At 32.6% G+C, this 144,179-nt stretch overlaps 3 protein-coding genes and 1 long non-coding RNA gene across 6 annotated transcripts in view; 3 read left to right on the top strand and 1 right to left on the bottom strand.

Annotated features, from left to right (window-relative positions):
• The window catches only part of LOC143059451 (uncharacterized), a 10,485-nt gene extending 3,891 nt beyond the window's left edge, over positions 1-6,594 (top strand). The window contains exons 2-3 of the long non-coding RNA XR_012973483.1: positions 453-554; positions 5,908-6,594. This is a non-coding gene — a long non-coding RNA (uncharacterized LOC143059451). The remainder of the gene's footprint in view (positions 1-452; positions 555-5,907) is intronic.
• Positions 6,595-19,485: 12,891 nt separating this feature from the next.
• On the top strand, positions 19,486-32,250 carry LOC143059449 (fibropellin-3-like). The gene is made up of 5 exons (XM_076232950.1): positions 19,486-19,947; positions 23,314-23,401; positions 24,419-24,523; positions 28,467-28,586; positions 32,027-32,250. The coding sequence occupies exons 1-5, from the start codon at positions 19,642-19,644 to the stop codon at positions 32,038-32,040; spliced, it is 633 nt and encodes a 210-aa protein (XP_076089065.1). The 5' UTR covers positions 19,486-19,641; the 3' UTR covers positions 32,041-32,250.
• Positions 32,251-52,958: 20,708 nt separating this feature from the next.
• LOC143059446 (TPR repeat-containing protein DDB_G0287407-like) lies at positions 52,959-106,464 on the bottom strand. Of its 3 annotated transcripts, XM_076232944.1 has the most exons (19): positions 106,348-106,464; positions 101,400-101,791; positions 99,829-100,043; positions 98,851-98,952; positions 98,199-98,274; positions 97,425-97,539; positions 96,396-96,628; positions 94,934-95,095; positions 93,326-93,554; positions 92,715-92,944; positions 91,942-92,088; positions 90,927-91,112; positions 89,601-89,776; positions 88,703-88,916; positions 81,505-81,703; positions 80,866-80,948; positions 78,119-78,308; positions 77,399-77,517; positions 52,959-55,685 (listed from the first exon to the last, which is right to left on the bottom strand). In XM_076232944.1, exons 2-19 carry the CDS (start codon positions 101,772-101,774, stop codon positions 55,479-55,481), a joined length of 3,258 nt encoding a protein of 1,085 aa, XP_076089059.1. In that variant the 5' UTR covers positions 101,775-101,791; positions 106,348-106,464; the 3' UTR covers positions 52,959-55,478. The 3 variants fall into 3 exon arrangements, with proteins under 3 accessions (XP_076089059.1, XP_076089060.1, XP_076089061.1); XM_076232945.1 differs by lacking the exon at positions 106,348-106,464 and having other exon boundaries at positions 101,400-102,198; XM_076232946.1 differs by lacking the exons at positions 99,829-100,043; positions 101,400-101,791; positions 106,348-106,464 and adding an exon at positions 99,364-99,518.
• Positions 106,465-113,985: 7,521 nt separating this feature from the next.
• Positions 113,986-119,740, top strand: LOC143059448 (ficolin-1-like). Its single transcript, XM_076232949.1, has 5 exons — positions 113,986-114,181; positions 116,249-116,373; positions 117,318-117,414; positions 117,942-118,106; positions 119,406-119,740. Exons 1-5 carry the CDS (start codon positions 114,022-114,024, stop codon positions 119,651-119,653), a joined length of 795 nt encoding a protein of 264 aa, XP_076089064.1. The 5' UTR covers positions 113,986-114,021; the 3' UTR covers positions 119,654-119,740.
• The last annotated feature ends 24,439 nt before the right edge of the window (positions 119,741-144,179 follow it).

Genomic DNA, 144,179 nt, shown 5'->3' with positions numbered 1-144,179 from the left:
CCAAATAATTATTAAGGTGGTACCAAACACATTGACTAAATTTATTTGGCTCGTTTAATTTTCATAAAATTATGACGATATATTTACTTTGACCCTTTGACAAAAATAAAAAAAAAATAAAAAACTCGAACACACACTTTATCGGAAAAATTTCATTGAATATATATAGGGATTTGACAAACATTAATTTTGATCATTGAGTAGCTTTATATTTTTTGAACAATAGAACGTGATTATTTAAAACGTTCAGCTGAATTTTACAGAGTTATCTCCCTGTAGTGTTATGACAGTACTTGATATCAAGTCATGACACGATTTTACAACACACAATCTTTCATCCGTTCTTAGAAAAAATCAGTTGTCGTCGTTTGGGTTTTGAAACGGAGGCAAAGACTTAAGATATTATTAATTGTAACTTGAAAAAAATTCAATTTATATTTTATTATTTATAGGTTGCACCGATGGGAACTGTAACTATCGAGGGTATTGTGTAGTTTCTGGAAATGGCTGGTATTGCAATTGTCTGACCCGTTTTTATGGAACTTACTGTGAATGTAAGTAGAGATTTTACCTAACTCAGTCTTCGTGCACATCTCATTAAGCATCAATCAGTGGTTAAAACACGACAAACACAAATCCGCTCAAGTTTACATTATCTTTAGTTTAAAATGTATAATTTGGTGCACGAATATAATATTCGTTTTTTTTCCTGTTCTGGTACCGGTGTTTCATGATATAATTTAGTTGAAATGTACTAGAAATTAACAATAAGGGAGAGCTAACTACAAGTACTACGTAATTTGCTATCGTTCTAACCAAAAGTTATCTGAGATAATTACCAGACACGCAGAAACGAAAGACCTAAGGATGAGGGAACTTCAAAATACGAATAACCTCTTCGCTCCCAATCCCGCATGTAGTCGTGATTGAAACCGCTATCCGTTGATAGTTCATAAAACCCTCAATTCTTTTTTAGAATTTCCCCAGCTGATCTGTATTGAGAACAGGGAGTTCAATCATACAATTCGTGAAAATCTGATCTGTAAAATCAAGGTCAAATTGGACAATGTTTTGTCAGAAGTCTGTAAAAACGGCGGCAGACCTGGCTCCTCAATAATAATTCCCCGGTAAGACAACCATGGCACATATATAAATCAAAATTATACCACGCCCCCCTTTCCATGCCATCAATCAATACATAGTTTAATATAAATGATCAGCATCAGTTACAGTATCAAGAGTCAACTTATTTGCATATAATTTGCATATGTTTGATTTTCCAGAATATATCTTGGCTGTCGAATTCTAATTTTCAACATTTAAAGAGTGTTTTTGGTCAGTTTAACAAACCCTAAAAAAATTCCAGAAATCTCTTGGAGTCTCAGCAGTCAGTTAAAGTTTATTTTGGGAGAAAATTTAGGTGACATTGAGAATGGTAGAAGGTACAATGTACCGTGTTGACACATTTCCTAATATGCAAAATCATACGTATTTTGCCCCTTATCACCCACTTTTCTTTTCATAGAAGACTTCAATAGTTCATTAAAAGGACACTACGAAACTTTAAGAAGATTCTTCATTTTTCTTTACGATTTGAGTCCCAAATATATAATATCAAAGCTAAATATACAATAAAAATCCGAGTCACCCTTTTCCCGCCATTAATTAAAAATTAAATATCTCAAAATAGTTGTCCATAACCTATCAATATTTCAAGCTTATTTTGTTCCTGAACTGATGCTCTTCTGACTTATAATATCAATTATAAAGTATAATATATTTTTATAATTTCACCTAACTACATCATTAAGGGATAACACTCGAGTGACAATCCGAACAATAGAAGGTACCGGGTTGAGTCTTGTCGCAGTATTATATTTGGTATCTTACATTTTTGGCATATACGAACATCTAGTATCTACATGCTAAGAAATTTCCTCCTTTGAAATTCTACAACTCAGCCAATCTCGTTCGTAATTTATACTAGTACATAGACTACTTTTGACTCCAGATTATATAATTTTTCGACAGGTTACATTTGCTGTGGTAGGACATCCTCATCCTCGGTCAAGTAAGAGCAACCAAAATAAGTAAAATCAAACATATAATCCATGTAATTTGAAGGGAAAGTTAACTGTTTTCCGATGATTTTCTCGTGTTAAAAAAATATAAAGCAGTTAATTTTCCCCAAAGTTGTATCGATTGAAAGCTTCATTTTGCTTCTTTACGTTGCTCTTACTTGGCTTGGTACCAGGATGTCGTACCTCTGAGTAGGTAACCTGTCGAAAAAATATAAACTTCGGAGACAATAGTCGATAATATGAAAATGGTCATACTACACGGCCATGTTCAGAGTGATATCCAGTGAACGAAAACAAAAGAAAATTCACTCTTCTTATGATAGAGTCGAGAAAGTCAATAATAAAACAATACCGGTGACGATACTGATCAAAAGTTATTTTTAAATAATAATTATACATTTTAAAGAATTTATTTGTTAAACTGTGTAATTAGAAATGTACATGCAAATACACGATGTTTCATGTTCAGTATTTATCGAGATAATTGCTTGAGAAGCCTGCGGAATTGAAATTTAAAAACTGCCAATCATTGCTGCATATTGATAAAAAAAAATGGAAAAAATCATGTACATACAAAATTCAAGTCACCAATTTTATGAGTGTTCCAAAAAGTCCTTAGTATGTTACATGTTCCCAAATAATGCTTATTTTTTTCACACCTAAGTTATCGAGCACACCGATCTGCTCTTGACACATGTATATGCAATAGAGAACTATTGTTTTTCGTGAATATAAACATTTAAAAGTGTTTCTAGATCTGTGCAGGTTAAAAAATGAAAGATGACTTTTTTTTATAAAGCAGGGGCCGTATGCATAAAACATCTTAACTTAAGTATTCCTTAAACTTAGATTTCACTAAGAATTTCTTAGTTAAATCGAATTCTTAAATGATATGCATAAACTTACTTAAGTCTTCACTTAACTAAGGAATACTTAAATCGGAACCTTTCTCTAGTTACCGTATGATATTAGCTCATCACATGTACTTATCCATGTAAAAGTTTGTTTTGATTATTTAAATTTCTTGATCAATGCATGCTTTTATTTTAAAGAGCTGCGGTTAAATTGATATAGGTATGTAAAACAATTCAATAGAACGTAACATAGTTTAATGATGGATTGGCGCATACAAGACAATGCTTTTTATGGTTGATGTTTTGACGGATGAGCATTGGAAGAAAAATATTTCGGTAATCCAAAACTTTCCTCTACTTAATCTTTAGTTATCTTTCATGGTTGTGATATTTTCTGGGGACAACGATATGTTTTAAACTCTAACAAAACATAATCAAGGTTTCAGTGGTGTAGCACAAGACTGAGTGTAGCATTGTAAGCATGTGCTAACAATTAATTTTACAAATCACTTTTTTCAATAAAATGTTCACTTATCGTTCAGCTTATTATGCTTTGCCATCTCCCTTTCCAGACCCCTTGCTTATATTTGCTTATGGTTTAAAAAAATCTATTTTGATGTGAAATTAACATTTTAATTTTTATCACTTCCCTTAACAACAAAGAAAGGGGGAGGGTAGAATTTTTTTCAGAAATCCATATATAAAATAAAGTATTTTTCAAAAGTCCTACAATAACCGACGAATTCCATGGGGGACTTCTGACTGCCGTAACAGTGATTCTAAACAATCTAACTGATTGTCTCAACAAAATGGAAGTCCATGCTCCTCCTCCCCTTATGAAAGAAATCCACCTCTGGGTAGGTCTTAAAACTTTTCGATTTTGTTCCTGTAAGTGATTTTTTTTTAGGATATGCCCTACATCTTTAGAATAAAACTGAATTGAAAATTCAAATGACGCCCTCCTCCCCCCCCCCCCCAAAAAAAAGGCACCCCAACACGTATCTAAAATGTGGTTTTGTAAGCTCTCTTCATTCCTTGTTTCGGTTTTAACTAACGGTTACAATTGATAGCGCGCGGTGTATTTTAACAATTAAAAAAAACCCGTGCACATACATAGTAAACAAAAGAAAAATACATTGTAGTACCATGATTTACATGTGTGTAAAAACTGAGTACTTTTCGGTATACATAACATCGAGATTGGGAAATATAATATATATAAACCCACTGTGATCTCTTGATTTGTTGATTTTACGTAATTTGAAGAAAATAACGATGATCTTTCATAGTTACTGATTATTTAGCAATAAATAAACGAATAATTAGTACTTTATTACTGATATATATATATTAAGCAATCAAATTGTAGGTAACATATTAATGTTCTACCAAAAACGCAAACTTCCGACTGATTTTTAACTATTTTAGAAAATTTAAGGTAGCTCTATAGGTACCTTAGACTTAAGTGTTATCTAAGGCGTTTTCGTAGTATAAGGAGTTTTATGCATACCACTTAAGTTTTGTGGGCGTGACCTAAAACAACTAAGATTTTACTTAGGAAATACTTAGTTTAAGATTTTTTATGCATACCACTTAGATAAAAAGGGCGGAGTTTCCTTATCTTAAGTGTTTACTAAGGAAAATCTTAACTTAAGTAGCTTTATGCTTACGGGCCCTGGTATCTTTCTACTATTTTGTATACAATTTTAAGAAAAGGTCGTCTCGAGTTTTGTAAAAGTATGTGCGGTCTTCTCGATCTATTCACATTTTATGTTTACATCGAGATAAGGTCTGTATGATTTTGCTTAGTAAATTAATTTAAAAGTGATGCATTTCAATCGATTCCTTTGGATTTTTATCCCTGACTTCCTCTGATCTAGCTTGTACTCGTCGTTGGCCACTTAAGGAGGAAAATGATAACATTGAGTGGAATTTTTTTTTTTTTATTTCTATTTTTACTTTTTACCAGAACGTTTTTCTGTGAATCCATAATTGACAGCGTCCTTGCTAAAATGGGACAAACATTGACATTGGTCAAGTTTTCAGTGTTTACAGGGGAAGTAATATTTTGTCACTAGATTTCACACCGTTTAAGCGACACATGTCATTATCAAATACAATGTATTTCAAACCAATAATAAAGGTTTGTGTCGGGTTTATAGAATAAAAAGGCAAGAAGTTCAGAATAAAGGGCAAATATTTTAAAGAAAAGAGAAAAATAGGCCATAACATAAAAATTGAGAACAATGAGGTGTTTAAATATAAAGATAAGAGAAAAATGACCTAAACATGTAATGAATACAGAATGAAGGACTCCTCATCTAGCCCCTCAACAATGAGGAATGTTGGTGCATTCGTCACAACTCGGTCGATTCCGTTCCTTCATGGCGAGTAGCGGATGATTCACCCGGAGATTACCGATTGATTGTTAGAGATGTACTGGAACTTTTAGCTAAGAATTCTAGGCATTGAACACCCATATCAAATTATATTTCCGTAAAAAATATAACATCTAGGACTGCACATTGTTAAAACAATGCATAGAAAAACAAACGAAAAGCTTCAAATAACTCTTACATTTCATGGCTGTAGCATACACATATTATTTATTTATAGGGTTTTTATAGCTTTGATTGAGCGCACAATTTTAAAATGAAGCGCTTCCGCCTCAAAGACAATCAGTGGTTGTCGTTTGTTGCTGTATATCATTTTTTTTTGTTCATTGTTTTTGTACATAAATCAGGCCGTTCGTTTTCTCGTTTGAATTATTTTACATTTGTCATTTCGGAGACTTCTATCGCTGCTTATGCGGTATTGGTTTTGCTCATTGTTGAAGGCCGTACGGTAACCTATAGTTGTTAATTTCTATGTCATTTGGTCTTTGGCGGAGTGTTGTCTCGTAGGCAATTATATCTTCTTATCATTACATATAAATTGTATACAGTATTCTTGTCAATCATTATATTTTACAGACATTCATGAGTGATATTGACACAACACACATTTTAGAAGATAAAAGGAAACAATTTGAATTTGTTTTGGATTATTGAAACATTTTCGTTTTGGACATTTTGATTAGTCAAGGCGTCCTTTATGAAGCACTGAGAATACGCAACCTGATTTACGATGATGATACACTTCTAAGTTGGTCCATGCCAGATAAAGCAGACAAGAAAAGAAATTAAAACTGATGTTGCTTTTAAACATTATTGTTTATATTCACTTTAAACACATTGTTATTTAAATGCCATACATGTAGCTATGTATATTGTAATACTTTGTAATAATAACAACATTACATAATCATTCACGCGTTGTCGCTATTCTCCATAGGTTCAACGGATTGTAGAAACATCATCAATGTTCGCTTGTCATGTTTTGGAAAGTTTGTCAGATTTTTGGATTTAAAAAATGCCCACTAACCCAATTTTTTCTTTTTATAAATCTTTTACATGTATGATTATAAGCCATCTGTTAAATTCTTGTAAAACCTTTGTTATTTTTTAATAGTTTTTGAAAACTTAAACTTGTCAATGATTAAGATATAAAAAATCCAGAGAACATTTTCCCGCCAAAATTTCAATGGCTAATATCTCGGAAACAAGCAAACGGACCCTATTTTTTTTCTGCTTCTTTAGTTCCTTTAATTATATACTAAGTTATAAGTCTTTTGAATAGCTTTTTATTTTGAAACAGAGTAGCGAAGCTTTTTTTTTAAAACAGAGTAGCGGAGCTTTTTTTTAAAACAGAGTAGCGAAGCTTTTTATTTTGAAAGAGAGTAGTGAACATCCTTTAATTCGGTGTTCGAACAGAGTGGCAAGATAAAAACAATAATTTTTTTATTGTGCTTAGGTTTTTCTACCAACCTTATTTTAGGTCTCGAAATTGACTATCAAAATTTGTTATTTGTTTTTTTGAAGTGAATAGTTATAAGATATTAGGTCTCATCTCCATACTCAAATACTCGAAATAAAAAGAAATAACACAACAGAAAATACACCTTATCTACCAACCAGCTTAATGTATCGTTGGTCAATCAGTCTATGCAGTCAAACTGCTGTTTAACTTATAGGTACTTGTTTATATCCACGGGAAGGTCCATATAGATATAAAAGTCGACCTTCCAATGGATAGAAACAAGTAATGGTGGTACTACAAGCATGTCAACACGGAGTTAAACAGTCCGAACCACCCACGTGACAGGTGTGGTTGACTCAAATCTTAATTAACTCGGAATATAATCTCAGTTTTCCTGCCGAAAGTCGGTGATCCACCGGTAAATTCAACGCTTACGCTCAGTATTCAGATATTGATAAAAATAATGCCTACCCATATTAAAATGAACACAGAGCATGGCACGAAACAACTATTTACTCCGAAACAGCGAGAACTTATCATACATGTAGCAAGGACGACTATACCACTGTTTCGGAGTTTTGTTATCTATTATACCTAGATTTTAAAGTTGCCACTGTTTCGGAGATTTGTTATCTACTATACCGATATTTTAGAGTTAACACTGTTTCGGAGATTTATTATACCGATATCTTAGATTTCCTGTACTTTTGCAATGCATCCTTTAAAAATACAATTTGGTTAATCTAATGATCAAAATTTTAAAAAGATGCAGAGGCTTGATTTCTCCATTAACTAAGTCAACCCCACCACCTTTACTTTCGCCTCTCTAAAGTCATGAAATCGAAACTTGTCAGTAGTTGTTGTATTTCATTTCTGCAGTTATATTGTTATTGAAGAATTGAGAGTTGATATTAAAGTTTTGATTGTTTCTGTAATATTTACATAACTTTTGTATATTGTTGAACACTATATGTTACCCTATAGAAATGACATTGGTCTTTGTGTGCATAGTTGTTGTTTTGTTATCGTACATCATCATGTCATTTTTTAAGTATGGGGGTGGATGGGGTGGGGTGGGGTGTTTTCCTATTTTTAAAAATTCATTTTATTATTCAAAAACTTTCCTCAAATTTTCCCTAAATTTTCCTCTCTATTTTGCCTGTGAAGACCATAAAACCGTCTTCCTATATTGACAGTGTACTTTGATGTTTTTTTACCATTTGAAATTATCTAAGATATGTATTAATACGGCAGACAGATGCAGATATGTGCATGATAGTGAAAATATACCACCTATGGAGGGGGCGCTCCTATATCTTGTTTGCATAACTTTCCATTAAACTCAAATGTATCTATAATACTAAAATTACAAGGTCCAATTTGTCAGACGTCATCTCGCAAAAACGACGAATCAAAGAATTCAACTTTATATATAACTAATATAGTACAAAAGTGTAGATTAAAAATTACACCACTCCAGGCCCTTTTGTTTTCCACGTAATTAATATTGCCAATAATAAAGAAGTTCCGGGTCGAGTCCGATACCGATACCAATAGCATATTCACCTGTTACCTATTACCTTATCTGTACGTTCCGCATCTGACAGGCGCACCACCAAACGGTGTGTTTAGGATTAATATGCTATATACACGGGTCATAAATTATCACAGGGTTGACACTACTAAATTGTCAAATTGTTACCTATTGTAGTATTTTAATCAGTAAGACTTTATAAGATAACACTACGAATACTAAAAATAAGGCGTATAGGTACAGTTTTTAATTTGTTAGCGGGCATGACGTCATGAAAACAGCGAATCAAAGAATTCAACTTTATTTTTAACTTATATAGGACAATGCTGTTGATTAAAAAAATACTCCATCCCAGGACCTTTTGTTTTCCAAATAGTTAATATTACAAATAATTGATAAGTTCCAGTTAGACGGGTTCAAACAGAAAGATTTGAAAGCAGAGAAAACTCACTGTGATAATTATCTCAAAATCGGCGGCATGACTTTATCAGATGACAATACTAATACAAAAATAAGTCTTGCGCATAGTTATATACTTTAATTCAGTCACGGACCCGCGATATCACGGGTGTGTTCTAGTTGTTTCTTAAAATTAATTAAACAAGTGCAGTTTAATCTTTTTTGTTGAGAATCTTTAAAGGATATTCTTTTGTGTCAATTAATTCTTCTGCATTAATAACTGTTATTTTTAAATTATCAATGATCATATTTGTGTACATTTACGTTTCACCATAGGCCATGAGAATGCATTCCCTTTTTACCTCGTGTGTTTTATTAATGAAATCTTTTGTATATTAAACTTGAAAGTTATGCCTCTATAAAAATGGTTTTATATTAGATCATTTAATCTCTCAATGCGTCTCGTGGGAGAGTTACACTTATTGATCAATAGTTGAACAATTCGCAATGCCTCATTAATTATTTCTAGATTAAATTAAATGAATTTTTGAAAGACAAAGGTACATGTGTCCATGTTTTGAATCATTATTATTCTTTAAGAATTATACGTATGGGAATCTATTTCTTTTTTCTTCTATATAGATTATCAACTATCTATAACCATATAGCATATAAGTGAGTAAGCGTTCTGTGTAAAGTTCTTTATTGCCATTGAAGTTTTAGATATCTTAAATGCTCCATATGGAGGTGCTCTTAACTGCAGGAAGCTAACACAGACAAGGAGAATCAATCATGTATGTTCCGATTGAACCATAATTAAGGTTCCGAATATTCCTCCATAGGCTATATTTCTAACTAATTATTATCAGTGAACCCTCAGGGGGCTCAAGCAATAACAAAACTAAACATTTCACGAATTTTTGATTATGTGATAATCTAGCATTGTAGTTTTAAATATATGATCATTTATAATTGAATATTGATTATTTAATTATCTTGTTTAAAAAAAAAATAATGATTATATAATTATATTGGTAAAACATCTGTGATCATGCGATTACATGGACAACCCATTGGGTGAGGGGCTCTATTTTTATAGTTTTACACTCCTTTATTCTCTATTCCTTACTTTCGTTGCTCATATTTCTCTATCATTATCTCTTCACAACATGATTGGGTTATTATATTTATCTATTCTGTAAACCCCACCAAGACTCTCCCATAGTCCATCATATTTAGTTCCTACATTATATCAAGGCCCTATTTCTTATACTTCCGTCATTTGATTAACATTTCACTAGAGAGACTACTAAACGTTTAGTTCAACAAGAGTGTTTGTGCATTGAAGACTTCGGAACTAAGTTAAATCGTATATTGGCGGTCTTAATATGTAGTTCCAAACAAAAATATCAAATTTAAAACGTAAAAGAGTGAATATATTGTGGATGTGAAATAGAAAGTATGCAAACATAGTTAAACAGAATTTTAAAAAACCAAAGGTACTGTATATCAATCTTGATTAATATACCAAGTCTTATCATTATTAATTGGATCCTTTTTCAAAAACAGCTATAGGAGACATTTAAGTTTCAATTGTAATTTTAACTGTACTATAGTGGTCTTTGTCGACTGTGCTTGTAATTTCTGTTGATGCAACATTGTATTTGTTTTTACATGACTTTTTGTATGTTTATGTTATTAATCTATTTGCTGTTGTAATTTGTATAAATAAACATCTGGAAATTTCTTTATTTTTCTTATATACCGAGTGTTTGTGCATTATTCGGCAGGTTTAATTTCAAAGTTATACAAATGATACTAAAAAATGTAGCTACACTATCCGCTGAAAGAAACACAGTTTCTTAAGTATAAGCTCAGCCGATTCTGTTTATGTCTGTCCTTTAATAGAATATACTATAAACATAGTTGTAGAATTCGCCGATAAAATATTTTTGTTTGTTTCGATGTATCAATAGGATGCAGAGCGTATTCCCCATTTCTTCCTTTCTTTATATCGAAACATGTCTATTTTATGTATAAAGATTTTAAGGTCAAGTTCAAATTCTTTATTGTAAACTCTCAAACATAAAGAGGAATTCTGTACATATATTCAAATGAAAATGGAAACTACAATATATACATGTGTATCATTAAATCAATTATGACCAATGCAGCTACATACAATATTTTTTTCTACATTCCTCAAAAATATAGCTATATTCGTTAACACCTTTATATTACATGTGAGAAGACTCCATATATTTTATATACAGATGGATAACGTGTATAATATGTATAAAATTATATTGGTAGGTTTCAGAAGAGTTTTGCTGACAAAAGTTTGCAGTAGTTAGAGTCTAATTTAAATCAAAATTCAAAGTTCAAATGGGACATTGTAGAGGGGGGATAGGACCTTTATCGGGACTCCGGGATCGGGTTTTTTCAAAGGGGTACATTGTATATCTTTCCAAAAAGTGTTGAATCATAATTGGCCAATTGGATGTGCTTATTATCTACAGATTTACATGAAGTCATTTCAGAGGAGTGGTGCTGACAATGTTTGTATTTATAGCAATCTGCCTTTTTATCTTAATAAATTAATGTTGCTAATAAATTAATAATTGATAGCATTAACCAATCAATTATTATCTCAATCATCTGTTATGAAACAAATTAAGATGAAAAACATTTAATTCAATTTAATGTTTTATTAAAGACTCATCTCTCAACAAGTACATTAGACATGTTTACATTATAAAACAATACTGTGCAGAATTATAAAAGTAATAAAATGCATAGATATGATACATTCATTAATATAAAATAAAGTATCATGGTATTTACATTATACCAAGGAGGTCATATAACCTCCTTGATTATACTTAGCTAAATGCCTTCCTAAAATAAAATATCACATTTACATCTAAGAATAAAAGCATTAACATTTTTATCATCTAAAGTATTAAAAGTTTCAGAGATATAATTTGAATTGTTTTTTAAATCGCCACAAAGAGGACATCTTAATTAAACATGCGCTTCGTCTTCAATAACACCGTCGCAATTATGGCACACGAATAAGTTAGTTCGCATTTATTCAAATTAGACTGTGATGTGGACACTTTCTCAATTGTAATTCGAATAAAATTATAAAAAAATAATTGATAATGGAAATTAAAAGTACGTCGTTCGGACAGTTAAGCAAAGGAGTAAGTTCAGCAAGACCTCTTTTTGGCCCCAAAGTATAGCGGTTTTACAAAATTGTTAAAATGTATACTTTTAGTTATTTATTGGACAGTAGAATGTTTCTGCTAAATAACTATGGGCTGTGTTTGACAATACAAAGCACATATATCTGGTACTAGCATCATTAAGTCATGCTAAATTACTGAAATCTTCACAATTTTAGCATTTTAGTTATATTTTAGACGGTTTCCGTCTGAAATGAAAGTGGCCGCATTCGTGTTCATTCTTAATAATGAAATGTAAGTTGTATTTGATGATAATACATAACATATATAAAGGTTGAGGATCAACACGGATGCGGCCACTTTCATGTTTGACAAAAACCATCTGAAAAGTGTCAATTATTGGCATATTTGATAGATTTTTCATATCTAAGCTAGAATCGGAGCGTTTTTAATGAGTAAATCAGTTAAAATCGTTTACATATACTTATTGAATCAACTAAAATAGACACTTAAGTGGTTAAAAAGTGTCTAAAACCTTTCGTCAGATGAACCTGAAATTTGAGGCCAGAATTGGCTCTTACCGGAGCTACTCCTTTGATGTGCATCACAATTCGAATTAGAACTTATATTAGGACTTAAAACCTTTCGAATGCGAATTAAACTAATTCGAATCAGTTAATGTTGCATAAATGTAAGAATTGGTCAGCCTCCAATGTTTCGGTTATTACAAATGTGTCTATAAGGAGTATTTTGAAACAAATTTTAGTTTAACAAAAATCTGATCTTGTAGTTTGAATTTTTAGTGTTTTTTCTCTTTTTCTTGATTCGAATTCGACTCGATTAAAAAAAGACGAAGATGTGCACGCAATTACAGAATTCGATTCGATTTGTACATGCAAACGAGGTATGAGTATCCATTTGCATACACACTAGTATCAACTATGCATGAAAATATATATATATAAATCCGAACGTCAGAGGTCTGGCATCTCGATCTTCCTATCGGTAATCCTCGGATCAATCCGCTACTCTCCTTCTATCCGCTACACGAAGGTACGGAATTGGACGAGTTATGACGATTGCTCGATCTCCCCCGTAGAACGTTATACATTGACGTACTACGTTTAAGGATGTTTGCTGCTAAGTTTCAAAATAAATAACTTCTATAAAACTAGTAAATATTGATTGGGATAATTGAGGAATCAAAAAAGCCAAAAAAATATAGGGGTCAATGTGCTTATTTTCGAGATATTAGCCATTGGAATTGTGGAGGGGAAATTTTCTCTCTTTTGATTTTTCATAGCTTTATCATTGACCAGTTAAAGTTCTCAAAAACTATTAAAAGATAAATAAGATTTTATAAGACTTTTACAAATGGCTTATATTTACACATGTAAAAGATTTATTAAAAGAAAATTGGGGATTCATCGGAAAAAATGTTTAAGGCATTCAAATGGATAACACCAGAGGATTTCGAAAATCTGACAAAAATTCCAAAACATGACAAGCAAACATCCTTAATCAACTACTTGTACTATGCATTTGATACATTTACTTGCTCTAGATCTCCTAAACAGAAATTACTATAGTATTGTGTAACGGGAGTGTTGTTTTTAATGCCACTGGCTTCGTAAGTTCCCGTTGTCTACCAAAGTTCTGGGATATTGGACAACTATAAAACCACGTAAATATAAACAAGATGCTTATTAAGAGACATACGTTATGATTGATTATAAGTTACATACAAGAATAATAAATATACGATGGCGGCTAGTCTACTTTTCATTGTAAAGTTCCTTTTTTGCAAGCTACACGGTATGAGCGTCTGCTCATTTCAAATCCTTAGTGTAGACTGCCGCGAACCCGTTGAGTGACGTCATATTTATAGTTCCTGAGGACAACGAGCCTGACCGGGCCGGATGCAGGAAGTCCCGACAGGAATAATTACATTGCCGGTCTCGGGTCTACAGAGCTATAAATAATAATAAAATTAACCAATTTCGGCTAATAAATAAAATATTCACGTTAACAAAGTGACCGACATTACAATTGTCTTACATGTAGCTATAAACAATGAATTGATAGATAAGTTAAAACAAATTATATTAACATTTTTTCTTAGTTTGGTACAAAATGGCTGAAAGTTCAACGTTTCTTTAATACTTTGCAAATATTTATGATTATACATTACACATACCTTCAATAAAGCGTTGCCTTATATGGGTATCATATTCAATCACAAAATTAAAACTGTACATAAAGGCGATTCAAATGAAAAGCAAAAATGAGAAGAAAAGAATCATAATTATATAAATATAAATAATAAATAATCTTTTAAACTTAAATAAACTTTTTCAATATCAACTTTGCATAGATACTAGGGTAGTCCGAGATTACTCTGACGTCCAACGGCTGTTTTGCCAGACAAGCTTAGGCCGTGGGACGTCAGAGCTCGTCCCATATCAAAAAGTGGATATTTGCCCACCCAAAATAGATGCGCTGCTTTGTCGCTTCTGGTGCCGATTGAGGGCCTTGGAATTATATAAATAGGGCATCAATCTGTTCATTTTTCATTTATCTCTTCATTTATGAAAGTTTCACCTACCTGCCAACCTTTATTTTTCCATATTTTAACAGTTTTCACAAGAGACCCATCGATTTCTGCATTTTGACTTTCATTTTCAAAGATTATCACGTGACCACGAGAAAACAGTGCAAATGACCATAATGTAACACCTCGTTCATTTACGATGCAAGTTATTTAAATGTCCGAGAGCTTCCGAATGTTATCGTGGTCGGAGCTAAATGCTCAATACCGATCTCCTGTAAAGGAGGTGAAAAGTCGTGGTTGGCTTCTAGATGTTAAACATCGATCTCCTATAAAGGAGGTGAAAAAATATAAATATTTGCATATTTGAGTCTCGAGGCCACGAACTCTCTCGTAACTTAACGTCCTTTTGAAAGTGAAAGTCAAAATGCAGAAATCAATGGGTCTCTGTGAAAACTGTTAAAATATGGAAAAATAAAGGTTGGCAGGTAGGTGAAACTTACATAAATGAAGAGATAAATGAAAAATGAACAGGTTGATGCCCGATTTATATAATTCCAAGGCCCCCAATCGGCACCAGAAGCGACGAAGCAGCGCATCTATTTTGGGTGGGCAAATATCCACTTTTTGATATGGGACGAGCTATGACGTCCCACGGCCCCAGCTTGTCTGGCAAAACAGCCGTTGGACGTCAGAGTAATCTCGGACTAATACTAGGGATGTCAAAAGATCTGAAATTTAATACTCGGATACTCGGTCATGATATTTGAGTACTCGCAAGTGAAAAGTTCAGATTTTAGGTCGAATTTAGTGTTTTTGTTATCACCTTTCACATGTTTCATAAACATATTAAGACAAATGCATTTCAAACATAGCTTACTCTTATGTTTTTTTTTTGTGTAAATTAAACAATGAATTACCGACCGCCGTTTCTACAAATAACCTATCGCAATAGAAATTATTGTTTGTTTACGTGTTCATGAACCCAGAGACATATAATTCAATTATATGAATGAACAAAAGTCCAATTAAATTAAAAATATGTGCATACAAAGTCCGACAAAGAAGATTACATTTGTATCATCAGTACCTGAGGAGTCGGTATTTTTATATTACGACTTGTCGATTAATTTGTCAATAACAGTATTGGACTTCAAATTATTCGTGCTTTGTCGTGTCGCTCAGTCTTACTTTTTTCTGTATTTTGATTTTTTTGCACCATCGTTTGTCTTATTTTCCTTTTTTTTACCATGATATTGTCAGTTTGTTTTTGACTTTTGGGTTTGAAAGTTGGTTCCGTACTTTCGCCTATCTTTAGTTAAGTTTCAAACAGAGAGTAAATAAATTAAATTAGATATACATCTCATACCAATCACGTTTATATAAAAGTCTTGATTAACGAACAATGGTAAGTTTTACACTGTGATAAGTTAATTATTAATCCATGAAAGTGTTGATCTGTATATAAACAGCGTTCAAATGTCTCTAATCAGTTGCGTAGGGTACACCGCAGGTCATTTTGTTTTTAGTAAGAAATATGATCTGGTCAACAGTTTCAGACGAAAGACTGTTTGAATTTCTATTTTTTTTGTTTAAAGTGGTGCACATGAAAACATTCCCTCGGAAGAAGATTTTCTTTTCTTTGATATGAGACCCAAATAATACCAATGCAAAATTAAGGTAACAGTTCGAGTCAGCCTTTTCCCGCCATATTTTATAAAATCAAATATTTCGAAAAAGAGCTCCATGACCTATCAATATTTTTAGCTTAGTTTTATCCTTTTCTAATACTATTCCAGCTTAAAGTATCAATTTTGAATTCTTGATTTATGTAATTTTACCTTAGATCACCTAAGTACATCCTTAATTGTTTTTTAGTATAACAAAGGCGATATTTCATCGGAACTAAAGTGAGTGGAAACGTGAAGAGAAATATCTCAAGATGTCTAACAGCAAACGAGTATCCGAGTACTAAAACAGTACTCGAGTACTCGGCCTTTCGAGCGAGAACCCGAGTACTCGAGTACTCTTTGCCATTCCTTATAGATACATATAGTGACGACTCGAGGGAGTTTGATGCACTACATTATTTTACGACTGATTGCTTCATCATTTATACCCATTCTTCTTCTCATTCTTTATATTTGAATAAATACTTTTTAAATATTCTGATTCAAATGTAGATAACCATTTATACAATGTATCTATATAAGTCCTAACGAATAACAAATTTAAACTGAGCTTTTTTATTCTGAGTTGTAAAGATAAATGTTTTAAACATACATATTGTTTCTGTTAATGGCCATTATAACATGTATAACAAAGAAATAAATAATTGTTTGTGCTTGTGTCAGTCAACAAATTATCAACGTATAATGCTATTTATTTCGTCTAGCAAGTATGAAATCAATCAAATTATAACATCACCAGATATGAGGGTCAAATCATACAGTTGATGAACTACTTATCGGCGACCACTAAAGATGCGCTCGTTGACCACTAAATATGCGCTCGTTGACCACTAAAGATGCGCTCGGTGACCACTAAAGATGCCCTCGGCGACAACTAAAGATGCGCTCGGAGACCACTTCGGATGCGCTCAGATAAAAGGGTCAAGGAATATCAAAAGACTATGAAGATTAATATCACTTAACGATCACCAAAGTCCCCTCAGATATAAAGACAATTTAACAGTAGATGAACTACATAGACCACTCGGCGACCACGAAAGTCACCTCAGATATGGGGGACAAATGAAACAGTAGATGAACTACCTAGACCACTCGACTACCACCAAGGTCACCTCAGATATGGGGGACAAGTGAAACTTTAGATGAACTATATAGACATCTCGGCGACCACCACGGTCACCTCAGATATAGGGAACAAGTGAAAAAGTAGATTAACTACATAGACTACTCAGGGACCACCAAGGTCACCTCCGATATGGGGGACAAATGAAACAGTAGATGAACTACATAGACTACTCGGCGACCACAACAGTCACCATAGATATGGAGGACAAGTAGAACAGTAAATGAACTACATAGACTACTCGGCGACCACCGAAGTCACCTCAGATATGGGGACAAGTGAAACAGTAGATGAACTACATAGACTACTCGGCGACCACCAAGGTCACCTCAGATATAGGTAACAAGTGAAACAGTAGATGAACTACATAGACTACTCAGCGACCACCAAGATCACCACAGATATTGGGGACAAGTGAAACAATAGATGAAATACATAGACTACTTGGCGACCACCAAGGTCACCTCAGATATGGGGGACAAGTGAAACAGTAGATGAACTACATAGACCACCAAGGTCACCACAGATATGGGGGACAAGTGAAACAATGATGAACTACATAGACTACTCGGCGACAACCAAGGTCACCTCAGATATAGGGGACAAGTGAAACAGTAGACGAAATTCATAGACCACCAAGGTCACCACAGATATGAGGGACAAGTGAAACAATAGATGAACTACATAGACTATTCGGCGACCACCAAGGTCACCTCAGATATGGGGAACAAGTGAAACAGTAGATGACTTACATTGACTACTCGACGACCAGCAAGGTCACCTCAGGCATGGGGGACAACTAAAACATTAGATGAACTACATAGACCACCAAGGTCACCACAGATATGGGGACAAGTGAAACAAAAGATGTACTATATAGACTATTCGGTGACTACCAAGGTCACCTCAGATATGAAGGACAAGTGGAACAGTAGATGAACTACATAAACTACTCGTCGACCACCAAGGTCACCTCAGATATGGAGGGCAAGTGAAACAGTAGATGAACTACATAGACCACTTGATGTTCCAGCAGATATTATTGATCATAATCTTTATTAATCACAAATGACACCCATAAGAGTGGACTTTCTAAAACGTCTCATAAGACATAATGTAACAGTAAATTTGGTCCGGTAGTGAAATTTTTCCGCCAGACTTTTTTTCCTAGTTAATCAAGTCCATGTCCATGATTTTACTAGGAATATAAGTCCTAGGACAAATGTTCCTAGGAAAATAAGTCCATAGCTAGTAATATATGTCTGGTACTTGTTTTCCTAGGAAAAACTGTCCCAAGATTTGTTTTTTCTATTAGTTTTATTGCATCATAAAATATATTCAAAATAGAAGAAGAAAAAATGTTAGATAAGATTGGAAAATTTCCTTACTTTTTTCCAATTAAAATGAAGGACATTTCTTTTACAACCTTATTAAAACATGAACATTGAGATGCCATTGCTCATAACATTTTCGTTTTATAATAACATTTTTACATAGGAATACTAATGACATGGACATGATTTCCTAAGAAAATTAGTCTGGGGACATAAAATTTATTTAAAAAATTGATACACAACTCTTTAACAATATTAAAACATATTACATTTATAGTTACCTTTTAAAACTAAGGGCTTGGACATTTTAACCTAGAATTATTAATGACATGGACATGATTTCCTAGGAAAATTAGTCTGGATACAAATTTTCTTAAACAGATTGATAACTCTTTCGTTTTGTCTTTAACAATATTAAAACATATTACATTAATAATTAAGGACTTGGACATTTTAACCTAAGACTATCAATGACATGGACATGATTCCATAGGAAAATTAGTCTGGAGACATGAATTTTATCAATAATATAACTATGCAACTCTTAAACATTACTAAAACTTAACATTTAAATTTCCATGATTTAAATGTAATTGAATTTATTATAGGATTTTATAGGACATGATTACCTAGGAAAATTAGTCTGGGGACATATATTACTAACATCGGACTAAATATACTAGTAAATTCTGTAACCATGGACTTTTTATACAGTAATATTTGTCCGCCCAGACATATTTTACCAGGACAAATTTATCACTTAAACATACATAAGATTGACAAATAAAATTCTTGGAAATATTGAAACGGTTGGTCTATAAACAACAATGATCAGTAGTTTCTATTGCTATTGGTTTAAACCAGTTGTGCAAGTCACGGAAAACTTCATTTTGTATTACATATTAATGTCTAATTGAACAGGCTTTATAACAAAACATAGACTTCGTCTAATCAACAAAACACATGAATTCTTAATTAAATTTCCGCGTGAAGAAATAGGTCTAGATAATTACATTGAATTGAGGGACACAATGTTGTTAAAAATATCTGAAATTTTCATCTCGCTCTTGATTATTAACACTAATGAGGGAGTTCTACAAAGCATAACTGGCAGTTCGTTCACTAAAAACAAATATAGTGACTCGCATGTTATCTTGGCCTTTAACAATGTTGGTCCATTGATGTGTGTTAGTGACTGTATGCTGTACAAGAAATGCAACGCAGTGAATTTCAACAGACAAAAATTAGAATGCGAATTGCTTGCCGTTTCCTATCCGGGTGACAATATTATCGATAGGAACGGTTCTTCTTATACAGAGATAGGTGGTTGGAAGATGGTAAGTTTTTTTTTCATTTATGATTCTTTTTTTATTTAAATATTCTTTGCTTCTCTTTTTTTTATAGGATATGAAGGCAGTTTACTAATCAAATTAAATTCTTGATGTGGTGATATTCTTAAATCGGTCGTGGAACGTTCGCTAGCACTAGTACTGTAGGCTTAATAGTTGTTTTTTTTTAATAATGAATAATATTCTGTGATTGTTTCTTATATTGTTGTTTTGTTTTTGTTTTAATATCTTATCCTTTTTAATCATCATTTTTTATTTTTGTAAAGTTAACAAGTTTTACGCACTATTCTATTTAGCCAAATTGTTGGCTATTTTTTTTTTTTATTATTATTAAATCAGAAATAGGAATCTCCCACAAATGACTTTTGTTAACTCTGACGCCTTATACATGTAGCTGATTTTGATGAAACAAAATCCAGTTTATTGGTTGAAAGAAAAAAATCTCTGTTCGTTATTCAAAACCTTTCAGCTGTTCACAAGATATTTATAATCTTTTACATATATTCGGCGATTTTCGCGTACTTGGTGAGTCTTTTTTAGGCGAAATGCACGTTGAGCGTACACATTTTTTATTTCGGTATCTATGATAAAATCATGCTTATTTTTTTATTTTTAATTCTGCCTTACATTTGAAAATAAGGAAATATGGAAAGATTGCCAAATGCAACAACTTTCCTACATGAAAAAAAACCCGTTATTTTGGGTTGCATTACATTACAAATACGTGTAAGGCAAAAATTGTTGCGTTACACATTACACATTACATGAAATTACTTGAAAATATGTAATTGCATTACCCATACCTGATCTGGGATCCTGAAACAATATTTTAAACACCGTATGTGTAATTTCGGTTCAAATAAATTGGAATTGAAGCTTGCGAAATCGAAAATATTTAATCAGAATTCCAGGTTAGACAAAATGTAAATAAAATGAAAGAAGGGAAAAAGGGAGGGTGTTGTCCACCAATTCTTTATTCTTCTATTTTTCACTTTTCATTAAAAGTTATGCCTGTTATTCTCCATTTTTGTCGAGCCTTCGACTTTAGTCGAAAAAGCGAGACTAAGCGATCCTACATTACGTCGTCGTCGTCGGCGGCGGCGTTCACAAATATTCACTCTGTGGTTAAAGTTTTTAAAATTTTAATAACTTTCTTAAATTATACTGAATTTCTATTAAACTTGGACAGAAGCTTGTTTATGATCATAAGAAAGTATCCAGAAATAAATTTTGTAAAAATAAAATTCCATTTTTTCCGTATTTTACTTATAAATGGACTTAGTTTTTCTGCGAGGAAACATTACATTCACTCTGTGGTTAAAGTTTTTAAAATTTTAATAACTTTCATAAACTATCCTTGATTTGTACCAAACTTGGACAGAAGCTTGTTTATGATCATAAGATAGTATCAAGAAGAAAATTTTGTAAAAATAAATTTCCACTTGTCCGTATTTTACTTATAAATTGACTTAGTTTTTTTGCCAGAAACAAAACATTCACTCTGTGGTTAAAGTTTTTAAAATTTTTATAATGTTCCTAAACTATCCTGGATTTCTAACAAACTTAGACAAAAGCTTGTTTCTGATCATAAGATATTATTCAGAAGTAAATTTTGTAAAAAAAAAATCACTTTTTCCGTATTTTACTTATAAATGGACTTAGTTTTTCTTCCAGTTAACATTACATACAGTCTGCAGTTAAAGTTTATAAAACATTTATTAGATTCATAAACTATCCTGGATTTTTTTACCAAACTTGGAAGTTTCTTTCAATCAAAAGACAGTATCGAGAGGGAAATTTTTATTGATGTTTTTCCTCATTTTTGTTGAGTCTGCGATTAACAGCAAAAGTAGGCGAGACACTGGGTTCCGTGGAACCCTTACGAATTTTTTATATTTTAGGCCTATTTTTCTTTAGATTATACTTCTTTTAGGTGTTTTTTTTTCTGCACATTATGTAAACCCCATCCACATCCCTTTTATATATAACATATAGTGTATATCTTATCCGGTATTTAAAGTGGTACCCAACACCTTCCCTAAAATTAATTTGGCTCGTTTAATTGACATACAATTTTGACAAAGTATTTTCTTTGACCCTTTGACAAAAATATAAAAATTTCAAAGAATTTGAACCAACCATTTTATCAGAAAAATTACACTGGTTATATATCAGTTTGACAAACACTAATTTTAATCATTGATAAGCTTCATATTCACTTAACAACGCAACGTGATTAAAACGTTTAGCTGATTTTACAGAGTTATCTCCCTGTAGTGTTGGGTACTGCCTTTCTATGCAGGATATCAAATTTTAAATTGTATTAAGGTCTATGACAATTTTGAAATATTTATGGGGCGGTTACCGTGGCATTACCGATAATATATTTTGATGGATCGATTTATGTTTTAATTAATATAAAAATAAAGAGATTGGTAAACCTGTTTCCTTCACCAATAAAATAAATATATTAGACTAAATCATTCTGAAAGATTATACTTTTCGTTACCATTCCAAATACCCAAATAAAAACAATGGCCCTTTTCATCTCTTTTCCGTGCGAGTGTGTAACGTTTTAACTGCTCCAAAAACATACTGTTTCATCTCCGGAACAAATACTCACTAAAAGCTTTATTTTGTACGCTATACACACCTTTCGTCTTCATAAGATTAACGAGGTACAAAATAATTGGAACCTTAGTGTTTCGAAAAAGAAAAAAAATACTCATATCAACACTACAGTGCTGATTAGTACTGATTACAATGAAGTAGACAAAAGAGGGACGGAAGATACCAAAGGGACAGTCAAACTCATAAATCTAAAACAAACTGACAACTCCATGGCTAAAAATGAAAAAGACAAACAGAAAAACAATAGTACACATGACACAACATAGAAAACTAAAGAATAAACAACACGAACCCCTCCAAAAACTAGGGGTGATCTCAGGTGCTCCGGAAGGGTAAGCAGATCCTGCTCCACATGTGGCACCCGTCGTGTTGCTTATGTGATTACAAATCCGGTAAATAGTCTAATTCGGTAGGTCACATTCATGAAAGGGAAGGGGATTGTAGTTACGACGTAAGGAACATATCCGATATCATTTGTGAAATGGTTATTCCATAACGGTCAACCAACTTTCTAGTTCGATGCATTTCCTTCAAAAACTTTGGTTTAAGTGAACATCATTTGTGCCTTTAGAACTACATGTACCTCTCTTGAATGAAATAATATGATTTTACCTGGAATTTGATATAGATATCTTAATGCAGCATTCGTCACAAGTCGACCGAGCAGCGGATTCACCCGATGATTGCCGATTGATAATGCAGAAATACTTTGTATATTTATAGGATAGAGATATATGCACTCCAAACCCATGTAAAGTTGGACAAAAATGCACCCGGGCCAGGGACAATCATCCTATCTGCCTAAAATTTGGTAAGTTACATATTCATTCGATTAGAGAATGACATGGAAGTTAAGAGACTGTCATTTTGAGTGTAGCGTTACGAATTATTGAACGTAACGGATATGATCTCTGCGCCGGAGGTGGTATAATTGAGACAATTTTGCACCCGCGACCAAATGATGTAGAAAATAACGATTATTTAGGCAATCACAGGGCCTTCAAAAATGAGCAAAATCCCAACCGCAATGTAAAGATTCAAAGGCGCCAAAATGACAAATGTATAACAGTTCTTTAAACGAAAAAAAAACCGGCGTAACCAAGATTTTTCTTACCCATCATATTGCAGTCGTGTATTATTGCTTAACGGATTCCGAGGTTTGATAATGACTTTAACAACATTTGGGTACAAAACGGTCATCTCTCTTCTTTAGATTTTGATAACCCATTATTCTCTATTCATTTTTTTGTGGACTATGTTTCTCTATTTTTTTTTGTTTGCCCTCTTATTCTTCACTTTTTGATCATTATTCTTTATTCTGTAAAACCCATCCAAACCCTCGTATACTTTGAAAGCGCTGTCAAATAATGAAGCTGAACAGTATTCAAACAAAAACCTCCAAAACGTTATGCCAAATTTGAGTATAGAAAGTTATGCCTGATGATAGATTTGATTGTTGGTGCTTAAACGCCACTTTTAAGCACCGCTTTTGGGCTATTATGTGGATGCTAGTTTTTATAGGTAATTTTGTTTCAGAGGCAAGAGCCCAGGGGCGGATCCAGCCATTTCAAAAAAGGGGTTCCCAACCCAGAGTAAAAAGGGGGGGTTCCAACTATATGCTCCCATTCAAATGCATAGATTGTCCAAAAAAAGGGGGGTTCCAAGCCCCGGAACCCCCCCCCCCCTTCCCCTTGCCCCTTGGATCCGCCAATGGAGCCTGTGTAATGACGTCGTTTTGGTGATGCATTTATCTTATTTTAGGAGAAATTTAATCTGCAATCTTTAAATGTAATGTGTAGAAGAGCCGAATATGTTTCTTCTATTTTAGATGCACCTTGCGACGTTAACCCTTGTGTTAATGGTGTGTGTAGAAACAAAGTCAACGACTACAGATGTATTTGTCCGGATGGTTACTTTGGTGATCATTGTGAACGTGAGTAGCTCTATTTAAAGAAAAACACACAAAAAATCTAAAAAATTTGAAGCTTTTGAAATATCTGATTGAAGAAGTTGAACCATTACATAGTGTTGTATATACACCAAAGAAACAATTGTAGATCAGCATAGGTTGCAATTGACGTAAATAGAGTTTGAGTAAAAATGTGTAATTAGGGTCAACAGGGAAATATTCCTTCATTTAGCAACCACATTCAACTTTTTATGTTCACTATTAGAGTTTTGAAATGAAAGATATTTTGAACAACCTTATCAGTTAAAGTGGGATTGACTCATAACTGAACAACACGAAGGACAAAAAACACAAAAAAAAACATCAAGAGTTACTGCAGTTAATGAAGGTCTTGATGGGGTTTACAGATTAGAGAACAAAGGTCTTAATAAAGGGCAGAATAATGGGCAGAATTAAGAGCAGAATAATGGACAGAGTAATGGGCAGAATAATGGAAAGAATAAAGGGTAGAATAAGGGGCAGAATAAAGCGCAGAGTAATGGTGATATGTGGATTTTACCGTCCAGCTATCCTGTCTGGATCTTGCGGACTAGTTTCTACCTATTGTTTGGTTCTATTTCTGATGACCGTTTAGCTTTCACTTTGCATCTAGGAGTATAGTATGGTGTGCCTGGTCGTTCCAAGATCGTTAGTGCTATTGCTACTGCCCCTGGAGATGGCATTACTAGTGGCGATGTGTGTGGCGGTGGCATTACTAGTGGCGATGTGTGTGGCGGTGGCATTACTAGTGGCGATGTGTGTGGCGGTATCCGGAGTATATCGGGTTCATCTAGGTCAAATCCCTCGTCATAGTCAATCCGGCATCGATTGCCTCTGTCGCATGTTAGTTGGAGATAATATTGGCGATGGCATGCTTTCCTGGGGTTAAACGGACTGATGACGATATCTGATTTGATGACGATCCCCGCAGGTTCCCCTTGGTATTTTGTAGGTATTATCTCCCTGCTGCCCTCTAATGATGTTATAGCTTTTGTCTGTTGTTTCTGGTCTACCCTGGTGGTTGGTGGAATGACCTCAGCTGATGTTGCAGCAAAGCTTTTGACTTACATCAACTGGACGTAAAGCTTGGCGTCCCTTAATTCTCCTGGTGGATGATGGTTTTTTTTTCTGGGTCGGCTTGGATTTACTAGAGAATGCCTCTGGTTCCTTAGCCTTGTTCGATGTCAACTGTACGGTCACCTGGTCAGTACTTGCCGAAAACTTTCAAGCAGGTTCTTCACTAGACAAATTCATGGCTGCTAATACAGCGTTCAATTCATCAGATTTCCATAATGATTTGTCCAAGAAGTTAGTCGTGTTTTGAGCTGTGATCCATACGAGTACATAAAAACAGAGTAATTGGAAAAATAATGGGCAAAAAGTGTTGTGAATAACAGTTATAAAAAAATAGGGCAAAAAAATAAAGAATAGAGACTAATGGATAAATTGTATAAAGAATCGATTGATTGATTGTGGGTTGCTTAACGTCCAGTGGCAAATTATTCATGCATATTCAGGACGAGAACAAGTTCACAATAAATACAATAGGAAGATCTTGTCATAATTTGGGATGATGGTCGGGGAAATTTAGACTGCCACTGTTAAATGAGGGTATATTGAATAAAGACAGAAATGTTGCCTTGCAACAGGTCACATACGGGCCCTCAAAGAGTTGTTTCAAGGGTTCTTAACGTGCAAAGAGCGTGGCAAACTCTTTGCACGAGACATCGGATTTAACATCCCCATTCTGACCGGAGGTGACTTCGAACTTAATACATCCCGCACAGCCAAACGGATGCCCCACTTCGGCAAGCACTTTACTGCCGGTCGGGAGAAGACCAAGTGACCATATTTCTATACCCCAGTCACCCTTGGGTAGAGAAATAGAGAAAATGGCTTGCACAATTATAGAATCAAGAAATGAAGTTTCTACGATGAGACACTTGTTACATGTTATCATTCGTCTCAACTCGGCCGATTCCGTACCCTCAGAGTAGCGGATTTTACCGAGGATTGCCGAATGACTTGTTAATGCGAACTAGTTTCAAAGCATTTACAAATAATTAATCACGACTTATGGCTGCCTATAGATGTTCTTTTAAACTGTAATCACTGAGACCCCTTGAGATTTCAACCCCCTTTTCCTGCTTTATATTGATCATTTTGTCTGAGATAACTTGAAGAGAACGGCTAAACATGACATTAATGTTATCTGATGTCTTGTTCGACATTAAATTTATTTAAGTAATGCACATTTATACTCCGAGAGGTTGAAGGCAAATGAACAATAGAGATATACCCACAATGCAAAAAATGTAACATAATAAAACATCATACACCGTTGGTAAAAAAGGTAATAATACTTATGCAGGTGTGGTGTCAATTCTCCTCAGTGCAACCCCGGTCCTCCCTTTTTTATATAAAAAAAATAATTCCTATGCATCAAGAGTTAAAAAAAAAAAAACAACGTATCATTTATTCTTTGCTCTATTTTTACCATTATGGAAGTTATGCCCTTTCCCCCTGTAACACTGGATACACCGCTTAGAAACACACTATCAAATTTTTCATAACTTTATAAAACTACAATAACATAAACATTCCATTCTTTTAATCACTGTATCTGTATATCTGTAATTGTCAGTTCAGTAGTAGTCATTGATGTTGCGTCTGTACTTATTAGTTCAGTAGTAGACATCCATGTTGCATCTGTAATTGTCTGTTCAGAAGTAGATATTGATGTTGCATCTGTAATCGTCAGTTCAGTAGTAGACACTGATGTTGTATCTGTTATTGTCAGTTCAGTAGTAGACACTGATGTTGCATCTGTAATTGTCAGTTTAGTAGTAGACATTGATGTTGCGTCTGTAATTGTCAGTTCAGTAGTAGCTATTGATGTTGCATCTGTAATTGTCAGTTCAGTAGTAGACTTTGATGTTACGTCTGTAATTGTTAGTTCAGTAGTAGATATTGATGTTGCATCTGTAATTGTCAGTTCAGTAGTAGACATTGATGTTGCGTCTGTAATTGTCAGTTCAGTAGTAGATATTGATGTTGCATCTGTAATTGTCAGTTCAGTAGTAGACTTTGATGTTACGTCTGTAATTGTTAGTTCAGTAGTAGTCATTGATGTTGCGTCTGTAATTGTCAGATCAGTAGTAGACATTGATGTTGCATCTGTAATTGTCAGTTCAGTAGTAGACATTGATGTTGCGTCTGTAATTGTCAGTTCAGTAGTAGATATTGATGTTGTATCTGTAATTGTCTGTTCAGTAGTAGACACTGATGTTACATCTGTAATTGTCAGTTTAGTAGTAGACATTGATGTTGCGTCTGTAATTGTTAGTTCAGTAGTAGACATTGGTGTTACATCTGTAATTGTCAGTTTAGTAGTAGACATTGGTGTTGCATCTGTAATTGTCTGTTCAGTAGTAGACATTGATGTTGCGTCTGTAATTGTCTGTTCAGTAGTAGACACTGATGTTACATCTGTAATTGTCAGTTTAGTAGTAGACATTGATGTTGCGTCTGTAATTGTTAGTTCAGTAGTAGACATTGGTGTTACATCTGTAATTGTCAGTTTAGTAGTAGACATTGGTGTTGCATCTGTAATTGTCTGTTCAGTAGTAGACATTGATGTTGCGTCTGTAATTGTCTGTTCAGTAGTAGACACTGATGTTACATCTGTAATTGTCAGTTCAGTAGTAGACATTGGTGTTGCAAGAAAAGAACGATTTTTTTTCTGTCCTGTTATAATTTATTCACGAAGAGATGGATGATGTGTTGATTGAAAATTAAACACCTTTTTAAAGTACCATGTGATTGTTTTCAGCTGACATTATGGTATCAATATAAAACACGTGATTGTTTTCAGCTGACATTATGGTATCAATATGAAACATCCATGTAATGTTCTTATTATTTTTAGGTGATCCGTGTTATGGAGTTTCCTCGTGTAATAATGGCCATTGTGTTGTGCAGGGATCCTCATATTACTGTCATTGTCATTCTTGCTGGGGTAACCATAACTATCTATCGTTATGCACCTGTAAGTATTTTATGAAACGCTTGACTATAGTAGAGGCGCTATCATGTTTTCTCGTCTGTGTGTTTGTCCGTATAATCCGCCTGTTATATTCAAAATTTGGTTGAGGTAAATGGGGGTCTAAATTAAAAAAAAATTAAGGTGGATCGTCGGTATATATACTAGTCAACAAAAGAAACGATAAAAGTCTTTAATTTCGAATTCAAGATGAAGTTTTCATTATATATGACAAATATTAAAGGTGGTAATACCGAATGATCACGGAACTATTAATCCGTTTACCAAAAAAATAATTATTTGCTTCCATGACGTCATTGGGTGAAACTTTTTTGGAACAAAATTTACAAAAAACGACAATTTTATAAACAGAAGTCCCAACTCATGATGCCAACCTCTCTTTTGAAGGGAAAGACAAGCTTGCCATCAATTTGTTTTTAAGAATCATACAGTTTCTTCGTGTATTTGTAAAGCGAAATTCGGACCCATAAGAAATCGGTAAAATGTTTACATTATCATTTCATTTACCATATACACTATATATATATATAATATATGTAAAGTGAAATTCAAATACACTGCACCAAATTTAAAACTTATATGACAGTTTCCAAATTTACAGTGTGGTGTTTTCATATCTATAGCATTGATTTGAGGCGTAAACACATTTGTTTTAATATTTTTTGGGGAATTTAAAAAAAATAAATAAAAAAAAAATATTTCAACCCATAATATACAACATGAACATAACTTGAATAGCATATAGCATATTTTTAAACAAATTTTAGGTTTTTTTAAGTACTTTTAAATTAACAACACATTCTATTATAAAAGTTACTTTATCTGAGTTATCTCCCCTTATATGGCAAAGTTGAAGAAATGAACCAAACCAAAAATATTCTGTTTTTTCTGTAAAATACAGCCGTAAAATATAATAAAACATATAATTTTTCAAATTAACATGAACAGTCTTACACATAAATAAATGCTACTCTCGAAATTTTCACTTGACCTTGATATCATTTCATGGATTAGTGAACACGGATAGTTTTTAGGGCCAAGTCCATATCTCAGATACTATAAGCAATATGTTGACTATATTTGGTGTACGGAATGATTGTAAGGTGTACATGTCCAACTGGCAGGTGTCATCTCACTTTGACCTCATTTTCACTTTTCAGTTAAAGTTAAGTTTTTGTGTTTTTGTCTGTTTTTCTAATATTGTATGCAATATAGGTCAGCTATTCGATTTATAGTGAATGTATTGCTATGTATATGTTAGTCTGGTAGATTTAATTTACCTTGCCTTCATTTTCATGGTTCATTGCTCAATATTAAGTATTGTGTTTTGGTCTCAAACTTTTAGCAATAAGTCAACTATATTTGGTGTATGGAATAATTGTAAGGATTATATGTCTGTCTGGCAGGTATCATTTGACCTTGACCTCATTTTCATGGAAAAAGTGGATTGAAGCATTGTGCATTTATAATAAATAGGATGTTATATTCCGGATATTAAATATAAGTTGTGATGCCACCTTGATGTCATGAACATTTTTAATTAATTTGACGTTTTAAACCTCAAATATCAATAACACTTAGTGGTCTAAAAAGTCGAGTCGTTTTTAACATTTTCATCACAATATGTGAAAAAAAAAAAATTTTAGAAGAAAAAAATATATTGTATCACTGGTCTGTTAACACTGAGGTTGTGAGTTCTGCACTTGCAATTTGCAGGTGCGCTCGACTCAATTCCTATCTGACTAGAAATGTCAGTTTTCCTAACGAATGTCGTTGGTTCTCTCCAGACTGATTTTTTCTCTCCAGATTGGTATTGTTCGTAACATTTTTAGTCCATCTCAAGCATATGATAAAAAGTGTACGTGCCCAGAAGTTTACAACTTTTGTTAGAGGGAAAGATTTTTTTCCCGGACTTTTTCGGAACATCTCTGCAAGTACGTATGAAAATAATAAAGTGACTTTGGTGGATAGTTGTCTCATTGGCAATTATACCAAATCTCCTTAATAATATATACATGATCTCGAATGGCTAAAGATGAGGTTTGTTGGCAGATAAAACTGGTTTTACCCCATAATATTTATTACCATGAATATCAAATCGTCATAGGCTTACACATTTGAGGCAGGCGTTTTATTTGTATAATATAATAATTTAAAGATTTTGTCCCAACTAATTCACTCATAATTTTAACTTATTTTATATTTGCGAATTTACATTGCATTATGTTTAATAAGAATCCGGTTTTAGGGTTATTGAAGATGAGGGAGCCCTACAGTTTCCACTATGTCCGTCCGTCCGTTTGTTTCTCCGTTAAAAATAAAACTCCTAAAGTATAAGAATGAAGCCCATACAATTTTTGTTTGCAGTTGTTGTGCATAATATGTAGATATGCATATTATATTTTGGTGAAATTCGACTCAATAATTTAGGGAAAATCCTTAGTTTTTGTTCAAATAATCACAAATTTTGACAAATGTCTTCTCGTTTAGGATTTTTACAAAAACTAATATATAGGTGTTATTAAAGTGTTGAAAAATAAGAATTAAAAAATTAGTAAACTTTTATTTAAAAAAAATCACAAATTTTGAGAAGCTTCTCCTTGTGGTAGGTTGTCATAAAAAAAAAATGATATTTGATACCACTACCCCGAGACTAAGGTGGTTCAAAAAATTTCAGTGATTGTCGTTTGTTGCTGTATATTATATTTGAGTAAAATTAAGAATGGAAATGGGGAATGTGTCAAAGAGACAACAACCCGACCAAATAAAAAACAACAGCAGAGGGTCACCAACAGGTCTTCAATGTAGCGAGAAATTCCCGCACCCGGAGGCGTCCTTCAGCTGGCCCCTAAACAAATATATACTAGTCCAGTGATAATGAACGCCATACTAATTTCCAAATTGTACACAAGAAACTAAAATTAAAATAATACAAGACTAACAAAGGCCAGAGGCTCCTGACTTGGGACAGGCGCAAAAATACGTCGGGATTAAACATGTTTGTGAGATCTCAACCCTCCCCCTATACCTCTAACCAATGTAGAAAAGTAAACGCATAACAATACGCACATTAAAATTCAGTTCAAGAGAAGTCCGAGTCTGATGTCAGAAGATGTAACCAAAGAAAATAAACAAAATGACAATAATACATAAATAACAACAGACTTCTAGCAGTTAACTGACATGCCAGCTCCAGACTTCAATATACACAATGGAGTGTCGATTAATAATTTTAAAATAAATAAGGCTGTTATGTTTCTCGTTTGAATTGCTTATTGCTGAAGGCCGTACGGTGACATATAGTTGTTAAGTTGTATGTCATTTTGCCTCTGTTGGAGTGTTGTTTCATCGGCAATTATGCCACATCTTCTTCTTAATATAAGTAAATTGTATACATTATTCTTGTCAATCATTATATTTTACAGATTGGATATGTTAATAGGACATTGACACACCACACATTTTAGATCAAAGGACTAATCTGAATTTGTTTTGGATTATTGTAACGTTTCTGATTTGGACATTGTTATTACTTTAGACGTCCCTAACGACTCACTGAGAATGCGCAACCTAATTTACGAGGATAGAACATCATTTTTAAATTGGTCCATGCCAGATAAAGCAGACGTAAAAAATTAAAATAAATAACTGATGGTGTTTTTGAAATTTTTATCATTTATATTTACTTTATTACATTGTTATTAAAATGTCATACAGGTAGCTACATGTATGTATATTGTAATTCTTTTTATACTTCAACTAAATATTCACAGATGTATTTTGTCAATGTCAATTTCATCATGGATAACTTTCATAAAGGCATGATGATAAGTCTGAAATTAAATTTACAATTCAAATTCATGTAGCTATCAATGAATTTATTTAAGTTGCAGTATACAAATAGTAGTGGGTCAATGTCAGAAAAAAAAACTTTCGACACAAAACTGGTTATATTTTTCTGACATTGACCTCACATTGCATATGTAATAATAACAACATAATCATACCCGCAGTTTCGCTATTCTACCTAAGGTCCATATATTATAGAAATATCATGACGTTACATTCAGTTTACGAAAAGAAACCTGAGAAAGGCAAAATAAAAAAAAAACATTATGTTTAGATTGTTCCTACCAACCTTATTTTAGGTCTCGAAATTTTCTTTTAACATTTCTTATTTGCTTTTTTGAAGTGAATAGTGATCATATATCAGGTCTGATCTCCATACTCAAACACTCAAGATAAAAAGAAATAACACAATGGAAAATACACCATATCTGCAAACCACCTTAGGGTTTCGTTGGTCGATCACTCTATATTATAAGTAGTCTTACTACTGTATCACTAACATTACATCCCAGCTCCTTTGTTCTAACAGGGGTGATCTGAGCCGAATCACCCCTGCCAGATCACCCTAGTTTTAGTTTCTTTGTTATGCATGCTCTCCTTTGTTCTGTAACATTTTGGAGGGAATGTCAAATCCACTATAAAACTTATAATTAATTTTACGGAAAAGACTATCTATCAAAATTTACGTAGAAAAAATCCAGTAGATATGCTGGGATTCGAACTCAATACCTTTAGCATATCAAGCCACGACACATACCACTACACAAGGACGACTTGATACGAAATAATAGTAATTTGACATACTTAAAGGAAGCAAGATATTTTTATTAGTGGGGCGAGTTGTCAAACCTTTATTCAGTGGGGTTTTAACCTTTTATGTTAATTTGTGAGTTTTCAGACTGATTGTTCGATTTGATTTTACACTTTTTCAAAGTGGGGCAAGTCGGTTAACAAAATTGGGACAATATTTTTATAAAGTGGCGATATAGCGTGGGCCGATTGGCAAGTGGGGCGAGTTGACATTGTTTGATATCTACTCATCGTGTTTGGGGGTCAAAAAGGGTAAACATCATATAGTAATATATAAAGTATATTGTTATGGTTGTGTGGCGTTCTAAACTAGATTTTATGAATTGTAAATGGTTATGGGATAACTATTAAGGTACTTGTTTCTATCCATGGGACGGTCGACTATCTATGGAAAAGTTCCGTTGGTATCACTAGCCTGTCAATACTGAGGGTCAAACGTTGCGCGTGACAGGTGAGCTCGACTCAAATCTTAATTAACTAGGAATACGATGTCAGTTTTGGACATTGTAATTACTTTAGACGTCCCTAACGACGCACTGAGAAAGCGCAACCAAATTTACGGGGATAGAACATACTAAATATTTGTTATATTGCCTGGACTAGAAAAATTATATGATTTAGTCCTGGATTTATTTAAGAAATTGGTCAAACGGCTACATTTTTCCTATTTTTAAAAGTGGTGATCCCACTGAATCAAATAATTATAGAGGCATTACCATTTTTTCCTAGTTGCCTGTCAAAGCTTTTTAACTTTGTTTTAAATTCCAGATTTGAAAAGTTTTTACAACTAAATTGTATTATATCAGATGAACAAATTGGATGTAGACCAGGTTGTAGAACATCAGATCATATTTTTTAAGTAAAAACTATTCTGGATAAATATTTAAATACAGAAGAAAAAAATGGTATATGTCTGTTCTATTGACCTTAGAAAGGCATTTGATTATGTCCTGCATCCTGCACTCTTATTCAAATTAATAAAAGCAGGGGTGAGTGGAAAGTGTTTACCATAACTGAAATCCATGTATATCAATATAGGGCTTAGAGTAAAATTAGATAATTCTTCAATCTCAGAGCTTTTAATCTAGAGTTGGTGTGTTCCAGGGGGACAATTTTCGTCCAAGTCTTTTTAATGTATTTATTAATGACATTACTAAGTTATTTGATGCATCATGTTGTCCAGTATCACTTGTATCACAGTTCCTTAATACTTTTATTGTATGCACATGATTTACTTCTTGTATCAGACTCACCTGAAGGGTTACATAATTGTATGAACAAGGTTTATAAATATTGTGAAAATTTGGGGCTTGAAATAAATTATGATAAATCTAAAGTGATGATCTTTAATAAAAGTTGACCGATGATATATAGAAAATTTTATACAAACCACAAGAGTATTGAGTCTGTTTACAAATTTAGTTCTATTTAGTTCTAATGGGAAATAAACGTGCCCTCAATGACATAAATTCTAGAGGTCAGAAGACATTTTTTAAATTGACTAATATATTTAAAAATACTCCTTGTGACATTCAAAATTTACATTTATATTTGATCATACTGTTAAACCAGTTGTACTGTATGCTTCTGAAAAGTTGGGCATATTTGACACCAGAAAATGTAATAAATATAATAGTGAAAATATATTTAACCAGATTTTTAATACTGTACAAATTCAAAAGATAAATCTTAATATGTGCAGTTATTTGCTAAAAGTAAATAAAAAAAAATGGCATTGTATGGTATGCCGTTTTCCATTGTATATTAATATTATCATGTCAATGGCTAAGTACTGGATAAGATTATACAATGTTAAAGCTAAGGATGCTTTGTTGTTGGAAGCATTAGCTGAATATATTACTATGATAGATAATAACCAGCAATGTTGGCTTAGTTGTATTAAATGTATTTTGAATGAATATGGAGTGCCACACTTTTATAAGAATACAATATCTATTGAAAATATTTTTTTGTTAGCATTAAGAAAGTGTCTTTAGTGTAAATTTGAAAAAAAAACAGTGGTCTCAGCAACTACAAACTAGTGATAAATTGAGAACATATAGATTATTTAAGAATATTTTTTAAATTTGAAAAATATTTATCTCTTGATAATGATAGAGTAAGTATGACAAGGTTCAGAATCAGTCATTAACTTCATATTGAAATTGGTAGTTACACTATACTAAAATCTCCTATAGACATGATAGATAACAGGATCTGTAATAACTGTAATATAAATTTGGTTGAAGATGAGTAATTTCTTTTTATTAAATTGTCAATTTTTTTCTCATTTAAGGAAGGAGTTAGTCTTCAATTGTTTAAATAAAATCATTACTAATTCTACAAATATTAATTCTCAGTTGACGTGGTTGTTAAGTAATGAAGAAACTGATGTATGCAAAAGTATAGCTAAGTACCTAAACATGTGGTTTTTTTTACTTTGAATTAAAGTGTGAAATTTTTGTTTCTGCTTACAATGTATAATAATTACTTATATTTTTACACTACAGTTCCTCCCCTTGGAACACATATACTTTGATACTTGTGTAGTACTAATTTTAGTTAAGATTGTTTAAATGTTATTCTTTGTTGTACCTATGCTATTAATGATTATGTTCATAAGTGAGCTATCTTTTATAAAATATTTCGTATTTCGGATTTCATAATTACAAATTGGTCCAGGCCAGATAAAAACAGACGAGAAAAATGACAATAAATAACTGATATTGTTTTTGAAATTTTTATTATTTATATTTACTTTATTACATTGTTATTAAAATGTCATACATGTAGCTATGCATATTGTAAAGTCTTTTTATACTGCAAATAAACATACAGATATATTGTGTGCAATGTAGGGATAGGCTCGATTACATACAAATGTAATCGATTATTGATTACCTGAAGGATTTTTGTGCAATCGTTTAATAATCGATTACTAAGATTTTTGTATTACATGTTTCAAAATTTAAAAGTAATAAAGTAAGCTAATTGGCCACTTCCAATTGTATTTTTGTCCATCTGATGAGTTAATCCCTTTTCAACTGATTTATAGTTCGCTCTCATGTGGTATTGTTATACCACTGTCCAAGGTTAGGGGGAGGATTGGGATACTGCTAACATGTTTAACCCCGCCACAATATTTATGTATGTGCCTGTCAAAAGTCAGGAGCCTGTAATTCAGTGGTTGTTGTTTGTTTATGTGTTACATATTTGTTTTCTGATTCATTAGGTTCATTAAGGCATGATGCCAAGTTTGAAATTAAATTTACTTTTCAAATAGCTATTAATGAAATAATTTAAGTTGCAGTATACAAATATTATTGTGTCAATGTCAGAAAAAATAACTTTTTTGTATTCGGTACAAAACAAGGGAAGGGCTCGGTAAGACATTTTATACTTCACTCGTTCTATTTGAGCAGTCAAAATGCGTTGAATATATATTTCTATTTCATATACAGTCACTGACCTGATATCACTTTTCCTCATGAATATTTAAATAGAAGTTGCCGAAATCATATTTAGTTATTCATACGACCCCTTCAACCTGTTCTTGTTTCCAATGCATACAACGATGCGTGGAACGTCTCAAACTTGTTTCTGTTACAATCATTTTAAAAATATCTTTCATTTGTTAATATGTATTGTTTGCAACCTATAAATCATTATGTTTTATGATTATTGTTGGTATTTTTGTCCATATTTAAACAATTTCGTTCACCATCGATTGTGGGTTTCAACATGTAATGCACATTTCATTGTGTTGTATATTTCTCCGCCAGCATGATATGAGGCCTTTTTAAAGGGGGATTTTTTTCCCAATATTTGAATCGAATAAATAACATTAACGTATTAAACAATAATTGAAAATGATTTTTAAAGTGCAGTAGAAAGACAATAATAGTCAACTGACTTGATATATCAACGATATAAGGATTCGGCCCGAAACGGGTAAATAGCTCGGCACAGCCTCGCATTTCCCCGTTTCTAAGCCTCATCCTTATATCGGTGATACATGTATGTCAAGTCAATGCACTATTATTGTCTATGCACTTTCACAGTTTTTCTGCCTCATACAAAAGTTTATATTTTTCTGACATTGACGTAACATTGTATATGGAATAATAACAGCATAGTAATACCTGTGGTGTCGCTATTCTACATAAGTTCCACGGATTATAGAAACATCATGAAGTTACATTCAGTGTTCGAACAGAAACATGAGAAAGGCAAGATAAAAAAAAAACGATTATGTTTTGATTGGTCCTACCAACCTTATTTTAGGTCTCAAAAGTGTCTATCAAAATTTGTTATTTGATTTTTTGAAGTGAATAGTAATAATATATCAGGTCTGATCTCCATACTCAAATACTCAAGATAAAAATTAAATAACACACCAGAAAATACACCTTATTTACCAACCATCTTAATGTCTCGTTGGTCAATCAGTCTATGTAGTCAAACTACTGTATAACTTATAGGCACTTGTTTATATCAACGGGAAGGTCCATATGGATATGATAGTCGGCCTTCCAAAGGATAGAAACAAGTAATGTTGGTACTACAAGCATATCAACGGAAAGGTCCTCTCAACACGGAGTTAAACAGTTCGAATAACCCACGTGACAGGTGTGCTCGGCTCAAGTCTTAATTTACTAGGAATACAATATCAGGTTTCCAAGCTAACGTTCGGTATTAAGATAATGATAAATATAATCCCTACCAATATTAAAATGAACAGAGAGCATGGCATGAAACAACTATTTACTCCTAAAATGCGGCATCGTAGCATAGCAAGGAAGACTAGACCACAGTTTCGAAGTTTTGCTATCTATTATACCGATTTTAAGAGTTAACACTGTTTCGGAGATTTGTTATCTATTATACTGATATTTAAGGGTTACCACTGTTTCGGAGATTTGTTATCTATATACCGATATTTAAGAGTTACCACTGTTTCGGAGATTTGTTATCTATTATACCGATATTTTAGAGTAAAGTGCTTTCCTGTACTTGTATGCATTGCATCCTTTAAAGATAACATATTTTAATCTAATGATCAAAATTTAAAAAAATGGAGAGTGTTGATTTCTCCATAAACTAATTCAACCCCGCCACCTTTACTTTCGCCTCTTCGAAGTCATGAAATCGAAACTTGTCAGTAGTTGTTGTGTTTCATTTCTGTTGAATGTTTGTAATTGGTGAATTGAGAGTTGCTATTAAAGTTTTGATTGTTTCAGTAATATTTCCATCAGTTGTTTTTATATTGTTGACCACTGTATGTTCTCCTATAGATATGACATTATAGTCTTTGTGCATAGATGTTGTTTTATTGTCGTACATTATCATCTCATTTTTAGATGTTTTCTTCTCTATAAGAAGTCAATCTATTATTAAAAATTTCCTCAAAATGTTTTTACTATTATTTTTTTTTTATATAGAAATCGACCTTATGCAAATAAATAGCAATACATAATTTCGAATTGAAAAAATATCTCTGAAAAGTATAATAACTGTTTAAAAATTGAGTTGGGTTGCTATTAGAACCCTACAAAACAGAACACAACTCATAGAAGACTTTTCTGTTGTAATTTATTGTTCCAAATTCAATCAAAGTCCTGTACATGTACATATATACGTGCACTTGCATAAGGTAGATTTCTATCCGAGACAGGTCATATTTTGTTCTGTCTGTTTCTTTTTATTTTTAGCCATGGCATAGTCAGTTTATTTTCAATCTGTGAGTTTGACAGTCCCTCTGGTATCTTTCGTCCCTGTTTTGTGTTGTATAGTGTTTATTTCCGTAATCAATGTTGTTTTACTAGATTCTTTTATTTTCCATGACTATTCTGAGCCTCCTTAGGGACGGTGCATTATTTATCAAGCAGGGGGGACCGGTGCAAATGGTAAGGGGACATGTACTTTTTTCAACGTGCAAATTAGTGGGACCTGATGATTTTTCATTATATTAATGCATGGGACATACACTTTTTTCAAATGCTTAAGTAGTAAACATTTTATTTTAATTAGCCCAAAAATACACACAAGAAACATTCAAACAGAAACAGAATATGATAAACAACTTTAGTTTTGACTGGTGTAAATCAGCCCATCTAACTAAATTAAATATTGATCTTACAAAATTCAAGCTTATTAGGTAGTTTGATTTATTGCTGTGAAATGAAAGAATTTAATTTTACAATAGGTAAAAATTAAAATTATTATATAAATTCAGATAGACATCTTTAATTATTTTTTGATCACCAGTCAAAACTAAATTTGAAGGTCAAGACTAGTCAAGAATATTAAAATGATTGTCAAAAACATTTATATCACAATAAATATTGTTGCTTTACGTTATTTAAGGTACAGATTGTGTTTTTATTCACTCAATATATTCATGATATTCATGGGACACATACTTTTTCAATGAATAGAGGTCATGGGACATCACTTTTTTTCCTATCACATCAGCATGGGACAATACTTTTTTCCAAACAGGTTTTGGGATTTGCACCGATCCCCCCTGCTTGATAAATATTGCATCGTCCCTTATGGATTTTCATTATGTGATTTCTTGGCTGTTTTCATAGTGATTATTTAATTACCAGACCACATATTTCATGAATTTTGTATTACATGTATCAGTGTATTTTGGATTAGTTGATAATTTAGAATTGTACTTTTGATTATTTGATAATCTAGAATTGTATTTCTGATTATTTGATACTAGTAATCTAGAATTGTATTTTTGATTATTTGATAATCTAGAATTGTATTTCTGATTATTTGATAATAATAATCTAGAATTGTATTTTTGATTATGTGACAATCTAGAACATGGACAACATATGAGGGGCCTCTCTTCTTTAAATGTTTACACTCCTCTATTCTCTAACATCATTGATTTGCTCATTTTTCTCTATAATGGACTTTTCGCTATAATTATTTGGCCATTATTCTCTATTCTGTAAACTCCATCAAGACTCATCCAAACTAATTTAGTTCCTACATTATATCAAGGCCTGATTTCTTATTCTCCCGCCATTTATTTTTTATTTGCCTTCGTTTAACCAAGAATTTCAACAGAGAGACTACAAAATCGCAATTTCGTCAACAGGCGATTGCGCATTGAAAACTATGGGACTAAGTCAGAACCGGTCGTACGAATAATGGCGGCCGTAACAAACAGAAATTGTTTTTTCAGATGTAAAACGTAAAAATAAAAATACTTTTGACGCGAAATGGAAACTAAGCAGAGTTTAACAGAATAATTTTGTTTTTATCAAATATCATCAACCCTGAACAATGAACAAGACGTATCTGAATGTATTGGTACATTTTAAAAACAGTCATTAGCACAGGAGAAAGTAGCTATAAACATTCAAGTTTTAATTGAATTTTAATTTTGTTTATGAAACACTGTTTATTTTTGTTTTAATATGTACGTATATGCAATTGTGTTATTTGTGCTTAATAAATATTTTGAAATGTCTATGTTAACCTCTATTATACATGTACGATTGTGCATTATTCAGCATCTGTAATTTCAAAATTATTTTATGTTACTGAAAATCGTAGCTACACCATCCGTTGAATGAAGCAAACAGTTTCTTAATCTTAAGGGATCATACTTTTCAGTTAATTTTCTTAAATCGGTATAATCGATTTATGACTTGAATAGCGGTATACGACTGTTGCCTTATCGTTAGGTTATATGTAATACTCCACATATATGGTTATTTTAGAATTTTTTTCTATATTTGATGATCGAAATGTTAACACAGTTCCCAATTGAAGTGTGTGACCCACAACAAGGGGTACGAGAGTTATCAGAGGAGTTATATATACCACCATTGTGTCCCCTGGTCTGTTAATTGTGAACTTTTAATAAAATGAGGCAGAAGTTACTTTTTTTTTTGTTTCAAATAAAAAAATACTTCGCACCCCTTTTTTCCCTTTTTACAACCTTGTATAAGCATGTAACTTCAAGTTGCTGAAATATTTTAAAGAAACAACAATTAGAAGAATGGTGCTTTGGAACACCCAATATATATATTTATTATTCAGATTTTTGTTCTTTAAAGCAGGGTTAAATTCAAATGAACTCTTTTTTCGACCTTTTTCCTTATATTTTGTGGTATAAAACCTTGGAGGAACTAAATATGCACACAACATGCATGTGAAGGAAAAGTGCCATGTTCCAGTATGGTAAGACCCTCCGGAATTGTTTATTGATCATTGATTTACGGGTGCAGAGGATAAATGTTTCAAAACCTTTCTCAAATATTTAGCCCACAGCTCTGTAGTTTCCTCTGCCATTTTGTTTTTTTATTGCGTGTCTAATCTCTGATGATAATATAACAGTGCAAATATGATTATGTACCAGGATTCCAATCTAATTCCTGATTTTTTTTTCATATTCATTTTAACTGAGTCTAGTAGTTTCATATTTTATATTATCAGTTTGATGTTGTTTGGTTTGGTATATATATATAGAAATAAAAACATTATGGCTTGAGTGCCAATGAGACAACTCTCCATCCAGGTCACAATGTACGGGCTTCAACACGGAGCTTTGGATCACACCGAACAGCAAACTATAAAGGGTCCCAAAATGACTAGTGTAAAACATTTAAACATGAAAACCGACGGTCTAATTAGTATAAAGACCGAAACGAAACACACTTATGAACCCCATAAACAAACGACAAGCACTGATCAGGCTCCTGACATAGGATAGGTGCATACAAATGCAGCGAGTTTAAACGTTTTAATAGGCGCCAACCGCCACCAGTACCTGAAACAGAAGTGTTACATTACAACCCCAAAAGCCTGTTAGAGCTGCTACCCATGGAGCAAAAACACCATTCAATAGACGAAATACATTTTACTGGGCCCGTCTTAAGGCAGGAACCTCGTAGTAGATGTGACTTTACGCTACATCTTATTGATTATTGTAATTTGGACAATATGATGATGTTATCAATGAAAGAGTCTTTAGCTTGTCAGCATGCGGCCACTCAATACTCCACACATCAACATAGTATTTTTGCAAACACACTCTCAAGATTTTCAAGTAAAAAAACTGATAACTGAGGGCCTGGATAAAGTTTACAGAATATATATAGTACAGGTATATGGACCAAACAAATAAAGAATAGAGAATGACGGGAAAATGCTACAGATACAAGAATACAGGAATATAGGTAGAAACCATAAAGAATAGAGAATCATAGGGTTCTAAAATAAAAATAACAAGATAAAAATCCCTAGTACACAGATGCCCCATCCGCACAATATTTTCAGTGGACCGTGAAAATGGGGTAAAAACGCTAATTTGTCATTAAAATTAGAAAGAAACATGTGTACGAAGTTTCAAGTAAACAAACGAACGAACGGACAGACAAACAGAATAAAAAACATAATGCCCATAAATGGGACATTAAAAGAATAAAATGATCCATTATGGTCAAAATTTTAAAGAATTAAACAAGAGTACACACGTCAAAATGTACGGCTTTCTTTACATTCCATTGATATCATATTGATGGTCCAAAAAAAAAAAGCTTTACTGCAACTTTTATAACCCAAACAAGAAATGTATTGTACACGTTACAATCATTTAATACACTAAAATAGTTGACCTATTACTTATAGTTTCTAAGAAACAGACTTAACCAAGAAAACCGAACATTGGCCAATGAACCATTAAAGTGAGGTCAAGGTCAGATTAACCCTGTCGGGCAAACATGTACAGCTAACAATCTTTCCATACAACAAATATAGTTGATATATTGCCTATAGTATTAGAAAACAGACCAAAACACAAAACTTAACTATAACCACTGAACCATGAAAATTAGGTCAAGGTCAGAGGACACCTGCCAGTTGGACATGTACAACTTGCAATACTTCAATACACCAAATATACTAGACCTATTGCTTATAGTATCTGAGATAAGGTTTTGACCACCAAAACTTAACCTTGTTCACTGGTCCATGAGGTATAGGTCAAGTGAAAACTGTCTGATTGGCATGGGGAGCTTGCAAGGTATGCACATACTAAAAATAGTTATCCTATATTACTCATAATAAGAGAGAAATTAAAAAAAAAATGTATTTTTCAAGTAGTCACTGAACCATGAAAATGACAATGGACATGTGACAGACAGAAACTCAGTCATATAAACCATATATATATTCAAAGTAGGAAGCATTCAGGTCTTCCACCTTCTAAAATATAAAGCTTTAAGAAGTTAGCTATCGCTATCATTGCCGGATCTCTATTAGGTACTTATGTGTTATTTAAGTAATGTTTATGTCAGTTGTCAGTTTGTTTTAGATTTATGAGTTTGACTGTCCCTTTGGTATCTTTCGTCCCGCTTTTTTTATACTGTTACGGCCAGAAATCGCCTTTAAATTGTAGCCAACAAAAGACACAAATCAATAATAAAATTTAACAATATTTATTATACAAAAGTTTACAAGAATTATTACACAAATATTACTGTCAACTTAACTGTCGAAATATGAGTCCAATCTTTTATCTTTATCTGTATCCGGATATCTTTCGGAATCCAATCTGAATATTACGGTCACAATCCAGTATGATGTTGTTTGTAGAATTAAAGTGTCAATCCAAAGGCTATGAATATTAATGTCTATCGATGTCTAAGTCCAAATCCCAGAGTAAGAGTGTTTAACTTTAGTGTCTGTATATATATATAGTTGACACGGAAAACTCTAGAACATTCTATAAATGTAAAGTTCTAGAGAACTATAACGGAAGTTTCTGGAATAACGTAGAAGTTTAAATTACGCATCTTTTATAGGGATCATTCTGGAAAGTTCCAATCATTCTGTAATTGTTCCAGTGATTTCTAAACAGCACAGTTCTAAGATTATTCTGTAAACAACTATCAGGCCACACAACACAAATCAGGCCAACATAAATAAATACAATAATTACAATATCATAACACCTCCCCCCTTAAAAGAAGTTTTAGTGTAACAAAAACTTATCATGAATAATATAAACAAAAATACATAATATATACAAAGTGATTTAATAAGCTCTAGATAAAGCATCTGCTATTACATTATCCTTACCCTTAATATGTTTTACAATTACATCATATTCCTGTAACAATAAACTCCATCTAGTCAACCTCTGATTTTTGTTTCTCATTTTATGTATGAAGGTGAGAGGATTATGATCAGTACAAACACGAATAGGATATACAGTGGAATTCAAATATACATCAAAATGTTGAAGTGCTGACAACATTGCAAAACACTCTTTTTCAATAGTAGAATAATTTTTCTGATGTTTATCTAATTTCTTTGAAAAATATGATATAGGTTTCTCAACATTATCATCTGTCTCTTGGTATAAAACAGCTCCAATTCCTACATCGCTTGCATCAACGGCAAGTTTAAATTGTTTTTCAAAGTCTGGAGTAATCAGAACTGGGCTATTAATTAGAAGTGATTTGTTATTTTCAAAAGCATTTTGACAATATTCACTCCAGATAAATTTAGAATCTTTCCATAAAAGATGAGTCAATGGTTGAACAACAGTAGCAAAATTTGAACAAAATTTTCTGTAAAATCCAATAATGCCTAAATATCTCATGAGTTGTTTTCTATTTGTAGGAGGAGGAAATTTGGAAATGGCTTCTACTTTAGCCATAATAGGTTTCACTTGACCTTGGCCAACTGTATGCCCTAAATAATCAACAGTGGCCTGACAAAATTCACTTTTACCAAGATTAACAGTCAAATTTGATTGTGACAATCTATCAAAAGTATCATACAAATGTGTTAAATGCTGTTCCCAGCTATCACTACATACAATTAAATCATAAATATAAGCATAACAACAGTTTAAATCTTTTATAACATTATTGATCATTCTTTGAAATGTAGCTGGAGCACTTTTCATGCCAAACGGCATTACAGTATATTGAAATAAACCATCTGGTGTAACAAAAGCTGATATTTCACGAGCTCTCTGTGTCAGTGGAACTTGCCAATAACCTTTCAACAAATCAAATTTGCTCACAAATTTTGCTTGACCAATGTTGTCAATACAATCGTCTATCCTTGGAATCGGATAATAATCAGATTTTGAGACTGAATTTACTTTTCTGAAATCAGTCACGAAACGAAAGTTTTTATCTGGTTTTGGCACAAGGAGACAAGGTGAGCTCCATTTACTGTTACTCGGGTCAATAATATCATTGTCAAGCATATATTTAATTTCTTTTCTCATAGCTTCAAGTTTGAGTGGATTGAGCCGGTAAGGATGTTGCTTAATTGGAGAAGCATCTCCTACATCAACATCATGACAAACAGCAGTGGTTTTGTTTGGCACATCTGGAAAAAGATTTTTGAAAGAAAATACCAAAGCTTTTATTTCTTCTCTACGATCAAAAGACAGATGTGCAAGTTTTGAATCTAAATTTGACAAAATTTCTGAATTTTTCAATCTAACTGTCTCTTCCATAGTTTTACAACTAAAAGGTGATTCAATTACATCTGGTTTGTCATGATTGTTCTTAAATTTAACCATGCCTAAAGTGGCAACTGGTTTACTCTCACATTCATTAGTACGCTCAAAATATGGTTTTAACATATTAATATGACACACTCTGTTTTGTTTGCGCCGACCTGGAGTTTTTACAATATAATTCAAATCATTGATTTTACTCTCTATTGTATAAGGACCACAATATTTAGCCTGTAAAGGATGTCCAGGGACTGGCAAAAATACAAGTACCCTATCACCAGGCTCAAAAACCCTGTCCCTGGCATCTTTATCATACCATATTTTCATCTTGTTCTGTACATTTTCCAAGTTTTTCTGAGCAATTTGACAAGCAGTGTACAATTTTTCTTTAAATCTAGATACATAGTCTAAAAGATTCAAGTCAGTATGTTCAGTAAGCCATTTTCCTTAATCAATTTTAACGGTCCCTTTACAGTATGACCAAATACCAACTCAAAGGGACTAAAACCAAGGGATTCTTGAACAGCCTCTCGGACCGCAAAAAGTAGAAAGTGAACTCCATCATCCCAGTCTCTGTCAAATTGAAGACAAAAAGTTCTCATCATGTTCTTCAATGTTTGATGAAAACGTTCTAAGGCACCTTGAGATTCTGGATGGTACGCACTTGATCTATACTGATCAATCCCTAACTGGTACACGACTTGCTGAAATAAACCTGACATGAACTTTGATCCCTGGTCGGACTGTATAGACTTAGGAAGTCCTACTAATGTGAAAAATTTGATGAGTGCTTTGACAATAGTAGGTGTCTTGATATTTCTTAGCGGAATAGCCTCAGGAAAGCGAGTGGATGTACACATGATTGTCAATAAATAGGCATTTCCAGTTTTGGTCTTTGGTAAAGGTCCAACGCAGTCAATTAGAACTCTGCTGAAAGGTTCGTCAAAGGCTGGAATAGGCAGAAGTGGTGCTGGTGGTATTGTCTGGTTAGGCTTACCAACAACCTGGCATATATGGCATGATTTGCAGTATTCTGCGACAACATTTCGAAGTCTGGGCCAGTAGAAATGCTGCAATATCTTAAGGCAAGTCTTTCTTATACCTAAGTGTCCAGCCAAGGGGGTGTCATGGGCAAGACCAATAAGTTCTTGTCTATAAACTGTAGGCGCCACCACTTGATATACCACTCTCCATTCCTCCTCTGGGGTAGCATCAGGAGGCCTCCACTTCCTCATTAAAATGCCGTCTTGATGGTAATAGCGTTCGGCCACTTTGTCTGCTTCCTCCTGTGGTTGAGCCCTCTGGCTGAGCTGAAGAACCTCAGGGTCTTTATGTTGTTCTTCGAATAAATTCTTTCGATCTAATGAATGGCTGTTTACGTCTGGCCATGGCATAATAACATTCTTGTTAACACTAGGTGGTCTTATTATGGCCTTTTCTGAGCTACCAGGACCTTCAATGTCGGCTAGGAAAGTGTCAGAGAGGTCCATATAATCAAACTGGTTTTCTTGCTAATTCTCATCTTGTTGTTTTCTAGCCATCGCCCTAGTAACAACACAAGCTGGATACAATTCAGCATCATCCTCAGGTAATTTAATATCCACCACCGGTTCACTGGTAACAATTGGTATAGCAACCACTTTGTTCCTAGCTAGATCATTTCCTAGCATTAATGTAACACCCTCAACAGGGAGATTAGGACGAACACCCACAATAACTGGTCCAGTTATCAAATTTGACTTCAGATAAATACGATGGAGAGGAACATCTATACAACCTAACTCTACACCTTGTAACAAAACGGAGGCACCAACAGAAGTCTTCTCGGACAAAGGTAACACACCTTCTAACAATAAAGACTGAGAAGCTCCAGTGTCCCGTAAAATCTTAATAGGCTGAAGAGTGGTATCATCAACAATAGAAATAAACCCATCAGACATAAAGGGTTTATATTCCTCCATGTAATCACAAAAACTGGACTTAAAAGCCTGACTCGCAGGACATTCCAACGTACTGGTTATATAAGGTGTCGTACAAGCACTGGACTTCGGCTTATTATCTCGTTCATTCTTCTTCTGGAGTCTAAAACAATCAGCCATCAGGTGACCATTTTTCTTACAATAAGCACAAATTAGTGACTTCTTCTCAAAAGTATCAAATTTTGGACTAGACATATTATAACTGGACTTACTCTTATTCTGTGCAACAGGCTTACTATCAGTACGCTCAGTGCTTTGATTTTTGTAATTTCCACTTGAAGTATTAACATTTTGACCCTTGAAACTTCTTTTATGTGAAAGGGTATAATTATCTGAAATTACAGCTGCATCATGTATTGTCCCAACAGTTTTGTCGTCTAAATGTGTTTTTAAGTCTAAATTAACACATTGTTTGAACTCTTCTAATAACATCAATTGTCTTAGGCTATCAAAATTGTTATCTGTTTTCTTTGAAGTAAGCCATTTATCAAATAAATCTTCTTTTCCCGAGCAAATTCCACATAGGTTTGCGAATCAAACTTTTTATAAGATCTAAATTTCTGTCTATATGCTTCTGGTACTAGCTCATAAGCTTTCAAAACTTCCTGTTTCACAGTGTCATAATCGGAACTTTTTTCTGATGGAAGTGCGGAGTATATTTCAGCGGCAGTTCCCTCAAAAACACTTTGTAGCATTGTAGTCCAATATGGCTTTGGCCAATTCAAATTATGAGCAATTTTCTCAAACTGTGGAAAATATTTATCGACTGTTTTTTCACAAAATCTGGGAACCAAACGTATATTTTTTGCTGCATCAAAATATTCTGATTTCTGCTGGACTTTAGTGTTGTTTTCTTCTTTGACCATTTCAATTTTCATTTTTTCCATTTCTAGCCTTTCCCTCATTTCAAGTTCTTTTAATTTCTCCTCCTTCATTTCCAGTTCTTTTAATTTAAATTCATCTTCTTTTTCTTTTTTATCCATTTCCAGTTCTTTTATTTTAAGTTTATGTTCTAATTCAAGCTGTTTTAATTTAAAAGCGTCAACAGTTTCGACCTTAAGTTCAAGAGCCTCTTCTCCTAAAATTTCTGCGTCAACTAATTTGTCTATTACCAAATTTTTTATAATTTGTTTTCTCATGGATACTTTAAAATCTAATTTCAGATGTTTAGCAGCAACACTAATTCCTCTTTCTTTAAATTATCAAACCCCTCCAGGTCAGGCCTTTTCAAAAAATTACCGGCATCAAATGCCATTTTGTAGAATTTTGTTGGCTAGTTATAATAAAAATACTGAATAAATTTTGAATAAGATATTTTCAGTATCCCGGACGAGCCCCCAATTTCTGTTACGGCCAAAAATCGCCTTTAAATTGTAGCCAACAAAAGACACAAATCAATAATAAAATTTAACAATATTGATTATACAAAAGTTTACAAGAAGTATTACACAAATATTACTGTCCACTTAAACTGTCAAAATATGAGTCCAATCTTTTATCTTTATCTGTATCCGGATATCTTTCGGAATCCAATCTAAATATTACGGTCACAATCCAGTATGATGTTGTTTGTAGAATAAAAGTGTCAATCCAAAGGCTATGAATATTATTGTCTATCGATGTCTAAGTCCAAATCCAAGAGTAAGAGTGTTTAACTTTAGTGTCTGTATATATATATAGTTGACACGGAAAACTCTAGAACATTCTATAAATGTAAAGTTCTAGAGAACTATAACGGAAGTTTCTGGAATAACGTAGAAGTTTAAATTACGCATCTTTTATAGGGATCATTCTGGAAAGTTCCAATCATTCTGTAATTGTTCCAGTGATTCCTAAACTGCACAGTTCTAAGATTATTCTGTAAACAACTATCAGGCCACACAACACAAATCAGGCCAACATAAATAAATACAATAATTACAATATCATAACAATACATAGTTTGATTTCCATCACACTCAGTAGTCATTACTTGAGGATTTTCCCAGGATATGTATTGTCTTTGCTGTTGAGATGAAACAGATTTATTATCATATCTCAATCAGTTAGAGGTGAAGTTTATCACATGTTCTTAGCATGAGCTTTAGTTACATCAGTTCTAATACAAATATACATGTCTTGTTCAGTAGTGACCACTTGTGGCATTTGGCTTCCTTTGTCCATTGTTGCTTGATACATTAACCTGGGTGCAGCTTTAGCTCCTCCCACTTAGGAGTAGCTGCCTTTAGTTCATTTATTTAAATGCAGATTAAGCATTTATAAGACTAATATTGGCTCTAATAGTGTTTTAGCTAAAAACTTGCCTCCCACTGACCCCTCCTTTCACCTTTAGTATTGCCATGACAAGGAAATCAATCTTAGTACAGTTTATAGCAGATTAAAAGATTTTATTTCTGAAATTTTATCACTGGTTGTTTCAAAAAAATCATTAATTCCCCAAGACTTTCTGGGGATAAACTGTCATTTTTCACATGTTCATACAAGCTAAAAATTATGGATTTGAATGATCCTCATCAAGATCCTTTTAACTCCTGCAAAAGTCAACTGATAAAAAATTCTTGTGGAAAAGCATATTAAACTATGCTGTACAAATTTGCCATTCCAGAATTGACACGTCTTTTTGTTGTTGTTTTACAAGATATCTTAAATTTGTTTGGCCAAGTGATTAGACAATTTAAAAACAAAATATTCCCAATATGTCCCAACATGTCACTGTTGTCATCACTATATTTTCAAAATTTTTCCAAGGGAATATTAAAATTGCTTTGGGAAACACACTAGTTAAAAGGGTTCATAACTCTTAGAAAAAAAAATTGATTCATATATTTTTTTACATATGCACATCTACATAGAATGTCCTTATTCTCCAATTCTCCACAAAGTTTCCTATGTTTACCAAACAACTATTTTGTTATGCTAAAGGAATAGATTTAAGATTCAGTTACGGCTAGTATTGTCAGTTTCTCTTAGACTTTTGAGTTTTTAATTTACATTTGGTATATTCCGTATATTATTTGTGGCACATCTTTTGTTTTTGTTTTACTTAGTCACAACTTTTTCAGACTCGGGGTGATTTTGAGCTAGGGATATTGCAAAGACACCTGTCTATTGCAATAGATTTGTGTGTTGCTCTAATAGAAAACGACCTCTGATTATCATAAGAATTTTTGTATCTGGGTCTCATTGATGTATAACCAACATCTCCCTTTCTTCATATACACAAAAATAAAGTAAAGTTTATTTATAACAGATAAAGAAATGCAAAATCAAATACTAACAATAATAAAAAAAAATATAATTAGTACAATGAAGCTATTGTATAAGCTGGAATGTATGCCCTGATTGTTAATAAATATATACACTGGTACATGTTTTATCAAAAAAATATTAAAACCCTTTAAAATCCTGGAGCCTTATTTACAAAATAAATTAATTGCTAGAAATGTTACAATACTTTTTTTAACTTGTCATCAGTTTTTCATACACAATTAACAACTTTTCAACTACCCCTCCCCCTTTTGAAAAAGGCAACAGCGAAAAACTATAAAAATGTCACGCCCTAAATTTGAATGGTTATAAAACAATACAAGTCAAATACACATACACATATATTGATACTATGACTTAGCAGCAAAATATCTGATACTGGTAAATATCGCCTATAGTAAAATTCAAGAAGTGTGTCACAAAAAATGTATATCAATACAATAAACATGTAGTATGTATATAACAAATATATACTATTGCACATCAACATAAACAGTATTTTCCATGGTTGCACAATAATATCAACAGTATTTTCATGGTTGCACATCAATGTTAGCACAACAGTATTTTCATAGACATTGATGGAGATAAATCTAGATTCAAGGTATAGAAATAAAGTTTAACAAACAGAATAAGAAATATTAAAAATAATAAAGATGTAATTTTTTATGAAAAAAAACAGGAACATATTTTTCAAAAATAAATTGTTGATCATAGGTTATTCAGATATATTCTAGTTAAAACAGTGTTAAAAACAAAGATTTTACAAATCAGTTTCCTAACTTCTAAATTAAAAATATCTATATCTTTTCAAATTCCCCAAAAATTAAACAGAAAATGCTCTTACAACATACTGCTATAAATATACAACATTTGATCAAAACAAATAAAATGGGCCAGGACATTTACTTCGCAAATTCAATACAATATAAACAATATTTTCATAAAAAAAGATTGAAAGTTGGCTTTAATGATAACAAGTTTGACAATGTGTCTTCAAAACCCTTATAAAAAAAATCAGATTTTTTGCTCACTCATAATCTGTTAGAATCTCACCAAATGGTGAAAGCCCTGAGATGAGATGTAGCTGAGAAACTTTTAGAGTTTAAAGACAATAGTATAACTGTTTACTGCTATTTTCCTGGGCATCATCAATGACATTAATTATCACATGATTTCATCATGTTCTCACGCTACTCAACAGAGATAAAACATCTCAATCAAATTGATATGGAAAATTAGCACACAAAAAGATCAAAGTAAAATTTAAGAAAACAGCAATAAATAAAAATTATATATTTGGCCAAAAAATCAATAGCTATTATCATAGATAATTATAGATAATCGTTGATCATCTCAACGAGATTGATTTTCTCGCTTGAGCTGGTACAGCGAAAGTGAGAAAAGCAATGGAGTTGAGATGACCTATGATAATCTGTTTATCGCTATTTTACATTGTCAATTTCATGTCAATTTCGTTTACAACGCCACGTGGCCTCCTTAGTTTTTAGCGATAATGTTTCTATCTCAAGCGAGAAGCATGATATGAAAATTATCACAAAAAAAGATCAAAGGAAAAATGCACAAAATCGCGATAATGTGTTATACCTTAAAATATAAATCAAATAACTGTATATAGTACAGTAAACAAATTTTAATGGTTGTAAATTTTAAGTACAATTGTCTTGTGAGTACCCTGAGATTTTACATGCATTTGATTGTCTAGTTAACACTTGGATATCAAACATAAAAATATTTCAAAATTTAATTGTACAAGGCATGTAAAAAGCAAAATATAAAAAATACCAAATTAACTGATCACAGTTCAATCACTAAAGTTTAACATGCTATAGTTTCAGACATTTAATGAACCTTCATTTGTAAATTTATACTGCTTGTAAAAGTAGTTGTGAAAGTTCGAAGTTCATTTTGAAAAAAAAACCAACAGATTGTCAGTCCATATTTCCTTAAAAGGCTTGTTTTTTTTACTTTTTCTTCTAATTTTCAAAATAAACCAATGAAATGTCTTCCATTTAATTTTTGAAGGTGTGTATCATCATAACAAAACTGTAGGATCCCACAAGTTGTTAAAACAGAAAGTAGAAAGTAGCATGGACACAGGCTCTATAGTATGATCTGATTGATAAATGCATGAACATGTTGATGATTTTTCTTCTGTTCCTTCATGAACACTTGTTTTAGAGTTGCTGGACCAAAAACTTTTTCTTTGACTTATGATTTTCTAAATGTGACCTATACTGATCATGAAATAGACTTATTACAGGGTTTGTACTAACATGAGCAACACAACGGGTGCCACATGCCCAACAGGATTTGCTTATACCTTTCCCTAGCACCTACAATCAGCCCCATTTTTTGGTTTGTGTTGCTCAGACTAGATTTCTATGTTGAGTTTTGTGTATTATTGTTTGTCTGTTGTTTGTTATTTCTTTCTTATTGTCAGTTTGATTATAAAATTATAAGGTAGAATTATCACATATGAAAATATTCAAAATATAAATGGTGTAATATATAAAAAACAAAAATAAAAAAATATCACAGTTTTTTTTGGAAAAACAAAATTTTCCATATTCCTGATAGAAATTGATTGCTCATAATACCTGATAACAAATATTTGGTTTGTTTCAATGATACAAATACATTATTGATGCCCGAGATGCTACAAAGATAAAAAACATACATATAAACAAGTACAATAATAAGTTATACACAATTATACCAAGAATATGTCCATAGTACATGTGAGACCCACTCACACTATCATTTTTATGGCCAGTATTTCTATGTTTAGTTGACAGTGAAATTGGGGTCTAAACTCAAATTCAGCATTAAAATTAGAAAGATCATATCATAATTAACATGTTCACTGAGTTTCAAGATGATTGAACATCAGCTTCATCTAAAAACTACCTTGACAAATAAACTTTAACCAAAACAGACAACCAAATGAACAGATGAACAGAGGAACACATGAACAAATGAACAGAGGAACAAATGAACAGATGAACAAATGAACAGATAAACAAATGAACAGATAAACAAATGAACAGATAAACAATTAATAGATGAACAAATGAAAAGACAATTAAATGAACAGACAACAAATCAATTGAACAGATCAACAAAAAAACGATGGACACACAAACGGAAAAAAGATAATGCCTCCAACTGGTGGGCATAAAAATAATTAAATGTTATCAAAGTAAATGCTTATAAAAATGCACAATAATCATTGAATTGGTTATTAACAAGGGGATGATCATTTATTAACTTACATCAAACTAATTGATAGATTTGTTAATGTCCTTCCCTGTGCCTATATCATCCTGTTGACAGTCGATCCTTAATTCTTGTATCAAGGCTTTGAGACGAGAGCAGGCAATTTATACAACATCACAATGTCTTAGAGGAGAAGTTATCAATCAACTACCTCACAATGTGTGAGAAGAGGTTATCAAGCTTGCTTTCGTGATGTGTAAAACTGACTTAGGCAGGGAGAAATAATCAGGTCTTCTATGTATAGGAATCTTAAAATATCAGCTGCTCGACATGATTTAATGCTTTTTAGCTCTTTGGCTGCACTCACTCACTAAAAAAATCACATTAAGGATTGCAGCTGCTATTTTACGATGTCAATGTGTAGAAAACCCGATAAACTATACTTATCTGAAAAGTTTAATAACACAGCCACAAACTCCCAAAAGCTGACTTATAAACTTATCACAGACACCAGTCTTAAAATTTTGAACGCCATATGCACAGTTCATCAACAAAACTCCTCAGTGATGCTCCGATCAAAACATTAAAAAGGACAAATAAGTACATTCACAATATAGTGCAAAGTTGAAGAGCACTGAGGGCCTAAAACTCTGAAAGCTATGCAATCTTTTTCATGTGGTAGAAAATCCTTTGTATTAGGAAAAAAAAAGGTTTGATAAATATAAATTTAGAGGTTACTAGTTTAAAAACTAGGTGAGCTCAAAATTGACAAAAAAAACCCAAAAGAAACTGTGAGCTACTGTTAACTTTTGATAACCTGCCCGAACGCCTGGGAAGCTGACTTATATACACCCTGAAACCAAATTTCAGAAATCCTCATTATAATGAGAAAGATGCAATGAAAGACTTCATGGGACAGATGGACAGACAGACAGATGAATGGACAGAGGGATGGACAGACAGAGGTAAAACTGTATACCCCAACTTCTTTAAAGCAGGGGTATAAACATAGAAAAGTGACAAAGTTCACATTACCTCCTGATTATTACATTTCTAAAACACATCCCAATATATGATATAGATATCGGGTTCACTGATTTGACCTATATTCTCATCATACTTGCTTTATAATATACTAAAACATATATCAAAATTACCAAAATCCAAAAGAAACAATTAAAAATATATGAACCTTAAAGAGAACAGTTCTAAAGATCTCTAAAGAGCAGAGTGTTCATTTGGTTGTTGATCTTGATATTTTTTAGCTTCTTCATCCCGACCTAGATTTTGTAGGATTATTATGACATCTTCTCTAGAACGTACTGTGTTTGGATGGAGGTCACCTTGAACTTCACATAAAATCTCCACTTCTTGTTGATACAGTACTAGACAGTTTTCCAGGAATTCAGGTTTACGATTGTTTGTCTGCAAATTTAAAAAAAAATTTATCCCCAAAATTACTATCAATTCAAAATTATTATGATGTTTTTATCAGTGTGAAAAATTCAACGGGATGCAATTTGATACCACTTTTTGTTTGCATTTTTTCCTGAAATTGTAATAATTAATTTCACATATAATATATAACCAGATGCTCCGCAGGGCGTAGCTTTATACGACCGCAGAGGTTGAACCCTGAACGGTTGGGGCAAGTATGGACACAACATTCAAGCTGGATTCAGCTCTAAATTTGGATTGTGATTAAATAGTTGACACAGCATAGGTTTCTGACACAGAATGAATGTGTTCTAATGAACTTAAAATTTTTGTTTTCTCTTAGAGCAATTCTCTATGCTGTTGAATATTAATCCTCTCAAAAAAATGTTTGAAGAAATTTTCTTTTTTTATTTATGAAATTTCAAATGAGAAAAATTGAACCCAATTTTTTTAATCACATCCCCCTTTCCCTTATTCCAAAACTAATCTCAATTAAAATTTCTAATGGAGTTTGCAACAATAACTACTCATTTAAATACATCATAAAATATTAAGATGTAAAAAAACTGCTTGTTATCACTGAATGGTAAAGATTATTTTAATTTATCAGTTGGTAGTAAAAAGTGAATATACATTGTATATTGTATATAACAAAGATTTAAGTTGATTCTGGACAAAGAAAGATAACTCCAATTAAAAAAAAATCTTGCTATTGCACAATATTTTGCAATTAGATATTTCTTGCTTACTATTCTGGACAAAGAAAGATAACTCTAATTAAAAAAAAATTTGCTATTTCACAATATTGTGCAATTAGATATTTCTTGCCATTGCGCAATACTGTGCAATTGAAAAGACTTTTCTTACCCCAGGAGTAGATTACCTTAGCCGTATTTGGCACAACGTTTTGGAATTTTGGGTCCTCAATGCTCTTCAACTTTGTATTTGTTTGGCTTTTTAACTATTTTGATCTGAGCGTCACTGATGAGTCTTATGTAGACGAAACGCGCGTCTGGCGTATAAAATTATAATCCTGGTACTTTTGATACTATTTACACCACTGGGTCGATGCCACTGCTGGTGGACGTTTCGTCCCCGAGGGTATCACCAGCCCAGTAGTCAGCACTTCGGTGTTGACATGAATATCAATTATATGGTCATTTTTATAAATTTTCTGTTTACAAAACTTTGAATTATTCAAAAAACTAAGGATTTTCTTACCCCAGGAGTAGATTACCTTAGCCGTATTTGGCACAACGTTTTGGAATTTTGGGTCCTCAATGCTCTTCAACTTTGTATTTGTTTGGCTTTTTAACTATTTTGATCTGAGCGTCACTGATGAGTCTTATGTAGACGAAACGCGCGTCTGGCGTATAAAATTATAATCCTGGTACTTTTGATACTATTTACACCACTGGGTCGATGCCACTGCTGGTGGACGTTTCGTCCCCGAGGGTATCACCAGCCCAGTAGTCAGCACTTCGGTGTTGACATGAATATCAATTATATGGTCATTTTTATAAATTTTCTGTTTACAAAACTTTGAATTATTCAAAAAACTAAGGATTTTCTTACCCCAGGAGTAGATTACCTTAGCCGTATTTGGCACAACGTTTTGGAATTTTGGGTCCTCAATGCTCTTCAACTTTGTATTTGTTTGGCTTTTTAACTATTTTGATCTGAGCGTCACTGATGAGTCTTATGTAGACGAAACGCGCGTCTGGCGTATAAAATTATAATCCTGGTACTTTTGATACTATTTACACCACTGGGTCGATGCCACTGCTGGTGGACGTTTCGTCCCCGAGGGTATCACCAGCCCAGTAGTCAGCACTTCGGTGTTGACATGAATATCAATTATATGGTCATTTTTATAAATTTTCTGTTTACAAAACTTTGAATTATTCAAAAAACTAAGGATTTTCTTACCCCAGGAGTAGATTACCTTAGCCGTATTTGGCACAACGTTTTGGAATTTTGGGTCCTCAATGCTCTTCAACTTTGTATTTGTTTGGCTTTTTAACTATTTTGATCTGAGCGTCACTGATGAGTCTTATGTAGACGAAACGCGCGTCTGGCGTATAAAATTATAATCCTGGTACTTTTGATACTATTTACACCACTGGGTCGATGCCACTGCTGGTGGACGTTTCGTCCCCGAGGGTATCACCAGCCCAGTAGTCAGCACTTCGGTGTTGACATGAATATCAATTATATGGTCATTTTTATAAATTTTCTGTTTACAAAACTTTGAATTATTCAAAAAACTAAGGATTTTCTTACCCCAGGAGTAGATTACCTTAGCCGTATTTGGCACAACGTTTTGGAATTTTGGGTCCTCAATGCTCTTCAACTTTGTATTTGTTTGGCTTTTTAACTATTTTGATCTGAGCGTCACTGATGAGTCTTATGTAGACGAAACGCGCGTCTGGCGTATAAAATTATAATCCTGGTACTTTTGGTACTATTTACACCACTGGGTCGATGCCACTGCTGGTGGACGTTTCGTCCCCGAGGGTATCACCAGCCCAGTAGTCAGCACTTCGGTGTTGACATGAATATCAATTATATGGTCATTTTTATAAATTTTCTGTTTACAAAACTTTGAATTATTCAAAAAACTAAGGATTTTCTTACCCCAGGAGTAGATTACCTTAGCCGTATTTGGCACAACGTTTTGGAATTTTGGGTCCTCAATGCTCTTCAACTTTGTATTTGTTTGGCTTTTTAACTATTTTGATCTGAGCGTCACTGATGAGTCTTATGTAGACGAAACGCGCGTCTGGCGTATAAAATTATAATCCTGGTACTTTTGATACTATTTACACCACTGGGTCGATGCCACTGCTGGTGGACGTTTCGTCCCCGAGGGTATCACCAGCCCAGTAGTCAGCACTTCGGTGTTGACATGAATATCAATTATATGGTCATTTTTATAAATTTTCTGTTTACAAAACTTTGAATTATTCAAAAAACTTAGGATTTTCTTACCCCAGGAGTAGATTACCTTAGCCGTATTTGGCACAACGTTTTGGAATTTTGGGTCCTCAATGCTCTTCAACTTTGTATTTGTTTGGCTTTTTAACTATTTTGATCTGAGCGTCACTGATGAGTCTTATGTAGACGAAACGCGCGTCTGGCGTATAAAATTATAATCCTGGTACTTTTGATACTATTTACACCACTGGGTCGATGCCACTGCTGGTGGACGTTTCGTCCCCGAGGGTATCACCAGCCCAGTAGTCAGCACTTCGGTGTTGACATGAATATCAATTATATGGTCATTTTTATAAATTTTCTGTTTACAAAACTTTGAATTATTCAAAAAACTAAGGATTTTCTTACCCCAGGAGTAGATTACCTTAGCCGTATTTGGCACAACGTTTTGGAATTTTGGGTCCTCAATGCTCTTCAACTTTGTATTTGTTTGGCTTTTTAACTATTTTGATCTGAGCGTCACTGATGAGTCTTATGTAGACGAAACGCGCGTCTGGCGTATAAAATTATAATCCTGGTACTTTTGATACTATTTACACCACTGGGTCGATGCCACTGCTGGTGGACGTTTCGTCCCCGAGGGTATCACCAGCCCAGTAGTCAGCACTTCGGTGTTGACATGAATATCAATTATATGGTCATTTTTATAAATTTTCTGTTTACAAAACTTTGAATTATTCAAAAAACTAAGGATTTTCTTACCCCAGGAGTAGATTACCTTAGCCGTATTTGGCACAACGTTTTGGAATTTTGGGTCCTCAATGCTCTTCAACTTTGTATTTGTTTGGCTTTTTAACTATTTTGATCTGAGCGTCACTGATGAGTCTTATGTAGACGAAACGCGCGTCTGGCGTATAAAATTATAATCCTGGTACTTTTGATACTATTTACACCACTGGGTCGATGCCACTGCTGGTGGACGTTTCGTCCCCGAGGGTATCACCAGCCCAGTAGTCAGCACTTCGGTGTTGACATGAATATCAATTATATGGTCATTTTTATAAATTTTCTGTTTACAAAACTTTGAATTATTCAAAAAACTAAGGATTTTCTTACCCCAGGAGTAGATTACCTTAGCCGTATTTGGCACAACGTTTTGGAATTTTGGGTCCTCAATGCTCTTCAACTTTGTATTTGTTTGGCTTTTTAACTATTTTGATCTGAGCGTCACTGATGAGTCTTATGTAGACGAAACGCGCGTCTGGCGTATAAAATTATAATCCTGGTACTTTTGATACTATTTACACCACTGGGTCGATGCCACTGCTGGTGGACGTTTCGTCCCCGAGGGTATCACCAGCCCAGTAGTCAGCACTTCGGTGTTGACATGAATATCAATTATATGGTCATTTTTATAAATTTTCTGTTTACAAAACTTTGAATTATTCAAAAAACTAAGGATTTTCTTACCCCAGGAGTAGATTACCTTAGCCGTATTTGGCACAACGTTTTGGAATTTTGGGTCCTCAATGCTCTTCAACTTTGTATTTGTTTGGCTTTTTAACTATTTTGATCTGAGCGTCACTGATGAGTCTTATGTAGACGAAACGCGCGTCTGGCGTATAAAATTATAATCCTGGTACTTTTGATACTATTTACACCACTGGGTCGATGCCACTGCTGGTGGACGTTTCGTCCCCGAGGGTATCACCAGCCCAGTAGTCAGCACTTCGGTGTTGACATGAATATCAATTATATGGTCATTTTTATAAATTTTCTGTTTACAAAACTTTGAATTATTCAAAAAACTAAGGATTTTCTTACCCCAGGAGTAGATTACCTTAGCCGTATTTGGCACAACGTTTTGGAATTTTGGGTCCTCAATGCTCTTCAACTTTGTATTTGTTTGGCTTTTTAACTATTTTGATCTGAGCGTCACTGATGAGTCTTATGTAGACGAAACGCGCGTCTGGCGTATAAAATTATAATCCTGGTACTTTTGATACTATTTACACCACTGGGTCGATGCCACTGCTGGTGGACGTTTCGTCCCCGAGGGTATCACCAGCCCAGTAGTCAGCACTTCGGTGTTGACATGAATATCAATTATATGGTCATTTTTATAAATTTTCTGTTTACAAAACTTTGAATTATTCAAAAAACTAAGGATTTTCTTACCCCAGGAGTAGATTACCTTAGCCGTATTTGGCACAACGTTTTGGAATTTTGGGTCCTCAATGCTCTTCAACTTTGTATTTGTTTGGCTTTTTAACTATTTTGATCTGAGCGTCACTGATGAGTCTTATGTAGACGAAACGCGCGTCTGGCGTATAAAATTATAATCCTGGTACTTTTGATACTATTTACACCACTGGGTCGATGCCACTGCTGGTGGACGTTTCGTCCCCGAGGGTATCACCAGCCCAGTAGTCAGCACTTCGGTGTTGACATGAATATCAATTATATGGTCATTTTTATAAATTTTCTGTTTACAAAACTTTGAATTATTCAAAAAACTAAGGATTTTCTTACCCCAGGAGTAGATTACCTTAGCCGTATTTGGCACAACGTTTTGGAATTTTGGGTCCTCAATGCTCTTCAACTTTGTATTTGTTTGGCTTTTTAACTATTTTGATCTGAGCGTCACTGATGAGTCTTATGTAGACGAAACGCGCGTCTGGCGTATAAAATTATAATCCTGGTACTTTTGATACTATTGCTATTGCACAATACTTAATATAATAATTTTACATCCTGATTTGGCAGACTAAGTTTAATTTTGGACCCTTTGGACTTTAGTGTAGACCAATTTGAAAACAGGACCAAAAATGAAGAATCTACATACACAGTTAGATTTGGTATATCAAAGAACCCCATTTATTCAATTTTTGATGAAATCAAACAAAGTTTAATTTTGGACCCCGATTTGGACCAACTTGAAAACTGGGCCAATAATCAAGAATCTAAGTACATTTTTAGATTCAGCATATCAAAGAACCTAACTGATTCATTTTTTGTCAAAATCAAACTAAGTTTAATTTTGGACCCTTTGGACCTTAATGTAGACCAATTTGAAAACGGGACCAAAAGTTAAGAATCTACAAAAACAGTCATGACAGTTAGATTCGGCATATCAAAGAACCCCAATTATTCAATTTTGATGAAATCAAACAAAGTTTAATTTTGGACCCTTTGGGCCCCTTATTCTGTTGGGACCAAAACTCCCAAAATCAATACCAACCTTCCTTTTATGGTCATAAACGTTGTGTTTAAATTTCATAGATTTCTATTTACTTATACTAACGTTATGGTGCGAAAACCAAGAAAAATGCTTATTTGGGTCCCTTTTTGGCCCCTAATTCCTAAACTGTTGGGACCAAAACTCCCAAAATCAATACCAACCTTCCTTTTATGGTCATAAACCTTGTGTTTAAATTTCATAGATTTCTATTTACTTATACTAACGTTATGGTGCGAAAACCAAGAAAAATGCTTATTTGGGTCCCTTTTTGGCCCCTAATTCCTAAACTGTTGGGACCAAAACTCCCAAAATCAATACCAATCTTCCTTTTATGGTCATAAACCTTGTGTTTAAATTTCATAGATTTCTAATTACTTATACTAACGTTATGGTGCGAAAACCAAGAAAAATGCTTATTTGGGTCCCTTTTTGGCCCCTAATTCCTAAACTGTTGGGACCTAAACTCCCAAAATCAATACCAACCTTCCTTTTGTAGTCATTAACATTGTGTTTAAATTTCATTGATTTCTATTTACTTAAACTAAAATTATTGTGCGAAAACCAAGAATAATGCTTATTTGGGCCCTTTTTTGGCCCCTAATTCCTAAACTGTTGAAACCAAAACTCCCAAAATCAATCCCAACCGTTCTTTTGTGGTCATAAACCTTGTGTCAAAAGTTCATAGATTTCTATTAACTTAAACTAAAGTTATAGTGCGAAAACCAAGAAAATGCTTATTTGGGCCCTTTTTGGCCCCTAATTCCTAAAATGTTGGGACCAAAACTCCCAAAATCAATACCAACCTTCCTTTTGTGGTCATAAACCTTGTGTTAAAATTTCATAGATTTCCATTCACTTTTACTAAAGTTAGAGTGCGAAAACTAAAAGTATTCGGACGACGACAACGACGACGACGACGCCGATGACGACGACGCAGACGACGACGCCAACGTGATAGCAATATACGACGAAAAATTTTTCAAATTTTGCGGTCGTATAAAAATAAGAAGATGAGATATATTTGCCAATATGACAAATTTCCACAAACGTTTTAATTAAAGGGAAACTTCGCAAAAAAATCAAAAATTGATATTATGTTCATTCTGTATAAAAATGCTCAAATTCATAGATATTAAAGTTTTATTCCGCTAGATAAGCGATCACATTCGATTTTAAATTTAGAGTATCAATTCTCTGCTTTCGGCCATTTTGTCTTCTTTCCCGATTAATAACAACGATATGTCTATAAACCACAAAGGAACAAAACTACAGTAACCGATGTAGTCGTAATTTCGTGTCGATATCTTGTCAATCGTACGGTTGTTTTATCCGACTAACTAACTTGATACGGAAAATATTCTTATTTTTTTAAATTACCATGGTCTGTTGTTTTTAAACTGTTGATATTGGAATTAGGTAAAAAGTCAAAGTTGAAATCATAAATAAGTGTTCCGTGAAAATTGTTTTCGAAAATCTAATTTGTTCATAATTCTTTAAAGTAATAAACTTTTTTCAAATAAATTCTGATCTTCCCTCATCTGATCACCAGCATGGCTCAAGGTATTACTTCCAAAGGTATTGCGAGGGGTGTGAGGAGACACGTCCAGGTATTCAAGCGATTTCCTGTCGGGCTTGCAAGTTCATGCATCGTTTCACTTCTGCAGGTATTGATCAGTGTACACGGCCGATAACTTATAATTTTCCATTTTGAACTATCAGATGAATAATATACAACTCTGTCTTACTTGTCATTACTAAACTCATACGCTTGTTTATAAATTACATTTCTGGTGTAGAGAATATTATTCATAAAAATATAAATAATACCCAAAAAATAAGATTTGATGAAATTAAACTCTATTTAAATATTTTTTCCAAGGGTGAATTTGGGAAAATGTAATATATACTCATTGTCAATAGTGAAGGACAGATTGGAACATACCAGAAATATTGATTTAAACTAGAGGGTCCAAGGACCCTGTGTCGCTCACCTGATATTTTTATTTACAATTGATGCATGATAAATGCAACTGTTGTACTGTCGTTTAGTTTCAGAGATATAATACTAAAAAGTGCGTTTGAAACCTATGTTTTATTTCAGCCATGTGGGCAGGCAGGGTCATCATACACAGTGGTCCCTGGATATCCTAGTGGTGATTTAAACCAAGTTTGTTTAAATTTGACAGTTGTTTCAGGGGAGAATTTTGTAAAATTTATCTAACGAGAAATGCAAAGTAATGAGAAAGTTGTGAAGTTGTTTTGTTGTTGCGCAACCCCCCCACCCCCCCAGCTCCCCCTTTGCCAAAAAAAACCAAAAAGGTAATAAAAAATTATCATATAAGGGCAATCTATCCTATTAATAATTTCTGCAAAATTCAGTTGATTGTGCAAGGGTTGTATAGCCAGCTGAGGTCGTGAAAAACTCTCTTTTGTTGTTGCAGATAGATCTAGACCTGATAAACAATTTTACCACATGTCAGATTTGCTCTAAATGCTTTGGTTTTTGAGTGATAAGCCAAAAACTGCATTTTACCCCTAAGTTCTATTTTTAGTCATGGCGGCCATCTTGGTTGGTTGGCCAGGTCACCGGACACAATTTTTAAACTAGATACCCGAATGATGATTGTGGCCAAGTTTGGTTTAATTTTGCCCAGCAGTTTCAGAGGAGAAGATTTTTGTAAAAGATAACTAAGATTTACGAAAAATGGTTAAAAATTGACTATAAAGGGCAATAACTCCTAAAGGGGTCAACAGACCATTTTGGTCATGTTGACTTATTTGTAGATCTAACTTTGCTGAACATTTTTGCTGTTTACAGTTTATCTCTATCTATAATAATATTCAAGATAATAACCAAAAACAGCAAAATTTCCTTAAAATTACCAATTCAGGGGCAGCAACCTATCAACGGGTTGTCCGATTCATCTCAAAATTTCAGGGCGGATAGATCTTGACCTGATAAACAATTTTACCACACGTCAGATTTGCTCTAAATGCTTTGGTTTTTGAGTGATAAGCCAAAAACTGCATTTTACCCCTATGTTCTATTTTTAGCCATGGCGGCCATCTTGGTCGGTTGGGTGGGTCACCGAACACAATGTTTAAACTAGATACCTGAATGATGATTGTAGCCAAGTTTGGTTTAATTTGGTCCAGTAGTTTCAGAGGAGAAGATTTTTGTAAAAGATAACTAAGATTTACGAAAAATGGTTAAAAATTGACTATAAAGGGCAATAACTCCTAAAGGGGTCAACAGACCATTTTGGTCATTTGACTTATTTGTAGATCTTACTTTGCTGAACATTTTTGCTGTTTACAGTTTATCTCTATCTATAATAATATTCAAGATAATAACCAAAAACAGCAAAATTTCCTTAAAATTACCAATTCAGGGGCAGCAACCTATCAACGGGTTGTCCGATTCATCTCAAAATTTCAGGGCAGATAGATCTTGACCTGATAAACAATTTTACCCCCATGTCAGATTTGCTCTAAATGCTTTGGTTTTTGAGTTATAAGCCAAAAACTGCATTTTACCCCTATGTTCTATTTTTAGCCATGGCAGCCATCTTGGTTGGTTGGGCGGGTCACCGGATACAATTTTTAAACTAGATACCCTAATAATGATTTTGGCCATGTTTGGTTAAATTTGGCCCAGCAGTTTCAGAGGAGAAGATTTTTGTAAAAGTTAACGACGCCGGACGACGACGGACGCCGGACGCCAAGTGATGAGAAAAGCTCACTTGGCCCTTCGGGCCAGGTGAGCTAAAAAAATGTACGCACTTGTCGACGATTCGTTTATACGACTGGGTAGAAAGTTACGGAACTATAACGCAATTTAAAATATATACATGTTATACATTGAACATAAGAAAAAAACATATATTTTGAATAAATTGGGGTAAAAGATTTGTAAATAGACTAGTCCACCAATTTGATTTAAAATACAGGTCGATGTATAATTTGCTTTGGTTCATCGAAGTTGTGGACATAGTAAAATCACAGATTTATATTTCAATAAGATTGTTCACGTCGTCATCACAATTGTTATATATGCCACTGGACGAACACTGATTGTCCCCAAGGGATGTGAATATTTTGCTGGGAAACTATTGAGTATCAAAGTTTCAAATTAATTTCGGGATTTATTTTCTTTCTTGGTATTCAATAACAGAAAAAAGAATAAATTACTTGCCCGCTAAATAGGGGTATTCTTGTCAGATAAAAGACTTTTAGTTATATTTAAAAAATAGGGAAATATGACATTGAATTGGTTCTGTCTTTTTTTAAACATCGTTAAAAAGATGTGTGTCTAAGGTGAACGCCACAAGCACCCTGTAATACTAGTACGAGAGTATAGCATGTAAACATTCCTTCTCAATAATATGGTTGTATTGGAAAGCTTTTCATACAGATTGACAACTCATGGTCCGATATGCATGTAATATTTGCCACATGACGCCCATATTTCTTTCTACCATTATCATCTTATTCTTTGATATTGCTGTAAACATCGATGGTTCACACCCAAACAAAATGTGAGTAATGTACCTTCAGAGCTTCTCCTTGTTATACACTTGTGAAACTTAATGAGGGGGGCAAGGGGTTTAACTGTTATGCTGTTATGGGGCAATTTAATTCTTTGTTATCTGTTATTGTGAAAATATATTTGCTGTTAGCTGTTATTGTCTTATTCTTTGTTAGCTGTTATTGGACTATTATATTTTTTGTTATCTGTTATTGTGATAATGTTACTTACTGTTAACTGTTATTGAAATTTCAAATATTAGCATTTGTTTTTGACAGCAAATAGTCGGTAGAAATTGAAGATCATTGGACATTGGGGTCTACAACTATTAATATGGTGGTGCCGTATTCTGAGAAGGATTCTACTAACATATACCCATCACAGATCATCACATAAGCATATTAATAGCAGTGAGGTCCAGGACAATTCCTGTATATCTTAAAATTATCCTTTGTAATAAATTCTATTTTTCTTATGAATATGTATTTAGAATTATCTTAATTTCTTTGTATGGGGACAATGTTTCTTGCTTCTCGTACGTAAATATTAAATTCGAACAATTCTTAATATAACAAAAAGGAAAACATATGGCCAGGGATATCTGATGAGGATCTCAATTAAGGACTAGGTCCTTATAACCAGTTGACCTTTTATATAATAAAGTAAGGTACACAGACTCAGTTCTGTGATTCTGTTCAAAGCAGAACCAAATACATTGTACAATGAAAGTTCCAACCATGTACTGGGTTCGGAAGCTGCACATAACTCATTACAAACAAAGATTTAATTCATCTTCAAGCCATTGTTCCATGTATTCTACTTACTAGTACACTTGGTACAATCAAAAACCTGTTAATAAATTGTTCAAATAAGGCCTATGAAAATAGTGGAATAAATTACTTTTGGAGTGTCAAAATTCGTTCGAAGCACTTGATAGATTGCATGCTTATAATTGGTGCATTTTGATATTTAAGAAAAAATTCACACACCTCATTGAACGGGCATTTAAAAAAAAATGTGTGAATATATATATATATTCTAACTCTTTTAGGTGCCTTTGATAACTTTTAACACCACTGGGTCGTTACCAGTGCTGGTGGACGTTTCGTACCCGAGATTATCACCAGCCCAGTAGTCAGCACTTCGGTGTTGACATGAATATCAATTATATGATCATTTTTATAAATTTCCTGTTTACCAAACTTTGAATTTTTTGAAAAACTAAGGCACAACTTTTTGGAATTTTGGCTCCTCAATGCTCTTCAACTTTGTACTTGTTTGACTTTATAAGTATTTTGATATGAGCGTCACTGATTAGTCTTATGTAGACGAAACGCACGTCTGGCGTATTAAATTGTAATCCTAGTACCTTTGATAACTTTAAGGTTATTTTTTTAGTAAAAACAAACACAAGAATCATGACAATTGGATCAGCTTTGATACCATAACTGCCCTTGAATTTTTACCAGATATCATTATTGTCTGCTATGGAGTTTCCGTATATCGTTAAGTTATGGGAATTCCCTTGGGGACTTACTGTGCACCACTTATTGCGGAGCTGTTTCTGTATTGTTACATAACTCAGAAACGTAAAATCTAAAATTTACAAAAAACAATAGGGAGCTCACGCCAATAGATAAACAATTTGCCTTGTTTTATTCAAATAGGTTACAGAGTTTTTGAGTTTATGTCCCACGGACGGTCAACGGTATACCATAATACCTCCCGAAAACGGGCGTATACAGAATATTATCATATATTAAGTAGCAAACACATTCTAGTATTTCTAGATACATAATTCTAAAATCATGTTCATAGAAAATGGAATTCATTACAAAGGATTATACCCGTAATAAGAAATTTTTTCCAGGACTTGACTTATTTTAATATTTCATTTACTGTTATCTGTTTTTGTCCATTTTAATTCCTTGTTATCTGTTATAAGCCAAATCAATTTGCTGTTTTGCTGTTATTGGGACCCCCCTTGCCCCCCCTCCTTAATATATAGACGAAATTTCTGTATTGAAATGAATCTACATCTCACAAACAGGATTTTCAAATAACGATTTTGAGTAATCACCTTACAAACCAATATAAACGTATGACAAGATATAACCATGAAGGAATTTAGTTTTTGTCAGACGCAAGAACTCATCACTATCATAAACGTATACGTATATATGCATGCAGTTTCAAATATTAAGAACAAGCGGTCGATGTCGATAGTCCGTTTTCTAACTGTTCAGAGTTAGACATGTCACTTGTTCATTCTTGGAAGCCTTCATATTCCCCGTCCAACGATGGGAACTCTTTCTGGTTGTGTTGACTATAAATGCTTGTATGTTAATTCTGTCGTTTATCTGTACAAGTGGTTGCATTTCCTCTCCTTTCCCAACAAACAAACTAATGAAACGCTACTAGACTAAGTCTGCTTTCTTCGGAGCTCATCCTCAATGGCGCTTATACGTCAGGAAACTTACATGTATACTAATAATGATTGTTTCAAGAACAACGATGTATAGACGAACTATTCTAAATTCGTCAATATCAGTTATGAATGACTAAAATATAAGTTTTATTACAACTACTGTATTACTCTTTTGGATTAATGACGGCTATCATGTTCAACATTGCACAAATATTATCATAGAATTTAAAAAAAAAATGTACAAAAATCCTCAAAAAAATTAATGCTTTAGCTTAGATATAATTGGTATTCTTTTCACAAAAAATTCGTGTAAATGATTGTCAAATGAATTTAATTATGTAAGAATGAAATGTTTAAAAGAAACTAAAAAAAAAACGGGACCAAAAGTTAAGAATCTACATACACAGTCATGACAGTTAGATTCAGCATATCAAAGAACCCCAATTATTCAATTTTGATGAAATCAAACAAAAGTTTAATTTTGGACCCTTTGGGCCCCTTATTATGTTGGGACCAAAACTCACAAAATCAAACCCAACCTTTCTTTTATGGTCATAAACCTTGTGTTTAAATTTCATAGATTTCTATTTACTTATACTAACGTTATGGTGCGAAAACCAAGAAAAATGCTTATTTGGGTCCCTTTTTGGCCCCTAATTCCTAAACTGTTGGGACCTAAACTCCCAAAATCAATACCAACCTTCCTTTTGTAGTCATTAACATTGTGTTTAAATTTCATTGATTTCTATTTACTTAAACTAATGTTATTGTGCGAAAACCAAGAATAATGCTTATTTGGGCCCTTTTTTGGCCCCTAATTCCTAAACTGTTGAGACCAAAACTCCCAAAATCAATCCCAACCGTTCTTTTGTGGTCATAAACCTTGTGTCAAAATTTCATAGATTTCTATTAACTTAAACTAAAGTTATAGTGCGAAAACCAAGAAAATGCTTATTTGGGCCCTTTTTGGCCCCTAATTCCTAAAATGTTGGGACCAAAACTCCCAAAATCAATACCAACCTTCCTTTTGTAGTCATAAACCTTGTGTTAAAATTTCATAGATTTCCATTCACTTTTACTAAAGTTAGAGTGCGAAAACTAAAAGTATTCGGACGCCGGACGCCGGACGACGACGACGACGACGACGCCGACGCCAACGTGATAGCAATATACGACGAAAATTTTTTCAAAATTTGCGGTCGTATAAAAATCATGCATGTTGTATGTTGTATTTTTTTCAATTAAAAACTTTAAAATTACGATAGTTTTATGAGCATTTTAACACAGCCAGATTTGAATACAAGATAAGAAATTCCGGTAAAGTCAATGATATCAAACAGATGTGCAATGGTATATCAAATGGGTAATATTGCATTTAGTTTTTATTAAAGATTAAAACTACTAGTTTTTACTTCATATTTGAATCTTTACGCCAATTGCCGCTAAGAAAGTAATAAAAAATTGTTTCCTTTTATTCTTATACACTTTAGAAATTACGAATCTGAATTTTATTTTCAATTAATGTACACAATTTAATTATTGTATCTTTATTCTCATCGTGTATTAAACCTTAGTGTATTAAATACAGCATACTCTTTCTGATCCTTTCTGTCAAGTTATCCTTTCCAAATAACAACATTCATACCTGTGTACGCTTGAACTCACACCTGTGGCTAAATAGCTACAAGGTAAACGAATTGACCTCAAGCCGAGAAATATACAGTGACCTTTACAAAATAATATACACACTCTCCTCACACATTAGTTGCATTGAAATGATTATCAAAACAATAACGGTAAATAGAACTGAAATATTTTCAGTTCAATATCAGTAAAAATGTTCAATAAATATTTTATGAAAAAATCTCAACAATAATTAATGAAATTTATTCGAAAACATTTACTAGAGATAATTTTATAGGAGTTTTATTCAATCAATACAAAACGGTATATGCATATTCATTTTCGTTCATTCTTATATTGTGGTTAATAACTACGACCATTCGTCAGCCGTGCGCTTTTAATTACGTATATTGTCGATTAGCTATAAGAGTTAAAGAGATTTTATTTTTTCCCAGAATTCAACAAATCGGGCTAAAACGTCACGACCCACTCGAGAATTCAACCAAAAAAGTTACAAATACTTGATTTTCTCCGTTATTAGAAGGAATATAAATTTAAAACTTTGCAAATGTGTTTTTTATGTTAAGATGAACATAATTAGATGATAAGTAAAAAATCGTGGAATTTCCCTTTAAAGGTTACCTTTGTTAGCACCCACATTGTCAAAGGACAAACAAAATCTCACCAGGTTCCTAAGTTCAAAGACTCATAACTCTACAAACTAAGTCAACTGGTAAACATTTTCTTGCATGTGGATAGGCACATTAATTATTAACATATTATGTCCTAATTAACTACAAAGTTTCATGAAATTATGTTGTGTGGTTTCAGAGGAGTTGCAATTACAAACTGTGGCTGTAGTATATTAAGGCCAAAATTTTAAGTTCAAAGGGCATAGCTCCTAGGAAAAAAATTGAAACATATTTTCCTGTCAATGTTCACATCTACATAATATGTCCTTATTATCTACAAAGTTTCATGAAATTCTATTGTATTGTTTCAGATCTAGATGATTTGAGATGAAAAACAGGCCTTGAAGGCATCAAACTTTGCTCAGGACTCGGAGCACAAAAATCATGCTCGAAACAAGAAATCCAGCAATTTGATTGGTTGATTTTCGAGTCTGAGTACAAAAATCATGCTCGAAAGTTTTATGACAGTGAGGCCAGGACTGATGGACAGTTATACAGACACACAAATGGACAGATGGGTCAAAAACATTATACCCGACGCAATAAATAGGCTGCTTTAAATATGAAGTTATTCTGGTATGTAGTACAAGAGAAATGTCTGACAACAGAATAAAGTTCATTTAACATGTACTGCAAAAAAGACCAACACAAAAAGCCTGTTTACAGTTCTGTAAACTAATTTTAGCATTGACCCTAAGTCATTTTATTTCTGTCATAAAAGTTTATAATTAAATCTTGTCAAACAAGAATGTGTCCAAAGTACACGGATGCCCCACTCGCACTATCCTTTTCAATGTTCCATGGACCGTGAAATTGGGTAATAATCTAATTTGGCATTAAAATTAGAAAGATTATACTATAGGGAACATATGTACTAAGTTTCAAGTTGATTGGACTTCAATTTTATCAAAAACTACCTTCACCAAAAACTTTAACCTGAAACTCCCACTTTCATTTTCTATGTTTAGTGGACCGTGAAATTGGGGTCAAAAGTCTAATTTGGCTTGAAATTTGAAAGATCATATCATAAGCAACAAGTGTACTAAGTTTCAAGTTGATTGGAATTCAGCTTCATCAAAAACTACCTTGACCAAAAACTTTAACCTGAAACTCCCACTTTTATTTTCTATGTTCAGTGGACCATGAAATTGGGGTCAACAGTCTAATTTGGCTTTAAAATTAGAAAGATCATATCATAAGCAACAAGTGTAATCAGTTTCAAGTTGATTGGACTTCAGCTTCATCAAAAACTACCTTGACCAAAAACTTTAACCTGAAACTCCCACTTTCATTTTCTATGTTCAGTGGACCATGAAAATGTGGTCAACAGTCTAATTTGGCTTTAAAATTAGAAAGATCATATCATAAGCAACAAGTGTACTAAGTTTCAAGTTGATTGGACTTCAGCTTCAACAAAAACTACCTTGACCAAAAACTTTAACCTGAACAGACGAACGGACGAACGGACGAACGGAGGCACAGATGGACGGAGCCACAGACCAGAAAACATAATGCCCCTCTACTATCGTAGATAGGGCATAAAAATGAAGTGAAGTTATGAGTTGCCAATACATTTAATAAATTGCCTGACACATATCAGGGGGATAAAAATTGGTAACATAAACACAGAGTTCTCGAAATCTTTTTATATCTGTTGGTCTCTGACAAAAAACTGCTCGTCCTCACTACTATTTCTATTAAAAAATACCAAAAGAGTGTCCAACTCAGTGCTTTGCAAATTTTAGTGGTCAAATCCCTCTACCACTTTTCGAGAACTCTGATAATCAGATGGATGTACAGACGGACAAGGGTACAACTTAATGTCCCCCTCTGCTGTAGCAGGGGCATTAAAAGGGGTAAAATAAAGATCTCAATTTTAATTTAACCAGATGCTCCGCAGGGCGCAGCTTTATACGACCGCAGGTCAAACCCTGAACAGTGTGGGCAAGTATGGACACAACATTTAAGCTTGATACAGATCTGAATTTGGATTGTGATTAAATAGTTGACACAACATAGGTTTCTGACACAGAATGACTGTGGTCTAAGAACTTAAACTTAAATCTAAATACATGGTTAGATTCAGCATATCATATAGAACCCCAAGAATTCAATTTTTGTTGATAATCGGGCCCAAATATTAAAAATCTAAATACATGGTTAGATTCAGCATATTGAATAAGAACCCCATATATTCAAAAAGGGACAATACTGTGCATTTGAAGACGTCTTGCTATTGCGCAATACTGTGCAATTGAAGATTTCTGGCTATTGCACAATACTTAATAAAATAATTTTGGACCCTGATTTGGACCAACTTGAAAACTGAGCCCATAATCAACCAGATGCTCCGCAGGGGGCAGCTTTATACGACCGCAGAGGTTGAACCCTGAACGGTTGGGGCAAGTATGGACACAACATTCAAGCTGGATACAGCTCTAAATTTGGATTGTGATTAAATAGTTGACACAGCATAGGTTTCTGACACAGAATGAATGTGGTCTAATGAACTTAAAATCTTTTTTTGCCTTGAGCAATTCACTATGCTGTTGAATATTAATCCTCTCAAAAAAATGTTTGAAGAATTTTTCTTTTTATTTATGAAATCTGAAATGAGAAAAATTTAACCCCCCCCCATTTTTTTTCACATCCCCCTTTCCCTTTTTCCAAAACTGATCTCAATTCAAATTTCTAATGGAGTTTGCAACAATAACTACTCATTTAAATACATCATAAAATATTAAAATGTAACAAAAGGTGCTTGTTATCACTGAATGGTAAAGATTGTTTTAATTTATCAGTTGGTACAGTCGATTCCACTTAATTGCATACCGCTTAATAGCATAATTCGGTTAATTGCATAGTTTTCTCCTGCACAAAACCATTTCCCATTCATGTAATGTTAAATTGTCCGGTTATATGCATAGCTCTACAAGTGGCCTTTCGGTTTATTGCATAGAAATTATTGCCGTCTAGATATATGCTTAGTTAAAACTGACGAGATTTCTGACCGGAAATGGCAATTTGGTAAGTATAATTTTCTTGAATGCATTCTTATTTTCGTTATTATTTCATATTTACTTTTTTGTTATCTAAATAAAGTTTTGAAACAGTTTCTTTCGTGTCTATATTATGAATTTGATTTAAAAATAAACCTTGATGTCTGCACAGGTAAAGTTTCCCATGTTCTATTTTAAGCCTCGAGGTCATAAACATGTCAAATAGATATTGTTGTAAAAACACTGACCATTCTATCTCAAAGGGTGTTAAAAATTGATTGGATTTAAACAATTGTTCATAGATTACATTTGGGGTTAATTTTAAAAACAATAACTCCTGCTAATTATCGATCATAACTCTATTAATTGGGCTTGGGGTGATCTGTATTAATGTTAAATATTGTAGGGCATTTACAAATGGTTAAAGAATTTTATGCATCAATCATTTATTTTTAATGTTTTATGAAAAGAGCATTTACTTTTAATTATTATATTTTCTCACTTTCAACACTTGTTTCTAGCAAATAACCCGTACAGGGTCCCATTATCCCCATTTGCAGATACGAAACTAACGAGGTGTTTCTTCACTGTCCAACTGCATATCAAAGGCAATTCATTACACATCTATTGTTAAAATAATTATAAACTGTGAAGTATTGTTTAAAAGTTTATTTCAATCAAAGCATAACAATGTACATTGTACATATGGGTCATAGAAACAAATCTATTTTTAGAACAGATTATTTTCGTATCCCAGGTAAAGGAAAGTCGGAACGCAAATAAACTAAACTAAAAACAAAATGTGTTTATAATCTTTATTTAAAGAAACAAAATAAAATAACACATATGACACTAGACAGATAATTTTTATTAGAATAAATCAACATTCATTGTTGTATATGGATTACAGATGTTCATCTTTCTTCATGGATTTCTTTTACTGATCTGTTCTATCGATGTTATTTGACTCTGTCATTTGGCATTTCGGATATAAGCATACTCCGCTTTATTGCATAATTTTGTCTGACAAATAGGCTATGCAAATAACCGGAATCTACTGTAGTAAAAGTGAATATACATTGTATATTGTATAAAACAATGATTTAAGTTGACTCAACTACTATTCTGGACAAAGAAAGATAACTCCAATCAATTGAACATTTCTTGCTATTGCACAATATTGTACAATTAGATATTTCTGGCTATTGCGCGATACTGTGCAATTGAAAATATTTGCTTTTGCACAATACTGTGCAATTGAGGATTTTTTGCTATTGCGCAATACTGAGCATTTGAAAATTTCTTGCTATTGCACAATACTGTGCAATTGAAGATTTCTTGCTATTGCTGAATACTGTGCAATTGAAAACTTCTTGCTATTGCACAATACTTAACATAATAATTTTGGATCCTGATTTGAACCAACTTGAAAACTGGGCCCATAAACAAAAATCTAAGTACATGTTTAGATTCAGCATATCAAAAAAGCCCAAGAATTCAATTTTTCTTAAAATCAAATTTAGTTTAATTTTGGACCCTTTGGACTTTAATGTAGACCAATTTGAAAATGGGACCAAAAATTAAGAATCTACATACACAGTTAGATTTGGCATATCAAAGAACCCCAATTATTCAATTTTTGATGAAATCAAACAAAGTTTAATTTTGGACCCCGATTTGGACCAACTTGAAAACTGGGCCAATAATCAAATATCTAAGTACATTTCTAGATTCAACATAATAAAGAACCCCAAGGATTCAATTTTTGTTAAAATCAAACTAAGTTTAATTTTGGACCCTTTGGACCTTAATGTAGACCAATTTGAAAATGGGACCAAAAATTAAGAATCTACATACACAGTTAGATTTAGCATATCAAAGAACCCCAATTATTCAATTGTTGATGAAATCAAACAAAGTTCAATTTTGGACCCTTATTCCTAAACTGTTGGGACCAAAACTCCCAAAATCAAACCCAACTTTCCTTTTATGGTCATAAACCTTGTGTTTAAATTTCATAGATTTCTATTTACTTATACTAAAGTTATGGTGTGAAAACCAAGAATAATGCTTATTTGGGCCCCTTTTTGGCCCCTAATTCCTAAACTGTTGGGACCTCAACTCCCAAAATCAATCCCAACCTTCCTTTTGTGGTCATAAACCTTGTGTTTAAATTTCACTGATTTCTATTTACTTATACTTAAGTTATTGTGCGAAAACCAAGAATAATGCTTATTTGGGCCCTTTTTGGCCCCTAATTCCTAAAATATTGGGACCAAAACTCCCAAAATCAATCTCAACCTTCCTTTTGTAGTCATAAACATTGTGTCATAATTTCATAGATTTCTATTCACTTAAACTAAAGTTATAGTGCGAAAACCAAGAAAATGCTTATTTGGGCCCTTTTTGGCCCCTAATTCCTAAAATGTTGGGACCAAAACTCCCAAAATCAATCCCAACCTTCCTTTTGTGGTCATAAACCTTGTGTCAAAATTTCATCGATTTCTATTCACTTTTACTTAAGTTAGAGTGCGAAAACTAAAAGTATTCGGACGACGACGAAGCAAGACGACGACGACGCCAACGTGATAGCAATATACGACGAAAAATTAAAATTTTTGTGGTCGTATAAAAATCTAAGTACATGTTTAGATTCAGCATATCAAAGAACCCCAAGAATTCAATTTGCGTTAAAATCAAGCTAAGTTTAATTTTGGACCCTTTTGGACCCTAATTCGTTGGGACCAAAACTCCAAAAATCAATCCAAACCTTCCTTTTGTGGTCATAAGCCTTGTGTTAAAACTTCATAGATTTCTATTAACTTATACTAAAGTTATTGTGCAGAAACCAAGAAAAATGCTTATTTGGGACCTGTTTTGGCCCCTAATTCCTAAACTCTTGGGACTAAAACTCCCAAAATCATTCCCAACCTTCCTTTTGTGGTCATAGACCTTATATTAAAATTTCATAGATTTCTGTTTACTTATACTAAAGTTATTGTGCGAAAACCAAGAAAAATGCTTATTTGGGCCCTTTTTGGCCCCTAATTCCAAAACTGTTGGGACCAAAACACCCAAAATCAATCCCAACTTTCCTTTTATGGTCATAGGCCTTGTGTTTACATTTCATAGATTTCTATTTTCTTTTACTAAAGTTAGAGTGTGAAAACCAAATATCTTCGGACGACGACGACGCCAATGTGATACCAATATACAACCAAAATATTATTTTTGCATTCGTATAAAAAGTTACCCAATTATTCCATAACATCTGTCCGTGAAGCTGTGCACATCTGGCTGTGTTGAGGTGAAATTTACCAAACATGGATGAACATAGTCCCATAGATTTATTAAACATTTCTGTTGGTATACCTGTTTTAAGTATAGATAAATATTATTAAATTAACAAATTTTAAGGAGTAACTTCCTCAATAATTGCCACAATAAAATCCATAATCATGCAATAATAGTGCTGAAAGTGGCGTTAAACACAATCAATCAATCAATTGTACAAAAAAAAATAATTGAGAAATTACAAAAATAATGTATAAACATGGACTAAATTTTTGAAAGCAGAGGACAATTTACCTGTAACCCCAGTTTTTGGGATATTCTGAGTGAAATTTAGACATGCTAGATGGATTTTAAAAATGTTAATGTACTTAAAAAAGTTTTTGGCTAAAATATAAATAAAATATGAAAAAAGAATTGTCTTTTTGTGAGATATTTGGAATCCTCTAGTTTTATATATCTATATAGTGCCAATAAAACCTTTGCCCCTTAACCCCTATACTTTTTCAACCTCAATTTCAATTGATTATATTTTTTTTAAAAAACCACACAACACTGACATTCTGCTTTTAAAGTTCCTTTATTTATATACTATCAATTTATTGTAGTCTTTAAAAACAACTAATTTTTTTTTAAATGAGGGAGCCAACATCCCTAATTAATGTTAATTAAATAGACTTACTTAAATCACTGTGATACTGGTTCTTTTCACCCAACATATACAATGCCACTGCTAACCCCTGCTGGTCGTTAATATTCTCAAACATATTCATTGCTTCTTCCAAACAACTTGTTCCTCTTTCAAAGTATCCACAGGTCAATAAAACACGTCCAAGATATTGTTTATCCTTGGAAAAATATTTCTTATTTACCTTGAATAAAAAAATAAAATATATGATATTAGTTAAAATGGTTATATGATTTGCATAATTATTCTACAAATACTTGAAATTGATAGGTCAGTCATTTTGTTTCTTTGGTTTACACTTGACATGTATAGATAATGTTTAAGATATCCTTGTGATATTTATAAGGATACATATGAAAGGAATCCTATTTTTCTAAGAAATTTAAAAAATTAAAAGAAAAATAAATAAATGGGGAATGTCTCCATCAGGGACACATATGATACCCCTGGTTGCATGTAACATTATAAAGGGACATAACTCAAGAAAGGTAAGAGTTCATATAAATTTGATCTGAGTTTTGTAATAATAAGTATATGAGTATCATAACATTTGGTTGAGTAAACTTAAAGAAAAGAATTTGTAAAGGGGAATAACTCTGGAACCTGAAAAGTGATGCCACCAAAATTCAAACCTCAGATCTGTGTTTTGTGGTTATTCAAAAATAATAAGCATTGTGTATAAGGATCTATAAGGTTTTTATAACAAATTGGTTGAATAAGCGTTGTGTACAAGATTTATAACATCTGGTTGAGGTAAACTTAAGCTAGAGAAGGGAAATAAAAATTCCAGCAATTTTTCAACTGAAAAGGGGCATAATTCTTGAATGGTAAAAGTGCAGCCTCCAAAATTCAAATTTGATAAGTGTTTTGCAGTACATAATAAGCATTATGAATATTTGTTTCCCAACATTTGATTGAGGCAAACTAAAAACAGAAACTCATTTTGTATGAGTGCCAATGATAACTCTCGATCCAAGTCATAATGTGTAAAAAAAAGTAAACAATTATAGGTCAAAGTAAGGCCTTCAACACAGAGTCTTGGCTCACACCAAACAGCAAGTTATGGTCTAACAATGACTAGTGTAAAACAATTTTTACAGGAAAACCAACAATCTATTTTTAAAATATTACATCATCTATATAAAAAACGAGAAATGAGGAACACTTTTGCAACACACCAACAAAGTACAACAACTGAACAACAGGCACCCCACGTAAATTAAGACAGTTGCATACAAAATGTACTATGGGTTTGAAAACTTAAACAGGCACCAACCTTCACCCTAACCTGAAACAGTATAGACTGGCATTACTATACATAAAAAGACACACTATTTAATATCATTTGAAATGACATATAAACATAAAAAAGTTAACATACATTGAATTAATAATTTTGATCTATGAAACAATATAAAAACACTTTGCACTCATTCCACTTCATTTCATATCTTAATATTAAAAAAAAAAAGATGTAGAACAATGTCAAAAAGAGAACTTTAACAAGGGACAAAATGGGGTTCTATAAAGTAACATGCAGACGTAAATTCAAATATAATTATTTTGTTGTTTGGTGTACTGAAACATTTTTTAAAAATAAATACATTTATTATACTTCACATTAAAATGCCATATTTTGATTGGCTAATACAAAGGTGTTAATTTACTCTATCACATGGCTGAGCGGGTGACAATTTTTTTGAATGTTACCCTCTCATCCAGCCCAATCAAAAATCAATAATTTAAAGGACAATGGATTGAATTTACATCAAGTAATTAAATACAATGCTTAAATTTTACGTTTTTCCTCAGATTTTATTATTTGACTGTCAAAGTAAAAGAAAATAAAACATCTTACTTAATTTTTTTTTCCAATACCCGTAAAGTATGTACGTGACACCATAGAAAATACTTTTAAAATAAAATTAGTCTAAAAAAGAAAATAATGATAGGATGTTCAGTATAATAAATTAAATTACACATACCTGAGAGGGTGAAAGAGCAGATTGGTATCCCTCAAAAATGCATTGTCAATCTTGGCTTCGCCGCAGTTGACAATGTTTTCTCGGGGTAACAGTCTGCTCTATCAACCTCTCAGCTATGTGTTATTTATATATTGTTATTCAAAGTATGAGTACAGAAGTGAACATTCATCATCATTCTAACCACTTTTTTATCAAAGGTTGAACATAGTACAAATATATAGTAGGACAAGATATAATACAAAATAAGTAAACATCTCAAAAAGCATGTTTAACCCAACCGCATTTTTGCACCTGTCCAAAGTCAGAAGCCTCTGGCCTTTGTTAGTATTTTATGATTTTTAATTTTAGTTTCTTTTATATATTTTGGAGTTTAGTATGACGACCATTATAACTGAACTAGTATACATTTTGTCCAGGGGCCAGCTGAAGCACACCTCCGGGTGCCAGAATTTCTCACTGCATTGAAGACCCATTGGTGGCCTTAGGCTGTTATCTGCTCTTTGGTCAGGTTTTTGTCTCTTTGACACATTCCCCATTTCCATTCTCATTTTTATTGAATAACAGAAATGGATCAAACTTTTGTCAACAGGTCAAATTAACACGAAAGTATGGATTTACTTGTTTTATACCTTTGATGCATTTCCCTATATTTTGGGTCAAACTTGAAGTATGGCCATAGACTCAAAAATGTTATTTTCTTGGATCATTAATATGCCCTTCTCCTTTAAGTTTAATTTGCTATATAATATTACTCACTGCCACACATAGTTCTGAGATTTTTAATCCTTTAATACGACACTCTCTGTATCCTGGATGTGCTCCATATACATACTGCAAAGCTGTTAGTTAAAAAGAGGCGAATGTATGTCATATTAGTATTATTTATTATACATTTATGTCAAAATGAAATATTCTAATTGGGTAATACCTGGTAGACAATTAACTCTATCCAAAGGTATTACCCAACACAGAGATAAGGAGATTGTTACCCCTCGAAAAGTCATTTTCAACCTTGGCATTGCCACGATTGACAATGTTTCTCAGGGTAAAATCTGCTCTATCATCCTCTAAGCTATGTGTAATTTATATTAATTACACCTTAAATAATTAGGAATGCTGGATTTTGATTGGTTGTTATCAAGTTTATTTTTGGTATATTCTAACATTTTTTCCTCATTTTAAATGAATTTGATGAATTTGCCTCAAATTCCCCTCTCTGCCGTGGTATTTGCCATTTTGGATATTCTTTTTGAACCTCCCAAGCCTGTTCCCGCCAAAACTATTTCGAACTTTTCTTACTTTATCATGCACTATTGATCTAGTTAAACCAAAACTGTTCCGGAACACCTGACCAAATCCATTTTCATGGAAAAGTCTATACATTCAAGTAATTACCTTTTTTGAACAATAGATTGACCATGCAATAAGTTGGTTCACATAACTCTTTCGAATCCTTGCCATATTTTTCAACAAGTGTTGTGATAACCTCATTCAGCATGTCTTCTGCAATAGTATACTCTCCAATATCCACTAGGAATGAGGCTGTTTTTGATTGTATGGGAGCCCAGTCTAAAACTTCTGTTAAATTGTTATCCTGCAATATCAAAACAAGAAAATTTAAAAGTTATATAATTATTTGTTTGCAAGTTTCTTTTCAGTAAACTTATACTTGCATTGATTTTTTTTTCTTTTAATTTCTAATCCAATTTTTTTTCTCATCTCCAAAATATATTCAACTATGAAAAAAAAAAAACACACATGACTCAATTTGCAGTAGAAAACTGTTACTTTTATCTGCAAATTTATTAAACCTAAATTTATTTAAAATGTAGCTTTGTGTCAGTTTTATAGAAAAGAGTTTTGTCATTGAAGGTAGATTAGGTGATTTATTTCTGAGCAATCCTTCTGGGGATGTTTTGAAAATACTTTTATAGTATCATTCAATATACAATAGAAACATCTAAAAAAAATGTAAAGACTAAGCTATCAAAATGTGTAGAGTATTCATAAAAAAAATCCTTTTAAAATCAAGGGCAGAAAATTTATATAGAATTTGACAACTTATGTTTTAGGGATTTTTCAAGAAAATAAGGCTGGTGAACCCAATTTTTTTCATATTTCGGAAGCATTTATGAAAAGCAGTTATCTCATTGAGTTTTAAGCATTTCTATATTGTTTAATGTTTCCTCAATAAGGAATATATAAGTTTTCCTTATCTAACCCTTATAAATAATTGTGATTTTATTAATTTCAATGAATTTTAACAAAAAAACAAGGCCAGGGACCTACACTTTTATATCAAAATTTGAAATTACATCGACCAAGAAGTCTTTTAAAGGGGCACTAGCTACGAGATACATAAAAAACTAAAGTAAGATTTTTTTTTGTTCAATCAATAATGAAAGTGTAATAGTGAAATAATAATTCGCTTTTAGCATCCAAAATGGTTCAATTTTGTCAAATTAAGCGAAGAAACATTGATAATTACTCATTCACTTGCAAGTAAATTAGTCGACCTCATTAAATCCGTATTCATGTGAACTTCAATTTAACCCCTTGCTAGAGATTGACAACGCATGCATTGTACATGTACTGGTTATTTAAAGAAAAAGAATGTCAACAATGAAAGTGAAACTACGGTAAATCATTTGATTACTGATTCGATCCATATAAAATCACACTTATACGGTTAAAAACAATTGAGAAATATATATTTTTAATCTATAAAATAAACTCAAACAGACCTAAAAAAAATCCTATTGCACGTGTTGGTTTAATCTATTCATATCTTTATTTATGTTTACATCGCTTATATGGTCATCTGAGGTCAAATCGATAGTTAATTAGATGGTGTCTGGACTAAAATACACACAAAACGAACCTTCATATTATCTACCCCATGCTCTGTAAACTGTTTATTTTAGACTTTTGGTAGTTAGGATAAATGTTTTACATTATTATAAATCAAATATGAGAATTTGAGTCAAATTGGTGACCACGAATTTGACAGCTAGTGTCCCTTTAAAGAAGTTTAAGGAAAATCTATCATCAACATTTAGACACCCCATGCCAGCTACCTAATAACTCAAAAACTTGTAGAAATGTTTAATAACAAGAATGTGTCCATAGTACACGGATGTCCCACTCGCACCATCATTTTCTGTGTTTAGTGGACTGTGAAATTGGGGTAAAAACTCTAATTTGGCTTTTAAATTAGAAAGATTATATCACAGGGAACATATATACTAAGTTTCATGTTAGTTAATTTTAAATTGGACTTCAACTTCATCAAAAACTACCTTGACCAAAAACTTTAACCTGAAATTTGCACTATCATTTTCTATGTTCAGTGAACTGTGAAAATGGGGTCAAAACACTAATTTGGCATTAAAATTAGAAAGATCATATATCATAGGGCATGTGTACTGAGTTTCAAGTTGATTAGACTTCAACTTCATCAAAACCACCTTGACCAAAAACTTAAACCTAAAGCAGGATGAACGGACGGAAGGACAGACGGACGAAAGGACTAACTAACGGACGCACAGACCAGAAAACATAATGCCCTTCTACTATTGTAGGTGGGGCACAAAAAAGTGAATCCAATCAGATAAGAGCTATACATGAAGGAGATATAAGAATACAGTGAAACCTGGCTAAACCGAATCCTGCATAAACTGAAAACCTGTCTAAACCAAATGTGTTCATAAGCACGGTCATATCAAATAATGTGAGTTGTGAACCTGATAAAACCAACATCGGCCAAAACCAAACAAAATCCTAAGTCCCGAAGATGTTCGGTTTGGACAGGTTTCACTGTTATTTCCAAAATAGTAATTTAAGTGTTTACTCTAATAAAATAGTCGGTAGACAGTTTCATCAACAACACTTTTTATGCCCCACCTACGATAGTAAAGGGGCATTATGTTTTCTGGTCTGTGCCTCCGTTCATCCATCCGTCTGTGTGTCCGTTCGCTTCAGGTTAAAGTTTCTGGTCAAGGTAGTTTTTGAAGAAGTTGAAGTCTAATCAACTTGAAACTTAGTACACTTGTTCCCTATGTTATGATCTTTCTAATTTTAATTCCAAATTAAAGTTTTGACCTCAATTTCACGGTCCACTGAACATAGAAAATGATAGTGCGAGTGGGGCATCCGTGTACTTGGGACACATTCTTGTTATAATCAAGTTTTCAAATAAGCCATTTAAGGGGAGATGACTCTTTTAGAACAAAATTTATACTGGACATATAGGAAAATTTTCACTTTTTACTTGTAGCAAGAAAACAAGTTTGGTGACACCATTTTTTCTTTCTATTTTCTTAAAATATATTATAAAACCTATATTCTTATATTTCATTTCAAAATACTGTCTTATAGATTTTGTTTTATGCAAAAAAAATGTGTTTTTTCATGAACAATCTAAGCAAATTTTGGCAATTTTGAACGACTCATACCTTGAAAAATAGCGCTGTGACCCATACTTTTATTATTTTTTTGAAAAAAGCATAGTCAAATCTTTATTTTGGCAAAGTATAAGAAAATTCTGTCATTTTTTTTCTATACCCCTGAACTACCTTAAATGCATATGTAACAATTTTTTATAAATTTTATAATTTCTGTCTTTATCTTGAAATTATTGTAGAAACTGAGGACAATTAGATTTATCATCAAGAAATAGAATTAAAAAAGTGTTGTTGATGAATGGCTTATTTGAAAACTTGATTATAACAAGAATGTGTCCCAAGTACACGGATGCCCCACTCGCACTATCATTTTCTATGTTCAGTGGACCGTGACATTGAGGTCAAAACTTTAATTTGGAACTAAAATTAGAAAGATCATATCATAGGGAACAAGTGTACTAAGTTTCAAGTTGATTAGACTTCAACTTCTTCAAAAACTACCTTGACCAAACACTTTAACCTGAAGCGAACGGACGCACAGACGGACAGACGAACGGAGGCACAGACGGACGGACGAACGGACGGACGAACGGAGGCACAGACGGACGGACGAACGGAGGCACAGACCAGAAAACATAATGCCCCTCTACTATCGTAGGTGGGGCATAAAAACACAAATATTTGGTATTTGTTAAAACATTTTCGATAATGCAATGAATCAATAAGTTTTCTTTATATAAATAAACAGTGTTAGCAATAAATTGCAAATTTGTGTGCAAATTTGCAGATTTGGGTAAAGAACTAGACCGATTATGTACTGTGAATGTACAACTCAAGATGGGGGTATACCCCTGAACTACCTTAAGGTGGTATGGGTGTCTTCTGCCATGTTGAATTGCAAAAAAACAGAGAACCTAAGGTCCAGATCTTCTATCAAGTTAGCAAAATTTGATGCAGAAATGCAGATATTTAATGTGAATTTTCATTTAAAAGAACCAATTTATAAGAATATAACTTATAAATTTTAATATTTTTACAAGTGTTGATTATTGTTGGTTGTTTTTAAATGTTTTTAATTTGGCATTTTAAAGGGAGGTAACTCTAAATCTGTGCATTTTCTGAAGGATTCTACATGAAATTTTCCTATTTTGTATTTTAGCCGGAAAAAAACGTACAGTGACCCTATCTTTTCTTTTGATATTCTCAAAGCATTGTCTGAAAGCTATCTTTTCCTAATTTATTTTACAATTCTATCATTTTGTTTAGTTTCTAACCACAAATTGTGTTTTTTCCTGTATAATCCCTTCACAATGGTCATTTTGTCACAACCTGTAGCTTGAGAAAATGCGCAGTGACCTATCATTTTTATTATATTTTTGAAAATATATCAATAGATACTATGTTTTGGCAAAGTATGAACAAATTCTATCATGAATTTTATTTTAGACTCCCATACCACCTTAAGGTTGCACTTTGTAAATACAGCTGTTTCTCAAAACACGCCTCTTTTGGGGAGTAATTGAATATTCATAGAAAATTGATTTTGTTTACATACTGGTTCCCAGTTATGCTCTCTGTGTTCCATATCGCAGAGACAGAACTTGGGAATGTTACCAGTAAATAAACACGTGCATATTGTTTACATTGAAATCTGTGGTAACCTTTCATTCGAGGTAGGGGTAGTTAAGAAAATTAGTGTAAGTTTAAACTCTGAGAAGTTCAGGGCATATAAACGTTGAAAATATGCCGCACAGCCCTATATTTTGACCTTTGAAAAAAATTGTGGTGCATATGAACTTTCAATTCTAGGATAAGATTTTTTTCAAAACTTCATAGTAAAAGTGGTACAGTTTTAGCCGTAAAAGGAGTTCCTATGGGAAATTGCATTGTCAATATTTACAGAAATGCAACCTATATAGGGTGAAAAAGGGGAACATTCAGAATTTAACCAAATTTGCTTTATTTCACAGATTTTAAAGAAATTAACTCAAATAAGAAGTTTTATGAATATTTAATGAAGATTGATAGAATCCTGGGCCTTAAATATGATGACTCAGCATAAATTCACAGTTTACAGTATGCAAAGTTTACTCAAAGTCCTGGATACAAAATTAAATCATAATATTTGCATATTTGTAAGTTAAATGGTTAAGAAGTGCTTATATTTACTCTTCGCAGTCATTGAAACTCATAGATCCTTCCTGAATATTATTTATGGGGTATTTGAGTCCTTTCGATAACCCAAAAGTAAGCCGCAACACCTAAATCTGCTTTTTTGTCATCACGGCATAATAAATACAAGCTAGAAAAACAAAAATATCTTTAGAAAACTTACAATAGTGTGTTCTATCCTGAATATGTACTAAATATTCCAAATTGCTAGAAACAGCAGAATGATTTAGGAAATTTGAGGCCCCAGGGGCAAAAAACATAGAAAATTGCCTACCCCCTGTGTCATAAAACAAATAATTTAACTTGTAAATGCTATGATTTTATGATTTTAAATTTCTTGATATAGAAAACAATAACTATGCTTGGAAGTTATGCAAAAATCAGATGTTAGCAGTCATCTCTACAACATTTTAAGTGAATTTATATCTCAGACTGGTATCTGCATACATACAACTATTGCAAATATGGCTTTGTTTGAACACTTCTAGTATATATAGTAGCTAAATTGTGTCAGATATATGGTTACAGATGATACTGTTGTGACAAGAATTCTAAATTGACCATTTGAGGCAGAAAATGTGTCCTTCAATTGACAAATAGGCATGCAGTAAGATGTGGACTGGAGATAGAGGCTGGATTGGATACTTTATATAATCTTGAATGTTGTAATGATTGACTGCTAAACATTACATTTATGATATTCTGATATGCTCTCAATATGTTATCAAAACAGTTTTTAACAGGTTCTAGGCATTTTTTATCAGAAAATATGCAAATAGGGTAAGCTGGCAAAAATTAAAGACTTGATTTCAAATTCTTTAAAAAATTGAAACAGGGGAGGGGGTATAAAATGTATAGTAAAGAAAAATTTAGAGTATACACAATGATTTCTTTAAGACTTTAATTCTGATAAATGAGTATTAATGTGAGAAAAACTGATTTTAGAGAGTTCTCTATTTGAATAAATGTCTGTATAGGTTGCACTTTTTAAATACAGCTGTTTCTCAAAACACGCCTCTTTTGGGGAGTAATTGAATATTCATAGAAAATTGATTTTGTTTACATACTGGTTCCCAGTTATGCTCTCTGTGTTCCATATCGCAGAGACAGAACTTGGGAATGTTACCAGTAAATAAACACGTGCATATTGTTTACATTGAAATCTGTGGTAACCTTTCATTCGAGGTAGGGGTAGTTAAGAAAATTAGTGTAAGTTTAAACTCTGAGAAGTTCAGGGCATATAAACGTTGAAAATATGCCGCACAGCCCTATATTTTGACCTTTGAAAAAAATTGTGGTGCATATGAACTTTCAATTCTAGGATAAGATTTTTTTCAAAACTTCATAGTAAAAGTGGTACAGTTTTAGCCGTAAAAGGAGTTCCTATGGGAAATTGCATTGTCAATATTTACAGAAATGCAACCTTAAAGGCAAATTCTCATACATGGAGTAATCTGATAATTTCGGTCCATATAGAAAATTGGTAGATCTGGATATTCTGAACATTTTTGCAACGTAAATTATCTATACCCTAAATAAATTTTAGACTTAGTATTTTCATTCTACTCCTATGTTCTATATTTTGCAATAGAGACCAAAATAATTGCTTTGCAGTGTAAAACATCATAACATTTATATACGCTTACAACCAATCAAGCTCAGTAAAAACTGTTATCATAAGAGAAATTTAACAATTGAAAAAAAAAATGGATGCCTTGATCAGTGGTTGTCATCTGAGTACCAAATCCACAGAATGGAAGATTTACAAATTTTCAAGAAAAAAAGAAGGGCATAATACTTAGACAGTACTTTAAATAAACTAACAAGTTTGATAATGAATTTGACAATAATCAGTTGTGGATCAAGGGGAGGGTTCTGAGGGTTGGAACCCCCCTTTTGTTTTGGAAGATCAATGCAATTGAATGGGGACTGACATATAGTTGGAACCCCACCCTTTGTCCTGGGTTGGGAACCCCCCTTTTTAAAATGGCTGGATCCGCCCCTGCAATAATATATACCGTGATAAATCTCTTTAGAGAATCATAATAAGATTCTGATGCAATTTGGTATCCACCAATAAAACGCCAGTATTTCATTAACTGCTGTTTACTGTTGTCTTTGTACATTTCTTTAAACATATCTTGTGACAACAGAACTTCTTTTAATTTCTCCTTGTCAGCAGAACATTCTAGATGATAAGGCAACTCTTCTGCTTTTCTTTCCATGTCAGTACTGAAAAAAAAAAAAGTTTATCATGATGGGAGTCATAATTTGACAGGGGGATAATATTGGAAAATATGCAAAAAATTGATTTTATGGTGAAAAAATTTGTGAATCACTGAATTTAGAGAACACAAAATTCTGAAATTTTAAACATTTCGCACTGATAAAATAGTATATATCTAGCCATGTGAAAATACTCATAAGCACCAACAATCAATTAATAAAAAATATTCTTAAAACAAGAACATGGATGCCCCACTCCCACTATCGTTTTCTATGTTCAGTGAACTGGGAAATTAGAGTAAAAATGCTAATTTAGCATAAATTAGAAAGGTTATATCATAGAGAACATGAATACTAAGCTTCAACTTCACCAAAAAATACCTTGACCAAAAACTTAACCTAAAGCAGGACAGACGAACTGATGAACGGACCAAAAAACATAATGCCTCTCTACTTTCTTAGGTGGGGCATAAATAAAAAAACAGGTTTTTTTATCCCCTTATGTTTGTGCTGTTTATCCGTATATGTATATATATATATATTTCATACTACTTACTTATTTTTCATACAAACAATATCTCATTAATAAATATTTGGATTTTCTAGTGTAAATAAATGTGAAATGTCACCAAGAAATAGTAATCCCATAAATATTATAATGTAAAAAGATACTGATAATTAATTTCTAACCATTTGTCAAAATATTCAGTAAGTCTTTGATGCCACCAACGTTGTGCCACTTGGTCCGATAGGTACATCTTTCTGACTGCTTTACTCATCGTTCTGTGGTGGAAATCTAATCGTCCTTCTCCTGAACTCCCACATGGACGAAGAAACTGTCGTAATCCAACATACACTAAAGCCCACTGTCAATTAGAAGAAATCATTCATTAAACTTAAGAGGTACCTATCAATTAAAGGGGTATTGATCATGTGAAATTGGATATCTATCAACTAAGAGGCCGCCTGGGTAGATCATGGTAAAGTGGATATCTATCAAGTGAGAGGCCGTCTGGGTAGATCATGGGAAAGTGGATATCTATCAAGTAAAAGGCCGCCTGGGTAGATCATGGGAAAGTGGATATCTATCAAGTAAGAGGCCGCCTGGGTAGATCATGGGAAAGTGGATATCTATCAAGTAAGAGGCCGCCTGGGTAGATCATGGGAAATTGGATATCTATCAAGTAAGAGGCCGCCTGGGTAGATCATAGAAAAGTGGATATCTATCAAGTAAGAGGCCGCCTGGGTAGATCATGGTTAAGGGAGATATCTATCAAGTAAGAGGCCACCTGGGTAGATCATGGTAAAGTGGATATCTATCAAGTAAGAGGCCGCCTGGGTAGATCATGGGAAAGTAGATATCTATCAAGTAAGAGGCCGCCTGGGTAGATCATGGTTAAGGGAGATAATATTACAAATGATTTAAAGTGTTAACTTTGTAAAAGTCATTGTTTTATTGGGATGAAAACAATGGTCCTCTTGAACTATTTCCCCCCCCCCCCAAAAAAATGAAAAAATATGAACTGTTTTACTTTTGTCTTTTCAGGGATTTTATAGCTGGCTACATGTGGCATGGCCATTGCTCATTTTTTAAAGGTTGTACAGTGACCTATAGTGGTTAAGTTCTGTGTCATTTGGTATCTTTTGGAGAGTTGTCTCATTTGCAAAATTGCAATCATACCATATCTTCTTCTTCTTTTATTTCTACAGCTGATTGTATTGAGTGTGTAGGTAAAGGCAATATCTTTGGTTAGCTTGCTTCCTAGCTGAACTGTGAAGTCATTATTAGGTAAGGTAAGGTATACTACCCTCCTTTCGAAGTTGTCTAGTCCTACAGACCAATAGATTGGTTATTTGTCTGTTTAGTCTACTATTATAGGAGGGTTAGTAAGTTTACCTAACCTAATAACCTTCACAGTTCAGCTAGCAAGCAAGCTTAACAAAGTTATTACCTTTACCTACACACTCAATGCAATCAGCTGTAAAGAAACTTTGATATCTTTTTAAATGCTTAACCTTTGCCATTGGAAGTCTGCCTTCAAAAGCTAAATCATCTGCAATCTTTGCTCCAGGTATACTGGGCTGCATGGCCAGCAGTTCAAACAATTCTGTTTCTAGAAGTCCAAATCTTGATGTCTCCACTAAACACAAAGTGGCTTGTACCAGTTCATTCCCATGATCCTTCACAATTCTGCCTAAAACCTGAAAAAAAATAAATAAAATGTGTGATTTTTGTTAAAAAGAACAGATTCATTATTGTAGATCCATTTTTTTTCTTATTACAAAAATAGTCACAGAATGAAAACTTGCATTCTAAATTTGGATACAACATTTCCATAAATTACAATAATTATGCATTTTTGTCAATATTGTTCAACAATTGCATGAAAATGAAAAATTGCAGGCAAAAACTTCTGAATTAACAGTCTGGTACGATTGCCAATATATGAAACTTTCCATTTAAGGACCATGCATTAAAAAGTTAGCAACCATAGGTCAGTGGAAGGTTTTCAACAACGAGTAAATGTCATAGTGTGTACAAGCTATAAAAGAGGGGGCAGGACCTTTTCGGGACGTCAGGATCGGGGTTTTTAAGCTCAGGATTTCAGGATTGAACATTTCGAGAATTCTTTTTTTTGAATTTCCGGATGTCAGGATTTCATTTTTCTTTAATTTCGGGACCTCCGGATTTCATGTTTTTAACCCTGGAATTCCAGGATCAGCACCCTTCCACACCCCCCCCCCCCCCCCATAAAAGGTTCAGAAATCTAAAAACTGTGGATTCATTTATTTTCATGGTTACCAATTTTTGATTTTGTGGTTTTGCCAATGTCTACAAATAAGCTTATAGAAAATTTCATCTTTGTTGAGTATTGAAATTTGTGATTCTTCTAAACCGACGAAATCCATGAAAATTGGTATCCCATGAATATTAATTTAGCCACAGTAGTCCTCACATTGAAATTCATTTGATAATGTTTATATAAAAATATCCACAATCCTTTGGATTCAGAAACAATGAATGACTTACAACTTGTAACAGTCCAATCATATCAATAGGTAGATCTCTTATTTTCTGTGTCAGTTTTCTGAATTCACCAAAAACTCTGAGTTCTTCACATGCTACGGTCAGCCATAATGGCCTTCCAGCATCTGGCTTATCTGTTAAAATCTCTAACTGCAAAAATAAAAGGTGATCATCCTGAAAATTTCTTAGCCTTCAATTAATTATGTTCAAATATAAGTTTTCTGAAATCACCAAACACTCTGAGTTCTTCACATGCATGCAGCAGTCAGACAAAATGGCTGTCTAGAATCAGGCTTATCAGTTAAAATTTCCCACTGCAAAAACAAAAGTATAAATCATTCTGAAAATTTCTTTTTCTCATGTTTAAATATAAATTAATTACCGGGTACTAGTTAAGTCTAGTTTTAATAATAATGATAATATAACATTTGAAAACTTGTTGAATATTAATTATGAGTTGTTAACAACTTCATTATTTTGCTTCATTTGAATAATTGTCTCAAAGATTATCACATAACATCTTATTTTATGAGGGTCATTTCTTTATTATTTAATATTTTAGACAATTTTTCTTTTTTCTATATCTATTTTGCCTATAATTCTCTAATATTGTCTATTTTTGACATCTAATAATTTTCTGTTCTCTATTTCTAGTTCTATTTTTGTCAATTCATGATATTTTAGCCCTTTATTCTGCCCTTTTTGGCCATTATTTTCTTTAATGTTAACCCCTTCTTGATCCTCTTTTGTATTTCAATATTTTTCTTTAGACTTACTTGTTCATCATCCAGCCTTTTGTTATACTCAGCAAGTATTTTACAGACAATATTTTTCCGAATACTTTTAACAAGTGGATCAACAGACAATTCAATTGATTTCTTCTCATCAGATTTACGATCTGGATCATCACGGAGAGAATTGAGACATTTTCCTTCCAATGTACTGACAATGATCCTCATTCCTTCGGGCAGTTTTTTTGGTAACCAAACCAGATAATGAGCATCTCCTGAAAGAAAAACAAAACAGCTAATTTGGGCTATTCCATCAAAACAGGGGGAGGGTAGGACTGGAAGTTTTATTTCTGGACATGTGTTGTAGCCAGACTAAATAAAAGAAAAAAAAAACATTTAATTCAACCATCCCATTTAAACTCTTTTTGGAGAGTTCAGAAGCAATGTTTAAAAAAAAAGTTTAATTTCTGGACATTAGTTGTAGGTTATTAATGGTTCTATGTTTTGACATCTAGACCCCCCTTTTATCTGACAACTAATGCATTTGTATGGGAACATATGGTTGGTGTGATCCCTTTTTTATGATTTGCATATGTTGGAAACCCTCCCCCTTTTTGAAATGGCTGGATCCCAGTCTGACAAAACATATAGTTTACCATCATCATCCATCTGATTCAGAGCATCCAAAAACACAACAATTTTTTGGTAACCTTCTTTCTTAGCAACTTGAGCTGCATATTTAAACATGGTGTGAGCATATCTTTTCATTTCTTGTAAGTCATCAGGCATCTTAGTTCCCTCAGGCATAAATTCCAAGAAAAATCTTTGTAAGATCTGGAATAAATCTGTGGATCCTGGAGTTGCTCCAATGAAATGGTAAAATACCTAAAAAATAAAATTAGCAAATACACAATGTTTAAAAATACCATAGAAAAAACAACCAAAACTATATACGATTGAATGACCAATTTACATGTTTTTCTTACTTGCTGTTATAATATTTTCAATCTCTATTTGTCTCACTTTTTAACAAAAAAATTTAATTTCACTACATCTAAAAATATCATTAACATTACTTTTCATTCATACATATTATCTGAAGAAAAACATGGCAATACTCAAGAGTCAAGGCTCTGAGTCATGTAACTTTATAACCGTGTACCATGGATTAGCAAATTTGTGCTCTATGCACCAAATCCAGTGTCTGATTTGTTGAAATCTTAGTCTGAGTAAAATAATCGTAAGTGCAAAGTCAAAACCAAACATTTATTTGTTAGTGACGGTTTTGTAACCTTTTGACATCACAGTGTAAGAGTCATTGATCAGTTTTGCAAAAAGTCAGCATCAAATTCAGTCAGAATCACAATAGTGATTATTGAAACATTTATATTAAAAGGTTGACATGAATGCCCCTAGTCAAGTTTTGCAATTAAAATGAGACAAAGGGATGGAAAGACGAAAGGATGGATGGTCAAGGGTAACTCTTAATGCTGATCCATCATCTATGGTAGGCATAAAAAAATAGTTGTGTCTAGGATTTCGTACCTACCATATTCTGATTTTTTTGAAGTTTTTGAAATTTGAACAGAACAACTTATCAGTCTGACAGAAATGACACACACAAATAACGCTTTCCAAAAAAAAAAGTTTTAAAAAAAATGTTTGTAGCAATTCTCACAATATTAAAATCCTCACAAAAAATTCCGAAATCACATAAGGTATTGTTGAAAACTTATTACAAGTTCATTTAGCAATCACTTATTAAATTCATTGATGTTTTCTTGAATGATCAAAATGACCGTAAGTCAAAAGTCTTAAGAAGTAAAAGAGAGGTCATCTGACTGAGATTCAGGGGTCAAAATTGGCACTGGTCTGGTGGTCAGAGACCAGTAGAATTTGTGTCTGACCAGTAGAAATTTTTCGTTAAAATCAATGATTGCATCTCTATCTCAGTTTGTTTACAAAAAAATAAACCTGAGAAATTATTTTTAGGGTATTGGGGGTGCTATTTTTGGAATAAAGAAGAGGAAAGCAGTTGAGAAAAATAAAACTAAACATCTGTCATATCTTTTAGTGGTTATCAGATGAATGTCATTTTTGCAGGACCAGTAAATTTTGAGCCGGACCAGTTGATCTAAAGTCCACTGGTCCGGCTGGCCAGTACACTAAAAAGCTTAGATTCGACCCCTGCTGAGATTACTAAAACTCATTGCATCTCCAAATTTCAGTTCACCTCTCATTCTCTCCACACTAATTATAATCACCTTGTATTTTTTATTTGTAAGGCACTGTTTCACAGTATAAGCTATTAGGGCAGATTTACCAGACCCAGGAAAACCTGCAAGTACCAATGGAACATGTTCTTTAACTGTGTCATCAATATAGCTGTGTATCATCTGAACACTTTCTTCTCTTCCTAGTAAAACCTAAAAAAATATATTCAGAATTTCAGATATTGGTCTTTCATGATCAATAATTTTGATTTTCAGGTGTGAATGATCTTCATTCTCCTTTCTTTCTAGTAAAACCTTAAGCATATTCAGATGTTTAAGGTGGTACCTAACAGTTTCACTAAAATTAATTTGGTTCGTTTAATTTTGATAAAATTTTGACAAAGTATCTACTTTGACCCTTAAACAAAAATATAAAAATTTCAAAAATTTTGAACCAATTTTTTGGCAGAAAAATTACACTGGTTATATAGCAGTTTGGCAAACACTTATTTTGATCATTGAGAAGCTTAATACTCCCTTAACAACACAATGTAATTAAAACGTTTAGCTGATTTTACAGAGTTATCTCCCTGTAGTGTTAGGTACCACCTTAAATAATAAAGCTGTTGATCATCTTAAAGCTCTCTTTTCTTAAGCTTCTAGTAAAACTTAAAAAAGCATATTTTAGATACATAAATATAAAAGAAAAGAGTTCCAATGTTTCCCGAGGAGCACATATATTCTAACTATCTATGGTTCAAAAGCAATAAATCAAAAATGCACTTTTATCCAAGTCCTTGCACTTTCATTAGATACCAAATTTAACTTATGTTTTACTTTTTGAGTAAGTTACAGCTACATTTGTATGCATAGGACAGTCAACATCAAAAATTGCTTAAAGGATATAATATTAATGAGTCTACGACTTGTTTTCCAACTCAAAGATCAGAAGGATGGTAATAACTGTAGATGATCTACTATATAATATGGGTTTTGGTCATTGTTGAAGGATGGTAATAACTGTAGATGATCTACTACATAATATGGGTTTTGGTCATTGTTGAAGACTGTATTGTGAATATGTGATTTCATGGTCTTGCTAAAGTAATTAGCATATAACTTGATAGAAATTGGATTTCATTGAATACTTAAATTTGTGGTTCACCTGTTCTCACAAAACCAACTAAAGTTGGTAATCTAACAAATATTAATGAATTCACAGTATATGGCAGTATATGGTATGGGTTTTAGTCATTTTTTAAAGACCTGTTGTTACTACCATCTGTCATTTGTTCTTTGGTGATAGTTGTCTTATAATTGGCCTTCAAATCACATCTTATCGTTTTATGTAAAGAGGAGTATTAAGAGGGGGAAAGGTCTTAATGAACTACATATATCAATGGTTATAGAAAGACTTTTTACATGTCCCACTCCAAAAGTTCCAAAGTTTAGGGGTCCAAGCCCCTTTGTTCAAAATCATGGATCCGCATCTGATATATCGTTCATCATTTACCTGAGAACGCTGAAACATAAAAGTCTCATGTTCCAATTTCAGGACATCTTTCAGTGTGGGTGACAGACCAAGACTATCGGTGGGATACTGTAGGCTTAACATCGTCTTGAAATGCTGAAGCACTCTTTTTCCCATTTCTTCAAACCCGCTCAAGTAAAGTTTTCCTTCAGCCTCTTTTTCATATGTACAACTGTAGTCATGGACTTGTTTTGGATACTTTGTCCTCAATTTTTCTGAAAGAAAAAAATAAGAATTTAAGGTGATAATAAGTTCAAGCAGATGCTGTTCTTTGAAAATGATTGTCAACAAGTAACCTTCATTGTTGGTACATGTATAAAATTCCATGGAAGGTGAAACAATATTTAAGTTCTTAGAGTTTTAAATTGTGATAGAAATAGTCAACAAATTTGGAGTAGTTTTATATGTATATATATATATATATTGTTGGATTCTAAATTTGTTGTATTATAGATCTAAGAATTACTTAAGAATTGAATGCTTCTTTTTGTAACTCCATTGGAGTGTAAAAGCATTGACCAAAGTACATTTTGTATGAAGCTAAGAAGCGCTTCATACTAAAAATGTGTGCATGGTCAACGCTTATACAACCCTATGAAGTTACAAAAAGAAGCATTCAATACTTATAATTACATTTTAGCTATGATTATGAAAACTCAAATTTTATTATTGTTTTATTTAATTCACCTATGCACTTTATTGTGGGACCACGTGTTTTCATGAATGAAAAGTTTTATTGAGCAATGCAATTGCTTACGGAATAACATGTGATGTGCAGTTAGCCAATCAGATTAAAGTATCATAATGAAACATACATCTAATGTAATTATATGGAAATGAGTGCCTCACAAACAATAATGTTTCTGAAGAATAGTTGAGACTGTTTGAAAGGTTTCACATTCAGGTTTATTTCAATTGAGTGATAGATCCTAAAATAAAGTATAACATGGAAACTTCCTAAATTTGTTTCTTTTAAAAATGTATCCAACATGCACTAATATTAATACTCACTTTTAAGGGTACTCAATGAACGTTTATGGTCATCATTTTTCTCAGTCATATAAGATTTAACTTTCTCATCTTTAACATGGTCCAAATAATCTGGTGTTCTCATTAAAAACAGAGCCTAAAATCAAAAATTTTCAAATGAAGGCAATATGCATTTTTCTCAACTTATTGAAAAATCAATTAGTAACTAGAACCAAAGTGCTTTATAAAGATAGCATTCATTTTGCAGTTGAAACTAAAAATTAAACATGATAATACTGTATATTGCCTTGGAAGGATATACTAGCTGATTCAACAGCAAATTATGAACAAAGAAAGATAACTCAAATTTAAAATATTAGTTTTTCATGCATGATTTATGAAACGTTGTTCACAAGTAGAGTTAACTTTAATTACATTTTAACTTGAATATTTAATTATATATTTCATTGATTAAGTTCTTGAAATTGTCATGGACAGGATGCTGCATTCAAAGGAAGTTGCAATCAATACATATTTTTTTTTGTTCATCCCAAATATAGTGACTGGAAAATTAATAACTATCAGGCCAACCCTATAAAGGTTTTGCTCCCTTGAATGAAAGCTTTTCCCCCAAATCTATGTGTGTATTTCTTGCTAAATAGATGAAAAGATTTGAAAATTTGACTTCATACCAAAAAAAAGTTGACTCAATAAACCTGATTATTATCCGATATGTTGAATTTATTCGCAATCTTTCGGAACAAGGTAATCAGTATTCTACTACAGTCTACTACCCTGCCATCTTTTTTAACTTACATTTCTATTTTGTCCCCAATATCCACCAACCATAATCTCTGATGTGGTTACAGACATCCCAGGCATCCATTTGTATCTGGAAAGAATAATCAAATTACTGTTAAGGATGTTCGCTTGTCATGTTTAGAAATCCTCTTGTTTTATCCATTTGACTGCCTTAACAATTTTTGCTCATTGACCCCCATTTTTTTTTATAAATCTTTTACATGTAAAATAAGCTATCTGTAAAAGTCTTATAAAATCCTTGTTTTTTTTAATAGTTTTTGAGAACTTGAACTTGTCAATGATAAAGCTATGAAAAATCAAGAGAGAACTTTTACCCGCCAAAATTTCAATGGCTAATATCTCGAAAACAAGCACATTGACCTATATATTTGTTCTGATTTTTTGGTTTCTTGATTAATCCCCTATCAATATATTTTAGTGTTATGAAAAGCTTATTATTTTGAAACTGAGTAGCAAACTTCCTTAATTCATATTTTTTTTGGGGAATGAAAATTGTTATTTCCTGGATATTTGATTCCATCATCATCAGGTTTTCCCAAATTTTGCATTAAGATATAAGCCTATAAAATGTTAAAATTGCCTATGTTATTATCCAGAGAATCACATATTAATTGATCAGCTTGAATAAAAGATAGAAGTACCTTACCTTGCCCTGATGTCATCTGGAATTTCTTCTATTTTTGGCACCCAGCCAAATCTTTCAGATACTAAACTTAGAAAATAGGGATATATATTCTCTTCTCGACATCTACATAAAATAATAAAAAAGTATTAAAAGAGACAAAACTAGAAAAAGGGACATAAATATGAATCTCTAGCAATTGTTTATATACAGAAAAAAACACTCGGGTTGAAGAATACTTGGATTGTTTATGGTGCTATACACACCTTGGGTTCTTGTTTTTCGAATTGCTTTTTATGCTGGTGCATTATGTTGATAGTTATGATAGTTTGTTAGCTCTTATTGAATGTTCAGTTAGTAGCTTCTGTCTAGGTTGTACACAGGTGCTCCTAGAACAGGGGAAGTAACTCAGAGGATGGACTCAATATTATTTCTTAAAACAGAATCAATAAAATGGTGGGACTTATCAAATTTCAATATATTGACATACTGGTATCGCCCAAGTAAATTCCTGCATTATAGAAGTCTGACAATTACCTGTCTAGTTCCGACAAACATGTTGTCAATGTTTCCCTAATTGACATACTGGTCTCGCCCAAGTAAATTCTTGCTAAGCACTCGGACAATTACCTGTCTTGTTCGGACAAACATGTTGTCAATGTTTCCCTAATTGACATACTGGTCTCGCCCAAGTAAATTCTTGCTAAGCACTCGGACAATTACCTGTCTAGTTCCGACAAACATGTTGTCAATGTTTCCCTAATTGACATACTGGTCTCGCCCAAGTAAATTCTTGCCAAGCACTCGGACAATTACCTGTCTAGTTCCGACAAACATGTTGTTAATGTTTCCCTAATTGACATACTGGTCTCGCCCAAGTAAATTCTTGCCAAGCACTGGGACAATTACCTGTCTAGTTCCGACAAACATGTTGTTAATGTTTCCCTAATTGACATACTGGTCTCGCCCAAGTAAATTCTTGCCAAGCACTGGGACAATTACCTGTCTAGTTCCGACAAACATGTTGTCAATGTTTCCCTAGTGTCAGCATCTTTCGGTACTCCCCATCTTAAATCACACTCCACCAGCCTCAGTTTCCTTTCCTCACACCATTCTCTGAGCTGGGGGAAGATTACCTTTACAAGATAGTCACGCTCATTGTTCATGTCCTTAAAAGTACTGCTAACAAAAAGTCTAATGGTCTTCCAACCTCGCCTCTGAAAAAAATATAAGGTTACACATGTACAACATGTATGATGCACATTCAAATTTGGAAATTAAGCATATTGTAAACGAACTAATTTCCGTGAGTGATTTATTATCACGACTTGTGGGTGAAGAAAAATAACACAAAAATAAATCATCCCAAATATGTAAAACTTTGATTTTTCCTTATTCATCTTCCATGTCTTCATCAAGTAAATTTTAGAACCACAAAATCAAATTGTCATGAAATGGGTTTGAAAGAGCTAAACGAGAAATAAAGTATCCGCATTTAAATAAGTCGGTTTACAAAATTTTGCGGTTTTTATATAATCACCAAAAAAAAAGTCTCACTATGTTTTCCTTTGCTCCTAAAAATACATGTTCATGTGCAGTAATGTATCAATAAGGATTAGCGCCTACAAACATGTTTAACTGAGCCATATTCTGTCATGTGCTTCTCCCAAGAACCTGTAAGTTGTTACTCAGTCAGTGCAAGTGACTGGCTGACGATTGTTGCTATATATAATATATCATTTTTGTTTTTTCATTCATTGTTGTGAACTTAAATCAGACCGATAGTTTTCGTATTTGAACTATTTTACATTTGTCATTTTAGAGCCGTTTATAATAGCTGACTATAGGATATGGGTTTTGCTCATTGTTGAAGGCCGTATAGTGGCCTATATTTGTTAACCTATATGTCATTAGGTTTACATAGCTGCTACAGTTGTTTCAACGGTAATTAAAAAACATCTTCTTATCTTTATATATACAGACACACTCTGCACTTGAAGTTACCAAAAAATATCATAATTAACATGTACAATTAAATGTACTAGGATGGAGTCTCTCTAAGTAATCTCAAATCCTAGAATTGAGGCTGTCATGAATAAAACAGTAGAAAATAAAATGTTTTCAAGAGTTTGTTTTTTTCTATATTTCAAAAGTATTGTCATATTATTACATGTACAATGTAGATGATTAATAGGTACAAAAATGTATGTGTATACATGCATGACATATACATGCATGTACATGTATGTATAACAAGAATGTGTCCATTAGTACACGGATGCCCCACTCGCACTATCATTTTACATGTTCAGTGGACCGTGAAATTGGGGTCAATACTTTAATTTGGCATTAAAATAAGAAAGATCATATCATGGGGAACATGTGTACTAAGTTTGAAGTCGATTGGATTTCAACTTCATCAAATCTACCTTGACCAAAAACTTTAATCTGAAGCGGGATGAACGGACGAACGAACGAACGATCGAACAAAGGCACAGACCAAAAAAACATAAGCCCCTCTACTATCGTAGGTGGGGCATAAAAATCATCATCTATCAAAATATTTTGCATACCTCTTTTTCTGGAGTAATTTCTGGTTTCCTTTTACATATCAAATCATCCACATATTGTTCCCAAACACAAGGGTCATCACTTAATTCTAATCCACCCATGAGCTCCGACAAATCAGTTTCCATCCAGCTCAGATGATCCCCATTGGATAATTTTCTTTGATTGCTCGCCTCAGCCGATTTGGTTTCTTTTGACATAGCAGTCTGATTTTGCACTGCATCTGGTTTTTCCGGCAATATTTTCTTTTCTTCATTTTGTTTGGTACTTTCACTTTCATGGTTTTTTACTGCTGTATCAGACTTTGCATTTTCAGATGTATTGTTACTATTAGATTTTGTGGCTGTTTCTTTATTCTTCTTTGATGAACCACTACCCATTTTTTATATATATGTGCCTGTAATAGAAAATTAAATCTAAACAAGAATGTGTCCAAAGTACATGGATGCCCCACTCGCACTATCCTTTACCATGTTCCATGGACCGTGAAATTGGGTAATAATCTAATTTGGCATTAAAATTAGAAAGATTATACTATAGGGAACATATGTACTAAGTTTCAAGTTGATTGGACTTAAATTTTATCAAAAACTACCTTGACCAAAAACTTTAACCTGAAACTCCCACTTTCATTTTCTATGTTCAGTGGACCGTGAAATTGGGGTCAAAAGTCTAATTTGGCTTTAAAATTAAAAAGATCATATCATAAGCAACAAGTGTACTAAGTTTCAAGTTGATTGGACTTCAGCTTCATCGAAAACTACCTTGACCAAAAACTTTAACCTGAATGGACATGATGGACGGACGGACGGACGGAGCCACAGACCAGAAAACTTAATGCCCCTCTACTATCGTTGGTTGGGCATAAAAAAAAAATGTGATTTAGTGAACTTTCCTTCTGACCCTAATTAGTGGGACCCAACTTGTCTGAAAAATATTTACAAAGACAAAGTGGATTTTATCGTTTTGTAACACAAAATGCATATTACTTTTAGGCTACACCAATTTGATTTATAGTTCTTCGGACAAAAACTCCAAAAAATATGGGGAGAGCGAGCAAAATTTTTTGATTGTATATTTATATATTTCTTGAAAATTGGTTTTGTTGAGACGGGTACTTGAAGAAGTAAAAAAAAATATACACATATAAGTAAATTTGTAGGATACTTATACAAGTGAATTTTATTTACTTGTATAGGTAAAAACAAAATTGGCTTAGTTATTTCCCTTAGGCATTCAGATTTTTTTTACTTGTATAAGTAAACAAATCATCCTTTCTTCTTTTCTTGAATTCTTAAGATTTCTTTGCTCTAATATTATTTTAAATTGTGTACTCTTTACAGATGTCTTTACTAATCATTTAAGTGTAATTTCATGGACAAAGAAAATCCCATTTGTCTGTTATCTTCATAACCCTGCTCATTTACAAGGAGCACTTTTTGATTGCCATGCGCAAATATACAAGGTCTTTGCTCAATCAGTTTCTTTGATGAATTAATGAGATGAAACATTGAACTTTAATGAAAAAATTTGAACAAACCTGGGAAAAATCATTAAAGGCATGATTTCACATCTCAAAACTTGAGGATTTTTGTGGGATTGTAAGAAAAATTTACTTATACAAGTAAATTTTTCAGAAAATTAAGGGGAGATTATTCAAACATTATTTATCATGTTTATTTACTTATATGTGTATATTTTTTTTTACTTCTTCAAGTAAATAAAATACACTTATACAAGTAGTACCCCTGACTGACAAGTGGAGTGAGCGGTATATATTTTTTTGTCAAATTGTACAATTTAGAATTGTATGTACTTCATGTTAAAACTGGGTTACATCAAAGAAAAGAGCTACATGTATGGTATAGCTGTCTGTGATATAGAGTAAAAAGCAAAATGTACATGTACATGAGATAATTAAATGAAATATCATTATTCAGATTTGACCAAAGTACAAATGCAGCTGCTAGCCTCGCATTTGAAATATTTTTTTATTTCTGTCAATTCAAACCAAAGACTTTAAAATCTTCATTTTGTTTTAATCTATTTTTAAATTTGCCAATAATTAGATACGCAGTAGTATGAGGGGGGATAGGACCTTTATCGGTACTCCGGGATCGGGTGTTTTTAAGCTCGGGATTTCGGGATTGACCCTTTCGGGATCCGGGAATCCTTTTTTCTGATTTCGGGACGTCTGGATTTACTTTATTTAAATTCGGGACCTCGGGATTTCGTTTTTTTAAGTCCGGGATTTCGGGATCAGGACCCCTCCTATCCCCCCTCTAGTATGGTGTCAGAAAATATGATAATCATGGCGTGTAGGTCTAGAGAATAGTACTTAAGTCACAAAAACTGAAATTAGTTGATTCGCCGCTGAGGAGAAAAACAATATATATGGAAGTACACGTATGGGTCAGTCAGATTAATGCCTAACATGTAGTAGAAGTTAAATTAAACACTGTAACCACAATACATGTAAATAAGGCTACACTGACGGTGTTCTTACAAATCAACTTGATATAGCAAAAATATTGTTAATGCTAGTAAGTGATTTCATCATTAAATTGTCCACACAAAATCGTGTAAAGCATACTTAAAGAGAAGTTAAAAGTAATATTTAGATCAATACATTTTATTTGTCGTACAAAATGTTTGCTGCATTCTTCCGAACACTGATTAGCTCATCTACAAACCATGTTAATCTTTTTGTCACTTTGACATAGCTTTAAATACTTTTGCAATATCCGCCAGCAAATGGCTTAAACCTGTTCATAACTTGAATCTTTTTTTCATTTCTTTTGTTCGCATGACATTTTTATCTACAACAATTTATTATCCTGCCTGCAAATCTATGTTGTATTTGATGTTACGTTATACATGTTGTATATAAAAACGTCGCACTATTGAAACGTCATGCCAAACCATCGCACTTCAGCAAAATGGCCATCATACTTCGGCGTGGACCATCACACTTCAGCGTGACCATCACACTTCAGCGTCCCCATCGCACCTCCGAGTCCTACATATATATATATGTAGGACTCTAAAGTACGATGGGGACGCTAAAGTACGATGGTCACGCTAAAGTGCGATGGTCTACGCTAAAGTGTGATGCTTCCATACGCTAATGTCCGATGGTCCGCGAAAATATAGACGTTAGAAACGTACTTCGATTATGACGTTAACTGTCGTTTATACAAACTAAAAATGAACATGGCGGAAGATAGATTAGGAATATTTGATTAACAATTTTTACACCAAATGTCCTTGACTTACTAGTAATTGATTTAAACTCAACCGTTCTTTGTCGGCTGAAGCACAATGTTTATTTTTTTCGAGTGCTGGAAGAAGGACTTGTATTTTACAGTCAACCATTTTACTATATACATATAAAACAGTGTACTCAGTCATACTTATCCTCTTTCTATTTGAAGCGATCGGATGCTTTTGAATCATTGTTGATGTGGCAGTTTACTTTGTGATCCCGTTAAAATGCTGTCGATCTAACGTCGGTAAAATAGAGATACATGTTTTCATGCGTGAATTATAAATTGTCTGCTAAAACATTAGTTTGTACTGTACATTGTAGGGAAAATAAAACATGTATTGGACTCGCTACGATAAAGGAGAAAGTTCGGCGAACATTGCCTTTCTCTTGCATTTGAATCAAAGCTTACACAAGTAAATATTGCATTTTCCGACATTGAACAAAATTTTGTATTTATAATTTTTCAATGACGACTGTAAAGGAGGTTGTAACATTAGTGTGAACGGCAATATACACCAATTATCCAAATATTCAATACGTTCCAAATTGTTTAAAATTCATTTAACATTAAATGTTATATTTTGCGACACATAAATATCCTTTATAGCAATTATTACTTGGTCGTACTTGTTAATTTAGAAACAATCACTAAAGAGTGGGGGGAAAGGGCTAGAAGGGGTCCTGATCACGAAATCCCAGGATTAAAACATGAAATCCCGAGGTCCCGAATTTCAAAGAAATGTAAATTCCGATATCCCGAAATTCGAAAAAAGGAATCCCGAATCCCGAAATGCCGAGCTTAGGAACATTCGACACCGAAGTCCCGATAAAGGTCTTACCTCCACCCCCCCCCCCCCCCCCCCCAACCCCCACACACACACACACACACTTAAGCCTACCGGTAAATTATAAAGCCTATCACATATGTTATACCTTAGCATACTAGCTTTTGCAAAAATACTTTTTTTAACCTTGATGTTTAAGCCCTTGAATCTTACCCTTTGGACATTTAAGCGTAATACACCATCGTACTTTAGCGAACAAACAACCATCGCACTTTAGCGTGAGACACCATCGTACTTTAGCGTAGACCATCGCACTTTAGCGTGACCATCGCACTTTAGAGTACCATCGCACTTTAGAGTCCTACATATATATATATATATATCTATATATATATATATAGTGAATGTAACATGCCAGGCCTTACATTTTTATCAACTGGACAGGTACATGTAAGTCTATACTCAGAGTAGTTTTTGACGTGGTTTGTTCATTTGTTATGATGACCTTTAGATGAGGGTGGTAAAGGTTTATTTACGTTCAACATGTTTTGACACTTTTATATCATGTGAAGCCGTGAAAAGGTTTGTTATTCAATTTCAACGTGTTTCCTGAAATTGGTAAAAAGATCAACTTGCAAGACATTCTTTATTGTGCGTTCATCGTGAAATGGCAATGTTATTTTGCGTTCTTCAGAACAGAAACCCCCTCTTTACGCCCCTTTTAGATATTTATTGCGCAAAATATTTGTTTTCAAACATCAACAGCTCGCTCCGTTGCCGGTGCTAATTTTTTATTGTATAATAAATTAAATAATAAAATTCTTCGTCTAAACTTGTTGTAGAACATATATAGAAAACTTATTTTCTGTGAACAAATACCATTCAATTAAACTAATATACATGTGATAATGTTTTCCTCACAGATGATGATGTGAAAGCGTCTTAATCTGGTTTTTGTTGCTACAGAATTTATCCTTGCAGCTAACCTACAAAATCTCTTCAACAGGGAACCATTAAAATAAATAAAAATAGTACATTTACGGAAGAGAAACGTAAAAATCCGTAATAAGATCATTCTTTATTTCAGACTAAAAAAAGGTCCATATATATTTCTACATGCACTGACTGGCTAGCCTACTGTAACATATTTTTTCTGAATAATAAAAGTTATGTATATAGTAAAAGGAAACTGTCCTCTCTGAAAATAATTATTTAATTAAAAAAACAAGAGGAGGTGCGTGTATATTTTGTAAATGTTGCAAATTAAGAATCATGCATAGACAGCAGTCAAATAAAAGTTTATATATATGATGATCACCTGAGTATTTTGGCCATTAATGATAATCTTCCTGATCTTAATTGATAAAAACAGTTTTACCTTTCCCCCACTTGATCAAGACTTTGTTGGGAAACGTATACGGCGAACCAAGGAATTGTATATTTAAATGAATTCCTTGGTCGAACCGTCGTAAAAGACTGGAAATACATTTGAAGAGAAAACTAAATTGTCCAACACACTTATGGCATTACAAGTTTTATTTTTGACACCATCTGTAATCAATAACTCTGGGGTTTGTTATACACTAAATTAACAACCCACAGAATGTAAAATACGCGTATTTTACTCGGTTTCTGTGTTGAAGATATATATGATTCTCGAGCGCGTACTCGGGTATCGCGGAAAAAAATACCAACGAGTACTCGATTAGTTATTGTTATTGCAGTTGAGTACATGTTTAACATACATTAGTACTTTATTTAATTATTTTAAATTGTAACATTGCACGCTATATTTATGTAATAGTAAACTGGAGTTGGTTTTTTCAAGAACAGATTAATATAAGCTATATGTAGCTTGTTTCCGAATCCTATCATTATTATGTATTTTGTATGATGATATAATTGTATTGATGATGAATAAAATGTTTAAACTAGTGGGCCGTTCTGAATTTCCTGCAGTTTATCCCGGTCGACCTTCTATTGCAGGAACTACAAGCTGTGTTTTTTAATTGTTAATTTGCCCTACTTCTGAACATGCATGAAATATATGACACTTGTCTTCAATTTCAGGATGACCAACAATCAAATGATTACTAACTACCCGATAGAGAGGTTCCGGCATAGTAGTAAACGGGATTTGATTAATTAAATGTAATTGGCAATGGAAATCTATGGAAGCGTATTAGCGTCACACAACTTTTTTTTAATATTTCTTCCTATGTAAAACTTGCGTTATAACGCAAACCTTTGTGTTATAACGCAAACATTTGTTTTATCTTATTTCTTATTCAAGCCGTTTAAAGGAAACAGCAGTTATTATAATGGAGGAGGCTAAATATATTAATGATTATCACCTTTGTAGTCATTGCAAAGTAAAATGCTTGAACAATTAGATCATTTCATTGACTAATATTGAGCAGAATTATATAAGAAGATGTGGTATGAGTGCCAATAACAAAACTCTCCATTTAAGTCACTATTCGTAAAAGTAAACCATCTTAGGCCAAAGTACGGTCTTCAACACGGAGTATTGGCTCACATCGAACAGCAAACTATAAAGGCCCCTCAAACCTTTATCCATGTTACTACTAGTATACATATTACAAAGAAAATTGAGTAAATTGAGGTTATGCCGAAGAAAAAAATCAACCCTGATGATATAGCTATAACCGAATATAAATATACTTCTAAAGTAAGCTCTCGTTTGCGAACTGTGTAGATTTGTTAGATTCAAACAAGCTACCCTTGGGCAATACATGTATAGAATGGAGATGTTTTATTAATAATTACATTAGATGTATGTTTCATTATAATACTTTATTCTGATTGGCTAACTGCACATCACGTGTTATTCCGTAAGCAGTTGCATTGCTCAATACAACTTTTCATTCATGATAACACGTGGTCCAACAATAAAGTGCACAGGTGAAGTAAATAAAAAAATATATAAAATTCGTGTTTTCATGATCATAGCTAAAAAAATGTAATTATAAGTATTGCATGCTTCTTTTTGTAACTTTATAGGGTTGTAAAAGCGTTGACCGTGCGCACATTTTTAGAATGAAGCGCTAGCGCTTCCGCGATTCATACAAACAGTACTTCCGTCAACGCTTTAAATTTACACCCCAATAAATTTACAAAAAGAAGCATTCAATTCTTAAATAAATTATGCTCTCTCCATTCAAGTTGCTACCCAAGCACTTAAAAAACACTTCACTTTATTGAAATGAAAATTCTTGTTCCGAGATTTCTTGCATCAAAATTAAAAAAAAAACAAATGTTTCCTTTATTAATAATTCTTTTTTAAGCAGAAAGATCATTTTGTCTATTTGACTTAGAAGTTTCACAATTGTATGACATTATTTTTTATCGTTCAATTTAAATAATTATGCTTATAATATACTATACTACATGTATCTATTTTCTTGTTAAATTATATACTTTTCTGATGCATAAATCAGTCTTAATTTATGTATAATTGCACTTTAAGTATTCCATTATTCCTATGCATATTTATTATAATAATTCGGCCTTGTAATTAAGTATGTTTCTTTTTTTATTTACCAAATCACAACCGAAATGAGTGACAGACGGACATATATACAAAACTAAATGAATAATTGAAATCAAGATATTTGCGTTAGATCGGAAATGGTTGCGTTATATCGCAAAGGTATCCCAAAGGTTTATAACGCAAAGGTTTGCGTTATATCGCAAATAATTGCGTTAACGCAATGTAACGCAAACATAGGGGAAAATATTTAAAAAAAGAGTTGTGTGGCGTTAATGCGTACGCCTCCATAGAAATCGGCGATGAATGTCGAACTCTTTAACAAGTGATACATTTGATGACAGCACAAAATTGTCAATAACACTTGTGTCATTACAAGTTCAGTGGCGGATCCAGAACTTTTCCTAAGGGGGAGCCCACTGACTGACATAAAGGGGGGCCCGCTCCAGTCATGCTTCAATGATTCCCTATATAATTAACCAAATTTTTCCCACGAAAGGGGGGGGGGGGGCCGGCCCCCCCTGGATCCGCCTATGAAGTTTTATTTTTGGCACCATCTGTAATAAAGCACTTTAGGGTTTGTTATACACTAAATAAACAACCCACAGAATGTAAAATACGTATTTTACTGTTTCTGTGTTGTTGATATATAGCCGAGCGCTTCATTTATTTTTTTAGGAAGATACCAATTGATTTTTTAAGGAGGGAAGAGGAAGGCTATATTTAAATGTATATGCACAATAATTTGAATGAATAAATAGATGTTGTGTAATTTGTTGTTTAGAATGTATTCATTATTCATAGGACAGTATTCAGCAAGAGTAATAACATAACACAGTGTCAATTACACGGCATACGTTACATTAGATGACAAATAATGTCAACGGTGAATGTTGAGTCCTTTTCATATTTAGATATAGGAAGATGGGGTTTGAGTGCCAATGAGACAATTCTCCATCGAAATAACAATTTAAAAGTAAACCATTATAGGTCAATGTACGGCCTTCAACCAAAGCATTGGCTCACATCGAACAATAAGCTATAAAGGTCCCCAACTTTACTAGTGTAAAATCATTCAAACGGGAAAACCAACGGTCTTATCTATATAAAAAACGAGAAACGAGAAACACGTATAAATTACATAAACAAACGACAACTACTGTATATCAGATTCCTGACTTAAATTAGGACAGGTTACCATGAATTTCTGGTTATGAAATAGGGAAATGTACACCTTAATTATAATAGAATTCGAATGAAATATCACTGTCATAAAAACAATCTGTATATGTTCATGTTCATATCGAAAGCCTGACTTAACATGCCTAATGAACCGATACAATGTATTCATTATTCATAGGACAGTATTCAGCAAGAGTAATAACATAACACAGTGTCAATTACACGGCATACGTTACATTAGATGACAAATAATGTCAACGGTGAATGTTGAGTCCTTTTCATATTTAGATATAGGAAGATGGGGTTTGAGTGCCAATGAGACAATTCTCCATCGAAATAACAATTTAAAAGTAAACCATTATAGGTCAATGTACGGCCTTCAACCAAAGCATTGGCTCACATCGAACAATAAGCTATAAAGGTCCCCAACTTTACTAGTGTAAAATCATTCAAACGGGAAAACCAACGGTCTTATCTATATAAAAAACGAGAAACGAGAAACACGTATAAATTACATAAACAAACGACAACTACTGTATATCAGATTCCTGACTTAAATTAGGACAGGTTACCATGAATTTCTGGTTATGAAATAGGGAAATGTACACCTTAATTATAATAGAATTCGAATGAAATATCACTGTCATAAAAACAATCTGTATATGTTCATGTTCATATCGAAAGCCTGACTTAACATGCCTAATGAACCGATACATTCAGATTTATCCCGATGATTGTTTGTTAAGAAAAGTATACAAAGTATTAAAAAACTTAAGTTTCAGTGAGATTCCATATTGTTGTGATTAATACTTGTTTCGTTCCCAATGCAAACGAAGTTAGATGTGTTAAACTTTTTGCCGTCTGTTGGGTGGACTATAATTTCCTGAGGGTATAATCATCTCGATAGTCAGTACTTTGTTTGTACTTTACTTTATAGAAAAAACAACACATGAAATTATAATACAACAAATATAGAACACACGAGTTGTTTTTAACCAGTAAGAGATCATCAAGTTCATGTTATCTGACGGTAGTTAACATTTTCTTGCGATAGATGATTTATTGTATTCTAATTGAAAATTGTTGTTATTGCCAACATGAATCTCAAAATGCACTGTAGTAAAGTGCATAAATCATACGCGTATCTTCATAAAACATTTTGTTATATATATTTATCTAAATAACGTTTTGCAAAAGAAATTTGCTTGAAAAATCTATGAATTTGAATTTTATCTAGTATATTCAGACGATTCCTTGTATATACTATATCGAATTAAGTACATGTTCTGTAATTGTACATATGAGCAAGTTTCACACATTACTAAATTTTATCTTTATAATTCTTCATTGTTGGATGATTATGATACGGTGCATATGGTTTTTTTCACAACACAAAACACGTTTTTCAAAACTTTAACAAACCGGTTTATGTTTATCAATATGCATAAAAACTATGCATAAAAACATGAAAAATTTGAACGACAATATCGCACTTGTGTAATTTTTTTTTTTTTTTGTTATTATTCATAGGACAATATTTAGCAAAAGTAATAACAAACTAAAAGTGATTATTTTCTAAGGGTTAAATATTTCGCGGTGGTGTCTTGCCATGGCTTTGTTTGGACTTATTTGTTTGCTTTTTGGCCTTTATTAATGGTTGTCCCTAATATTTTATTAACTATGTATTTACCTTGAGGTATCGCAGATCAAATTTATTCGTTCATAGTGTGTTAATTTACGTTTGTTGATTGAGTTAAGCCTTCCAATTGATATTTTATCGTGTTTTTTTCTATGTTGTGATGTTATACTATTGTTTCAGAAAAAGGGAGAAGGTTTGGTACCACTAAAAAGTTTAATCCCGCTGTAAATGTTTGCATCTGTCCTAAGTCAGGAATCTGATATACAGTAGTTGTCGTTTGTTTATGTAATTTATACGTGTTTCTCGTTTCTCGTTTTTTATATAGACTAGACCGTTGGTTTTCCCGTTTTAATGGTTTTACACTAGTAACTTTGGGGCCCTTTATAGCTTGTTGTTCGGTGTGAGCCAAGGCTTTGTGTTGAAGGCCGTACATTGACCTATAATGGTTCACTTTTATAAATTGTTCTTTGGATGGAGAGTTGTCTCATTGGCACTCACACCACATCTTCCTATATCTATATAAAGTGTTATTTACACTGCATATGCTGCACCATGTGCCACATAATGTTTCAACAGGGAAGTTATATCCTTCAACGTTAATATCGGTCAATTCAACCGATAAGGTAAGTTTTCTGTTAAGGAGTGTGCAAGAAGTCTTGTATCGTTGACATGTTTCGACGTACATATGTAATTTGGGGCTCCAATTAATGTTCAGAATACCAACAACATGATTCGTTGTGCCTGAAACTAGTACCATGCAATGCGTAAATCAATTTGAGCTATATTGACATGAGTATGTTTTGAGAAAACTGTTTTTATCTTTACTTTTAGAAAGAATTATTTTTTTTTCACAGAATATCATTAAACAAATTATTAATTTAAAAAATAGATAGGACTTCTTGATAACTGTCGTGTCCTTTTACTATAATACTATTAAAACTGTATTTTGAACCTGTACACATATAAAATATCTGATTCATAGAATATCAAAGACATACTCAAAACGCTCTGATATTTCGTGTTCTGTTTTGTCAGTTAATTTTATAGCAAAAGAGATGAAAACATAAAAAATGTCCTGAAAATTGTCAACGGAGTCGGAATAGCAGTAACAATACTGAGTTCCTTTAATGCTGGACTATGGGAATTTTGAACACCATATCGCTTAAATCGAGACAGAGGTATAGTAGATATCAACGAAAAATGCGAATATTTCTTAATCACTTTCTTATAAATCATATTTGCTTAAAAATAACGTTATTTCCGAAACCAGCTCCGTTAGAGAAAATAAGTTGGGTAATGTTCTATCAAAATGTTCAGAGAAGTGGACTTAATTAAATTTCTTTCCGTCGAGACTTGGGGTTTCCCCTTTGCTATAGTTATACTTTTTATAAGTTTGAAATTGGTAAGTGAGATTAGTTGTATAACGAGTTCTTGTTTTGGTTATAAATATATATGGGTAATATATGCACGTGAAATACTTTGGCGGTCTAAAAGGTGGGGTTCCGTTATATTATATGAAGAAAAATTAGTGGTGTCATTTCATCGAAAGAGCTCACAGTAACTACAACAGTTTGCAGTTTATTTACGGTCAAATAAGAATGCATATGATTATAATACTAAGCTTTATTTCAATCCATTTAAATGTATTGGACGAGTGTGTTTGTACTTGTATTGTTATAATCACTGGGGTAAAGCTAATGACCGTAACTGCATTCACGGTCATCCCAAGATGTCGGATGAAAAATTAGGTCAGTTTCTGTATTGTCTGTTAAAGTGTTTCTATATCATTTTCTTTACAAATCATACATTGAAACGATGTAAATTTATAAAAGAATCACTCGGAAATCACTAATTACTTCTGAGAAATGTGCATGAAACGGGAAATTCCTGAGATATATTGTTTATTGTCTGCGTATTAATAAATTGTTATTATTGCCAGAATGAAACTCAAACTGTTCTGTAGAAAAATGTATAAAACATACGCTTCTCATCATTAACACATTTTGTTAAATATATTTTCCTGCAACACGGTTTGCAAAAGAGTGTTCATTTACAAACGGTACTAGTCATGATTTTGAATATTATTTAGTATATATACTCTGACGATTTTGTGTTTATCCTATATTGAATTATTTATCCGTACTGTGATCGTACTGTCATATCCGTAATGTTGTTATTAATATTGTGTATTGGACTTGGATATGGATCAGTATTACCTGAAAATCCTGAAACGGAAGTTGAGATGCCACTTATCACTAACGACGATGTTCCGCTGGTTGCTAAGTTGGATACTAAAAATCTGAATAAGGCAATAAAAACATACATTCATAAAACTATGGAAAAGACTGTTATGGAAAAATTGTCCGAATTGAAATTGGATATATTGTCTAAAATTAAAACAGGTAATTATGAATATCGTAAGTGCTTTAGTATGATATGACGTCACTTATGGTTTTGTAGAACTATTGTTCTTTCAATGGATTGAATTATCATGTTACCTATCATGTGTCAATATTATATGAATTGTATGTTATTCATCTTGATTGAATATTTCGTTATATGACGTCATAATTGAAAACAAATTATCATTGTCTAACGTAATATTATAACCTCCCTGACTTTTAAATGAGTATAATCTTTATTGTCATAACACAATGTAACTTAACATGCTTAATAAGCCGAAGATTTCAAATAATTGGAAAGTTCTTTTAATGCAAAAAGAAGAACAAAGTTATACGCATTTAGTATTTTATAATACTTGTTACATATCCATAGCATTAAATTTGTATTTTGCGCTATAAATTACTTTATAAACGCATTATAAACAAATATTGGTCATTGTTGAAGACTGTACTGTGACCTATACCTTTACATTTTCAGTGTCATTTGGTCACTTGTGATGAGAGTATTCTCATCGGTAATCATACCAGATCTTCTTTTTTTTTTATATAAAAAACTATTAATATGTTTCATTAAGATATATGTTTTTTGTTTTGCTTAATCATGGCATTCCTTTTAATTTGTACGTTATTCTCGATTCTAATGTTTTCATAGCAGGCTTTAACCACGACTATTCTATAATCTTTCCACGTTCATACCGCGATCTAACTACGCTCTAAGCCATCACAACAACACCATGTTCCATATAAAACTGTTTCATTCCTTCTTATTGTCATTGATACGTATAATTCTCGAAAACATTAAGGTATGCCACCAAAATCTACCAGAACTCGTGGGCGTGGTGGTAGGGGTAGAGGTAGAGTCAGAGGGGCCTCTGATACGAATCCGGATCCAGTATGGATGTCGGATCAACCAATTCATCATGAATTACAACGCAATGCTAATCTATCAAGATCATATGACGATATTGTATTGAAAAGTGGCAATGATACAGATGTGTCAAGCATGGTTAAGCTGTTGAAAATTAGGGATATGAGGTCCAAATTACATACAGATAAACAACAACTTGAAATAATTTATATATTGTATGTGACAATGACAATGAGCATGGCTAGAACTCGAAATGGCCGTAGTATGAACGTAGTCAGGTCGTACGACGAGCCTGATGAGGATGACATAAGCGTGCTAGAATCGTACTTTGCTTTTTATAAGCGTAAAATAAACGTAGTACAGTCGTAGTGGAAACTTTGTTGGGTCGCGAAGAGATAGTTCCGTGACCGTTGCGATCTTACCACGACCTTACTGCGCTCTCGGTACGCTTCTACAACCTGATTTCAACACGACCGCATCACGATTTTTTTGAACATGTTCAAAATTGGCCACGATCATGAAGACATCACCACGACCGTTCCACCACCTTACTGTGATCTATACGCTTACTATTGTTTTTACCGGATCCGAGTGATATTGGCGTACTAAATTATAATCCTGGTACATTTGATTACTATTGATCTCCTCCCTACGAAAGTTTACAGACAAAATAATATTTAAATATCAGTGTTGCACATTACCACTATATGTTTAACAAGTAGTAACGACTATTTCTTTTATTCGTTTTTCCGCATCGCAGCGAGGGATGAATGAGTGCCTCCTGTCCGTCATTTTATATGGGCAACGTTTCTTTTCTATAAGCACACAAAAAACTGGCAATCCTAGAAAAATTATCTTAAAGTCCAAGTGCGGGGTTTGATCGATCTTACAAATTAAACTTTGACAGATTAATGATACTGCAGATACATTACGTAATGTTCTAACACACACATAACACAGTAAAAAGTAAAGAAGAAACACCAAACTTTAAGAAAAATAAAAAAAAGTAAATGTTAATATATAACATACTTTGTTCAAAGAAAATGGTGAGTTAAACCTGACTGTTATCGTACTTATATGACAGTTGTTCATATTTCCATTACAGTAAATAGAAAAAATAATGATCACCTTATACTAATACTTATACTAACCTTTGATATTTATAACATTTAAACAGAATACACCATTTTGTTATACAGAAAAATATCCTAGAGATTGCGAAGATGTCAAAGAGTCAAAAAGTGGCATATACAAAATATATCCATCAGATATCCGTGGATTTGAAACATACTGTGACATGACGACCGCAGGCGGGGGTTGGTTGGTAAGGTTGATTTTAAGTACATTTAATTATAATTTACAAATTGAATAGTTATGAAAATCCGTTTACTGATGACAGCGGATATCTTCAAATTGTCGATACTACAATCCTGCACTCTTTTCTTTGGATGTGACGTACCGAATTAAACTTATTACGGAATATGTACTAACAGGATCAACCACATGCGTATGATATAGCCATGCTTATCACTTAATGAATGTTAAACCGTGTATTCTTCGTATATTATATTTAAGCTCTTATAGAAATTGTAATTGTATTCTGACAACTTAAAGTTCTTTCCATCTTTGAATTTACTTGAGCGCAACAAAAACAAACGACGATGCAACACACACAAAAAGAAACTATAAGATAACAAGTGGCATTTTCCTGACATTGCGTACAGTATATATTTAAGAAAGATGGTTGTTTGAACCTGATTCTGAGGCTGGCCAAACCTCGTGCTTTTATGACATTATTAACTATACAACTTAATTGACAACATTATATGACAGGAAGACAGTACAATTAAGATGCAAAACAATTCAGGACAGAGAAATATTTAACTAAACAATATAATAGTACGTACATTTCGACATGCTAACCACAGAATTTCAACGAACACGTTAAACAACAGCACATAAAAATAACACAACAGAACTACGAACTGTCCGTCACACGACTTAACCAAAGCTAAAAAGTGACGTCACAGGTGAATTTCTAAAAATTGTATATGAATCAGGATTAGGTTTGTAATTATTTTATTTGATGTATTTTATAACAATTACAAAAATATTATTAAATAAAAAAAATAACTAATTTAACAATTACATACAATGTTAAAATAATTCAAAAAAAGGATATTTTCAATAAACTGACAGTGATTATATTTCAGACAGTTTAGTACCTTACGACATATTCATATAATTACTGTTCATTTTGAAATACAGGTTTTCCAGCGAAGGCTAGATGGAAGTGTTGACTTCTTCAGAAACTGGACAGATTACAAAAACGGGTTTGGTGACTTGATAGGGGAATTCTGGTTAGGTAAGGCAGTATTTATCGTGCTTTACATCAATTAATAAAATAGACTGCCCTGTTTCCTAATATAAATCATTGGTCAGTCAAGTGCGTATATACTTTTAACTTCTACGCCATTCGCTTTCAATATAAATAATTCTTTTTAAAAAATGGGAAAAAAAATAATTCTCATTTTTAGGACACTGTCATCTTAAATACATTTATAGTTTTTCTGGGTATATTGAAGTTTCTGAGAATAATGTTGTTTATAAAGAAATTTAAGGGAATGAATGTGTTCGCAATGTCGTCAATGGGCTCCAAAATGTACTTTTTACCATAAACCAACTTGGCGGCGGAAAATCTTTTCTATTCCAAAATAATAATACATTTAGACCAATCAAATCATTGGAAGTAAGATATATTAACAAATAACCAATTTTAGTTGTGTGTATAATTTTTAAGTTTGTTATTTACTACATTTTGGAAACCTTGCAATGCTATGATACTTCTGACGAAATAAGATTTAACCTATAAATCATCTTATCTACATTTAGGTAATTCAAGAATCCATGAAATTACCACAAAAGATGAATATGAACTGTACATACTAATGGAGGATTTTGAAGGAGAACAAAAATATGCGAGGTACAAGACGTTTTATATAGGAGACATACAGTCAAAATTCACCCTAGACATCGGAGACTACAGTGGAAACGCAGGTCTGTAACTTTTGTGTTCTCTCTAAATGATTAAGGGATCATATTTATAACCTACTTTGGTGTTGGGATGAAATTTAAGGGTGTCTTGTAAAAATTGATACATCAAAAAGGTATCAATTTTTATAATACTTTAGAGGGAATTGTATAAAAACAAAACTATACCAATTCTTCAGGCCTATCTGCAATTTGCGTGCAAAAGATAACCAATTCATCAGGCCTTTTTTTTTACAATCGTGCAAGATAATTACAAATTCAACAGGCATATTTTGAAAATGCGTGCAAAATGTTAATAAATTCGTCAAATACATTTAATGATACTGTAAATTGAGAAATTATTGCGTGCATTTATAATTGCGATTTTGTTATTCAAGACTAAAATGGGATTTAAATGTTTGCAATATTGAAAGAAATCCTGTCTACTACATATACAAAATTTCAAAATGCAATTTGAAATAATTGCGATTGTAAACCTGTCGCATTTTTTGGCATAAAAAAACCATCGCAATTATTTCGCAATCTGAGTCATCCTGCACACATACTTGTTGCAGTAGTTCATGTGTTATATCTTAATATCTTGTTGGACGAAAGGACCTTTTCCAGGACGTCGTGCTTTTAGGCCTTTATATTTTGTGGGAATTAGGGAAACTTGATGACGACATACATTTTGGGAACGGTAAATTTATAAAGCTCCAGATTTGTGTATCTATACTGAAGTGTAACTTCACAACATAGAAAGACACACTATAAAATGTCAATTGAAATGGCTTTACTCAATCAAAAGACATATTAACACAAGTAAACATGCATGTCAAATTATCCGTTTAGGGGTAGACGAATACTCAATTATCTGGAAAGTACCATTCGAAAATATTGGCCCTTTTAATTGTTGTCGACACAAGTTATAGTTGATATTTATAGATTCAATTTGTGTGTAATGTTATTTTGATTCGCAAAGAGGAATAATTAGAACAAAACAGTGTTCGTTTGGAATACTTACAAAAACATATTTTTAGTCTTCTGTACCTTGCAAGGAATCATAAAGACTGTAGTCATTCGAAATTATAACAATCGCGTTTTGCCTAATCCAAGCTTTTGAACTTTAAAGTAAGGTAAAGTATTCGCTGAAGTTCCAGTTTTATTAATGGGGAAAAGGGGGATTAAACGGACAAAGCTCATATTGGACAAATTATAACCCGGTCTACATGGTCTATTCAAATATTTACTTGAATATGAATAAAACTTTTCAAACATATAATTGTACTTTTGTACCAATAACTTGAAGTTTTGTTGACATTTTAGAGAATTCTTTGGGCACGTCCAACCACAACCGTCAGCCATTTTCAACATTAGATAGAGACAGTTCGAGCAATTGTGCAGAGAAGTACAAAGGTGGATGGTGGTATAAAAGCTGTCATCACTCCAATCTGAATGGACTGTATCTCAATGGTCCCCACAAGTCATTTGCAGATGGTATTGAATGGTACCACTGGAAAGGTTACAATTATTCTCTCAAAAAGACACAAATGATGATTCGACGTCGTCGTTAACATGATCATAGTATACAGATGACACTGATCCGATTGCCAGTCAAATAATCATAACATACTGCTCACTGTAACTTGGCATATATAATTTTGTTTCTCGTTCACAATGTAATATAAAAACTATAAACATTTTTATATCTGTTTTATAAACTGTATTCCGCATTAACATTTCCTAGAATAGAGTATACATTTCTAGCACAATATTGTGACATTTTGTCTCACTCCCTTGTCAGTCTAACATTTTTTACAAAAATTCCTGTACCATGTCAAGAATATGACAGTTGTTATCCATTCGTTTGATGTAATTGAACTTTTGATTTTGCCATTTGTTTATGAACTTTCAGTTCTGAATTTTCCTTTGACTTCAAACTGGCTTTGCTCTATGTATATGATATTCTTTATTTAACTGACTCTGAGAGAAAAAATATTCCAAGGGTTATCTTTTTGATAGATTTTGAGAAAGCATTTGATTTCATATCTTGTTCCTTTCTTGAGGATACTTTAAGATATTTCAATTTTGGTGAATCAGTTATGTCCTGGGTAAACGCCTTTTAATAATAATAATAATAACTGCAGTGATACAAAACTGTTTCCTGTCATCATTCTTCATTGTAGAGAGAGGCTGTAAACAGGGGAACCTTTTCCTCTTATATCTGTTTGCTATGTTCAGTTGTATTAGGTATTTTAGTAAAAAATAGTAAGGAGATATAGGGGATATAGAATTTATACTGTTTCGATACATATAAGATGATTCACTAGAATCACTGGATGCAACTATGCGTGTTCTCCAATTTAAAGCCAAAATCTCGGGATTAAAGATAAACATAGGAAAACAAATTATTAAGATAGATAGAAAAACACATAGCCAGGATCTTTGTGTTGGTGTTGGATTGAAATGGGGTTCAAGTACATTAAAGCTCCTTGAAATGACCTTTTTAGTTGATCTAAATAAAAAAAATAGTTTGTATAGGCCAGTGTTAGATAAATTATACAGCTTTTGAAAAAAGTTTCAAGACAGTATCTCACTCCCTTTGAGAAGATCTTCATTTTGAAAACTTTAGTCATATCTTAATTAAATCGTCTGTTTCTATCAAATTGTTTGTGTCTATGTGTGTTGGTGTTTGTCTTTTTTTTTTATCTATTCATAGTCCAGATGATACAATGTTTCGTAATTTATCAAATGAAATGTATGCTTTTATCAGGGATAATAAACTAAGTAGGATCAATTAAGATCTTGTTATATTGGTGGTTTAAAAATACTTAATTCAAAAGCATTTATTCTGAGACTGAAAATTACATGCATAAAAATGCTGTTTAATTCAAATCAAAAGTGGGTGAGAATAATCTTGATTGAGGAGCAAATTAATTGTATGATATAAGTTACATTGGACCCATGAGAAGGTCACCAAAGGAATTTCGGCAAGAGGTTTTTAATTAAAGGAAAACCTCAAATAAAAAAAAAAATACATAAGAAAACTAAAATGTTTTGATAAAGATTTCTGTTATCCTAGCTTTATAGACAGAAGAAAATATTGAAAATTGTTTGTTCAAGTGTTTACTATAAAAACTTTAAAAAATAGGCAAAAGCTGAAATTTTGGACAGTGCAAGACTTATTAGATAATCAGTGCAAAATTATGTCACTTCAAAACTTCCAAGAATGATATAAAAAAGACAGCCACGTACCAAAACATCAAACACATTTGACTATGAACGAATATGTTTGGTATGTGTAAATGAGACAGCAAAGTATCAAAACCTCCAAAAATATGACTATAAATGGAAATGTAAGGTATAAGTCAATGAGACAGGAAACTGTCAAAATAATCAAACAAATATAAATATGAATGGACATGTGGGGTATAATTCAATAAGACAGTAACCTACTGTGATATCGAAAAAATACATTAACTATGAATCGAAATGAGGGGTATAAGGCAATTGGGCAGCAACCTACAGGTACTTAAACCAAAAATGACTTTGGATGGAAATGTGGGATATAAGCCAATTAGATATTTACTCAAACAAATATGACTTTGAATAAATATGATTGGAATAGGCTAAGTGGACAACACCTTACCTGTACCCCGAACAAATACAAATATGTAGAAAGTATGGGATAGCTAACAATGAGCAACATACCAAAACATCAAAACCTTCACCAATCATTAATATGAATGGAAATGTTGGGTATAAAACAAAGAGACAGCAACCGACTAAAATATTTAACAAATATGACTATGAATGAATATGTGTAGTATGAGTCAATGAGACAGCAACCTATTGAAACTTCCATCAAGCATGAAAATGTAGGGTATTTGTCATGACAGCAAACTACCAAAAATGAAACAACCTGCCAGTAACTCAAACAAAAATAAATATAAATTTAAATATGGGCTATAAGTCAATCACACAGCAACCTATCATTTTCTCACACAAATATGCATATGAATGTAAATGTGGGATATAAACCAATTGGCCAAAACCTACCATTATCTCGAACAAATATGACTTTGAATGGAAAATAAAGGCAACATTAGTATACCGCTGTTCGAAAGTCATCAATCGATTGAGAGAAAACAAATTTAAACGTCACATAGGAAGAAAGTTGTCGTTCAATGTTTATTCAAAACAATTATAATTTCACATGGAGAATGGTGGTATACAGGGTTTAAAAATCAAAAGCTATGTTAGAATTAATTTCAGAAATAGACCGAGATTTAAAATTGTCAAGAAGTTCTTTAGAATTTTTAGAATCCACATATGGTTAATACCACTACGCGAGTAACTAATTTTGTGGTGTGTCGTTCAAAGTATTTTCAAATTTATAATAGAACAATAACATAATGACGGGATCTTTTAAAGTACAGAGTCACGCTATAAGAACGAAAGAAACACAAAAAGTCGCATATACAAAACACACCAGCAAAAATGAAAGATAATACAAAAACATTAACGGGATGTATAAGTACATAAAGACAATTCAACTATATTGATAATCGAAACACAAAGGGGCATTCAAGCACCTTTAATTCATATCATTTTCATTCTCCGATTTTAAAACAAGAAGATGTAGTATTACATGTATAATATCAAATGAGGCAACTCTCCACCACTAAATGACATAGAATGTAACAACTGTGAGTTCCCGTTCGGCCTTCAATGAACAAAACCAATAACAAATAACACATAAGCTATGAACGGCAATACTATTCGTTTGATCATATGTTGCTTACTTTATTCAAAAATCGTAGATAGGACAGAAAATTACTATAATTTAATGTTTCATGAAAACTGTGTTGAACGCATTTATTTCACCGAAATTGATCAAACGTCGAAGTAAATAAACTCATCGTAGATACCAGTATTGAAATTTGTTACGCCAAACACTTATTTCGTCTAAAAAAAGACTCATAAATGACGCTCAAATAAAAAAAAGTTAAAAAACCATACAAAGTACGAAGTTGAAGAGCATTGAGAACCGTCAATTCCAAACGGTTTTGCCAAAAGAAATAGTTACTACAAATTCGTTATGTAAGCTTCATATATTGACTTATATAAAGACATTGACAATAAAAGTGGGAAGAAAACAAACCTTTACGAAAAAAATGGATAATTAAGATAAACTTGTCTTTACAATAATCCCGTCCTCTTTACCGAGAAAGTAACTTCACCGAATTAGACTCATCAACGAATTTGCATTTAACAGGATAGACAATGGTGTCACGTGAGGAGCAGGATCTTATTATCCTTCTGGAGATTCAGTGATTTCTATTGATTGTTCACTCGTTATTTTTCTATGTTGTGTTATGTAGACTAGTGTGTCTTTTCGTTCTATATTCGTTTTTGTTTTGAATATTGTCAATTTCTTTTGAACTATTGAGTTTGACGTATCCGGATGATATATTTCACCTGTTTTGGGAAGCCAAATTAACAAACTCCTTACAATGATCGTTTTCGTTCCGGAACTAAATTCCTTTAGAGTAGTATGCGGATCGGAGCTGAAACTGCCATAATAATAACGAGGTTTAAGGACATTTATAACAGCAAACAACATTACGCAACAACTGGTTTGGAAGCAGTCTATATTCCCTAGGTTTTAGTTTGTAACACGGATATGTTTTCTCTCAATCGATTTATGACTTTCGAACAGCGGTTTACTACTGTTGCTTTTATCCATGCATTGAGTTCGACAAACCTTAGACAAAATGTTAGAACTTTCCACATATCTCTAAAATTCCAAATCAGTTTAAAGTTTTCGGACTTATGTATCCGTTATTACAATACTTATCAAACACAGACAACATCAGAGTCAATCGAATAATGACGATAGGACAGCCAACAATTAAAGACAAAACAAAAGCACCTCATAGCAGTTTGAAATCGATCGTTTAGATATTAAAAGCAGCAGTTTCTACCATTATGTTCATCATGGTAAGATCGAGTCGCATTCAATCAATCCCAGTTCGAAGATAAAGGGAATGGTAACGTAGGAACCCTAAGTGGAACATTTTTCTGGTCATATTCTAAACCAATTTTGAAATTACAATCTGATTAATGATTACATCTCTGCAATTATCTGTAACTTTACTCTCCGCTCGTAAGATGATGTTCTTTAGGTAAGTAATTCATTGACTTATATAAAGACATTGACAATAAAAGTGGGTAGAAAACAAACCTTTACGACAAAACGGATAATTCAAATAAACTTACCATTACCAAGACAAAACAGAAGCACCTCATAGCGGTTTGAAATCGATCGTTTAGATATTAAAAGCAGCAGTTTCTACCATCATGTTGATCATGGTAAGTTCAAATCGCATTTAATCAATCCCAGTTCGAAGATAAAGGGAATGGTAACGTGGGAACCCTAATTGGACCATTTTATTGGCCATATCATAAACAAATTTTGAAATTATACTCTGATTAATGATAACATCACTGCATGTATCTTTAATCAATTTAAAAGGAAAATCGCTGTTGTACAATTGAAACGTTAAGCTAGCTTTAAAATCAGGTTGAACCAACCTATTTGCCTGTATCAAGTCAGGATAATGACAGATGCTTTTTACTTGATAAGTTGATTGATATCATTTAATTTCATTTTCAATGGACTGCCATTTTTTAGAATTTTCCTTACAGTTCAGATTTTTTTATACCTTTTTATCGAAATAATTGATAATCATTCATTTTGATTGTATATGCATTATGGGAAAAAAATATACAGTTATAATTGTTGTTTTTGTATCAAAAGCAGTTCATGTTTCTTGTCTTGATCTTCAGATGTCTGCCGTTTTATCTGTCACACTGAAGAAGAGGAGCTGTGTCCGGATCTTGTAAGCCCGTCACGGTTTCCAATTTATTCTCTGCATCAGACGAGGTGTAATCTATTTCCATAGTAACTCTAAAAACATACAAGAAAACAATGCATATTTCGATATACATCTATATTATAAATAAATTAGTTATTTACTGATCTTATAAAAAAAGGGGAAACAATGAATGATCGGTTTTAATTAGGAATGTCAACTCTTCGGTGTTAAAATGAATATCAATTATATGGTCATTTTTATAAATGAACTATTACAAAAGTATGTAGTATACGAAATACTTAGGATTAATCTCAGGCAAAGATTACCGTAGCCGTATTTGGCTCAACTATTTTGAATTTTGAGTCCTCACTACTCTTCAACTTTATACTTTTTTGTCTTTCTAACTATTTTGATATTTAGTTTTCTATGTTGTGTCGTGTGTGCCGTTGTTTGTTTTTCTTTTTCATTTTTAGCGATGGCGTTGTCAGTTTGTTTTAGATTTATGAGTTTGACTGTCCCTTTGGTATCTTTCGTCCCTCTTTGATCTAAGCGTCACTGATGAGTCTTATGTAGACGAAACGCGCATATGGCATAACAAATTATAAGCCTGGTACCTATGATAACTATTAGACATTTTGTAATGGTTGTTGTGGTTCTACTTTTAATGCATCAGTTGCTATACATGTTAGTGAGGCTCGAGGGTATGTTTATTTGATCAAACATTGTTATTAAGTACTATATCAATTACATTGGCATCTCTTTCACATTTTTCATTGAACAAATGTTTGTAAGAATCGTCTTAGTTACAACATAATTCTCCCCAAATGTGACCAACAAAATTAGACATATCACCAGGATTGTACGTACATGAGCAACCAAACAGGTGCAAACTTAGGAGAAGGATATGATTACCCTTCCGGAAGACCTGAGAACAACCCAGGTTTTCGGTTTGGTTCGTGTTGCTCAGTAATATTTATTTTTTTGAATGTTTTATTTTATACTGTTGTTTGTTTGTTTTGTCTTTTTGTCTTTTATTTTCAACTTATGAGTTTGAATGTTCCTTGAATGTTCCTTTCGTATCTTTTGCTTCTGCTTTACACAAGTCAAAAGAAGTTTTGTGTCTCCATAAAAAACGGTATCTTAATTATACAGAGTACTTAAATTGTGTGAATTTCCCACTTACACCACAATCATTTTCAGCAAATATACGTTTTATTAGGAAGTTTACACATTGTTCTTGCTCCTGTCCATTACGTGTTTGTCGTCTGTATAGTACGCAGGAACACAACAATATACCAGCTACAGCACATTTTGCTAAGACACCTTGGGCTAATCCTTCTGTCATGAACTCTGAAAATGATTTTTATTGCATTAAACAGTACTGTTCTATTTTGTTTTGACAATAATTATTATCATTTCAACATTTGTTCAATTGCAGAGAAGCAGATATTCAAATTTTATAAAATATCAACCAATTACTTTTGTGTTTAATACACCATGATTGAGGTTAGTTCATTTCGTATCTGGAAGCAAAACATATCCTTTTATCAATGTTGAAAAATATACAAATGCGTTTGTCGTCAAGATTTCTTCACAAGTTCATTTAGGTGTAAACGTGTTTACGGGTGCACAGTTTGTATGAAGCGAGAAATTGCTTCATACTAAAAATGTACACACGATCAACGCTTTTAAAACAAACATTTTTAATACAACAAAAAAAAAAAGAAGTATTCAATTCTTATAATTACATTGTATGCTACAATTAACCATGGAATTAAATGTTTATCATGATTTTCGTTTGGTTTTCTGTGTATTGTTTTATATATATTGTCACAGTTAGCACGTTCAGTCATAGCTGCTGTATTTAATACGGAAATGTATCTGAGTGCATACCAATTGTTGTCAACCATTCAAAACCACCTTACTTTGAAATCAAGTTGCAAAATATCTTTTTTCAGTTTAAAATGACAAATGCTTGGCGTAAATATACACTGTCTAATTTTAATATTTGCTTTTTACAATGAAATTAAATTAATGAAATTAAAAACAAGCAAATGTTAATCATCTTATTTATTAAAACTAAAGTAAATACTATATAATACAAAATTATTATCATTTTTTTTCAATATCCTCTTTATTATCGCATACATATAATAAATGTCAAATCTAATTAAGAAAATAGTTTTTTAAAAGTGACTTTAAAAAAATGTTTGTGACATGCTTCAAAGCAATCAACATTGACGTTTGTAGGGCAATTTGGAAATATATATTGTGTTAGTTTAAAATGACAAACTTTGGCGTTAATATAAAAAGTAAAATCACAAAAATACTGAACTTAAAGGAAAATCAATTCGGAAAGTCCATAATCACATGGCATAATCAAATAACAAAACGTATCAAAAACGAATGGACAAGAACTGTCATATTCCTGACTTGGTATAGGCATTTTTAAATGTAGAAAATGGTGGATTAAACCTGGTTCTATAGCACTAACCCTCTCACTTTAATGACAGTCTCATCAAACTCCGTTATATTTACATTGATGCGTTAAATAAACAGACACAATAAATAAAATAGTCAAAATATGGGAACATCAGTCATCATCGTATAACAATTGTTAAAAGAAACAATTTAACAGAACACAAAAACATCTACTATCTACGAACACATTCATTGATTTGAGTGTCTGACGTCAGAAAATTTTATACGTCACATAAATTTGTCGTTCAATGTGCATGCAAACGATTTTAAAATTTACATAAGCTATGTTAGCATACAGGGTTAAAAAGTGAAAAGTATGTAAGAATAAATTGCAGAAATAGACCGAAATTTAAACTAGTCCAAAAGTTATATATAGAATTTATAAGAACCCACAAATTGTTAATTCCACTACTAGATTGAATGATTTTGACGTTTGTGGTTCAACGTATATAGTAATTCATAATAGAAATATATCATAATGACATATAATAGAACAATATCATACTGAAGGGATATTTTAAAGTACAGACAATGACAGAGTCACGTTATCAGAACAAAAGAACAAAAGTCGCATATACAAAACAAACCACCAAAAAATGAAAGCCAATACAAACACATTGACGAGATGTATAAGTACCGGGCCACGTCAAACGGATATCACAGAAAACCATTCAACAGTAAAAGTAATATTATTAATAGAACAAAGACAAATGAAAGAACTATAAAACACGTTGTTAAGATGATAAACAACATCGGTTCGCAGAATCTATACATCAAGACCATCGTGTATTATTTGAGAAGTTGATACGGAATATTTATCAACCAGGTCTTGGTACCTTCCGATGAACTTTTTTAGAAAAAGGACGAGACGTTCTTTGACATAACCCTGGTTTATCAACTTTCTACTCAGACACTGATGACGTTTTACAAAGTCGGAGTATGAGCTGCAAGCTCTTGAATATCGAATAAGTTGGGAAATATATATCCCATATGCAGGTGAAGTTGGTATATTGCTACTAAGGTGGGGGAAATTTATAATTTCAAAATTAAAATCGTCTCGTTTGTCATAGATTCTGGTACTGAGATGACTGTGTAAGTCGAATTCGAGATATAAGTCTAAAAATGAGGCAGAGACAGCCGTGTCTGTTGTTTTTTTAATATCTAGTTCTGGGGGTATATTAATGGAACCCAATCAGAAAAGTTCGGATTGTTTATGGAAAGAACATCATCAATATATCTGAAAGTGAAATTAAATAATCTGGCTTCTTTGATCCTCTTGTTTTTGACAAGTGTCTGGAGGAACTCCGATTCATATGAAAATAAGAACATAAGAAGAGGTCGGCAAGAAGAGGCGCACAGTTTGTTCCCATAGGAATGCCGACAATAAACGGTCTAAGGTTACATATAAAACATCGAATTAAATAGTATCGAATTATTTAACATTACATCAAGGAGGCATTTTTTTTTAAACAATCATATCATTTTAGTGTTTTTAGAGCTGATTTTGAAATTTTCATTGCAGATTTAAATTAAAGTTGATATGTACAGGTTGTTAATAAGACCAAATGAAATTTGAAAAATAATGCATTCTTGACAACACCTGTAAACGCTTTACTAAGAAATTATATATAATATATGGATCAATATTTTTAACATTAAACAATTAATAACATACATATACAAATTTACTCAATGATTTATAGACCTACGGTACCAACGTTGTACTGTATGAGTCTTTAATTTAATAAGCATTTCATACTAGCTTCCAGGCGAAATATCTTATTGATATAAAAGCTCTCTATTATTTGTATGCATGGTGTATTGTTTCTTTCACATAAGTCTGTTAGCAATTCTTATTTATTAAAAGCAAACATCTGTTGATGCAGGTCATATAGTACGTAACGTTTTATTTGAGAAAAGTAAGCGATGAAACGCAGGATATGTAGCTGCTGATAAAACGGAAAGATTATATTTAGAAAGTTGCAATCTACACGTCTGTCAAATATTGCATATATGAATTGATGTCCCATAAACAGCTGTGAAATGTTGATAGATAGATTTTTGCTGGAACATTTATTGTTATTAGTATAAAGAGCAAGATTGTCTGATAGATAACTGAATTTGAGGAGAAACATAATGAACATGATTTTTAAAGTTGTTTTACAATATAAGAATGGCATTGTCTATGTCAATTTCTTTCTTTAGAATTATTTGAATGGTATGTGGTATGTACCTTTATAATGAATCATGTATAGCATGACACGTATACAAGTGAATAACTGAAACACAATACTCATGATAGATAGTTCGTTAATTGTTACCCCCTGAGTTGAAAATTATAGTACATTGTTAAAAAACACAAAGAGTGTCCTTTTGTATTTGTAAGTTTAATTTCTTTCTGACTGTAACTGACTGGAGTATATACTTCGTGTGCTATTTTAAGTTGATAACAAAACCCTCTTGGGCATACAAAATTGCACATCAAAATATTGGGTTTGATTATTAACAAGAGATTTTTTTACGTTATATCAAGGTAGGAGGCTTTCGTAAAAAACTATAATCTTAATTTTTTAGCATATGCAGAACCAAAAAGTTTACACTATAGCTTTAGATTAAAGTTAATACGTAAAGATTCTTATAAGACCAAAAGGAAATTAAAAAATAATCCATTCCTAACATACCTTATAAACGCATTATCAAGGTATTATATATATATATATGGATTATGTATATGCATGTATTACATTTTACCACATAGTCAAAGCTAAACACGAACTAGTCCTTTAATTATCATGATTATAGGCGGAAAATCTCATTAGTAACCTTTTAGACAAGCACATTTTCAGATGTTGCTTGACCTCTACAATTATATAATTAACAAAAAAGAGTGGTTAGAGAATATTTATTAGTGGCATGGTTTGAACTCAGGATTCTTTTTTAAGATTTATCTCAATCAGTTGCTTACACGCACGTAATATATGAGCTTGTCAAAAACCAAACAATCTTTATTATAAAAAAAAACATATTTCAAATATGTGCGTTCTCTACATCTTACATATAAAAACGATGTTGATTAAAAAGTAAAATCACAAAAATACTCCGCGAAAAATTCAAAAAGGAAAGACCCTGCCATTGATTTTGAATTTAATTTGGAATTCAGTATTTTTGTGATTTTACTTTTTAATAGTAGGGTGACCACAAACGAATGTATTCGCGCAACATGTTTTTGTAAAAAAAAAAAAACAAAAAAAAAAAAAAATGCATTCAAATAAATATAAGAAAATGAGGTTTGAGTTCTAAGGAGACAACTCCCCAATCAAGTGTACGTAACATTTTGTAAAAGTAAACCATTAAATCATTGTAAATGTCGAAGTACGCTCTTCAACACCGAGCCTTGGATTACACCGAATTAACTCATCATAGATATCAGGATTAAATTTTGTATTTACGCTAGATGTGCGTTTCGTCTGAAAGAAACAGCAAGTTATAAAAGGCCCCCATGAGTCCTGTGATATTGGAATTGCTAAAAAACATACCCAATACCCCTGAGTCTTCTTGTAATTTTGGAATGGCTAGAACTAACCTGTTATCTGGAGCGATTAAAGGTTTAACAAGGTCGGTATGTTTTCTAGCCACTCTTAAAATGACTTGTGCAAACCCATTCAAACGTAAAAAACGAGAAACTTAAAATTCATTTTATACATTAAGCAAGGCTTGTCATTTAACATCAAAATAAAAATTGTCATCCATGTTAGCTTCATGCTTTTCAGAAATGATCGACATTAACATTATTAATTCATGATTCCTTTTCATGTTAAAAAAAGGATATGGTTATCATGACATAAATTCTGTTTAGTAATAACAGTCTCAAATTAGGTATGCTTTTATATAAGAATAATCCATGTACATGACAGTCCATATCTTTATCTGTAGAAAAGTATAGGACTGGTATTAGCTGCGAGCTTTTCTACAAAAGCCTATATTTTCCTTTGTTGATAAAGTAAATCATTTGGAAAACAAACTAATTATTAATTTTTCAATATCCTTGTAAAATCAAAAATTGTAATCGCATAAATATAAAAAAAAAATGTTAAATCTCATTAGATAATGATTTTTCAAAGTGACTTCGAAAGATATTTGTAACATGTTTCAAACAATTAACTTTGAAATGTGTAGGGCCATTTGCAAAATACATTTTTTTCTGTTTAAAATGACAAATGTTTGGCGTAATTATACACGGTCTAATTTCAGGATTTGCTTTTTACAATGAAATTAAAATACGTTTTATTTTTTTATTTTATAAAAAAAGCAAATGCAAATCATTTGATTTGTTAAAACTGAAGGAAATAATATTTAATACAAACTTTTTATTATTTTTTTTTTAATATCGTCATCAAATCAAATAGTAATCGCGTACATATAATTAATGCCAAATCTCATTTAGAAAATTATATTTCAAAAGTGACTTCAAAAGATTTTTGTGACATCTTTCAAAACTTTGAAAGCTGTAGGGCAATTTGCAAAATATATTTTTCCAGTTTAAAATGACAAATGCATGAAATGTTTGACGTAAGTATACACGGTCTAATATCAATATTTGCTTTTTAAATGAAATTGAAATAAGTTTTTTTTTTATATATATAAAACAATCAAATGCAAATCATTAAATTTATAAAAACTCTATATACCCGCATAGTAAATCAGCAATATTTTTTATGTCAGGATTCAATGTGCATGTATAATACAAATTGACAGCAATATTGGAATACAATAACAACAAATTTTTGTTCGCATAAATTTAGGGTGCAAGCATGTACTCTTTATATTCAAAATGTTGATACGTAACAAAATTTCAGTAGTTTTGATACCTTACGCTGACTCCTTTAACAAATTATTTGACCGTCTCAATCAAAACTGACGAATTTGACGAGATTGTTGATAGTTTTACCACACCGTATGTATCCGGACACTGTACAATTTTCGTTAGAATATTCTGCGGAAAATAGAATAGTAAATCGAATGCAAAGAAGTAGAAAAACAATGAAATGTCCATGTATAATGTAAAATTTAGAAAGAGACAGGTAAAAAACTGGGAACGAAGCAACGTCGACAATGATGTTGATATCCCATGATTATAAGAATATTGTTCCGATGCGCTGGATAACCTTTCTATCCGCCTTCTAATAATAAAAAAAACGCTCATTTCCTTTAAGTTAGCTCTATGTGATTGTATAGCCATTATCAAAAAAATGAAAACTGAAGTTTGTAGGGCAATTTGAAAAATATATTTTGTCAGTTTTAAATGACAAATTTTGGCGTAAGTATAAACGGTCTAAGGTTACATTTAACCCATTGAATTCAATATTATCGAAATATTTTACATTATATCAAGGAGGCTTTCTTTTTAAAAAATCATATAATCTTAATGTTTTTAGAGCTGATTTTGAAATTTAAATTGCAGATTGAAATTAAAGTTAATCCGTACAGGTTCTTAAAAAGACCAAAAGAAATTTGAAAAATAATGCATTCTTGACAACACCTGTAAACGCTTTGCTAAGAAATTATATATACATGTGCATTGATTATGTTAACTGATAGCAAATTATTTTTAAATATTAACAATTAATTACATACATGCACACATTGACTCAATGATTTATAGGCCGACAGTACCAACGTTGTAGTGTATGAGTCTTTAATTTAATGAGCGTTGCATACTAGCTTCCAGGCGAAATATGTTATTGATAGAAAAGCTCTCAATTATTTTTATGCATTGTTCATTGTTTCATTCACATAAGTCTGTTAGCAGTTCATATTAATTAGAAACAACATCTGTTCATGCAGATCATATAGTATGTTATGTATTATCTGAGATATGTTACCACGGTATGATGGAACGGAGGATATGTAGCTGCTGATAAAACGAAAAAAAAATCATTTGGAGAGTTGCAAACTTCACGTTTGTCAAATATTGCATATATGAATGCATGTCCCGTAAACAGCTGTTAAATGTTGACAGATAGATTTTGGACACATTGTAATTTTTTTGAATTATATATTGTTATTAGTATACAGAGCAAGACTATATTAAAGATTACTGAATTTGATGATAAACATAATGAAAATGATTTTAAAAGTTGTTTTACAATATAAGAATGGCATTGTCTATGTCCATGTCTTTCTTTAGAATTATTCGAATGGTATGTGGTATGTAATGTTATTATGAATCATGTATATCATGAAACGTATTATATAGAAGTAATAACTGAAAAACAATAGTCATTATATCTAGTTCGTTAATTGCTACCCCTGAGTTGAAAATTATATTACATTGTTAAAATGAACAAAGATTTTCCTTTTGTATTTGTAATTTTGATTTTATCCTGATAGTAACTGATTGGCGTATATATTTAACGTGTTATTTAAAAATTATAAGACAAAACCTGCGTGAGCATACAAAATTACACATCAAAACCTTGGGTTTGATTATTATCAAGGTAGAAGACTTTCGCAAAAAGCTATTATCGTAATTCTTAAGCACATGCAGAACAAAAAAGTTTGCATGATAGCTTTAAATTAAAATTAGCACGTAAAGATTCTTCATAGACCAAAAGGAAATTAAACAATAATCCATTCCTGACATACCTTGTTAAAGCACTATCAAGGTATTATATATATATATGGATCATGTGTGTGCATGTATTACATTTTACCACATAGTCATAGCTAAAAAAACTAGTAATTTCATTATAGGCGGTAAATCTCTATAGTAACCTTTGATCCAAGCACATTTTGAGATTTTGCTTGACCTCAACAATTATATAATTAACAAAAAGAAGTGGTTAGAGTTTACCAAACCACATTTTCTACGATTAATTCTTTTATAGTTGTACATGTAGTCCGGAAAGAGTTTGAATTTCTTTTTTTTTTTATTCTAGGAATGCAATGTATCATCAGTGATCAGTTGATCTCATTCTGAAGAACATTTAGGAACACACTTATAATGTGATTGATTATTATTGAATAGCAGTGTCGCAGATTACAACGGAAATGTTCAACTAGTCATAACGACAAAGATTGTACTGTGTAATATCTAGTGGATTTCCCGTTTCATATAATGGAGGAGATGGCAGGTAAACAGTTTTCTCTTACTATTGTTCAAAAACTTGTTCATATAAATATATGACTCCATTAATTATTATTAAGAAAGATCTTTTGATATTATCCTTGTCCTAGACTATAATTATGTCTTTCCAGTTTTCCGTGGAAAGACCTATTGGATTTCTTCTGATTATTATTTTTTTTCTTCCGCCTAATTTTTTCCCTTCGCTGTTTTTTTGTTTCGCAAGATATCGCTTAGATTTTTGGAATCTGATATCGAACAGTTTATACGCTTTTGAATCGAACTCTGCTTAACCGAATACTTTCCCAAATAAGAGTTATCTCCCCGAACACTGTTTTTCTTGTTATCTCTAAGGCTTCGCAACCGTATAAGAAACCGACAAATTCATTTTTCCAAATTGCTCGTTATAACTGTCCAATAAATAACTAAAAATTTATATTTTAACAATTTTGTAAAACTGTTATATTTTGGGGCCAAAAAGGGGTCTTACCGGACCTTCTGTTGATACTTTAAATTAAATAGCCGTATTTGTATTTATAAACATAAATAATTCTGATAGGATTTGGATATCTATAAATACTTGAATTGAATTGGTCAATTAGATTTTTTTCTTGGTTTAAACTTCTTTACACCATGTTTCCGAAACTTCTTTCGTAATCTATTAATGTACGATACACATCATGGCAGGGATAATTGGATTTTCAACAAATTATAATTAAAACAACAAATGCATAACAGTTGTTTCTATTCTAATGCGTATATAACAAAACAGAAATAAATAAAATAAATACACTAAAGCTTCGAAAATGTCTAAAGATAACATTTAAATAAATTCCGCGAAATTTCATGGTAAAACACGACGTCATACGAATGAAATCTTCTAAGGGAAATATTTTTTCGTTACGTGTACGCTTCAAATTCGGATAATATCTCATTAAAACGAAGTTTAGGAGGTAGGTGTTATTTTATTTTAGATTCCGTTGCATTTATCGAACATGTATGGATTTTGAAAGTCAATATAGCGGCGAACTCCTTAGTTACGACCAATCAGTTGTGCAGTTGATGGTGATTATAGTAGCCTTTACACAGAAAATGGAAATAAAAATCGAAACTATTTGGCTTCAGAATTATAAGGATTTAACACATTTTTTGTAGAGGTTATTGCTCTGTAAACCGGGGCTCTTACTCACAAACTTTACATAAAAGTCATTCAGTTTGTGTGAGTTAATCGCCCCGGTTTACACACCAATAACCTCTACAAAAAATGTGTTAATACTATAACTTATACCCAAACCTTTTTTTTAATTATTTTATATTTACGAGCCCAACATTGTGTAACTTGAACATGTTGAAGCAACAATATTTATTATATGAAGTGAAATAAAGATAAATTAAATATATAAGGCAACAGTAGTATACCGCAGTTCGAAAGTAATAAATCGATTGAGCAAATAAATGAGTCCGAGTTACAAACTAAAACTGAGGGAACACATCAAATATGGATTTTGAAAGTCAATATAGCGGCGAACTCCTTAGTTACGACCAATCAGTTGTGCAGTTGATGGTGATTATAGTAGCCTTTACACAGAAAATGGAAATAAAAATCGAAACTATTTGGCTTCAGAATTATAAGGATTTAACACATTTTTTGTAGAGGTTATTGCTCTGTAAACCGGGGCTCTTACTCACAAACTTTACATAAAAGTCATTCAGTTTGTGAGTTAATCGCCCCGGTTTACACACCAATAACCTCTACAAAAAATGTGTTAATACTATAACTTATACCCAAACCATTTTTTTAATTATTTTATATTTACGAACCCAACATTGTGTAACTTGAACATGTTGAAGCAACAATATTTATTATATGAAGTGAAATAAAGATGAATTAAATATATAAGGCAACAGTAGTATATCGCAGTTCGAAAGTAATAAATCGATTGATCAAAAAAATGAGTCCGGGTTACAAACTAAAACTGAGGGAACACATCAAATATGGGAGGAGAACTACGGCACAACAGAAACACAACACTAAAATGTAACACCAATAGTATCGAACTGTAATGAAACATTAACCATTTCCTATTTTGGTACAGGATATTTATTGAAAAAAAATGTTGGGTTGAACCTGGTGTTGTGGTTTGCCAAACCTCCCGCTTTTATGAAATTAATAATTATATAACACTAAAATGACAACAATACATGACAGGATTACAATACAAATAAATGGGAGAATATATAGGACAGAGAAACACACGACTGATAGCTACCAAAAGGTACCAGGTTTATAATTCAATTCCCTAGACGCGAACACAGGACTTACCATTGACGCTCAGATCAAGAAAGTCCAAAATCAGAACAAAGTTGAAGAGCATTGAGGACCAAAAATTACAAAACAATAAATTTATAAAAATGACAATATAATAGATTTGCATGATAACACCGAAGTGGTAACTAAATACAGAATAAAAATGAATACATAATACAACCTTAACCAGCACATACAACATGTAAAAAGTCACAGCCGAAATAACGAAAGAGATGAACGTACAAAGTGACGTCATATTTGAATTTCTGCAAATTTTCGAAAATAGGATTGACTAATGAAGAAGAAGACTAATGATAATTTATTATGATTTATACTACTGTCAGTTGTTTTTGATAGTTATATTACATATACTATTATGTTTTTGCTTTTTTTATTCATGATAAATCCTTCGTCGTTTAGTTACGATTTGGCAGTATTTACTCATTGCAATATTTATTGAATTGAGATTTTTGGAAAAAAATGTCATGAAATAATATTAGTCAAGAGTATACTGGGTAATATCTAAGTATTACTCAAAGCATGAAGACTTGAAAATAAATTTGAATTCAGTGTTTTTGTTCAAAGTCTATAAATTGGTCTTGTAAAGCTTTTTTCAGCGGCACAAAACGGACTGACTTTAAACTTTAATATAGCTACAAAAACAATCAACAACAATTTTTACACAATGGTTTTAAACTGTTAAAAAATATCACTTATGTCTTTGTTATATATATATATATTAAATTTAGTGAATAGTGCAAAGGATTAAAACATAGACTCGAGCTTAGTTAAATAATGAAATAGTTAATATGATATGTCCCAGTTAAAATGCAGATACAAAAAATTGGGAAAAAAAACCAGATGCAAAATTTGGAGAAAAAAAATTTGCACACATGCAACCGTGTTGGAATAGTTTCAAATGCATATAAATTAGTTTTATGTCTATCAAACTGTCTATTTTAAAACCTGCCGTTTAATTTTTAAATCAAATGCAATTTTTATTATCCTTGAAATTTATTTCCTTTATATGCTGTATTTTTAAAAATAAAATGTAAGACTTTGCAAATGTTTCGAGAATGTTCAGTATGTTGATTATTTTTTTAAATACCTGACAGCTTTCGGCAGTTTTACTAGTTATTCACATTTCATAATTTATTTTTCATTTAGTTTTATTATAGTATGTTAATATAATTATGTCCAATAAGCATATCTGTAACATTTTTAAAATAGGCAAATCATATAATCAATAATCAATGGTAGAAATTTTTTCCAAGTAATATCCGAATGTATAGTGTTACATATTTTTACTAGCATACTAAGAACAATGTATTCCTTTATACTACATTTTTTACCTTTAAATAAGAATCGTCAAATGGAATTTCAATATGCATTTAATTTAGATATGTTCAGAAGGAACAATGGTTACAAAAATGTTGAATTATTATTGCCTCTTCTAATGGATAAGCCCCAATTCACAACATGGGTTTCGCCGACAAACAAATGTGTGCCCTGTCACAATTCCTATTGGAAATAATATGGCCAGCTAAATACATAGCATTTAACAGTATTTGTCCTTCCCTAATGTGAGCGATTAAGTGTTGACATGAATATCAATAACTTTGAATTTTTCGAAAAAAACTAAGGATTTTCTTATCCCAGGCATTATATTACATTAGCCGTATTTGACACAACTTTTTAGAATTTTTGATCTTCAATGCTCTTCAGATGTGTACTTGTTTTGGCTTATACATATTTAAAAATGAGCGTCACTGATGAGTCTTATGTAGACGAAACACGCGTCTGGCGTACTAAATTATAATCCTGGTACCTTTGGTAACTATTTACACCACTAGGTCGATGCCACTGCTGGTGGACGTTTAGTCCCCGATGGTATCAGCAGCCCAGTTGTCAACACTCACGCGATAAAGTGTTGACATGCATATCAATGATGTGGTCATTTATAAAACTCCTGTTTACAAAACTTTGAATTTTTCGAAAAAAAACTAAGGATTTTCTTATAGATCCCAGGCATACATTACCTTAGCTGTATTTGGCACAACTTTTTTTAATTTTGGATCGTCAATGCTCCTCAACTTTGAACTTGATTGGCTTAATAAATCTTTTGAAATGAGCGTCACTGGTGAGTCTTATGTAGACGAAACGTACGTTTGGCGAAAAAAAAAATTCCTTGTACTTTTGATAAATATTGTCTACTCTAATATCGTGAGCCTAAATCCATCAATTGGAAATACAACTTGAAATTTTGATGTATCAGTAGAGGATTATGCCAGGCAATGGGCTAAGCGCGAGAAAGAAGACGTAGACACTCTTGCCGAATGAATTAAGGCAGTGAGGTCGTTGATACAAATCAGAATTAAGAAACTGAATGGGTCTATTAATGCCCGTGCTACGTCAATCTTTAAAGACCCAAATGTTGCAAAACACCTAATCTACCTCCATGACAAATATGTTGTTGCTCCCGCAGATAAAGCCACAAAACAACATCGTTTTTGTGTGTAAAACTCATTACATTAACTGCTTGATAAACGAATTAGGTATTTACAATTCACTTGGAAACTCAACATATACCCTCACGACACTTACCAAAGAGGAAATCCTGGATAATCATAGGTCTGTTCTATGTTCCTTTTGAATTTCAACCAAAGATGAAGAACTGGATCTTTTATCACTGTATTGGATACCTAAACTACATAAGTGTCCTTACAAACAACGGTATATTGCTGGGTCTTCTAAGTGCTCCACAAAACCTCTTTCTAAATTATTAACATCTATTTTATCAGCAATCAAAGACGGTCTTCAAAATTATTGTGAAACTGCCTATTCTAGAGGTGATGTGAATCAGATGTGGATACTTAAAAATTCCAAAGATCTTTTAGAGTACATACAATCTAACTCTCTTTCATCTTGTAACAGTATTAAAACATTTGACTTTTCTACTCTTTACACAAGTATTCCACATTCCAAACTAAAAGAAAAATTGAAAGAGTAGGTATTGCTTTGCTTCATAAAAAAAGAATGGCCAACGTAGATACAAGTACCTTGTCTTAAATCCTACGTTGTAAAGGATCACTCTGATTCAAAGAAAAAATTGTCTGAAACTGATATTATCAAGATGCTTGATTTCTTGATTGACAACATATTTGTTACGTTCGGAGGACGTGGATTTTCAACATACTGTCGGCATTCCAATGGGAACAAACTGTGTCCCTCTACTTGCTGACTTGTTTCTTTATTATTATGAGGCTGACATCATGCAGAAACTTCTTAGGAAGAAAGATAAGAAGTTAGCAATATCCTTTAACTCTACTTTCCGCTATATAGATGATGTTCTTTCACTAAATAATTCAAAATTTTGTGACTATGTGGAACGCATCTATCACATCGAACGAGAGATAAAGGATACTACAAATACAGTTAAGTCTGCCTCATATCTTGACTTACATTTAGAAATTGACAATGAGGGTCAGTTGAAAACAAAACTTTACGACAAAAAAGATGATTTCAGCTTTCCAATTGTGAACTTTCCATTTCTAAGTAGCAACATTTCAACAGCATTGGAAATACGGGGTATATATGATACGATATTCCCGTGCTTGGATTTCCTATTATGATGTTCTTGATAGCAGGTTACAGCTAATAAGGAAGCTATTTTAGATTTATGAGTTTGACTGTCCCTTTGGTATCTTTCGTCCCTCTTTTGTATTATCATTATTATTTCTGAGATATGTATTGAAAGGTCCCTTAACAAATGATATGTCGAAGATATTCGGAAAGTCTTTTTTTTATTTATTAGATTTACAACACTGGGTCGATGCCACTGCTGGTGGACTTTTAAATCCCCGAACGTATCACCAGCTCATTAGTCTGCATGTACTAACATGAATTATCATTGATATGGTCATATCAATAAATTAACTGTTTACAATTGTTTTGGATTTTTTAAAAATACTATGGCTTTACTACCTCCGGAATAGATTACGGTATTTTTCAAAACTTTTAGGAATTTTGCTCCTCAATGCTTCCCATTTTTGTACGTTATTTGCCTTTTTTACTTTTTAACTCGAGCGTCATTAATGAGTCTTTTGTAGAGCGTCTGGCGTAAATACAACATTCAATCCAGGTATCTATGATGAGTTTATTTATGTACAAATACCAAAAACAAATTGAGAAAAAACATGATTGTTTTGTTTTGTTACAGGTTACACGAGTGAATTGGCATCTACATGTCTGTACAATTGTGTTTCCCAAAAGGTGGCACATGTGGATCAAGTGAAAACAATAAGAATAATGAATTCAGTAAGAGACAATTTGGGACAACACGATAAACTTAGAATAACTAGTGGAAGTTTTGGTGAAGGACTGGAGTTAAATGGAAGTGATTCTGATATAGTGTATGTATGGAAAGGTATCGAAGTATTTGAAAACGAAAGTTTAATTCAGATGAACCCGAACACAACATACTTTGCTTTAGAAACTGATAATGTAAAACCCGGAATAGCTCATTTAAGACTTGTGGATACTAATCGACTAAGAGTCTTTGAAAATTGTGTTCTCTTAAAAAGAAGTTTGTACTATTCTAGCGAACTGATTAAAAAACTATTCATTTGTAAAACCCACCCAATTAATCACGGACCATGTGTGACCACCGTTGGTGGACATAGTGAGACAGCCAGTGCTGTGCATTGCAAATCATGGATTAGTTCAGCTTCACATTGGATTCACAGATCAAAAAATTCATGGCCAAGTGCCGAGATCAAGCAATGCATTGTAGATCATGGAATTTTGTTTGTGCCAATCGGAATTAAAGGATCTCAAAATGAATTTATCGAATGGCGCATTTCTTTCACAGTAGGAGAAAGATTTCTCATGTTTTCGTTTAATCATACACAACTACTTTGCTATGTTCTTTTAAAATGGTTTTTTGCAGGTATTGCCGATGTTTACCCAATTTTTAATGAATTCTTCTGTTCATATTTTATCAAAACAATTATGTTTTGGTTATCAGAGGAACTGCCTCCGTCAATTTGGAAACCTGAAAATCTTTTATCTTGTTCAATTATATGTATGAACAGAGTGATTTATTGTGTTAAATATTTGGTCTGTCCACATTATTTTATTCCCGAGAATAATATGTATGAGAACAAAATATCGGGTGCTCAACAAGTTTTGCTACTTGAGTATTTCAACCCAACGATGTGGCAGGAATTCCTGAACACATTAATTGGCATCTCCTTTCACACATTAAATGAAACTCAAAACAACACAAGTGTTTTGTTTATAGATATGTTTCAACGAATGATCAAATCTAAACTTTTGGCAAGAGTGGGACGATACAACCATAATTATTACCAAGTAATAAAAAAAATTCTCTCCTGCAAATCATCAAGAATGAAGCCAATGTATCTGTATAATCTTTCCATGATATGCAATGACGCATTACAACTAATGGAGGAGAACTCGTCTTATCGTAGCAATAAGTCCCATTATAAGCTCTGTAAAAAGAGAATGTTTTTCCTACTTCAAAGTATACATCATGATGCAATCAGTGGATGGTTGATGATGGCGTCAATGGCTTACCGTGAAAAACAGTATAATAAAAGTATCAGTATTCTTGATTATGCATTATCAAAATGTACTTCAGAGAAAACACAATTAGGTTCAAAGCTTTCTGATATGCAGAAAGACATTCTTAAACTCACAGTTTTTCAGAAAAAAGGAATTATACGGTCACTAAACTTTCTTTTCATGGGATGTACAAAATTCTATAAGTTTTCTGACTTAATTCCTGAGGAACTGGAGATGGAAGTCGATGATGTATGTCACGTATTACCACCGGTAGTTTATGCACATTTCTTGTATTTTCTTTGTTATTACCACTCATACAATGTTCAAAACTGTTTAGCATCACTTCAAAATTTAAAGCAATCAATACTTAAAAACATGTTCATACCGGATATAGATAGTAGTAAAGCTGCATCATATAATGTTCTTGGAATAGCTTTGCATATAGCTGGAGACAAGGAGTCAGCATTGAAAGCTTTTAAAGATGCAGTTGCATTTGATCCTAACCCAATTTTCCACTGTGCCGCACAACGAGCGAAAATGTTAAACCAGCCCAAACAGATAAAAAGTTGCGAAAAAGGATGACTCAAAAATAAAACAAGGAACTAAAAAAGTAGTTGGTAAAGTTTTCTTTCCTTTAAACCAAGATTATAGATAACATAAGATAACAGAAAAAGATATCTCAAATATCCATTTAAAATATGCAAATTAAGACAAAACAAAAACAACAACTGAGGTAATCACTGAATAGAAAATGACCAGTGCGTTGTTCGGTTCGACTGATCACAATCTATTTCAAGTATCCATACATTTGTCATACAAATACGTACTCGGTCAAACTAGCAATAAATCAGATCGGACGAAATCGGCCAATGTACAGTAATAAATTTTCTGCACGAATAACGGTTTTTCTCTCTGGAACAATGAAATTTAATCGAACGACCAAGGAGTGCACGGACTGTTAAGCAATTGTTGAGTAGACTGGTCATTATTTGCATTTTTAGAAGTTTTTTAGATATGTACTTTTAAAGACACGTTTTCTTTTCGGTTCTGAATAGAGCGTCTCAGTACCTACTAATATAACAGAGAAAAAAAATATACTTCCCCTTGATAGTACTCAAATGTTTTCTGTTGAATTCATCGGAATATGAATTCACGTACAATATATCAACATTCAAAGTACTTTGAAGTTAAATTGTGTTTAAGCAACTTTTCGTTGTCTTTTGTTTCATTAAAATTTCTTAACATTTACTGTTACAAATTACAACGGTATGTTTTTTTTCGTTCCTTTTCCAAATTTTATATGCAAGACCATTAATATGAAAGTAAAAGCCGTAAAGTACTTTCCTAATTATTGTAATTGTTGTGTACTGCCACAAAGAGCGATAAGGCAGTGAAAAAGAGATATGATCATCGTCCTTTAGCATGATAATACATACAAAACAAAGAACGAATTCGAACCTATGATGTTATAAACTACAAATGGCGCGACTTAATTTTAGCCTCTAATAATATTGAAAATAATCACTGTAAATGTAAAAAAAGTATTTCATGGACATTCGAACTTTTACCATGCGTAAAATATTTTTCTTGTATTATTTGATATCATTTTGTGAGGGAAATCGATACCACGGCTCATTTTTGTAACTCTATGACAATACCACGACAACAATCATAATTATTTTTTTGGCAGTGTTTATAATAATTTTCTTTTTCGTATCCAT

Source organism: Mytilus galloprovincialis, chromosome 14 (genome assembly GCF_965363235.1).
Source record: "Mytilus galloprovincialis chromosome 14, xbMytGall1.hap1.1, whole genome shotgun sequence".
Lineage (NCBI taxonomy): Eukaryota > Metazoa > Mollusca > Bivalvia > Mytilida > Mytilidae > Mytilus > Mytilus galloprovincialis.
This window is presented reverse-complemented; position numbering and strand designations above follow the sequence as displayed.

Excerpts from the sequence above, each read along its gene's own strand:
- LOC143059446 (XM_076232944.1), bottom strand. The coding sequence starts at position 101,774 with ATGGGTAGTGGTTCATCAAAGAAGAATAAAGAAACAGCCACAAAATCT. Across the intron at positions 92,089-92,714 it reads AAAGGCTGGATGATGAACAA|TTAGAGATTTTAACAGATAA; the intron begins GTAAGTCTAAAG and ends TTATTTTTGCAG. Across the intron at positions 77,518-78,118 it reads CCAGTATCACAGTGATTTAA|GTATACCAACAGAAATGTTT; the intron begins GTAAGTCTATTT and ends TACTTAAAACAG.
- LOC143059449 (XM_076232950.1), top strand. The coding sequence starts at position 19,642 with ATGTTGTTAAAAATATCTGAAATTTTCATCTCGCTCTTGATTATTAAC. Across the intron at positions 19,948-23,313 it reads AGATAGGTGGTTGGAAGATG|GATAGAGATATATGCACTCC; the intron begins GTAAGTTTTTTT and ends GTATATTTATAG. Across the intron at positions 24,524-28,466 it reads CTTTGGTGATCATTGTGAAC|GTGATCCGTGTTATGGAGTT; the intron begins GTGAGTAGCTCT and ends TATTATTTTTAG.
- LOC143059448 (XM_076232949.1), top strand. The coding sequence starts at position 114,022 with ATGCCACTTATCACTAACGACGATGTTCCGCTGGTTGCTAAGTTGGAT. Across the intron at positions 116,374-117,317 it reads CCGCAGGCGGGGGTTGGTTG|GTTTTCCAGCGAAGGCTAGA; the intron begins GTAAGGTTGATT and ends TTTGAAATACAG. Across the intron at positions 118,107-119,405 it reads AGACTACAGTGGAAACGCAG|AGAATTCTTTGGGCACGTCC; the intron begins GTCTGTAACTTT and ends TTGACATTTTAG.